Source organism: Trifolium pratense, linkage group LG2 (genome assembly GCF_020283565.1).
Source record: "Trifolium pratense cultivar HEN17-A07 linkage group LG2, ARS_RC_1.1, whole genome shotgun sequence".
Lineage (NCBI taxonomy): Eukaryota > Viridiplantae > Streptophyta > Magnoliopsida > Fabales > Fabaceae > Trifolium > Trifolium pratense.
The window spans coordinates 24767635-24888317 of NC_060060.1; the positions used below are offsets into that span (position 1 = coordinate 24767635).

Genomic DNA, 120683 nt, shown 5'->3' on the forward strand with positions numbered 1-120683 from the left:
AGTCATAAATATAAACCCTGCTAATTATCAAAAAAGTATAAATGGTGATATCCTTTCAGAGACAAGTATTTCCCAGCCCTTGTGAAGAATAGCTCTTATTATTTTAACCCAGCAGAAACATTTCTCAAATTCACTTTTCTAACTCTCTTCACCCATCAATGTGTTATGGTGGTACATATAACACATTCTTTTGTGAGCCATTAGATAAACTAATTTGTCAAAAAAATAATTTATCTATGAAGAATTTTCGTGGTGCTTGACAAGTTTTTAAATTGCAAAATGCGGGAAAATGCAGCTGATACTATTGAAGTTTAGGTTGTGATCCTGTCATTTCTGATCTAGACTGCATCAGACACATTCGATCTCTAGCAACATAAAAAATTGCAACCGGGATTTAAAATTTCTGTATCTAGTCTTCTGGTCTAAAATAACAAAACTGAAGCTAATGTTGCACATGAATGTAAATTTATATCTATACATGCAATAGATCTTGGTGAACGCATAAATGGTTAAAATCTATTGAGGTTTTACTCTGATAAGTAGTAATAACAGTTCACAATGCAAAATTGAATGAACAAACTAAATTCTGAAATTTTCATTACACTAATTTTTTAAATTTTGAGATGACCATTGAACATAGGGATGTTAACCATAAACGTAAAATCTAATTTACATGTTTAGTTAGCTAAGACTTGAAGTCATAAATATAAGTATAAACTCCGGTGATATCCTTTCAGATTCAGAGACAAATATTTCCCAGCCCCTTGTGAAGAATAGTTCTTATTATTTACCCGGCAAAACCAACATTTCTCAGCTTCACTTTTCTAACTCTCTTTCTTCACCCATCAATGGTGTTATGGTGGTACATAACACATTCTTTTGTGAGCTATGAGATAACTTATTTGTCGAAAAATAATTTATCTACGAAGAATTTTAGTGGTGCATGACATGTTTTTAAATTTTATTGATGCTATTGAAATTGTGGTTGCGATCCCGTCATTTCTGAGACATCACAATCTTAAATATGCCGGCTACAATTCTTATCGACTGAAATTCATTATTTCCGGCATAGTGTTTATAAAAGGTCTTGAACCCTAACCTAGACTGCATCAGCCAATATTCGCTCTCTAGCAACATAAAAAAATGCAACCGGAATGTAAAATTTTGGTATCTAGCCTTCTGGTCTAATAACTAGTCTTCTGGTCTAAAATAACAAAACTGAAGCTATAATGTTACACATGAATGTAAGTTTATATATCTATACATGCAATAGATCTTGGCGAACACATAAATGGTTAAAATCTATTGAGGTTCCACTCTGATAACAAATTGAAAGCAGTAATAACAGTTCACACACACAATTGGAAATTGAATGAACAAACTAAATTCTGAATCAAGATATCATATCATCCTGGTTGCAAGAGTGTGTGAAATGGAAAGAACGAACTAAATTCTGAACTCAAAATCTCAAGAACAAATATAGTAATGAATTAATCACCTAATGAAAAACAGAGAAGTGGTAATGTCCTGAAGGATTGTGCGCACGATTGTGATGATGATGAGGTTGCTCGTGATGATGATGATTATGATGATCAATCTCAAACGTAGAAGATTTACCAGCCTGAACCTTCACTTCTTCTGTTCCCGTGGTATCCAAAAGAATATCTCCGATTCCATGAACAACAAGCCAATCACTGTTGTACAAATCAGGGAAAACCACTGGAACTCCATTATTAAGCAAAATCAAATCACTATTAGCACTTGATTTAGTAACATTCAATGTGAATCCACTCTGATAAGTCGAAATATACGTTCCTTCTTCCAAAGTAATCAAATCGTTCCACATGATCTTACAAGGCACGAGGTGACGGCGAAGAATATCGGAATATCCGGTCACGTTTCCGATGTGACTCACCATAGCTGCATCGATCGGAGCAAAAACCGTTACCTGATCAGGTCGTTCTTTAAGACTTAGAAACTGCATATCAAGAAACGACGCCATAACAGAACAACCGCTCGATCTCAAAGCACTGCTTGCTTCTTGAAAAGAAAACGTCGACGAATCAGAAATTAACCGATTCGATCTGAATCTGCGGCCGTTACCGGCGCCGTAGATGTTTCTTGCAGAAAAACAAGCGCCGTAAGAAGGACGAGGAAGCTGGAAATAAGGATCAAAGAAGCTTTCCGTTTGGAAAATGATGAGATAACCGTCACCGAGTAACGGCGTTGGATTAACGGTAACGTTGTTGATGGAGAGTCTACGGTTTGTGGTTGTGACGGTGAGGTAGTGACCGGGAAGAAGAGTAGCGATGTTAGCACCGAAAGGGAGAGATCGGAGGCTATGGAGAGAGAAAGCTTGAGGGAGGAGATGGTAACGGAGAAGAGAGAGAGGAAGCTGAGGAATCTGGTTGAAGGCGAAGTTAGTTGGAGCGAAAACGGTTAAGGAGCGAGATTGACGGCGAGCAAGGAGAGTTTGGGAAGCGAGTTCGAGATTGAGTGCCATGGCTTCGTAACCAGAGGTGGAGAGGATTTCGGCGGCGTCGAGAATGGTGGAGGAAGGGTGGGAGGTGGAGAGAGAAAGGAGGAGAGAGAATGTTAACAGTGTGGTGACGGTGGTGATAGTGATGGAAGCCATTGTTGATTGATGTGAGAGTGAGAGTGAAGTTTGTTTCTGTTGTTAGTTTAGTTACATAGTAGTAGGCTAGCTATGGTTTCGTTTTTATTTTGGCGGGAATCGATTGACACGTGGACGATTTTTATTGGTGGTGAGTGAGGAGGTTGTTGTGATTTCGTTGGTGGAAGCTGGCTGGTAAGAAGACTGTTACGATCAGGTGGTGACCCGAAGAGAAATGGATTAGACCCATCGTTTTTTTGTGCAGTGGCACAGTCACAAATCACAATATCCGATTTTGATGGTCTAAAAAATGTACTCCTGCAGATTTTATATTTGTTTAATAATATTTTTCTTAAATTAGAATTTTTTATGATCAATGATAACTACTTCTGTGAATTTATAGCTGCATCGAATTCGGGTCCGATTCAAGGAGAGAACTTGAATCTTGATTCTTTAACTGCAGCGAATTTACATCGAAATATATTAAATTTTTTTAATCATAATATCAAAATTATCAAGAGAAATGTTGTTTTATTCGTTTTCCTATTTATATCCATATCGTGTCTGGTGTATGTAGCCGTAGGAGTCATACTACTTCATAGATTATTGACTTATAGTTCTCCTCATCGAGTAGAAAACGACAGAAAACATCCAAAGTAAAAAATTAGGCACAAACTTATAAATTCTTAATAAATTAAATGCAAAATCAAATTGATATTGTTTAAATTAGCTAAACTATAGAAAAATAATGATATATTGTGGAATATCCCAAATGAAACACCATATAAAAGCACTATACTAGTACTTATATCATTCAATCACTCATAACTTGTGACATGCATGTCATAGCATGCGCCAAAACCCAATTTGATGATTTTGGAGAAAACACAAAGTTAAGAGGCTCACAAACAATCTTCAAAGGAAAATCATATTCATAAATATTATTACTGACCTTGATCAAAGTGAAGAACACAATCCCAAAATTAACTGTTCCACGAGATCGACTAACAACAATATCAGTTACCACACCATTATCCAAGGAGACGCTAAATTCGGATTTGAGGCGTTGATGATCTTATGCCCACCCGATCTTTTGGTTACGGAAAAAGGTACCAAGGGAATGGTTATGAGACAAACTTGGTAATGTTCGTTACTGCAATTGAAATTAACTAAAATGGTGTTGGCGTGAGAGGCTTTGTACAAGCATACAATGTCGATTGGTGATAGTAACATGGAGAGCATAATGTCTCATTCAGTAGTGAGTACAGAACCATTTCAGTTGAGGTTGTTGATGGAAGATGAGTCGAGTTCAAGCTTTGGGACGTTGCAGCGGTGTATGACCAATGTGAACAGGAACAGTGAGATGATCATGTTGGCAGTGCCGACGAGAATATAGATCCAGTTAAGTAAAGTACATTTACATATGAGTTCTCTTGGAGTACTAATTGTGTTGTCTGGTACATGAGAAATAAAACACATGTTACCGTAATAAAAAAAAAAAAGATACAAGACAAGTGTAAGCAAAATACTAAAGGAAAATGTTGTGTACATTCCATATGGATGTATACATATTGAGATAAAGATAAAAAGTGTCAAATGTGATGGATGTAGTAATAAGTTGGAGATGCGATAAGAAAAGAGATGTAAAATTCAAATTAGGTATTGAATGAGCGTAAGAAATTAATCAAGAGGTATACATATAGTATCATTGTTGAATATTAAAAAATCAGGATTGATAGCTTAATTTAATTAAAAACTAAAAATAAATATGTATATTTTTTTTGGTGAGCAAATAAATATGGATATGATAATAAAACAAACTATTACAGCTAAAAATAATACTAAGAGAGAGAAATTTGGTATCTAGTTCTAGGGTGAGCATGAACCCGAGACCCGACTCGAAACCGATATAACCGACAACACATTGAAGCATTCGGTCGGGTGCGGGTCGGGTCTCGGGTCAACAAATTGCAAAAAATCGCATGAACAGTTGCATATGGGCGGGTGCGGGTATCTAAAATTCTATCTCTCTATAACCAAAACCGACCGAACAACCATTAGATGCAAATTAATTTTTTTCCTTCTCTCCCTCTCAATCTCATATACTCTTCTCTTTGTTATTTTTATCCATCTTTGATATAAGATAAAAATGTTATATTTTACAAAGCTTATATTTAATAATATCGTGATGAAGAAGGTGCGAAAGATATTCTAATATATATTTTAGATCTATTTTATTTTCTACGTCTCTTCTACTTGATATTTTATTGTCTTTAGATCTACATATTGAAAGAAAGTAACTGCATCTAACCCTCTTTGTTTTTTAATTTACTTCGTCTATCTTTTGTTGCATTGTGTATGAGGTATTAAACTATTCGAAAATTAGGAATTTTTGGATAATGGATGAGTTTTAGATGTAAACAAAGTTTTGATCTAACCCGTAATAACCGACCCGTTCAACCCGCCACCCGTATGACCCGAACCCGAACAAACCGAAGATATAGACGGTCGGAATTGGATCCAAATTAAATGATTGCGATTTTTATCGATTTAGTAATTTTTGGCCCGAACCCGACTGAAATCTACCGATCCTAAGGCTATCTAGTTCTTCCACAATAGATAGACAGATGAGTGTAAATATTTTTACAAGCCTCCCGTAAAAATGAAAATAAAACTTTCTACCAATAACACAAAAAAACAAAAGAAATCTAACTATAGCCTCCGGTTAAAAAAAAAAATCTTCATTTCAGAAATGGGTTCAAAACCGACCCAAATTGTTCTTGGGCTTTTCAGATGAAACACAAAAACCCTAACCATTCAAAAATCATCACAAAACGTCTCTGTTTTCCCCCATTTTGCAGTGTAACAATCAATCAATCAATCAGAAAAATCACTGAATCATATACGTGATGAGTAGTGGAGGTGGAGCTGCTGCTGCAAAACCCAAAGAGGAGGAACAAGATGGCATGTCTGTCCATTCTCCTTGCAAACCTCCTCCTTCCTCCGCTTCCTCTCTTCCTAAGGTATCATCTCTCTTTAACTTTAAATTTCAATTTATCTGAATTTATTTGATTTATGATCTTGTTGATAGGATCAAGCACAAGCTGAATTGGAGCTGAAATTATTGGAAGCTCTTGAAATTTATCCTCCAATAAAACTTCAAGGTGGTTGAATTTATTTATGTTGTTACTTTGATTTAAGTTTTTTTATGTGCATAAATAAATATATGATTCATAATTTAGTCCTAAGTAGTAAGTAGGTAGCTCAATTGGTGAGTTATTTTAAGAGACATCAAGTGAGTTTTAAGCTGAGAAATTAATATAATCAGTAATTTACTAATATTTGGTTAAAAATGATACCGAATTTTTGCATGAATTTGGGGACAATGCGGTTAGTTGTGAAGCACGGGCACAGAAATATGACATGACATTGACATGTTGACACCGATAAAATTTTGAAAGTGGAATGTTTGAATGTAATTATATGTGTCGGTGTCAGACATGTCTTCAGTATAAAGTGTCGGTGCTTCATAGGTAGTTAGGCATGTGTCCTCTCCTCAGGCTGTTTCTATCATCGGGTAATTTAAATGACTTTGAAACCATTTTAGAGAGTACATATTAAGGGTTATATAGGATTATCATATTTATCTGTCTTAAATGTTTGAGAGAACTTATGGAGATGAGGGATTTTTAGCTTATGTCCATAAGCCCCTCGAAATAGCTTAGGAGAAATCTTACAACTTGTATGGGTGGAATTCTCTTTAATAATCAACATGATTTCTTAAACTTGAGCATGTTTTGCAGACACCCTTTACTTTGAGATTTCATGATTAGATATGCTAAAAATAGTTTTCTTCATTTCTGCAATAAGTGATATTTGGCTACAGTTTGGCCAATAGGTAACAAAAAATACGGAAGAATCCATTACTTATTTTTATCCACTTTCACCTATGAACCTTTCAAGTATAGAGTAAGCATTTGTTGAGACTAGAAAACAATAACGAATTGAGCAGTTGATTGAACTTATTTTTGCATACGAACCTGTCGTGTGTGATCGCTGCTTGTTTCGTTGTCATTTGGTACTGTTTATTTCATCTTTTTACCAAGAGTAGTTATGCTAAGATAAGATGGATGGTCACCTTTTTCTTGTAAAGCTTTCTTTTGTCAAATAGTTTCAGACTAGTTATAACTCATAAGAGATCATGATTCATCATCATTTCTCTTCTTCTTGGGTGTAACTTGTAAGATTCATCAATTTTTATGCTTACAATTAATATTCATTTCATGAAGGAGTACACCGTCACTTTGTCCTTTATGGTCTGATGGAATATCTAAAGAAGAGGTTTGTTCTTTTTTCCACTTTTAATTCTGTTTGATTTTAAAGATCATAATGTGCCAGATATCTATATTCTGATCAATGATCTTACAACTATATATGCTTCATTCAGTTTTGACAGAGATTTCTCTTCTGAGGAGGTCCTTCAATTGCTGGATCGGTTCTACAACCTAGAGATGCTGGTATGCTATCAATAAATTTTGATTCTTCCTGTTCAATTAACATGTTAATTTGTGCTTTATGTTTTAACATAGTGCTTTCGATTTGTTTATCACTCTACCTCAGAAAACAGACGACGAAGAGATCGATATCCTTAATCATGAAGAAGATTTCAGCTTGCCTCAGAGTTACTTTGGCAAGGAAGAACCCTGAACTTCAATTTTTGTGGTATTTATATTTTCATTTGGATCAATGTCCACCCTTTCGTTTGTAAAGTTGGCTGTTATTCCCCTCATTTTGGGTTGGATTATGTTTCGACAGTGGTTCTTTTATCGTTTCTGTTAAGTTATGGTGGTTTTTAGCATGTACATCTATCATGGTTGCGTAGTGGTTTCGAGAATTCTGTACTCAGTATAATAATCTCGGTTTGAGCTGCTTAATAATGTAGTATTTAACTGCAGTGATTTGGGTATAGAACATGTCGACTTAAAAAGAGTATATCGAAATGCCTATTTATCGGTAGGATTTTTGAGTGTGAACACCTCTTGCATATTTCATTTTTTTTCTTCCATGCTACTGCTGAGTCATTCCTATTTGGTATGAATTTTGGTCGTTAAGGCTATTTTTGAGGTTTTGGAGGGAAAGGGAGGGGACAGTGATGAGAATAACAAAAAGAGTAAGGAAAGGAGAAGGGTGAGTAATCCATCCACATTGCATGATATTTTATTTTTCTTCATTGAACAAAAACTCTTTAATACGGAGTATCTAAAAAAATGTGTTATGGAGGACTTTGGAGGATTTTGAATAATTTTTAAATTCATTACTTCTCTTGATAATATTCTCAAAACAAAAATACCGGTAAGCATTTTCATTTTCATTTCATTCCCTTCCCTTCAAAAAAAAAAAAAAAGTGAGGGGTTACCAACATAGTGGCACGACTGCACAAGTAGGAGATATTTGGAGTCGCTTAACCATTTGATTTTGGGTTTGATGTTTGGCCAATGTGGCAATGCCTATTGGAAAATATTTGTCGAAAGAGGTCAAACTATGTAGTTGAGTGCATAGAGTATCTTTGATATACAAAAAAAGTGAGGGGTGCCTTATCTTTCGATTCCCCTATTTTTCCAAATCCGTCACTCTTCTTTCTCTCTTAACTCAAACAAAGTTTTAAACGATGTTCGGTTCACATGCATTTGACCGTTAACACTTGACATTGACCTAAAAATTGAATGGTCATCTTGGATATCTAAGCTAATCACTGTATTTTTTTTTTCTCAATGTAATACTTATAGGCTGATTGAAGATAAATCATGATAGTGTCTCTTCAAGTCTCTTTATCTCTCTTTTCCTTCTCAATAAATCCACTACATCAACTATATGACTATAAAATTATCAATCGTATATGCTAAGATGAACTTGGTTGTTGAATTGTAGCTCTTAAACTATATTACAAATCTTGCAATATTATATTTTCATATAGATCATCCACCGTTGGATTGAAAGTTTATATCATATAGATCATCCATAAACTTTTTTAAAGATATTGAAAATACTTTGATATGTTATTGAGTGAAAATATGTTTTGGAGGAAAAAGTGATATCAGGAAGCAACATTGGTGATAAAGTCTTTATCCCTCGATTGTCATTGACGCCGTCCGATGCAAGAACCTCTTTCAAGTTTCAACGTACCCAATTTTCATTAGTGATATCATTTGCGATGACTATCAATAATAGTCAAGGTTAATCACTCAAACATGTTGGAATATATATTCCACATTAAGTGTTCTCACTCGGTCAATTGTATGTTGTTGTATCAATAGTCACATCTAAAAATGGATTGAAAATTTTATTAGGTGCTAAGGGAGGGGAAGTAGATAGTACTTCAAATATAGTTTACAGAGAAGTTTTATGTAATTTGTAACATCGTTGTATTTGCTTATTTTATACTAATTAGTCTATTAAATACTATTTAACACTTCATTAATTATATTCTTATATAATTTGAATTGTTCTTTATAAGTCATCGAAAATGATTGACTAAATATGGAATTTCTTATTGTCTGTTCTCCAACAGTTTGGTTTTAGCACAACTTTTTGCTCATGGGTTAAAGAAATATTACTGTCCGCTAGGCTTTCAATCCTTGTGAATGGTAAACTGGTGGGTTACTTTGGTTGCACTCGTGGAGTTCGCCAAGGGCATCCGTTATCACCTTTGTTATTTTGTATATGGGAAGATTTGTTGAGCCGTCGTATTTCCAAGGCTGCTCTAGATGGCGAACTCACCCCTATGCCCCTTTGCCGCAACGTTACAATTCCTACTCATGTCCTATATGCAGATGACATTATGGTTTTTTACAAGGGTTCGAAGAAAAACATCAGATGCTTGTTACGCATTTTTACTGCTTATGGTGAGGTCTCCGGTCAAGTAATTAACAAGCAAAAAAGTAAGTTTTACTTGGGTGCTATATCTAACTCAAGATTGTTGATGATCACGAATCTACTTGGTTTCGGCAGGAGCATACCCTTCAACTACTTAGGATGCCCAATTTTTGTTGGAAAGCCTAAGGTTATCTACTTCAAAGCAATTGCGGACAAAATCAAGGTGAAGCTTGCTTCTTGGAAGGGTGCTTTATTACCGATCGTGGGGCGTGTCCAACTAGTGAAAGCTATTATTCATGTTATGTTGATATAATTTTTGCACATTTATACCTTGTCTAAGTCTCTTCTTAAAAGGTTAGATAAATGGATTCGCAATTTTATTTGGAGCAGTGATGTTACTACAAAGAAAATATGTACTGTGGCATGGGATAAGCTATGCAGGCCATATGCAGAGGGCGGTTTGGATATTCGACCTCATCTACAAATTAATGATTCTTTCATGCTCCATCTGTGTTGGAAACTCCTCTCTGAAAGTGACCAATGGACGGTTATGTGTCGGGCTCGTTTTCGGAAATGGGGACAGCGGTCGATTTCTTTCTTCAAATCATCCATTTGGCATGGCATTAAGAAGCATGTGCAGACTGTCAAAGTAAATTCGCGCTGGCTTCTAGGCAATGGTCATTCCATGAACCGCTGGCTGAACTATTCAATTTTCCAACGTCTGCCTACCATTTATTCAACGCCACAGTCGCGTCATTTATTGATAATGGAGTCATGGAGAGTGTAAAATTCCAACAAGAATTATGCAGCAAGATGCGTCCATTCGTGCGCGTACTGATCAAGTTATTATTCTGCGTCAACCATTCGAGGATAGAATGGTTTGATGTTCCTCCAAGGATGGAAATTTGAGCGCAAAGCAAGCCTATGAGTGGCAATGGTTGGGTTCCTTGTTGTGCATTTCCTTTGATATAAGCAGTTTCCTTTCTCTGTTTGAGAGCTTTGCTTGCAGCTGGAGTCAGCTGCTTAACCAATTGGCCACTGCAGCAGTTATTCATGTGTTGCACTCCTATGGTTGGCGCAAAATGGCATACGCTTCAACAATGCGAAGATTATGGTACAGGTGGCAAAGACCAAAATTTTAACGTCAATCAAACTTAGTTCCATGCTGGCGTCGGGACTGTCATTCGGGACAGAAACAGAAATTCTGCAACAGCTGTTCGTCGCGCCCAGACCTGCCGCGCCTTCACTTCAGCCACATTTTGGTTGGATGAAAGTTAACCGAGATTGAATTGTTTTCCAATCAACGATACATCTCTTCTCTCATTCTCGTTCTTTCTTTTAATATCATCCTTTCCTTCTTTCTCTCATTCTCATTCTTGGTTTGACCTCGTTATTGTTAGCTTCCAAGTACGAACAAAGAGATGTTGTCGGAGTTTATGACATTGAATTAATACATGGCTGAGTATTTTTATTTTCCAGAGTATTATTGGTTTGTTTGCTGCTCCTCCTCTATATGATGGTTCATCTTCTCATTATTGCGTTCCTCTTTGTTGGGTATGAATTATGCAGAAACACTTGCTTGGGCACAAGCCCAAATATTATTTGTTGGGGACACTCACAAGAAACAAAAGAAAATAAAGAAAAAATTGTCTAAGTGAATGACATACAATTTTATTTATTTTTTAATTTATGTGTGCGTCTAAATCTTGTGTTTAAATGTTTATGCCCATACAAGTGTTTCTCTTAATTATGATATGAGTCGGTTTAGATTGTTATGTGATTGACTTGATTTGTAACTAGTTTAAAACTTAGTAAGATTTAGCTTAGGGCATTATTATATATATAAGATGTTATGAGCTTATATTATGAAGTTTATTTTTTTGTCTTTTTATTTGACAAAATTTCGATGCTTCTTGGTAATGCATTGTGAGTTTGAAGGGTGATGATAAACAATGATGATATCTCTCCCGACCCCCCGCATTTCTTTTCTACCCCCTGAATTTCCGTTTTTGCCCTTGGGGTACTGCGGTTTATACGAACCGAATTTTTAAGTCATGCTAAAAAATATCGGTTTATATAAACCGAAATATTGTGTTCCAAATTTTTTTCCAAATTTCCTGCATAAATTCTACATGAGACCCTCAACTTTCACAATTTATTTGAAATACTAAACGATGTCCGATTTGAGTAAACGACCACTCGTTGGAAAACTTAGGGTGTCAGAATACAAATATAATTTTTGTTTTAAGGGTTAACTATCCAATTGGTTCAATTTGACCAAATAATGGGTACTGATACAGAAACAGAGCAGAAACTTTTCTCAAACTTGTAGGTAGATTTTCGCATACTATACTTAATGAAATTTAACAATTCCGGTGTCAATCTTGTAGTAAATGTTGTCTTCTTTACACTAGATTAAAAATCATTAGCACACGACTTATATTCAGAGAGATATGATAAATTTACCACATGTATCTCTACAACATTTTGCAGAAACGTTTCTCAAACTTGTAGGTAGATTTTCGCATACTATACTTAATGAAATTTAACAATTCCGGTGTCAATGTTGTAGTAAATTTTATCTTTTTTACACTAGATTAAAAATCTTTAGCATACGACTTATATTCATAGAGCTATGATAAATATACCACATGTATCTCTACCACATTTTGCAGAAACTTTTCTCAAACTTGTAGGTAGATATTCTCATACTATACTTAATGAAATTTAACAATTCCGGTGTCAAATTTAATAATAGGTTATTGGTATTATTTGTTGGGCTTCTTAATATACTCTAGTCCATTAGAGTTTTTTTTATATATTCTCATGTAACTATTATTTTAGTAAGAAATGTCATCGATTTATTGAAATTCTAGCCTTCTTATGTCTTCTCTCTTTGTATTCCTATTTTGTTAACACATTGGACACAAGAACTTTGATAACGGAGTTCCCTAAGTGGTGGGTACGTCTGACTGTAGAAATCGCTACAGTTAATTTCTATTAAAGGAATGAATGAATTAGAGTTTTTGTGTTACATGCGGTATTTAATAATAATAATAATAAGTGTTCATCAAATCAGTGATCCAAGCGGAAGAAACTGAAGGGATGGAAAGGAAATTTCCTTTCTTATGTAGCGAGAGAAGTGTTCATCAAATCAGTGATCCAAGCGATTTTCACTTATATCATGAGTTGTTTCAAGTTGCCGGAGATTCTTTGTGAGCATATTGAAGGCATGGCAGGTCCTATACAAAGAGAAAAAGGTTGGAGGTATGAATTTCAAAACTCTAAAAGATTTTGATCTTGCGATGTTAGCAAAACAAGGATGGCGAATTTTGAATTATGAGGAGAGCCTTCTTGCTAAATGCTTAAAAAGTCGCTATTTTCAGAAGATGCAATTTTCTTCAAGCTAAAATTGGTTTCAAACCAAGTTACCCATGGAGAAGTATATTTCAAGCAAGACAAGATGTCATTGATCTAGCTGTGGCGAGTTGGTGATGGGAAAAATGTGAGGATTTGGGAAGATAATTGGTTGCCTCACCAACATGGACACAAAGTTTGGTCTCCAAAACCTTCAACAATTGATGGAGATGTTTGGAAGAAATTATGGAAGGTGAAGTCTATTCCGCGACATATTAATTTAGTCTAGCGAGTGTTTGCATAACAGGTTGTCGGTTAAATCTTCTCTATTTAAAAGAGGAATTAATTGTGAGAGACTCAAATGGGGTGGTGATGGCTGCTGGTTGTTGGTGTCAACCAATTGTTCCGGACCCAGATGTGCCTGAAGGCATGACACTTTTGCTAGGAATGGAATTCGCCAAAGACATGCTATTTAAAGATGTGGAGATTAATTCGGATTCTGCTTGCAACTTTCAACGGTGATAATATGCAGCATAATTACTTGGGAACCATTGCTTTGGAGTGTTCTAATCTAATTTCTAGTTTTAATAACATTTTTTTTTTACTTTACGTTTTAATAACATTGTTATTGCACATGTTAGGAGAGAAGCTAATCAAGCGGCTCATTATTTAAAAAAGTTTTCTATTTCTAGTTTGTCTAATTTTATATGGATCGAGGAAACTTTCCTTTATATTGAAGTTGTTGTGGCGTTTGATTTATTGCAACAATTTAATTAATGAAATCAGTTTGCTTAAAAAAAAAATACCAATGAATTAAAAAAAGTAGTGCTCCATTTTATCCCAAGAGTCATTAAAGATTTTATCCAAAAGAGCATTAAAAAATTTAAATCTTTCAACGCACAATAACATACATTAAGAAATACTATGTTAACAACTAATATGTTGCACTAAGGACGGGTTGGCTTTAGGATCAATTATCCCTCTAATTTTTTTTTTCCTTTTCATTCAAATAAGTGAGTATCCACACAGATTTGCTTCTATGTTTTTGTTTTTTAAGTTTGTTGTCATTTTGTGCGGCATTGTGTTTGGCGTCGTCTTGTTCGGCGTTGTGTTTGACATCGTCTTGTGCAGTGTTTGTTGTTGGTTCATTTTAGTATGGTATTTCGTTGATTCAAATTGACATATCTACCTCAACTTATTACAGATCTGATGAAGATTTGGACGTCAACGTTGTAGATCTGGGAGTATGAAGATTTTCGGTTACTTTTATTTTGTCATTTTTGTAGGCACTTTAATGATACCGTTGTATGCTATTAACCTAGGTGCTGCAAGATTGTTTGTAGATTCACATTTTTCAGATTTTAGTAATCTTAAATTTGTAATGATCGATGTACTTTCGATTTGAATGAATGAATCCATATTTTTAGTAAAAAAAAAATAAAAATAATAATTGATATGCACTGACGGTTTAAAATAGTTTTACACAATTGTCCAATAAACAACAATTATTTAGCCATGTCATATCAAGAAAGTGGAGTGATTGGCGGAAAACATGGTTGATATTGGTTGACATTGTACAATTATTTTACATCGTCGGTCCATATCAATTAAATCCTTAACACAATAAAAAATATTTTTTTTTTGAAGCATCACAGTAAAAAAAATTAACAAGACAAATATTTGTCATAGATAAATCCTTAAAAATGCGGGAAAGATTTGTAATTTTTTACGGTATAATTGTTGTTTACTTTTTCCATTAACGACAATAATATTTTTTATATTTTTTAATGATAATTTTGTTGTGGTACTGTTTTTTTTTTACTTAAATTTAATTTTTTTTGTGTTACTTGTGACTTTAATTAATATAATTTTGTTATCATCATCATGTAAAAACTTTTACCTTATTTTAGAACAATTCTTTATCCTCATGCCCACATTTTTTACACTAGATCAAAATTTTGAGAAGTCCAAACAAGATAATTAAGAAAAAATGACGACGGAATAAAATTTTGGAGAAATATGAAAATATAAATAGATAAGATGCCCTTTATTTAAAAAATAGATAATGCACTGCGACTACAATTTCAAATGCATAAAAAAGACAACAATTTCAATAACCCTAAGACTGGTCTTAACTTAATCAAATTCATGAAGCTAGTTAAGCTTGTGTGCTCAAATTAAAATTAATTAAAAACAACAAGAAAATATAAAGTAAATAATCAAGGGCTTCTATGGTGGATCTAAACCCTCATATCACAAGAATCTTGGGGGTCCATACCCTCCTTCTTCTCCTCCTCCTCCTCCTCCTCCAATATTGTTGAAATTAAACAAATTATGTTGCAACATAGGGTCCTGAAAAGGTTGTTCCAGCAACATTTGACCATGTTGAGGATTTTGATGAAAAGATTGTTCCGGAAACATTTGACCTTGTTGGAGATTTGGCTGAAAAGGTTGTTCCGGAAACATTTGACTGTATTGAGAATTTGGGAGATGATGGACATACATGTTAGAAAATGAACCATTTCCAGCAAAAGATGTCATGGTTTGGGTGGCAGCACCCTGATTGACAAGCTCATTAGCATGTTCAGGAATACGTTTCTTTAGTTCCGCTAAAGCATTTTTCAGTAATCCAAGTTGGCTAAAATTCATCCCATCAAAGGGACAAGCCCACCAATACTGAGTCTCAGTCATCTTGTTCATGTGACTCAATTCATCCCTACGGCTCTTCTCGATGTCTAACGCATCGTTGAGCCGAGTTAGCTGGGAATGGAGCTCAGACACGTTGGCGTTACGTCGGGCCTCAATGAGTCGCACGGTGCCATTATTTTGAGATGGGAGTTGTGATAGATAACGATCAATGACCGTGTCAGCATTGGGGTGACCAAAAGAAAATGCCTTCTCACCAGGAGAAAACACAACAAGAGCAACATCTGCACCACAAAGAGTGCTAAGCTCACTGGCTTTCTTGAAGAGCCCACTACGGCGCTTCGAAAATGTCACTTGCATGTTTCTCTCATTCGTAATCCTTTTCATTTCAATCTTTTTGCGACCTTGGCTTTTCCTTCCGCTTGACATGGCTGAAACAAAAAAGAGAGAAGGAAAAATCAAAGAGTAGATGTATTAAAGACTTTAGAGGAAGAAATGGTACATTGAAATGAGTTGTGAAGGGGGTGGTTTTATAGTTAAATTTGGTGTATATTCTCACTCATATTGTGATGTGGCGTATCACACATTAAAATATTTTCTTAATCGAGAGATTTTTATCAAATCTGATTTTTCATGGTTCATATGGTAGATAATTTAATGTAAAAAAAAAGAAGTTATATGATAAATATTAATTATAGACCTTTACAATATGAAATAAATTAATTTGTTAAAGTAACATTTATCTTTAATTTATTTTATTCTGATAAAAAATCATTTTTAATTTATTATATAACATGTATAGAAATTGTTTTATTTTTTATTTTTTGCTAATAATTAAATATATTCCATTATTGTTTATTGATAATTTAATGCCAAATGACATACAGTTAACCTTCGGACCTTGATTTATTAAGATTCATGTATGTAATTCCCAAACAATTTTTTTTATATAAATAATTATACTATACTCTCTCCGGTCCTATATATAAAGGAACACATTGAAAAAAAAATTGGGTCCTTTTTATAAGAAACATTCTTTAAATTTATGTTTTATTAAATAGATAATCTCTTACATGCACTTATTAAATTGTATAATATGCAACTTATTTCAATGTTATGCATTAATTACACAAACATATCCCCAAGGTTAGTTTTGGAATAACACATAACATTTTAGAACTTTTAATAAAAAAAAATAAGTCTCATTTATATATGTGTGTTTTTCTCAATATGTTTCGTATATATAGGACTGAAAATAGTATTAATTTGTTCTTAAATATCAATTCTTTTATATATATCGTCTCAAATCCGTTTCAAAGTTTTGCCCAGAGTTGAGACCAATGTTTTAAAAACCGAACCGGACCGGCCGGTCCGACCGGTCCGACCACGAACCGGTGCCCTCGGCGGTCCGGACGACTAGCAAGAACCGCTAGTCAGTGGAACCGGTCAAAAACCGGTGTGAACCGGTATGAACCGGTGTGAACCGGTGTGAACCGGTGAACCGGTGAACCGGTGAACCAGAAAAACCGGCCGGTTTTTCTCTCACTTAAAAAAAAAAAAAAAAAAACTGATTTTTTAATTAAAAAAAACGATGGATTGAAATTGAAAGGTTAAAAAATAAAAAATTTTTCCTTTCCAACCATAGACTCAAACACGTGAAAAAATTATATGAACGGTTCAATATAAACGGTTCAATAACGGTTGAACCGATCCGACCGGTTGACCCTTGAACCAGTTGTCACAACGGTTCGACCTCCGGTCCGGTTCTTAAAACATTGGTTGAGACGGATATAACAGAAATATAGAAGTACATAAAACAATTTATTTCGTCCAAAATTCTTCTCAATTTTTCACACAACTTTTGAACGGAATTTACTAAAAATAAATAAATTATTAACATAGAATTGGAACAAATATCACATTATTATAAGCGACACAGAATTCATAAATTAATAAATAATCAATATTATGGATTTTATCTGAAATCTTCCTCGATAGAGACTAAGAGACATATTTGGGACTAAATCTAGTTTCGCCTACAATTCATCGCTAATATGTAATGTGACTTTAGACAAAAATTGCTTCGTATCAAATAAGAAATTAGCGATAACTAATTTCTGTCGGATAACATGTGAGGTATATAAGGTGAGTCCTCCTCTCCCAACTGAATTTTTTTCATATGCATGAGTCGGAAACCGAATCTCTAACCACATGCTTAAGGGGACCAAAACTCTTACCACTTAGGGTCTGTTTGGTGAAAATAAGCTATAAGCTAGCTGATAGCTGAAAAGCTAGCTTATAGCTGATAGCTGAAAAGCTAGCTTATTAAAATCAAAGTGTTTGGTAAAATTAGCTTTTAAAGTGGTTATTAAATATAAAATTACATAATTGATAGTGGGTAGTTTATTTTTTAGAGTGGGTAGTTATTAAATTAAAGGGTAAAAATGGAATAAAGTGTAAAAAGCTATAAGCTATAAGCTCAAATGCTACTTGAAATAGCATCTGAAAAAAAACTATAAGCTAGTACAAAAAGCTTGTTACCAAACACCTCTAATTTTTTGAAACAAGCTTATAAGCTCATATAATAAGCTATAAGCTAGCTTATTTGTGTTACCAAACAGAACCTTAGACCATTATCGGTAAAACCGCTTCATTATTGGTAAAACCGCTGAGTTGTGGGGAAGTGGTTAGTTGTTAACCCAAAAGACCCTAAAACAATTTTCTCAATGGAATGTGTTCTGCTTGATTCCCAAATTGCCTCTATATACCAGTTACTGACGATCATAATCTGATTGAACACTAAATTTTTATCAATGCAGTTCATATTTGATATGTTCTTTTTTTTCTTCTTCTTCCTTGCCTCCTCCTTTCCATTGCACTACCAGATCTGCAATTTCTCACCTCCTGTCTCGTCATTTCCATCTTCTCTTCTATGTTAATTTTTTTTTTTTACAATGTTGACAATGAGATCGAACCTAAGACCTTATGCATACATTACTACCTAAATTCCTCACCACTAGATCAAATCTAGTGACTTTGGTAAATTATTATTATTATTATTATTATTATTATTATTATTATTATTATTATTATTATTATTATTATTATTATTATTATCCATAGATAACAGTTTATATTTTTTGACTTATATGTTATTATCTATAGATAGATCTGTTATTATCTAAAGGGGTGATCGTATCCGAACCAATTCAAAAGTAAAACCGCAAATCGAACCAAACTGAAAACCGTATTTGGTTTGGATGTATTTGGATGACTTTCTTACTGAACCGCAAACCGCAAAAACCGCAAATCGTAAAATTCGCAAAAACCGCGGATACCGCAAAAACCGCATTAAGTTACTATTATATATTTATATTCCAATATACATAGCTCAATTACTAAGTCAATCGTCCAAATTAATGAAACTTCAAGTTGTTTTTATTTTTTGTAATGTAATGTTATTTTAGATAAACAATTTTTATCGGTACTGTGATGTTATTTTGGAAATTTAAGTTCTTTTTGGATATTTAAAATTGTAAGATACTACAATGTTATTTTGGATAAACAATTTTTATTGGTACTACAATGTTATTTTGGAACTTCTAGTTTTTTTTTTTTTTTTCTTTTTCTTTTTCTTTTTTATGTTTAAAATTGTTCAGTACTAAAATGTTATGCTGTAAACCGCACCAACCGAACCAATCCAAACCGCATACATTTTTATTTTGCGATTAGGATGACTTTTATGCTAAAAAAACCGAACCAAACCGCATGCGTTGTTATAAACTTATATAAAATATATATACGAGAAAGTGGCAAAATATTATGAGAAAAATGAATATGCACTGACTGTATAAAATAATTTTACACTGTCAACTAATAACAATCATGTATTCTGTCACATCACCCCACTCCGCTCCACTTTCTTCATATGACATGAAAGATTGATGATTTCTTATTGGATGACCAAGTGAAATTATTTTTCACCGTCTGTGCATCTCCATTAAACTCAAATATTATTATCCATAACAATTTGTATGTTGTTTCAACTTCATTAAGATAGCGGTTTGTTAATAATAATCGCGATTCTGTTCCAATGGATATATACTCCATCAATATGTTCAGATATGTACTCTATTTTGTTTTCAGCCTAGCTATATATAGAGCTGTCAAAACTGACGGACCGGCTCATTTCGGGCCGGTCCGGTCGGATTTCGTCGGGTCGGGCTAAAAAATTCAGATAAAAAATGGGCTATCAAAATTAGTGTCTGAACTCAGCCCGGTATGGGTTGTCAGGCTTTTGGGCTGGCCTGTTTATCCAACGGGTCTTATATTTAGGAACGAATGTATCCATTATCCAATAATTCAAGTCATATTTTCATTCCTGGTTTATTGTAAAATACATTCAAATCATATTAAAATCATATTTAAGATTTCATCACGGGAATTCACTTATTCAAAATTTTACCTAGCACGACGAAAAGTGATCTCCATGATGAAAACTGCCTGTAGATGATAGTGAGAACTAAGCATGATAATTTTATTGATATTCATTAAAAAAAAATAAAGAATTAACAACTATTTTTTGTTCATGGAGCAGGTATAGAGTCCTGTAATGGAGATGTGAGAGAGATAGAAATAGAGAGAGAGTCTCAGTGGTGTAGAATGAAAAACGGGAAGCATTTCACACCCCGCAATTAAAAATATACGTTGAAAAATGAAAATTTGAATTTCGATAGCAGAAGTTATCCATATTTTTACATTTTATCATGGGGATAATTTATTCAAAATTTTATCTAACATGTTAATAAATAATCCCCGCGATGAAAAGTGTATGTAGACGATAGTGAGAACTGATTACAAGAGTTTTATTGATATTCACTAAAAAATAATAAAGAATTAACAACTATTTTTTTTAGGTGAAGTTTGTTTCTCATTAGGTGAAGCAATTGTCAACAAATTTAATCTTTGTAATTTTCTCAATGGGTCTTATATTTAGGAACAAATGTAATACTCCCACCAGTCATTTTTATAAGGAATATTTTGGGAAAAAATTTGGTCTTAGAAACTTTGACAAATTTTCAAATGTTTAAAGAGTAATTAAATAAGGGTAGACATAGAATAAATTTAAATTTATAAGATTATTAAATGAAAATAACTATTTACAATGTGTTTCCTTAATTAGTGTAATTTTTTCAAAGTGTTTCTTATAAAAAGGATCGGAGGGAGTATTATTTTCAGAAATGATGATGCATTTATTGCATACTTCCACGTTATAAATGATGTCACATGTCTCTAAATGGAGAGATAGACACATGAAAAAATTAGTGGGGTCCACAAATTAGTGGGACCCACTTTTAATGGGTCTCACTAATTCTTAATGTGTCTATCTCTCTAAATGGAGAATAAATGGAGGGATAATAAATTGAGAGAACCTGAACCCATATGAATCTCCATTTAATATCTGCAATTCATTTAAAATAGGGTAAATAGTGTTATACCCCCCTGCAAAATAGGCGAGTTTTGCGTTACCCCCCTGCAAAATATTTTTTTGAGATTACCCCCCTGCAATGTCAAGATTTTTTGCGTTACCCCCCTGGCTCAACAAGTGGGCATATGACATGGAAGAATCTTGACGTGGCATGACACATGGAAATTAATTTATTTTTTATTTATTTTTAATTGCCAACTCATTAATTAATGTGGGTTTTTAATTAAAAAAATGAAAAAAAAAACTTAAAAGTTGTTATATTTTTATGAACTTACTTAAAAGAAAGTTTTTTTTTTTTACTAAAAGTTGTTATTATATATATATATATATATATAAAAAATTCTTATATATATATATAATAACTAATAATAGAGTAACCAAAAAAAAAATGAAGATGAAAAAAAACTAATAATAATAATAGTAACAAAAAAACTAATAATAATAATAATAATAACTAATAATAATAGAGTAACCAAAAAAAAAAGTTTCTTTAAATAAAAAAATTTCTTTAAAAAAAAAAGTTTCTTTAAAAAAAAGTTTTTTTTAAAAAAAAAAGTTTCTTTAAAAAAAAAAAGATTTCTTTAAAAAAAAAGTTTCTTTAAAAAAAAAAGTTTTTTTCATTTTTTTTAATTAAAAAATAAATAATTACTGAGTTGGCAATTAAAAATAAATAAAAAATAAATTAATTTCCACGTGTCATGTCACGTCAAGATTAGTCCATGTCATGCCCACTTGTTGAGCCAGGGGGGTAACGCAAGGAATCTTGACATTGCAGGGGGGTAATCTCAAAAAAATATTTTGCAGGGGGTAACGCAAAACTCGCCTATTTTGCAGGGGGGTATGACACTATTTACCCTTTAAAATATGATAGAAAATCTTAACCTTATCATTTATATGTTTCTTTGTTTTTCTTTAAATATCCAAATTGATTTTAAATATGATTGAAAATCTTAACAATATCTTTATAAAAAAGAATCTTAACAATATACCTATCTATAATTGATTTTTTTTTTAAAACCAATCTATAATTGATTTTAAATCTTCACAAAATCTTAAAAGTTTTGAGATATTTATGCACAAATCTCGTGACATCATTATATTAATTAGATAAGGAGTATATATATGCAACCGAGATTGAATTGTTTTTCCAATTCAACAATACATCTCTTCTCTCATTCCCATTCTTTCTTTTATCATTCTTCCTTCTTTTCCAATTTCACAATGAATATGCTTTGTTATTCGAGTGTTCATGATTCTAATCAACTCATTGAAATCGGATTAGAAAAATTGAGTGACTATGATGATCTCTCTACAAATTCTATCATGTCTCAAATTAGCACAAACTCATATGGTTACAAGTTAGATTCTCAAATGAGAAAGAATGTCATGGATTGGTTGATACAAACACACTATGAACAAAAACTAATGCCAGAGACTCTTTATCTCTGTGTCAACATCCTTGATCGTTTCCTTTCCAAATCAAATTTTTAGGTCGCAACAAAAGATAAACTTAAGCTTCTTGGTTTGGCCTCATTGTTGTTAGCTTCCAAATATGAACAAAGAGATGCAGTCGGAGTTTATGGCATTGAATACATAGCTGAGTATTCTTATTTTCCTGAGGAAATATTTGAAATGGAAAGGAACAACTTGATTGGATTTTAACAGTTCCAACACCTTATGTTTTTCTTGTTAGAAACGTAAGAGTGAATTGTTTATCGGATGAAGACAAGATGGTTGAGAATATGGCGTATTTCTTTTCTGAACTCAGCTTGACCCAATATTCTATTATGTGTGACTATAAACCTTCTACGATTGCCGCTTCTGCGGTCTATTGTGCAAGAGTTATTCTTGGAAGATATACCCTTTTTGGAGCAATGAATTGAAGATGTGTACAGGGTATTCTGAGGAGAAGTTATTTTGCTGTGTCAAGGTTTTGATGGAACTTTGCAATGAAACTTGTAGAGAAGGAAGAATGGAAGTTTTTAAAAAATATTCAAGTTTATATCAATCTAGGGTTTCTTGTGTTGCTCAAGAAACCCTCGAAGAAGTTTTTTTTTTTTTTTGAAGGAACCCTCGAAGAAGCTTTCTTACCTTAGAATTTGTGTTAATTTGTGACAACATTATGTACTGAATTTCAATGTTTGTTTCTCAAGAATTAATGTACATATTTTGTGGATTTTTATTTCATCATATAATTAGATAAAAATTGTCTTTTAGTATGTTATTATCAGTTTTTATGTACGTTGGTTTTTTTGACAAAATATATACGTTGGTTGTTCTAACTGAAATCATCTTATAATATTGTCTTCTTTTGTGAATACATTCAGTAATACATAAAGTAAATTCAGATAATCAGAGACATATTTATTGGTTTGTTAACTTCATTGTGCTTCATCTATTTTGTAAACATACTCATGACTTTTGAGGTTCATTTGGTAAACGGGATTGTTATTCCTACATCATTGTATTGTTTACACATTCCAAATTTGCTCACTTGATGTGTATGTTTTTATCTTTTTCGCATTCTAAATGGTCCTGCATTTGATTTCTCAACTTGAATCATGGTGCAGTAAGCAGTAAGGTTTTGGTTTCATTTTCTTGAAAAGATTCATTTCGAATGTCATTAGTTAATAATATAAACAGAATTTCTTTTGTTGATGTGCTTAAATTAGAAATTGAAGAGTTTTGTCAAGGACAAATGGAGTGAACTAAACTTCACATGATAATTTAAATGCCTTTTTGTATGATTATTTGGATTTACTATTGGCCTGTACTGTTATAAAGATAAATAGTTGGCATACTTAATAAAATGAAAACTTACAGTTGTTGGCACTCGGGGCATGGGCCGCGGTGTGATTACTAATAGTTTTCGTTTCACACATAAATATTAGGGTAATTTATTTTGGCGCCCTATTATTTTCTCAACCATCATCTGCTACTTAAGTAGCGGATGAGTAAAAATAAGGCGCACGATACCAAAAGAAACTATCAAATATTAGTTCTCACAAGATATCAAAGACAAATGGCTAACTTTTGAAAATCATTGCACAAGATATGACATACATTTTTGAAAAAGCACTTCCTTTGTCAATTATTCTTTTCAAATACGCACGGACTCCCAGTATCATAATTGCGTGACAATATATTTTTTTTTATAACAGTACGATTTTCCAATTACATTTCTAGTTTTCAATCCTTAAAATAGAAATTCTTGAAAATATGGTTATGCTTTATTCATAAAAACCAAAAATAGAAAAATCCAACTAAAATCATCATAAAAGTCTTACACTGCTAAAACAAATTCAAAATTAGGAAATTCAGTTATGACCAGTGAACACCAGTTAGGCAGTTACCAAAAGATTCATAAAAATGAAAGGTTACTGTCCATCTCCAACTTCCTATTCCTTAAGAATCCATCAGCATTAAGTGCAGAGCATATTGAAATTACAGACAAAAAGGGAAAGCCAAGCCACCCAACATGTATATAAGGCTCAGAATCAGATTACTTAGGAAATCTTGGATGCCAATTTTACATTTGAACAAACGCTATATCCGTTAATAATACCTCAGATCTAATCAAAGTACTTCTTCCTCCAAAAATAGGAGTGACATACAAATTCTCTAAATCATAGTATTCTCCTGTCATCGCCATCATCTCCCTATATCGAAACCTGGTTCCTAAAAGAACAATATTACTCAGTAAGATTAGTCACATCAAAACCTATATCACTAAACATCGGCAGTTAAAGTTTGCGGTACGGAAGGGTAAGTGAAAATTTGCTTAACAAAGGAAATGAGATGCCAGTTACAACCTTTTTGCTTGCTATACTTTCGAAAGTTTCGCAAAGAATTTTTTTTATCAAATGAATGAGCTCCACTTATTACAATTCATCATAATCTTTTTATTAAAACATGAAGAGAAATAATCTTTTTAATTTTGACAAATCTCATAATATTCTATTAAAACAACCTGAAGAGAACAAATAACAATAACAACAAATGGCCAAGAACAATTTTCCAAAGTGAAAAAATGTACTTTCATCTCACAACAAACTATAGCTACTCACCAGTATCAACACTCCCAATTGCTATCACTTGTAGTTTGCTGATCGTTACTAAATGAGTCATTTGGTTTACTTGGAGCATTAGGTACCTAAGTGTAAATCATGATTATCATTATTTCATATCATAGTTAAATTTCTGCAAAAAATTGAATTATAGGAATTCATACCTCTTGCGCTATAGCTTGCAAAACATCATTAATTTGTTGATCTGCTGAAAATCGTGTTTGAAGAACAGAAACAAGATTCCCAAGCAAATTTTCTAATTTGTGTACCCTATTTTCAACATTAGCTCTCTGAACTAAAGCATTACATGGAACCTTGCCAAGACAGCGCACAGATCCTCTCCTTTCAGGGCCTCTTACTTTTGAGTATACGTCATTCTGCCAATTTGTGGAATCTTGAGTTGTTTGAGGAGTTTTTGAACTTGTTGCCTCCACCATATGCTTCTTTAATTCACCCTGCACAAAATACAATGCAAAACTTGTATGTCCAGTTCAACTGCAATCCACAACCATCAACAATTTCAATCAATGGTAATTCAATTTAGGACTGAAAATTGCAATTCTTACAATCACATTAGCTGCCTTGTCAGTCACAATACTCCCATCTTTACGAGTACGAGTTTGAATATAAATTTGAGCTCGTGAAGGTTGTACTCCATTAGCCTCGGTTGTCTAACATTAGTAATTAGTAATTAATAATAAAAATGTCAAATCCTATTTGCTCAAAGAAATAATTATAAAATGAGAAATACTACGACACACTCATTTTAACACACTTTTGATTGCACTCTTTACGGTTGATTTTTAGAAAATGTTAATTTATCACTTCTAGAAACATGTGTCCACTTTTTCAGTAATAAACAAAACAAAAAAGTGTCCAAGAGTGCTTAAAGATGAGTCTTGCTAGCATCACAATGATAAAACACTCATACAAGTAACATAGTTATGAAAATAATGAAATAAATAAACCACCTCATGAATGAACCTTGAAAGATTCTTGGTTCCCATGCAGTGTAAATCCTCATATTTTGAGCGATTCCTTTTGTTGATGTTACTTATTTTCTTTAAACAGAAAATAAAAAAGTCAATGATAAAACATGCTTGTTCTACATAATTGCTATATAAAGTAAAGTTCAATGACATTCATTATACATGTACCTGTCCCTCCTGGGAACACCAATGATGTACTAAAGCACGATACTGCGAAGGGTCAACTCTTCTATCGGGGATGTTGGCAGCCATTTCTTCCTCAGTCTTGTTTTCATCATATCCTTTTGCTTTCAAATCATGTTTGAATTGCCTCCACTTAGCACTAAGGTTATCTTTTAGTATTTGCTTTGTTTGCTCGGTCAATTTTGGAACAAAGTGAAACTTACTCTGGTATTAGCAAAAATAAAATAAAATTGTAAGACACAGTAAAAAATAATGTTACAGAAAGTGAAGTCAAATAGAACTTAAATATTTTTATACAAAACCTCTATCAGCTGAAGCATCTTTGTTATGTTCAACTCTGGCATGTCTTTCCAGCTTAGAATATTGATGGGAGCATATTGGTGCTTCCTTACCAAGCAGCCCAGTGCATTCAAAAGTTTTTTTCCTTCCCACCCAATAGGATTACCTAAAGCATCTACTTCAACACATATGAATTCTCCATCTGGTAAATCCCACACCTCTGACATTCGGGTATAACCTCGTACCCTCTTTTGGCCTATAAATCATGTATCAATGTCATGTTAATGAACTATACATCAAGCAAAGGAATATGATTATATATTTATTTTTAAAAATCCAAACAGTTACCTTTGGTTAAACTTTTTCTCATTCTACCAAAAGAATTAGGAGTTTCAACATGACTTTCTGCTGGTATTTGTTCTGATTGTGACTGGTCACTTTGGTGATTAGGACTTGTTACCATTGGATTCCCTGTTGTATCTACCATGAACGAAGAATTCAAAATAAAAAAGTATGAAACTTCAAGACAAAAGTAGAAAGAAACTATTAGGATATAGGAATTGGATCCTGTACAACAAAACTTCTCTCAATCCCTCTCCAATATTTTATTGTCTCTATATCTCTCTTAACTTTTTTTCTCTTTCTTAATCTTTTTCTCAATTTTTCCTTTTTCCTTTCTCTGTCCTCTCATGCTAATTTTTCTTTGTTGGAGAGAATCCAAATCCATAGCATAGAGTAAATTCTACCCAGGCGCTATGACTAGTGCACGAGCCCTATCCCTCGCGCAGTTGCTTGGTTTCAACATAGGTTCCATCCCTTTTTCTTATTTGGGCTGCCCTATCTTTCGAGGAAAACCACGTCCTTTTCATTTTCAAAGTATTGCTGACAAAATAAAAGTCAAGTTGGCTTCTTGGAAGGGTATGCTTTTATCCATCATGGGTCGTACTCAGTTGGTGAAGTCTGTTATTCATGGCATGTTAGTTTATTCTTTTCATATATATATGTGGCCAATTAAGCTTCTGAGACAGATTGATATTTGGATCCGTAATTTTATATGGAGTGGTGATATATCTACTAGAAAAGTTTGTACGGTAGCTTGGGCTACTTTGTGTGCTCCTTTTGAGGCTGGTGGGCTGGACATTCGCTCTGTTAGAAAAATTAATGAATCTCTCATTCTTAAGTTGAGTTGGTCTCTCCTTGCTGAAAAAGATCAATGGGCAGTCATGTGTCGAAGTAGGTTCTTACGTCGAGGGGTTCCTGTCTGTTATCATATTGTCTCTTCAATTTGGTATGGTATTAAAATGTTCTTTGAAGAAGCGCAAAGTAATTCTCTTTGGGTTATCGGCACAGGTCAACACATCTCCCTTTGGTATGATAATTGGCTTGGTGTCACGCTAGTGGAGGCCCTGGACATTCCCATTCATATGCGGCATTCCTTAAACGCCAAAGTTTCATATGTTATTGGTCATGGTAATTGGGATATTCCTCAATTTATAATGGATTATGCTCCTTGGCTCAAGGAAGAGATTCTCGATATTAATCTACCGTTGGTTCCTACTGAGGATGTGTTTGTTTGGAAACATTCGAAAGATGGAAGGTTGTCGGCTAAAGATGCTTTTTTCCACCTGTTTTCCAAGCCCCCTGCGCTGCCATGGGCTACCCACATCTGGTGTAATTACATTCCTCCTTCTCATTCCTTCATCATTTGGAGAATTATTCATGACAGGATGCCTACGGAGGATCAGCTTCGCGTTCGCGGTTGCTATATTGTTTCGGTATGCTCTCTTTGCCTAGGTGCATATGAGACCACAAAGCATTTGTTTTTCACTTGCCCTTTTGCATCGGCTCTTTGGTCTTGGGTGGGTAATTTGTTGCGTTGCCAAATGGATTTTTCCTCCCCTGTTAATCTGCTGTTACGATGCTTGGAAGGTACAAATAATAATATTAAACAGGTTGCTCTATCTGCTATTATTCATACTGTACACACTATTTGGATGGCCCGGAATGGGATTAAATTTAATAATGCGAAAATAACCCTTCATGCGGCTATTATCAAAGTCAAAACAGCTCTCCACCTCAGTGTCACCACATCAAACATTATTGTTTCGACCGGTAGTGCTACAGCTCATATATTACATGATCTGCATATTACTCCTCAATATAAAACTCCTCCTCGTATTACGGCAGTCTGTTGGAAAACCCCTAGTTTCGATTGGATTAAGGTTAATACTGATGGCTCTTTATCGGGCGCGGCTGCAGCCTGTGGCGCCATCTTTCGTGACTCTCATGGAGCATATTTGGGTAGTTTTTCTTGTAAACTTCACTGCGCTACTGTTCTTCATGCAGAGCTCTTTGCTATTATTATTGCTATTGAACAGGCTCATTCTAGGGGTTGGTGGAAATTATGGGTGGAAACTGATTCACAGGTTGCGGTTCAAGCATCTAAAAACTCCACTATTGTTCCTTGGGATTTGAGGAACCGTTGGCGCAACTGTTTTGCTAGGAATATGAGGTTGTTATTTTCACATATTTTTCGTGAAGGGAATGCTTGTGCCGACATTCTAGCCAATCTGGGACACGCCTCGACAGGTCTCCAGTGGTGGAACTCCTTGCCCCCAGCTTTATCGGATGTATTCTTTCGGGATAGATGTGGTCTTCCAACTTTTCGTTTCTCTTAATGTTTTTCATGTTCTGTTTTCTTTTTTTCCTTGTTTTATTTTTTTGGGTACGGTTTGGCCCCCCACTTTGTAATTACTTTTTTCTTTTTTTTATATATATATAAACGAGCACTTGGCATATGATTAGAGTATACAAGGGGTGCCAACCTAGTTGGGATTTCTTCTATACTTTTTGATGTCATTATGCTCTTAATTCAGTTAAAAAAAAATCCATAGCATAAAGAGGAGTTGGCGAGGGAAATTGGTTACTACCTCCGTCCCTAAATATATGACCCTCATGAGATTTTTCCTCGACTCTTTTTTAAGATCACTTTCAAATTTTCAAATTTTCAACTGCATTAATTATTTATATACTAATATACCCTAATTATGTTACATCTTTTTCTGCAATATGTAATAAATACTATGATGAAGACATAAATGAATTCTTTCATGAATGGTAAACATGAACAATATTAATTGTCGACAAATTTAATATTAGTGCTGACTTTCTTAATTCACGTGATTTAATCAAGAGGGTCCCCTATATTTAGGGACAAAGGTAGTAATTGGTTAGTTAGAAAGTATCATGTAGAACACATGGATCGATCCATGTGTTCTACATGATACTTTCTAACTAATCAATTAACCAACTCCTTATCCTATATCCTAACAGAAACTGAGCCAACAAAAATTCCATACCTCCAACGAATTGGTCACACTCATCATTTATATTGTGGTTGTTTTGGTTGACTTCAATAGAGCTATCAATTAATTGCTTTTCAGCTTGTGATTTCCCACTTTTTCGAATAGCGTTCTCCCTTTTGTTCCTCTCCATGGTATCTATTATATATAATCAAAAGTCAATTTATTTTTTGATATCTACAAGTGGTTGAAAATACAAAAAAAAAAAAAAAAATTACAGTTTATAAACATAGGAAAAGTACTTGCATACTTACTTTAGAAAAACACTACACTTTTAAAAACCTTTTTTATAAATGAGGAAATAAAAAAAAACTTGTTTGGTAACTTCTCTAAAAAAACATGTATTTACAAGTGTGGCATCACAATTCTATTTTTTTTTAATGGAAAGTGGAAGTTCTCTTCTCCACGTGCTTTCATGTTTTAAACTAAGAAATAGAAAACAAGAACATCCATTAGCCATTTTTTCATTTTAGTTTTTAAATGATAAAACAGGAGTCAGTTTAGTAAAAGAATTTTGAAAACATTTCATCAAACAGATTTTCTTCTTTTATAGTATTTAAAAATAGACACCAAAATTTAAAAAAACTATTCAAACAGTCCCTTACCTTTAGGTAATCTTTTACTCATTCTACCAAATGAAATAGGAGATTCCACATGACTTCCCACTTGAACTTGTTCTGATCGTGATTGGTCATTTTGGAGGTTAAGACTTGCCACCATTAGATTCCTTCTTGTGAGTTGCTCTTCAGCTTGTGCTTTGCCAGCTTTTTGAACAGCACTTGATCTTTTGTGCCTCCCTTTGGTATCTATTATAGATAATCCAAAGTCAAATTATTTTTAAATTTAATTTCTACAGGTGCTTTAAATGATAAAAAAAATTAGAGTTGATAAGGAATTCATTACAATAATCATGTAAACAAACCTAAATGATACATACATATAAAAACATGTAGGAAAATACTTTTTTAAAATTTTACAAGTGGTTTAAAAGATCAAAAAAATGAGGGTTGATAAACAATTCTTTAAAATGATCATGTAACAAAACCTAAATGATACATAGGTAAACATATAGGAAAATACTTGCACATTTTTTTTAATAAACACTGCACTTACCCTTCGGTAGATTTTTACCCATTGTACCAAGAGAAATAGGATATTCAGCATGACTTCCCAATTGTATTTGCTGTTCTGATTGTGATTCGTGATTTTGGTGACTCGGAATTGCTACCATTAAATTTTCTCTTGTATCTAAAGAATCCAAAATAAACAAGTGTGAAACATCAAGACAAAAGAAGAAAGAAACTAAGCAACTAAATATTGCATACCTCCTCCAAATTGGCTGTTTTGGTTGACTACATCAGAGCTAACAATTAACTGCTCTTCAGCATGTGCTTTGCCATTTTTTCTAACAGCTTTAAACCTTATGCGGCTCCCTATGGTATCTATTATAGCTAATCCAAAGTCAAATTATTTTAAAATTTCTACAAGTACTTTAAAAGATAAAAAAATTAGGGTTGGTAAAGAATTCATTTACAATTATCATGCAACCAAACCTAAATGATAAATACATACAAAAACATATAGGAAAACACTTTTTTTTTAAAAACACCACACACCTTCAGGTAAACTTCCCAGTTGTATTGGCTGTTTTGACTGTGATTTGTCAGTTTGATTATTCAAACTCACTTCCATTAGATTCCCTCTTGTGCCTATAGAATTAAAAAAAAAAAAAAAAGTATGACACTTCAAGACAGGAGAAGAAAGAATCTAAGAAAAATAAAAATTTCATACCTCCTCCACAGTGTGCACAATTCTCATTTAGAATGTTGTTTCGGTTGACTTCATTAGAGCTATGAATTAATTGCTCTCTAGCTTGTGCTTTGCCACTTTTTCGAACACCCAACCTTGTTTGCCTCCCCATAGTATCTAATATAATAATAAAAAATTAGGGTTGATAAACAGTTGATTACAATGATTATGTAACCAAACTAAATGATACATGTGTATACATATAGGAAAATACTTGCACATTTATTTTTAAGAAAAACACTTCACTTACCTTTAGGTAAATTATTACCCATTCTACCACAAGAAATACGATATTCAACATGACTTCCCACGTGTATTTGCTGTTCTGATTGTGGTACATCATTTTGGTGATTCAGACTAACTAGCATTAGATTCTCTCTTGTATCTATTATAAATAATTCGAAAATCAAAAAGTGTGAAAATTCAAGGCAAAAGAAGAAAGAAACTGAACCAACAAAAATTCCATACCTCCTTCAAATTGTGCAAACTCTTCAGTTTTACTGTGGTTGTTTTGGTTGACTTCATTAGAGCTATCAACTAATTGTTTCTTTTTAGCCAGTGATTTTCTACCTTTTCGAACAGCATTCGACCTTTTGCGACTCAAAATGGTGTCTATTATACATAAAAGAAAGTCAAATTATTTTTAAATTGATACAAATGACTTAAAAAATAAAGAAAATCGGGATGATAAAAAAAAAACACTACAATTACCTTTATGTAAACCAGTTCTCGTTCTCCCAACAGAAATATGAGATTCAACTTGACTTTCCACTGGTATTTGTTGTTCTGTTTGTGATTGGTAATTTTGGTGATTAAGGCTTGCTACCATTAGATTTTCTCTTGTAAATGTATCTAATACAAAGAATTAAAAAATTAAAAAAACTATGAAGCACCAAGACAAAGAAAGGATGGAAGAAGCTGAGCCAATAAAAATTTCATACCTACTCCAAATTGTGCACACTCTTCATTTATGATGTGGTTGACTTCATTAGAGCTATCAATTAATTGTGTTTTAACTTGTGATTTGCCACTTTTTCGAACAACATTCAACCTTCTGCGCTTCACCATGGTATCTATTACAAATAATCCAAAGTTATTATTTTTTTAACTGTTGCAAGCGGTTTAAAAGATTAAAAAAAAAAAAAAACAATGGCTGATAAACAATTGATTACAATGATAGTGTAAAATTCACCAAAATGATACACATGTAAGCAAATAGGAAAATAAAAACAAATGCTCAACTTTTATTTGCATTAGTTAGCAAAAGCATCATGAATTAATTTATCTATGTCATGATCAAACCTCCATTCACTTGATTTGTACTTCCAGAATTTTGACAATCCCATTATCAGGAAATGAGGTAAGGTGGTTATAAAGGAAGTGAGGGGGGAACATGAGGGGCATGTGTGAATTCTATTGGGTGGTTGTAGCTGCACAGAGAAGCTGGTTCTCTATCAGCAAGGGTGTTATTTTACAGTTCGATTTTCTGTTTTCATCTCACAAGGAGTCTGCAGCCATCTGCATAGTTCTTTCCTTAATTTTCTGAGAGTGTAACACTGTAACAGACATATCTCTGGATAGCCACAATTCAATATCAATATTATTCAGGTTCACCCTTCCAATTTCTGGTACCTATCAAATTTGAATAGACAACATTTTTACCATGTAAGGTCCGATTTGTATATCTTTTTAGAAACCTGTGGTTGATTATGTGATCAAAAATATCCACCGGAAAGTGCCATTTGTAGTTGACATATTTGGTGCGTATAAGATTTTTCCATCATTTGATGATTTTGCATTTTGCGAATTCAAGAACATTTTAAATCCATCAAATGAACTTCTGATTAGATGGGACTAGGAGTCTTATCAGATATCTAAATCTAAACAGTTTTAATTCACTTCAGTTTATGTTCTATAAAAGAGACTATTCAGTTATTCAATCAAGATTTCACAATTCAGTTTTACAGAAAGAAAAAAAAAACTCGTGATTTCTCTCTAAAAATTGATAACATTTTCTATCTCTTTCTTGCATTTCTCTCAGCCTACATTTCTAATAAATGGGGAACATAGTGCCACAAAACTGTGGCAAATATCACAGATGAGTGTGAAGAATGGAGATTCTTCTAGGTAATTACAATTACGTTATTTATATTTACAATTAATGACTGAATCCGAAAATGTTTTTTACTGTCACAGTTCAGTCACCTCATATTCTTCTTCTTTATTCAATAAATCTGCAAGGCATGTGAGTATCCAATTTATACACATCTTGCAACTATAACTCATCAATTTGATTGAAAAAAATATAACTCTTTTCTGTCACCACAATGATTTAAGCTCTCAAAATTGTAAGGTATTAAAGTGGGCTTCAAAACTCTCTGTTAAATGTGGCTGTAATTTTCACACGTTGAATTCCAAGATTATTATTTAAAAATTCACTGAAAAAATACCCAAAATTTTAACTCCCACATTAGAAACAAAATAAATAACAGACATGATTTTACAAAATAATTTACTTTTATTTGATCACGCGAAGATGATGTTTAGAATCACTGTAAGAGGCAATTCTTGTCTATAACGAGTGGTGTTGTTAAATAGAAGCTATAATAGTGCTATAGAGTAGCAGAATTTGAACAAATTGCTATCGTTCTACAAATGTTGTCAAATAGCGGCTATAGCCCTGTTGTGTAGCGGAGTTTGAACAAACAACTATTTTCCGCGATCCATTCTTGTCTATAAAGAGCGGTGTTGTTAAATAGAAGCTATAGTGGTGCTATAGAGTAGCAGAATTTGAACAAATTGCTACCGTTCTACAAATGTTGTCAAATAGCGGCTATAGCGTCACTATAGCCCTGTTGTGTAGCGGAGTTTGAACAAACCAATTTTTCCGCGATCTGTTCTTGTCTATAAAGAGTGGTGTTGTTAAATAGAAGCTATAATAGTGCTATAGAGTAGCAGAATTTGAACAAATTGCTATTGTTCTACAAATGTTGTCAAATAGCGGCTATAGCGTCACTATAGCCCTGTTGTGTAGCGGAATTTGAACAAACAACTATTTTCCACGATCCATGATTGACAACACTGATAAAGAGAGAATAGAATATTCTTCTTACTCTCATCAGAGCAAGGAGACAATAAATTTTTATTTATGATCTAATAAAAAATGAAACTCACTTTCTCTCAGCCTCACCACTCTTCATTTTGCATTTTCTAATTTAAGATATAAGTTCTAAACCTAAAACACACTAACATTTTCAAAAGCACATAAAAAATTGATAATACCTAACCCTAACCTAAGTAATTTCCAATAATTTGAATCTATATTGTAAATCACGCAGCTTGTTTTTGCTCATAATCGCGGAATCGGAGTTCGGATTTGAGCTAGGCTCTGTTCCGGTGGCTTATGTAGCCTCAAATCGCGCTGGAATCGCATCCTCGCGCGCGTACCAAGGGAGGGAAATGAAAATCCGAAATAAAAAAAAAAATGATGAAGAAGAAGAAGGAAAACCTGGATTTCTTTGTGTCTTACTTTCTACTACGACGGTCAAGACTGCCTGCGTTTTCCGGCCAGCTTTGATCTCAGTGCGACTCTAAGTTGATGGAACTGCTCAGTTTTGTTTTTAACAAATCATGAGGACGATGAATCCATTCTTTGATATCCAAATTATAAATAATAATAATTTTTTTATTAAATATTAATATTATTATAAAAAATAGTTTGCTTTTTTTATTGAAATAAACATTAAGTTTCGACTTCGAATTAAGTGGAAACAACTAGATTATGGCGAAAACAAAAAAAAACAAATTGAATTAAAAATCATCATCATACAATGCAATATAAGAAATGTCATATTAAACGGGTCATCATGTCATTTGTTAAGCATACCAAAAAAGAAAATAAAAGATAAAGTTATCCCACCTATGGTAGTCCCATAAGTGTAGCTCAAATGGTAGCTACCAGGGACATTATTGGAGTGGCTGGGGTTCGAACCCCGGATTCCACACTTCTCCACATTTAAATGTGTGAGAGTCTAGTCATTAGGCTACTTGACAAAAAAAAAAAGTTGATCTTAAAAAATAATTTTTTAAGATATTGAATGCACAAATTTCAAAACATAATTTCCTTATTAATAAGCTTAATTAATTGCGTTCAGAGACACTATTTAGCATTTTCCTTGAGTTATTACATCATATCCCATAAAAATTTAAGTTTAAATCATGTTGTCCATCATATAAGAATCTCATTTGAAGATAATATATAAATATCTAAGTTATGTATTTAAGTTAAGGATACATGAGTTGGAACATGTTAGTTTTTTCCTTAAGTTTAATATGGATATATGTGATTCTATAAAGAGCGGTGTTTTTAAATAGAAGCTATAGTGTTGCTATATAGTAGCAGAATTTGAACAAATTGCTATCGTTCTACAAATGTTGTCAAATAGCGGCTATAGCGTCACTATAGCCCTGTTGTGTAGCGGAATTTGAACAAACAACTATTTTCCACGATCCATGATTGACAATACTGATAAGGAGAGAATAGAATATTCTTCTTACTCTCATCAGAGCAAGGAGACAATAAATTTTTATTTATGATCTAATAAAAAATGAATCTCACTTTCTCTCAGCCTCACCACTCTTCATTTTACATTTTTATCATATAGATATCAACTACAAGTCCATAATCTAATTTAAGATATAAGTTCTAAACCTAAAACACACTAACATTTTCAAAAGCACATAACCCTAACCTAACCTGTAATTTCCAGTAATTTCAATCTATATCGTAAATCACACAGCTTGTTTTAGCTCATAATCACGGAATCGGAGTTCGGATTTGAGCTACGCTCTGTTGCGGTGGCTTATGTAGCCTCAAATCGCGCGTTGAATGAAAATTGATGAAGAAGGAAGAAGAAGGAAAACCTGGATTTCTTTGCGTCTTACTTTCTACTAAGACGATCAAGTCTGCCTGCGTTTTCCGGCCAGCTTTGATCTCAGTGCTACTCTAAGTTGATGGAGCTGCTCAGTTTTGTTTTTAAGGAATCGTGATGACGATGAATCCATTTTTGAATATCCAAGTTATATATAATAATTTTTAATAGATCAAGTTATCCATTTTTGAAAGTTTATATCATATAAATCAGTTGCATAAAATTTCAGACAAATCCAAAATCATTCGATAGGTTATTGAGATACATAAAAATTAACGGTTTGCGTCTTTTTTATATGTCGTTAATATGTATGTGTCGCAATAGCATATCAGATGATTTTGGATTTGTCTGAAATTTTACACAACTGATCTATATGATATAAACTTTCAATCGAACGGTGGATTTTATAAAATTTATATCGGTTAAAACGTTATTGAGAGGTGTAACATTTGATGTCAAACTAGTTTGTGTCATTTGATCTGACCCTTGCTTATTATAAAAAAAAATTACTATAAAATAGTAATAGTTTGCATTTTTATTGAATAAATATTAAGTTTCAAATGCAATTTGAGGGTACTGGAACCACTTAAATGTTAGAATTAACCACCAAACGATTAGATTATACAGTCCAATGAGCCGGATATTGTGCTGAAAACAAAGAAAAAATTGAATTGAAAATCATCATCATACAATGCAATATAGGAAAGGTCATGTTAAGCGGACCCTCGGATCACTTGTTAAGCATAAAAAAAAAATAAGAGATAAAGTTGATTTTAAAAAATAATTTTTTAAGATATTGAATGTAAGAGTTTCAAGACTGGATTTTCTTATTAATAAGTTTAAATAATGTCTTCGGAGACACTATTTAGCATTTTCCTTTAGTTATTATATCATATCCCATAAAAATTTTAAGTTTAAATTATGTTGTCCATCATATAAAAATCTCATTTGAAGATAATATATAAGTATCTAAGTTATATATTTAAGTTGTATAATTATTTTGTCCCCGCAAATATGTAGTATCTCGTGGTGAAGTGAAAAGGGAACTAGAATAGGGGTTTATTGTAGATGGTACAACGTTGCACCTCACAGAACAACACAATTTAATAATTCTAATTCACGGAGTTCAATCAGAAGATTTCTTGGATTAGTTGGAAAAATGTTTGCTTAGGATGTGAGTTCGGAGGTCTGGGAGTTAGGTGACTCAGAGAGTTTAATACTGCTTTTTTAGAAAAGTGGTCTTGGCGATTGTTGGAGGACAGAGAGTATAAGGTGTTCGCCGCTCGGTACGAGAGGTGGCAGTGAAGCTGGAGGTGGGGGATCGGCGCGGTTCTCGGTGGTGGATGGAGGTCTCGAGAATTCGCAATGGCGAAAGTGGTACCGATGGGGGGTGGTTCGCGGAGAACATTGAGCGGAGGGTTGGTAATGGGGTTGTTCCTTTGAGAGTGCTTTTTAGTCATCTTTTCGATTTGTCTAATGATCAGACGAGTACGGTAACAGCGATGTGCAAGTTAGGTTAGGAGGAAGGAGGGGTGGCCTGACAGTGGCGTCAACCGTTGCGGGCTTGGGAGGAGTAGGTGCTAGGGGGTGTAGGGGTTTACTTGCTCATGTTGTTTTGCGGACTAACATTTTAGATCAGTGCCTTTGGAAGTCTGACAATCGAGGAGGCTATTCCGTCAGGAGCGCGTTGACAACTTTGGCTTCCCCCGAAATGTATGTTATGTCCACTTTCCTTTGGCATAAGCAGGTACCAGCGAAAGTTTCTATCTTGGCATGGAGACTTGTTCGTAATAGGCTACTGACTAAAGAAAATTTTGTGGCGCGTCACATATTCATCCTGATTCTCAATTCTGTGTGACAGGTTGTGTGCTATGTATTCGCCCCTTTATGGCACTTGGTAAGAGCTTGGATCGGTATCTCTACAGCTGACCCGAATACATTACAGGATCATTTAGTTCAGTTCACTCATTCGACAGGAGGCTCGCGAACCCGTCGCTCATTTATGCAGCTTATATGGTTATGTTGCATATGGGTTGTGTGGAAAATGAGCGAAATAATAGAGTCTTAAAGGCTAAGGAGGCTACTCTCCATCAGCTGTTAGATAAATTTAAATTGCATTCTCTCTGGTGGTTGAAAACTGTCAATGTTAACCTCGTTTTACATTCTCATTTTTGGTTGTCGAGCCCTTTTGTTTGTTTGGGCATCGATCGACCTGATGGTTTTTGATATTTTGGTTTCATGTAGACCGTACTTTTACGGTTCTCTCTGGCATATATTGTGCTAGCAAGAACTGACCGTTGGTGTTAATATATTCCATTTTTACTTATTAAAAAAAATTAATTAAAAATGATTTCTCCTTATCGTATCATTTAAAAAATGCCAACTCATGTATTCCTAGATGTATTCGCATTTTCCGTTTAAATTATTTTTAATTTTAACTATTTATGTATGAACATTAGGGACAAAAAATGATAATTTATGTAGGGATATAACTTATAAGTCTAGAAAATGTATATGAACTAAAAAAATAATAAATAAATTAATCATGTATTTATGGAGACCGAAAATATAGTTAACATTTTTCGTTGTTTTAATAGATAGATTAAATTGATAAACGTTTGGATGGATCGGATAAATAGATAGTAATTGGATTTTAATAAATGAACCCCCAAAACTCACATGTTACCGCCAATAGCGAAAGGGGAAAAGAAGACATGGTTACATGACCTTTTAATTTAAATAAGAATTTTGGACCCTTAATTAGAATTTATTGGGGAAGGAAAATAGAAGAAAAAATAGAAAAATCTTTCATCTCTTTTGGAGTATCTTTTGTAAATAATGATAAATGAATATTATGATTAACATAATTTTAATATTGGGTGTATTTTGTATCATATGAAGAAAGGTCCACAATTTTTAACGCCCAAATACAGGGATTAGGGTTGTCAATTTGCATCCGGTGGAGCGGATCCCCGCGGGAATTGTCCCGTTCAGAGCTCTGAAAACAAAGATTTTATCTCCGTGGGGATGGGGATGGAGGCAAAAATCCCCCCGCAGGCACTTCGGGCCGGGGATCGGGGACGGAGCATCCGTCCCCGTGGATTCCCCGAATCCGTCCATATATGATCATGCATACTTTGCTATGGAATATTTTGGTTGTTAGGTTTTGTATAATTATTAGTAGCCAAATCTTTTTGCAATGTTTTTTGGTTATTAATGCATTATGTGTTGTTTTTATTTTTTTAAAAGAAAGATGGAAAATATTTATTTTTTTGCATAAGACAGAAAAAATAACGTCATATTACTGTCATAATTTGACATAAAAATATAGAAATTTTGTTAATATTTGATATCCATGAATCTCCGCGGGAATCGTGGGGATCTGTTGAGATGAGGATGTGGACAAATATTCTCCCTTGAAAACGGGGATGAAGGCAAAATCTCCCCCGCATATTCCCTTCCCCATTGGGGATTGTGATTGTAAATAAATAAGAAAAAGTATATGTAGTGAGAGAAATTATAAAAAGTGGAGAGGGTAACCGTGAGAATGTCCGGGTAGAATTATTAGGTGTGGAGGCACTCTTACAAAATTTTAAGTTTTTTTTTTTTTTTTATATAAAAAAATTAAAGATTACTTTTTTATAAACATGATTTGTCAAACATAACATTTGGTAAGAGAAAAAAAAATCAGATAATTGCTAATTGCTTTTTTTCTCTATATTGCTTTGCATCCAGTTAATTTATTGGAAGATATTTTTCGTTAATGTAAATTTTATTGAAAGATATCTTTGATAATATAAAATTTTAGCCGAAAGGTATTTCAGTAATGTAGTTTTACCAATGTGATCAAGCAATGCAAGGGGGAGAAGAACAACAAATAAATGCAGAGGATCAAGGTTCTAAAAGAGTCGGGCCTCAAATCTGAATGGAACAGTATTCTTCTGCCACCCAAACTATTTCTCGCGCGTCTTACGTGTTTTCATTTATACTCTTCCGCTACTTAAGTAGCGACGTTATAAAAATGAGAAATGTTTGAAAAATATCGTCCGTTACTTAAGTAGCGAACATTATAAAAAAAAAAACTGGTAGGGTGTTCCACTACCTAAGTAGCATACAGATGTATTTTTATAAATTTGTAGGGTGCACGAAAAAATGAGTAGGGTGGAAAAATAAAATCTCTATTAGAATCACATATATCCAATGATCACTTGATATAAAATAATAATTCTAAGTTGGAATATTTTTTAAGATGATAACTAGTGTCAATAGACGGAGGACACTAGGTAGCCAATTTAGAAAGTATAGGAAGTAGCTAGCTAGATATGAAATGATAAAATTACATTAAGAATTACAGCTCCAATGATTTTATAATAATGGGGAGACCATGTTGTGGCTGCAAAGTGAGGTTGTTAACAGGTGCATGTTGATAGTCTGGGGAAAGAGACAAAGAAAACCTTTGAAGAATTAAAGTCATCACTGTTTTAGCTTCCAACATAGCAAAATTCTGACCAATGCAATTTCTTGGACCTACAGAAAATGCAAGTAGAGCATTTGGATGATTTGCAGCCTTAGATACTCCATTTATGAATCTCATTGGATTGAACTCATTTGCATCTTCACCCCAGTATTTTTTACTTCTGTGAATCATTGTAATTGGAATTTTTATACATGTTCCTTTTGGTATCATCAAATCTCCTAATTTCATGTCTTTTGAAGCCATTCTTTCTAATTCTATTGCAGGACAATACAACCTTAATGCTTCCAGCAACACCATGTTCACCTTAGGAAAAATGTCATCTATTAAATCAGTAACTTGATAAAAAAACAATTAATATAGTTGAAAATTTGAAACAAAAATGTCTTATAAAGAACTCAATTGGGTCGTACATATTTAGAGACAAAGGTAGTAATTTTTTTTTTCTTTAACTAAGTGGTTGTTGACTCAATTGCTCAAGAAGTTAGTGAGTTTCAGTCAAGGTTGAATCATTCAAAAAACCTGAGTTCAGAACAATTATTAATAAGATTTTCCTTACCCAGTCAAACTTTAACCTACTAATCTTTCATATCTCAAAATTTGCGATGTCAATGTAAAGTTATCAAGGCTTTAATAATTTTTTTTCTTCTGAAAACTCAATATCCGGCCTAAAGACCGACTAATCCCACCGCTCACTTGTTGGGGTCCCGTTTAAAGTCGGAGTTTTTTTTAACTTTGTATAGACTAGCCCACCAAAATTGGCATTAGGGAGAATCGAACCTGAGACCTTGAGAGGAGGAAACTCCAAGGTCCGAAGCCAATATCACTAGGCCAACCAAGTGGCTTAGGCTTCTGAGGCTTATCTCAATTCTCTATAGCCCTAATCCAAAAAACTAAGAATTAAAGTTTAAGTGTTATCACCACCATAAAGTTTAAGTGTTACCATTTTTAACTTTGATAGCATATCTGCATCAGGAATTTCCATGCCACAAATCTCCATGATCTCTTGTCTAAGTTTTTCTTGCCAATCCTTATGCAAACTCAATAAAAAGACAGTCCAAACAAGCCAGTTTGAAGTGGTTTCATGACCGGCAAAGAAAAAGGTCTTGCATTCTTCCATGATTTCATTCATTTTCAACTTATTAGCACCATCATTCTTTGTATCCATCATTACTCCTAGTAAATCATCTCCATAAGAACAATCTGATTGAGACTTCAACCTACTTTCAATAATGCATTGTAGTGATTTCTTCATTTTTCTATCAAGCTTCCATATCTCAATGTTTGACTTAGTAGGTAAATATCTGCATTAATAATATTCCAAAACCAAAAAAAAATGTTAAGTATTTTATCAATGTTGAGTTAATTAAACACGGTTCCATCCCCCGCAACTGTGATCAGGAGGGGCCGGAACCACTTGATGTCAGAACTGACCCGAACCGATTAAGCGGTCTAGAGCCGAATATTGGTGGTGAAAAAAAATGAAATGAAATTGAAGGATGATAATATATACTGTGTGCCAGGTATGAAAATGTCAGAACTTGAAGCTGCACAAAGCAGTAGAAGCTCTGTTTGTGCTTTAAAGGCTTCTCTTCCATGAGCAAAGCTAGTACCAAAGGAAGTGTGGGCGATTATATTTGCTGTTAGCTCTTTAAATTCTTCACTCATCTCTATTATCTTTGATTTGTCTTTTGCTTCAATGGCTTTCCTTTTCCACTCATCTACCATGGAAATGGTACATGCTGCCATTCTACTTATCATAACCTGTCATATATATAGTATTTAGAATGCAAGCACACATCACTAATGATGAAATTATACCTTATAAGCTCGTATGATTAAAAAAGACATGTTTAATAATAACATTTTTTTTTACAAGCTTAATAGTTATTTTGACTAATTTATAGTTTTTTTTAGCTAACTCACTCAATTAGCTCATAGGTTATCACATTTTCTCCCAATTTTAACTTTCATCTTAGATGAAGATACAAAATTAAATTTGTTTATGTCATTTTATATTTATAATTTAATTCAACAACTAATTTTATCGAACACTACAAATTCAATAAACTAATTTATCCACCATAAATAAACTATAAATTATTTGCTATAAATTCACCTGTTATCTAATTTATTTATTTTTTGTCATTTTGGGCCAATATGAAAAGTGTAGCCCAAATTTAAAGGATGTGAAAATTTTCCCTTCTCATTTGGAAGTTTAATTACACGTCTTCACCGTATACATACACCCACGTGACTGCGTGATCGTTAGACCCAAGATCAAACAGTTCAAATCTCAAACTTAGTAATTTTATGTTAAATAAAATTAAAATCTATTTGAGATTTAGATGTCAAATAAACGGTCTTAATTACGGTCATGGGTCTTTTTAGAATCGAGAGTTTGACCTAACTCCAGCAGCGGAACTAGGGGGTGGCTGAGGTGGGCCACGGCCCACCCCCACCCCAAAAAATAATATTTTTATAAGTATAGAGTATTAGTTTAAGTGTATTATTAATGATTTTAATTTATTCGGTATATATATTAGTACAAATATTAATGAAAATATTAGTTTAGAGTTTATTATTGATGATTGTAAGTCACTCGGTACGCATACTAGTTCAAGTGCAAGTGAAAATATTAGTTCGTAAACTATATATAAACTAGTAAGCTATAAGCTCATGAAAAAATGTTACCAATTTTTTTTTTCTCAATACAAACTTATAAATTATAAGCCATAAATTTTTTAGCGGCCCACCCAGTAAATTTTTCCTGGTTTCGCCATTGCCTAACTCATCATTACAAAATCAAGTTGTAAGGTGAGGATTGTGTTCAATTAAACACATATTCATGTCATCTCGCAACCGATGTGAAACTTCTTAATTATAATTAGTGATCGCATAAAATCTTTGTCCTTTCATTTGACATATGCATGGTGATATATAATTAGGTATAAAAGTAGTAAATGAGACCTTGAGTTTATCCATGGAGAAAGCAGGATTGAGTATTCTTCTGCGACTAACCCACTTCACTCCATCCAAAAGAGCTATCCCTTCTCCTACCAGTGTTACCGTAGAAGGCCTTACTTTGCGTTTTGGATAGAAACCAAATTTATTTGATAAAATCTCCTTCACCAGTTCTACATCAGAGATGCAAATCATTGGTTCTGTACCGTACCAAAATAGAAATCTCTCCCCTGCATCGTCAAAATTAATTATGATGATATATATATGAATCATATAATATACTAATACATGCATGTTGTACCACGATTTCTCCAAATACAAACCTTTTTATACTCCAATTCATCATCATCATCATCATCATATATATATATATATATATATATATATATATATATATATATATATATATATATATATATATATATATATATATATATATAGTACTACTAAATACATTTTTGAATTTAACATGTTCTAAGGATTTTTTTTTGGTACATATGTTGTAATGGTTTTTTTTACCATAATATTGGTAGGAACATCGCGTTATATACGTAGGAACCGGAATTCGAACATTGGACACTCCAGTGGAAATTTTATCCTACTTAAACAAAAACAGAAATCAAAATAAATTTAATTTCTTTATGAACACTATTATTATTTTTTTTATGGACTATTATTTTACTTAAGTAGCAGAGGGAGTTTATTATATGCCACATACCCATGACCCATGTGACAAAAATTGAAGGCCGACTACACCAATCCTTCACCCTAAATTTTTTTCCATAAAAAATGAAGGTTGATAATATTAGATTAATATTAGGTTCGGATCATGGGATTAATATTAATAAATCTTGGTATTATGCTAGGCCTAACACCTTTACTCGGGTTCAAACTCAAACCCTAACAGTTGTGTATATGTATTTCAGGGCATACAAATTAAAAAATCTTAATAATATATAGCTAAACAACATAGTCAAAAAAAAAGAGTTAAATATAGAAGAGAAAATAATGACCATATAAGGAGGACCATATTTGGTAGTGAGGAAGAACCCTTTGAGTAATATCATGTGAATGTTTATCCAGGACACTTTTCCTTGCATCAATCATCATTGGTTTGATATCATGAAGAGAACCAGAAAGAAGTGAGTAACGTGGCCCCATCACTCCTTGCTTTCGAAAATGCCTAGTTAGTGCATATGGCCTCCAAAAGACAGTTACAAATATTTTCATAATCTTTGACATCATAATAGTGAAAGTCACCGTGGCAACAAAATCAATCAGATATCCCATTTTTTTTGTGTAATATTTTTGTATCTTGGTATCTTTGGTATTTGTATATAAGAGACAGAGAGGGAGAAAAGATATTGCTAGCTCTTAGATTAATTTTTGGTGTGAGCTCGGTTGGTTAAATATATATACTAGTAAGGTGTTGAATGTGGTCGTGTCGTACGTAGACTTTTCTTTTGTGTGCGTGTCAAGATTATTTTTATTTAGGATTGTGAACTCGTTGATTTTTATAAATGTTGTTTTTTCATCAAATGTGGAAGAATTTAAGAAATTGTTGGGAAACTACTTCCACAAGATGATGTCATGACATAATGTCCTATTTACGTAATCAAGAATTTTTTTTGGTTTGGTTTAGAGGTCACAACATCAAGTGTTCCAACCCCCTCTCGATTGTAATTGCGGGAATTGAACCGCTATTTTCCCTATTAAGTTCGACGCCAATTATCACTGAACTAATTAACTAACGATAATAATTAAGAATTTTGTTAACGAGTGATGGAAAATGAGGCTTACAATTTCATATACAGCCTTAGTCATATGCATTTACATGGTCACGGAACAGAAACCAAATCTGATTTGATTTTTTGGTGATGCTGCCTTTAGCAAATACTACGAAAAAAGCATGGAAGAAGATCTTGGCAGTTGATGTGATATTATTTGTGCAATATTTTCTTTAGGAGATATTTTTGTATGGTTACAAGAGCTTAGACTCATTTTTGGGTCACACTCAAAAAAATATTATACTATTATTTAGTAATTTGAAAAGTAAATATTATTTATTATTTTCTCATGTACTTGTTTTGTTTTTTGTTTTTTTTTAAATGATATTTTAACAATTAAAAGTTGATAATTTTTGGACAACTCACTCTTTCATATTCTCATTATATTCTTAGGAGAAAACTTATATGCATTTCTTTAGATGCAGTTTTCCTGTTTCTCTCACAAAAAAGTAGTTATTTATATTTTTTAATTAAAAAAAGAAAATGCGTCAAAAAAATTAAAAAAAGAAAAAGAAAAAGAAAATTGTTTTTAAATAAAAATAACTTCTCTCATGTATCTAACACAGTAAGAACTGTGTGGAACTGTACATAAGTTTAATCCATATTCTTATTCTCTCTTCCTTTCACTATTGTTTTTGTAAGTGCGACCAAAGAATTGGTCTATAGCCTATACTCTTGTGACCACACATGAATTATTTATTTTTCAGTTACACTACACACAAAATAGTCCCTAACACTTAGTCAGGCCATCTCTCTACCGATGTGAGACTCTTAACACTCTCCCTAAACCACCCACCCCCTAACCCGGCTACACCATCCCGAATTTTCACAATCTCCCTCCACCAAGAAGATCCCCGCCCCCCTCACTCTCTCTCCATCCCATAACGAGCTGTCAACACCCTAAATCACAAACCCCCTTTGTCAACTAGAATCCTCCAATACCATTTACCTAAAAGAGCTAAATTAAACTCCTTCAGCCGTCTAACCCCAACCCTCCATACTCCATACACAAGCATAAAATTAAAACCAAACAACGAATATCCGAAAATTTGGATTAGCAACGTCTCAAAAGAAGAAATAACATATTCAAAAAATACAATGAAAGTAAACAACTGAAATAAAATAAAGTTCCCCCATTAATATATATGGTATATTATTTTTTTTTTGTTGCAATCGAATATATATGGTATATGGATCACCCAAAAAACAACTATTCATAAAAAAATATGGTAGATGAATATCTCATAGTATATGGTAGTGCCGGTGACCACTATGCTATTAGATAAAAAGAAAATAAAAATTATTTGATTCATCAATATTCAAAATACATATTTTGCACATAAATTGTTCGATGAAGGTTATGATAAATAATTTAAAAGTTAATTTAAAGTAGCTTTTTTAATTTTTTAAGTATCTTTTTAAGTATCTTGAATGTAGATTACAAATGTATTTCTTTATAAGGTTTTGTTTTTTTCTCAATCATTTATATATTTTTTTAGAGGGAAACTTGCCAACCATATTGAAATGCATTATTATACTCTCTTTGTTTACCAACCTTGGTTTCAACGTTCAACTTCGTTTCCATAAACAATCAGAAATTCATTGGAAATTCATTATTGTAGCTTCTGAAATGTCTTCTGTAACCAACCCAGTTCTCATATCAGTTCAAAGACCTCAAATTTCTGCACTTTTTTTGTTACCTAAAAGAGTTTCAACTTCAACAAGTTATGGATTGTTGAAATCTAGAACAGTACTTCAACATGAGGCTACAAATTCAAGCTTATCTTTCTCTCCATTGGTGAAAGGTTTGAGATTAAGAGAAAGAAGGTTTCCGGTTGTTGCAGCCTTAGCAGCAGATGCTGATGATAGTGAAATTGGAATCACTAAAGGGTTAGTTACACACTTCATATTATATTTTGTTGTAATGAAAGAAGAAAAAAAAATAGCTTATAGAGTCGGTTCGGGTTGACTTATTGTTGTCTCAGTTATCTATTAACATAAACACTTGAGAGACTGTTTGAGAAAGTTTATTGAAATTGTGATATGTTCATAAGCAGTTGTCAGCTTATTTCCACAAGCTCTTTGGAATTGCTTATGAAAACAGCTTATAGTCTATATGAAAATTATGTTTTATACATAAACATAGCTTATGTGATAAACATGTATAATTAAGTATATAATTAATTACAAACACATTTGCAAACTTGCAACCTTATTTAACTGTAATTTTCTGCAATATCAAAAATCATGACGCGGCTACTACAATTAGATTATGATTTAATACATTGTGTTTAACTTTTTCTGATGTTTGCTTTTTTTTTTTTTCTTTTTTTTTAATTCTTTTGATTATTGATGTCAAATTACAGGTCTGTCCAATCCTCAAAGAGTTTTGGAGAGAAATTTCCTGCATTGGTTACTGGTTTCTTTTTCTTTATGTGGTAAGAATTCGTCCGATTTTCAACGATTACTTCTTAGGTTATGTTATCATGAGAAAAATCTGAGACAGCAAAAAGAGAATCTAAAATGCTAAAGGAGGAACATTAAAATAATGAAATCATATATTTATGTGTTCTGAAATTGTCCTATACTTTCTATGCAGGTACTTCTTAAATGTGATTTTCAACATACTCAACAAGAAAGTCTACAATTATTTTCCATATCCATAGTATGTTTTCCTCAAGGATTAACTTTATAATTAGGCCAAGATAACTGTTCTTTCTAGTTTAACACAACATAATTGTTTAGCATTTTATCGATTTTTTCCCTTAACATACGCTAATCTTTTCAAATTCTTTTTCAGTTTTGTTTCTGTTGTACATCTCCTTGTAGGGGTGGTATATTGCCTTATTAGCTGGGGTGTAGGCCTACCAAAACGTGCAGTAAGTTACTTTCTGTTTATTATTATCTTTTAATCGATATTTTCAAAACCGGACAAAAGGTTGAACTGGTGAGACCTCCGGATAAGGTTCAATCTGTTGAACCACGGTTGAACTGAATGACTAATAAATAAATACCGCTTGAACCGTAGTTTGATCAGGTTTTAAGAGACTAAGAGCTGATTGCTATTTAACTAGCAAGCAGACCGGCCAGTTCTTGGTTCAACCAGCGGACTGGTCAGTTATTGGTCCGGTTTGGTTCTGAAAACTTTGATTTTAGTTCTCAACTATGAAGGCATAGTATAGTATACATTTCAATAACATGTTTTTTTTTCTCCTATCAGCCAATGAATAAGGAGCTCTTGCTTCTATTGACTCCAGTTGCATTTTGTCATGCCCTTGGTCATGTCATGTCTAATGTATCATTTGCTGCTGTTGCTGTGTCTTTTACACATACTATAAAAGGTATTAAAAATTTCTTACAAAAATATGATCACTTCTTCTCAATTAAAATTGAAGGACTAATTTGTTATTTCGTAAATTTAGAGGACCAAACTACTCAATCTTAACAATTTCTCCAAACAAGTCCGAAACATGAATGTTTGAGGAAACATACTAATCATGAATTTTTCATTGACTTGTCCAAGTATTCATATTCATTGATCAATACAGGCTAAGAATTAATAATCTGTTGTATTTTCTCTTTTGTAGCTTTGGAGCCATTTTTCAATGCTTCAGCTTCTCAGTTTGTGTTAGGCCAACATATTCCTCTGTCTCTGTGGCTATCTTTGACTCCTGTTGTTCTAGGTAAGCTTTTGTCTGTTCTTATTTCTTGCTGGTTGATTCAAAGAAGAGCTTTCTTATTTCTTGTCACATGATAGTAACTCACGTGCCACGTTAGCATATGTGGCAAGACATGCTGATGTGACATGTGCGTCACTGTCCACGTGCGCGTTGATTTGGTCAAAATCAGTGGGAGCCAACCTTTTGCAAAAGGGGCTAAACCTAGGGGCTCCTAAAAGTGCTATTATGAAAGTTAGGGGGATAAAATCTCAAGTTTTTGAAAGTTAGGGACCAAAAGTGCAATTTAGCCTATCTTATTTTTTCTGTTTATAAGTCACCTATGCTCAATTATATACTTATAATTCATGTATCAAATTCTTATAACTTGGTAGTTTACTTTCATAATGATAATTTATTATTTATTTACTGATATATGAATTTCAATCTTAGGTGTATCAATGGCATCACTAACTGAACTATCTTTCAACTGGACTGGTTTCATTAGTGCTATGATTTCAAATATAGCATTTACATACAGAAGTTTATATTCTAAGAAAGCAATGGTAACATCTTTTTCCACATTATTACTTTTGCTCACAAGCTTTTCTGAATAGAAATGTTTTACCATCTTTTACATAATCCAAATTATTTTAAACTTTAACAGACTGGAATGGACAGTACAAATGTATATGCGTATATTTCAGTGATCGCACTCGCCTTTTGTATCCCGCCAGCAATACTTGTAAGTTCATTTGCTACAAAAACTAGCAAAAGGTTTAACTTTAGGGTTAAATGTTTTTAGTCCTTAAAAAAAATGAGTGCTTTAAGTCCCTACGTATAGTCAAATTTTTTTGTAGGGACTAAACATTGAAATCGTGAATTTTGCGGGGACTATAAACATATTTAACATTTAATGTTACTATTGATTTCTTTGTCAATTTGTGACTTTTGGGTGCTTTCAGATTGAGGGACCCCAACTAATGGAATTTGGATTTAAAAATGCTATTGCCAAAGTAGGACTGATCAAGTTTTTGTCTGATCTTTTCTGGATTGGAATGTTTTACCATCTTTATAATCAGGTATCCTTGTGTTTTAGTTAATAGTTTATTATTTCTATGTTTGGTACTTTTCATCTTTGCAAACTTAAGTTGAGGTAAAATATAATGAATTTTTCACAATCTTTTTGTTTTATAATTGCAGCTTGCTACTAATACTTTGGAACGTGTTGCACCACTAACACATGCAGTTGGAAATGTGTTGAAGAGAGTTTTTGTCATTGGATTCTCCATAGTAGTTTTTGGTAATTAATTTGATTTTCTTATAATTTTTTTAACTTCAACTTTGTTATACTATACTCATATTTTATTTGAGTTTGACATTATAATGTAAGAAGTTCAAAACTTCAAATATCCTCAGAGACGATTGTAAAATGGTTATTAGTGACGATTATTTAACAATAACTCTGATGTTCTATTCTAACATTTTGCGAATTTCTGCAGGCAACACAATATCCACACAAACTGGCATTGGCACTGCTATTGCAATTGCAGGTGTTGCTGTCTATTCTCTAATAAAAGCAAACATGGAAGAGCAAAAACGGGTAAACTTTGATTAAAAATTCTATTTTCTTTATCTTTTTCTCTAAATTATCATCCCCTAAAGAGAAGTAGTAGCATTTCCACTATAAACTTTAATATTTTCATTCCATTTCAGAAAGCTGCTGCAGCCCTTGCATCTTAATGGATGTTCTTTCTTTGATCAGCAATACTGGATCAAGTTGGCATAAATTAAGTGATATGATATGAGAAGTATTCAGAGGATCCAATATTTGATAACATGTTTCATTGTTTGTGTGCCTTGAAAAGTAAAAGTATTTAGAGGTAGAAAAAGTGATTTTGCTTCATTTTGTTCCTGTTTTAGTATTTATATGCTTCTGTATAATTGCACTACTTGAAGATCTTAGTTAATGAGTATTTATCTGCACAATTTGAGTGCAGGGTTTAACCCAGCATATGTTGCTTGCACCAAAATGTACGAGAAAACAATTTGGAGATAATATATTATTATTTACTAGTTTCTCTCATGCATACACAAAAGAAATTCCCCAAGCTCTTTCATACCTCACCCTTCTCTTTCTTGCATCTAATAGTTGAAATGCTCATGTGTGGCAACCATTGGTTTAAAACTTATGCAGTCGCGGTCGCGGTGGTACAAAAGGGTAATTTTGTGACATGTAAAGAACGATAATAAGGCATTGCATTTGAGTAAGAAAATAGACTAAATAAAAGCAAAAGCCTAATAAATTGAATCTGGACAGTTGAATATTGTACAAAATCGTCTTCATTTCTCAAAAGAAAGTGTATTCTATTACTCAAATTTAATTTTCATTTGCTCTGTCCTCTGGTGAAGAACATTGAACCCACGTCAAGAATGGATTGATATTGTCATAGCTGCACTCAAAGGCACATTCATGCAGCAGGTTATAACCACAACACGAACAATTTCTTCTACACTGTCATTATTTAACTTCAATTTGATTGCATAAGGCAAGTGAAGATCAATCCGAGAAAGTAACTCACCATATAATAACTCACATATATCTTCAGATGAATATGGTGTTAATTTTGTGTTCTTTTAAATTATTAGATTATTTCTTTACCACAAAACACTTATTTTGCATGTGACAAGTTAACATCGTTCTTGATCTGAACAGAGCAGATTTTCTCTTAGGTTCACCTCCCATTCACAATCGTTAAATACTACTTATTAGTGTTATTTTACACATTTCATAAGCAAGCACCGAATGAAAAATGTTGTCATTATTTGCAGCAGAAAGAAATACAACCACAGGTCCATACAATTAGGATTGTAATTCTTTTACAAGGTTTCCAAATCCTTGCAGCTTCTAGTCGTTAGAAGTGGTTGTCAAAGTAGGAAGTGCCAAAAAGAAAATTAAGAACCACAAAAGAAATGTCTACTTTAATATCATCTATCCTATTGATTTTGGATCTGTCCTACAATTATTTCAAAGAACACTTATACTAGGAAGTTCACTGCTCAGATACCCCTAAAGCAAATTCCATCTTCAAACACCCTTCCCGCTTCATAAACACATAAATACAGATACGAAAATTCCTTGCATCAATCTGCCATGGCAAACCTCAGAGTATCATCCATAAATCCATAAATATACATACAGGGATTCTCTTGGAAATGGATGCAACAAAAGAATTACCGATTGGCTTATAAAAAAATTCATTTTGACATCAATGGCAGGTCACGTGCACCTGCCAAGAAGAAATACTATTGTATATCAATATGAAGAGTGGCTTTCGTACCAAGACCATTCAATTCAACTTCAAGGATATGAATGTGGCAAGACAAATACAACCCTCTAATGCCAAAGAATAAGGGGAGGGAGGGATTACAAATAAAATAATGCAAGGTAGCCCTTCGAAACAGTCACTCCCGTATGTACCTGTGAGTGTGAGTGAAAGAAACAAGACTCTTACCAAAATGTACAACACTACAATGCAAATGTAAATATCACAAAAATATCCTTGTTGAGATAAATTATCGCACGAGAAAAGGAGACAAAACTTACCAATCAAGCCATTTCCATACTGTAATCAAGATTAAACAGCATGTTTCGTCGGGCTTCTGAACCCAGACGGTAATTGGAAGATCGAGAGAGTGACTCCAGTCGTTGATCGCTTTCATAATCCGACTCTCGTATGCATCGCCTTCTGACCTTTTTTAGTGTCCCTCTCATCGGTTCAAATCCAGCAGATATCTGCAAATAAATTTGACATGTAAACAACCTTTGCAGGAAAAATATACGCAGTACATTGGTTTTTAAAACAGAATCATGTAATTACCATATCATCAATCACTGCCAGAGCAGATTTGACATCACGGTTAATCAGGTGGGCATCAACAAGCACGGAATATGACTTTGCATTAGGTTTGACACCCAAACTTACTAGGTGCTCAAACACCTTTGAAGCTTCATGTGTCTGCCAAAAGATAATTGAGTAGTAAGTAATTAATGAGTTTGACACATCAGACCCTGCTGTAAACACATAATAAATAAACAAGTAGTAAAAGAACATTTAAAAGAAAATCTGCTAGGATACCGGGTTTGGCCCTAAGCCCAATAAGGGGGCCGAGTCATTTTCAATTAGAGCCATATTGATTAGGTTTGGCAAATAGCTTATCATGTCTTCTATGAGGAGTAATGGCCCTGGGATTACAAGGGGCTTTCCTTTTGTCAGTGTTTCAAAAACCGGACCGAACCGGCCGGTTGGACCGGGAACCGGGGGTGCAGCGGTCTGGTCTGGCTTCTGGACCGGGTATGCAGTTAAACCGCTCAGAACCGGGAAAAACCTGTGAACAGACAGTTTTGAAAACCGGCGGTTTGACTGCTTTTTTTTTCCTTTTTTCATCGGCGCTGAAACATCGTTTTTTGATTTTTTTTTTTTAATAAAAATTTAAATATAGCAGAATCAGAATGAAAAAACGAAATTAGAAATATGAATGAGAAAGAGAAAAAGAGACTGAGATTCAGTGAGGAAGATAACTGAATAGTGAATAGAACAAATTATCCTGCAATAGCCTGTGGTGATTCTTGTTGAGAAGGGCAATTGCAAACATAGAATGAAAACATGAAAAAGAAGAAAGAAATAAAGAGTATTGTCCTACAAATGAAATGGCCAAGCAGCTAGCAGTCAAGCTTTCATGTGTAGAAAAATACTGTAATTTCGTAAGTAGAAAAAGAGAGAGATGAGAGAAAGAATTGAAGAATAAAAAATGGAATTGAGAGTAAACCATGAGACTTGATATCACTACCACGTTTCTTTACTGCACATTGGTCTAGGAAATTGGAGTAAAGTCTTAGTCTAGAGTAGACACTCAAAAACTACTAGATAATAATACTTTAATGCCTTGAGTACTATTTGTGAGTTTCAAGAAAAAAGATGGGACAATTCTATGAACTTTGAAGAGACCAAGACAACTTTTCAGAATAATAACAAATAAATATAAATAATAATAATATTATATAAATACCTGTGGTTGATAATTTTAGTTTCTTAATATCTCATGATATTTTTTAAATTTATTTAGAGACTAAGTCATCCAGTTCAACATAGTTTAATACCTATACAGTTTTTTATAGACACCGGTTCATTCAACCGGTTTAATCAGGTTTATCATGCGGTTTGACCAGTGACCCGGTGGTTCGACCAATGAACCAGTGACCTAGTACCCTCACCGGTCCGATGTCCGGTCCGGTTTTTAAATCACCGCCTTTTGTAATACATTATTTTCAATCAATAATACAGGTTCTTCCCTTTAAAATCTGAGTCCTATCAAGATCTGTATGTCTCTATCATCTTATGCACTAAATATAACTACCAATTATGTTTGTTTTTTAAATGTAGTCCCCAATGACCCCCCAAAAAAAGCAGTTCAAATGACAAAGAGGAGTGGATGTGAGGGGCACTAACAGCAATATATGTCAAATATCATGACTGCAAAACACAAGCAAAACTAGTTTTAAGATCAATGGTGGTAAAGAGAATAGGCAGAAATATTGTTTAAGAAAAGGTGAGCAGGGGAGCATGATCAATCACCTTCTTGAGCTTCCCAAAGGCATACATCAGGCCATTGTAGGAATGAATATCAGGGGTCAACCCAAAAGTAGATCCAATTGATTCAAAAGTTTGATAAGCTCGATCAAGGTCCCATATGTTTGCACATCCTACAATGACGCAGTTCAGTGCGGCAACAGACTTGTATGGACGTTCAGCACGGCTTAAATTCTCCAGTTGAAAATAAACCTAAATAGAACATGACATGATTAGATCATGCTGCAAATGAATATATCATGGTGGCATTGGCAATTTAATATATCATGCCACCAGATGCAAAAAGGTAGTATAAATGCTATGCATTTCAAAGTAAAAAATAATTTTGCTAAAAAATAATTTTGCTAAAAAATATATATTTAGTAAATACACACATAAATATTAGTAAACATAATGTCAATGTAAAAATAGTAGCAAAATTGGATTAATAACAAATCCTACAGGTAAGCTAATAGTGATAGTTTTCTTCAACAAAAAGAAAGACATACAGTATCCAAAGTTTCAAAACCCTTCTTGGAGCATGCCACAACCAATGGATGTAAAGAAGTAAATGGGCAGAACAAGTCGTCAGCTTCTTGATTGGAATCTCCATAAGCACACTCATAGTCATGGAGAGTACCAAATGCATTTTGTAGTTTCCCCAGTGATGCAAGAGCATATATCTTTCCAAGATAAGATTCTGGATTTGGAACCTTCTTTTTACGCAATGAGCGGTCCAAAACAGCCCATGCTGCTCCCAGCAGCTCAGAATTATAGGTTCTACCTGCAGTCAACAAAGCTGACACGACTAAACCTTCATTTACAGAAAGCAACACCTGAGGTCTTGCAAGTTCACCCTTTACAATCCATCGAGCCATAAACTCCAGTGCATAATAGGCTAACTTGCTATTATCCTCTCGAATTGCAACTTCAGCTATAAAAATGCACAAGTTCCAGGAGGGGCAAAGGGCTTTGTTTTGATCTGTTGTCTGCATACAAAAATGAGAAATCATATAGAAACCATGACAAGTTGATAGTGAATCTGCTACAGAAAAATACATTAGGCATCAATAAGATTAACTACTCACCCTGCACTTTTCAATTATTGCCACCAATGTATCAAGCCTTCCCTGTTTGACACAACTCCTCACACAGTTCATAAATAAATTCATTGACAACACGTTGCCATTTTTCAGTGTTAAATCTATATATTTGAATGCAGCATCAATCTGAGCTGTTGAAAAGAGCATTCCAATGACCAAGTCATATGATTCATCATCAGGGAGAGCTTCATTTCCTGACTGCAACATCCTGATAACAAAGCACAGCTCAATACATAAGAAAATTTTCAGTTTACCGATACGAATTATACAAATAAGCAATTCGTATCTATTTAACATTATGAATAATTTTGACATTGGTTTCGCTGGTATGCTTATTGGCATTTCAACTTTTTGTTAACTAAAGAGCAAGTCCCACACTCCTATTCAGCTAGATTTAAGAAGCAAAACTCCATTTAAAGTGGAGGCTATCACTTCGTACAAACCAAGCTTTTAGGAATTGGCTCACCTCCAAACAAATGACAAAGAACCTTTTCTGTCCACCAACCATTGTATGGATTGTTCTTCGAAACTATCAGCTGCGAATTAGACATGAAATTCCCATTTTAAAGTTATCACTCTTAACTCCTAACAGCCTGACTTCTACAAGTGGGCTTTCCTCTAAACCAGCCTCTAGAAAAAGGCAAGACACAGAAAATAATCAAAGGAACCAGTAAGATTAATCAAATCCTCACCAAGTATTTTCATTTTAACAACAATTGACTCGAAACAAAGTTTTTTCATTTTTAGTTAGTGTTATGGCCACTCCATTGACTATTCTTCTGGCATTGTTATTTGTTACTACCATTTGTCCAATAAAACTGTAAATACTTTCCTAAAAACAGAGTAATTTACCTATATTAATAAAATCAACAATTGCATCAAAACTAGAGAGTGTAAATCATATTCATATATTCATTTACTACCATACAACTAGCTACAGGGAAAAGAAATCAAACTAAGTTAGCTTATCATTTGAAAACCGGTTAACTTGAGCTTCTGCCAATTACAGACCAAAAACTAATTAGGACCTTGCGTTAAACAATAGAACATATAGAAGAGCTCATTTATAAACTATTAGGACCTTGGGTTAAGCAATATAAACACTCATAACCTTTACAAATATATAAATAACAACATATCATACATTGTTTATAAGCACTTAGACAACTACACGTGATTCGATTTTAGGTCCTCGTTGGATAAACAACTAAATTAAGTGGTCACAGCCTAAATGCTTATCATATAAGTACTTATGTATAAGCTATTTCTATAACAACACATAAAATAAAGTTAAACTATTGTAATATAAGCCATAATAAACTGCTTTTTTATATGTTATCATGGATGGCTTGTGAAAATAAGATGAGAAAAGCTTATGAACATATCTAAGTTGTTTTCATAAGCTCTTCAAGACCATCTCAGAGTATATAAACTTTAATAAGTCAATCCAAACAAGCCCGTAATCAATAAACCAATAACTTTTCACCATTTAGGATCCTAAATTGAACAATGCCACAACATAAACAACAATCTTAAATCACCCAATTCGATATTCTCGATCACAACATAAACAACAATCTTAAAATAACGAGATGAACTAACCGTTCAAGAAGTTTTTCAGCAGCAAGAGTCTCCCCAGCTTGATGCATAGCTTTAAGAACCAAATTAAACGACGCGGTATTGGGCGAAACATTAAAATGTTCCATCTGAGCTAACGAATCAAGCAACTCAGCAGCAGAAGCACCAATCATAAGATTAGCCCTAAGATAATGATTAAACAGATTAACATCAGGTTTATTAGGTTTCCCATTTTTATCCAATGATCTAACCCAAACTTCAAACAAATCCTTCACATCATGCCAACGTTGTGAAGCCATCCAATCACCGAACATGTTAAGAAGCGCGTGGGAATCGTAAGTATCAGTGAGTGAAGCGCGCGTGAAAAGACCGAAAGGATTTACCGCGTTTGAAGATGAAGGTTTGGGAATAGGGTTTCGCCAATTCTCGTTGTAGAGAGGACTTCCTGAAGCTGGATTTGGAGGAAGAGATGAAGGATTTGGAGGAATTGGATTAACAGGTTCTGCAAGTTCGGGTTCTTGATTGAGAAATGGGAATGTTGAGATTGATTTGAATGTGGTGATGTTGGTTGATTTTGTTAGAAGAGAACGTGTGCGATAGAGAATCGCCATTTGTGACGCCATTGAAGAAGAACTCGAGAGAGAGAGTGAAGAGAGTGTGAGTGTGAGATTGTTTTGTTGTTGTTTGGGTTTAACGCATTTAGGGTTTGTTTTTGGTTCGGAGTGAGGTTCGGTTATTCTCAGAACTCAGAAAGGTGATGATGGTGGCTGATGAAATGGTGGATTTGGGCCTAAGAGGCTTATTTATAGTAATGTTGGATGTTGTAGTATGTGATTTTTAACTAAGTTACTATTAGCATCCCATTTTTTCTTAGACTTTGTCATGAGTTTTATTTTTATTTTTTAAATTGAGTATCATCCACGTGCAAATATGAAGATTAATTTTTTGAGTTTTGTCAAATTTAAATGAGCGGTAATTTTTTTTTAAGAGTTTTGATGTTGTATGTTCAAGTTTGGGACCGAACTTGTAACTTTGATTAAATTAAAAGATATTTGTGTTATTTTATTTAAATGCTCGAATTTCATATGAGCTAATAGAGAAATGTTATCTGGACATCAAAAATTGTGTCCAACATTATATTTTATACATTTTAGATATGGGTTTTTCTCTCTTTTAATCACGTAGTGGTGAAATTTTAAAAGAAGTTGGAATATGTTGTCAACCTTTTATTTATATGATTTTTGGAAGCTAATTTCAAACTTTTAATGGTTATTGCAAGTGGAAGGTGAGAAAAACAAAAAGGGGAGTTTGAATTGTGTTTTCTTTTTCTAAAAAATCTTTCTAGGTTAAAAACGGTTTGTAAGAAAGAAAAAAAAAACTAATTATAAAAAGAGTAGAAAAAGATGGACACAAATATTTTATATTGGTTCACCCTTTAATCTTCGAGTTACGTTCGGTCCCCTTGCACAAAAAAGTTTATCCACCATAATCACACATGATTACAATTTCTTAGACACACAAGTCTAAGACTTCTTACTCAGACATACAAGTCGATTTTCTCAATCAGAGTTATAAAAAGATTGTTTTACATTTACACTTGGGACTAAAAAAGTGGTAAACTTCAATAAATCAAAGTGTTCTTAACTCTTAAGATATAAAGTTTGTAATGATATTCGAAGTGTTTTTATGATATTGTTTCACAGAGTATATCAGTAGTTGTGAGCTTGTATTATAGTATTTTGTAAGATTAGGTTCGTTGAAGTACTTCTTCAAATGCCCAGTCGTTATTTTAATCTTATGGTTGTTTTTCCCCGCTTGTACAATTTATATATATAACAGCAAATAATCAAAACAAAAATGAACAAATGTACTGTGAGTCAAAAACTATGCATAAGCATACAAAAATAATATCAACATATGAAAAAGACATTTGCATCGTGTTAATATATACCAAGAGAAACCATGATATAATATAAAATGATTATTAATTCAACAAAAGAGCAGAATATAATCAATTTGGTTGACCGAAAAAACTACAATCTACAAATATATATGAGCTTCATACAAAATTAATTTTACACATCTTAGACGCTATTTTTTTAATGGCCTATATACACATTAATCGAGGGATTTTGATTTGTTGCAATAGCAGTTTGCCATAGTTATTGATCTCAACCATTGATTCCAGATTATTCATACAGTCAAATGATTTCATCTGTCAATTTTGATCAGACAATCTACACAGTCAAATGATCTTATCTATCGATTTTGATCAGATGATCTACGGCTATCGAGAAATCCATTTGGATAATTGAGCGAACGTGGAAGTTTTAGAAGTAGAGAATTGAATCCCTAGTTAGCTAGCTACTTACTAGTTACTAGCCTTGATCAATTGGAGAGAACTATTTGCTTGTTAATTTGATCACAAATTTACGGCCTTCCTATGTTTGAACGCATGACCAAGTACAATTAATCCCAAGCACATGGCCTTCAAGGTCTTTGTAAAAGAATGAGTTGCTTTCTCTGCGTTTCTAAATATAACCAAAAAGAAAATGCAAGGTAACTACATCGTCACTCTAGCTAGCTGTACAATATTTAATTGGTCCCTCCCTTACATTTATTTTAGGTTTTAATTTGGTCTCTTACGTTTAAAAAATGTCATTTTGGTCTCTTACGTTTATTTTAGGTTTCAAATTAGTTATTTCCATTAGTTTTGTCCATCACTACAAAAAAACAATGGATCATTGAGGGCCAAAAGCCTTCAATAACGTGCAAGACAGCTTTTCTGATTTCGCGTCTCCTGGTGTGTATTATTGGTGGCCTCCAGCCTTCAATAATGCTTATTTAATTTTATTTTTTTTTTATTTTTTTATAAAACCAGTTTTGTGCATTATTGAGGGCTAAAAGCCCTTAATAAAACGTCAATACATTATTGAGGGTTTTTAGCCCTCAATAAAATTGGTCAAGAATTTTAAGTTTTCTTGTAGTGACTAACACCGTTTGAACAGTACACGTGTCAGTGTGTACAAATTCCACGTGTTTGTCCACATATGTAAATTGGCTGTCACATGTGACAAAATTGATAGAAAGGACTAACACCTAATGGTGATTTTTCTTCTCTAATGGCTAATCCAAACAAGTGATGCATTGAATGCTGCTTCAAACTTCTAGCCTTAATCTTCATCCCCTCTATTTTCATCGTTCTCTTGCTTCTCTTGATCTCATTCATCAACTGTCACACTGCTCCCTACCCAAAAAATTATAATTGTTCATAGGACAAAACTTACATGCATTTCCATACATGCATTTCTTACTTTTCCTCTCACAAAGAGGTAGTTTTTTTTATTAAAAAATAATTTTCTTTTATTTTTTCAAAATGAAAAAACACAAATAACCACCTCTTTGTGAGTGGAAAAGTAAGAAATGCATGTATGGAAATGCATGTAAATTTTGTCCTTGTTCATATGTTTTGTTTTTAAATCACCTGATTATATATGTGGTCTTTATTTATTTATTTACTAATATAATACATAGTCTTTAATACTCTTGCAATGTTATACTGGTATATTTTTATATCTACGGAAAATAAATTATACAATTTTGACTTTTGTTTTTTTTAATTATAATTATACCTTCTAACTAAAATTAATTAGAATAATTTTTTATAATTTCATGGCTAAAGAGCAATCGTAGTCAAATACTCTGTTTTTTTGGAAAATTTTAGGTCCTACCATCAACTTGTACTTTATACACCCCCCAAAAAAATTGGAAACTCTTCCAAACACCAAAAAAATTTCGGCAAACTAAAATTTTGTTGCAAAAAAAAATACTCATTTAGAGGCTTTGGCTAACATGGAAGACTTGATGAAGTCTTCCATGATGCACAAGTAGTCAAAAACATTGTAACGAATACGAATTTTACAAAATTCACCGTTGGATTGAAAGTTTATATCATATAGATCATCCATAAATTTTTTTAAAGAAATTAAAAATTATTTGATATGTTATTTAGACCGATCAAAATTAACGGTTTATGAATTTTTTATTAAATACCGTCAAGTCTTCCATGTTAGAACTCACCTTTCATTTAGAAACATATACTGTAGATGTTAATGTGGTTTTTATTTTTTAACACCGAAAAATTGTTGGCTCAAAAAAAATTATTTTAACACAAAAAATTTACATTTCTTTAACTCAATCGATAATACCGATTAGAAAAATTAAAAATTATATAATATAGTTTTTTCTAACTCTATTTGTTATATTGAAAGTGTCACTATAGATCTTAAGAAACACTATCACCATCTTCATTGCAACCATCACCACCATAATCTCATTCTATTGTGCCACGGTCTTCATCGATGCCACACCATCAAAATTTCGTCATTGAAAGTGTCACTATGGATCTTAAGAAACCACTATCATCGTCTTCATCGCATCCATCACCATCACCACCATCATCTCATTCTATTGTGTCACGATCTTTAACGATGCCACAACCATCGAAACCTTTATTGCACCGAACACAATCTACACCGCGGCTGCCATCTGAATTTTCTACTGAACCGTCTTCATGGCAGCCACCACCACAACCACGACCATGGCCACCGTATCATCCTTTTAATAATGAAAGATCCTCTTTATTGCAGCGGCCACCATCATTTTCATCCAAATCTAAAATGATTGAAATGTTACCTAGTTCCAACCGATCTTCATTTGAGGTAATGCAACCACCACTAAAATCATGGAAATGCACAAAAGCAGACTTGCCCTTAGCCGCAGGCGTAACCGCTTGTCTTATTTACTCTGGTTTAATGGTACTACTTCATTCATGTTCTCAATTTTTGTTTTTCCTCAGTTTCTTCTTTATAATATGAAGAATTAATAGGTGAAGCTTAATTTATTATCTACTAATCATAGACTCAGACACCGACACCATACACGACATAGACACCGACAGTTCGACACTCATAATAACTTGAGAAAATAATACAATTTAATATAACTATAAGTGTTGGTGTCGTGTAGATGTTGGACACCGACACGTATCTAATACCGAAACACGTCTAATTCGAAAAGTGTGATTGGTTCATAGTTTATCATTGTTGTTTCAGGTGTATGTAATTGTTTGGAAGGCAACAGGGCACGATTTTGATTGATCGATCGCGGAGTCATTCAAGTGATCCCCTATTTTCTTTCTTTGCCTTAATTTGCTCAATTTTAGTTACATTTTTTTTAGTGGTTTATGTTATGATAATGGAAATGTCCTTTTATTTTTGTTTTAAGCTACTTAATTACTTAGCATGGAAGATCAGTGTCACATTCACAATCTTCTTTGTTTTTGGGATTATGTGATAGTGATAACATTGAACTCTCTCTATTTCATTATTATAAGAGTTACTTTTTATAAATTTTTATTATCTAACTCTCTTAAAATATCGATATGGTTACTGCCAATCCTAACATGAAATAGTCATTTACGTGGTGCATGACAATTCATAAATTTCTACTAACATAAGTTGTTTCATATAAACTCAAAAATTTATAATAATATATAAAAATTTGTTAATTTACAAAAGTTGTTTCATATAAACTCAAAAATAGGTCGAGGTGAAATTTTTACTATTAAATTACTTGATAAAACGAATTATTAATATGAGATAGATCATATATAATTAAATTATGAAAAATTAATATATCTACGTTTTGTTCTAGTATGCATTCCTCAAGTTATAAGTAAAAACTGGTTTGCTAAAAAAAAAAACTAAAAATTGGTAAAAGAGATTTATGTATTTGGTCAAAATTATTAACGAAATGTTAAAATGCATCACACATTTTTTAACTCACTTTTGCTTATGATTTATTAGAACTTAGGGAGAATATTTATTAGGGCTGAGTATTGGCCGGGTTCGATCAGTATTAGGGTTGAGTATTGGTTGGTGTCGGGTCATACGAACGACGAGTAGAACGAGTCGGTTTTAACGTGTTAGATTGAAACTTTATTGTCCCCATGAGCTTAGCTCAGTTGATAGGGACATCACACTATATGTGCAGGAGTTGGGGTTCGAACCCCGAATATTCCACTTATTCACCTTTAAGGTGGATTTTCTATCTACTAGGCTACTTGACAAAATTCCGTAAAAAAAAAAGGCTACTTGACAAAAGAAAAAATTGAAATTTTATTATTACATCTAAAATTTCATTGATCCATATACATCTTTATTCTTCAAATAATTCAACACCTCATATACAAGACAACAAAAGATAGAAGAATTAAATGGACAACAAATAAGGTGACATACAATTACTTTGTTTGAAATTTGTAGATCCAAAGATAATAATTGACACTAGATGAAAAGTACAAATTAAAATAGATTTTTACAACTCTTTGTCCAACGTATTAAAAGGTTGTACAATATATGAGGTTTCTATCATCTATACAAACAAAGTAGGGAGGGAGAGAGATATCCTAACTGTTGTTCGGACGATTTCAGTTGTCAAGATATAAATGTTTAGAGACTCACACATCGATCTTCTACAGTTTTTGATCTAATACCTAACCTACATGCTTGACCAAATGCTTTCATGTGATGGTGATTATGTTGGAAATGGATTCCCTGCAGTCACTATTTGACTGCAGGTTAATCTGAGCCATTGAATTTTATTAATGTATTTTATATATTTGATCAAAGTTTAATGCAATGACTCCGATATAATGACTGTATGACTGCACTGGTCTTTGACTGCATGAGATCCAGGTCCAATTATGTTAGTTTTAAGTCGGGTAATAAATCTGCACTCAGTTACTTTTGTACACAATCTACGGTTAGGTTCACTATGGAGCCTGTTAGCTAGTGGACATTTCTAGTGCCAACGCACTGCTTCAGAAGAAAATATCAGCACAAACAACCATATGCAACAAAGGCAAGGCCCATAGGACAGCAGTGGTCCATTTCCCTTTTCCACAGAACCATCCTAAACTAGGTTGAGCTACTCACATGAGTTTAGGACCGTTTGATAATATAGACAAACTTGTCTTATATTATACGTATCTTTTTATGTATGTATACTTTTTTGGTACACGACATACAGTATAATATTATATTGTATAGTAGTATTACATAAGCTTCAACTTTATTACATACATGAAGCAACCCTTTCAATTAAATTATTCATTATTCTTCAACAAAAGTTTAATTTAATTGATAAACTAATTAATGTACTATAATACATAGTACATAATAACGTTACACACATTAGAATATTATACAAGACACACACTCTGTTCCAGAAATTTCATTCTCCTAACTATGCTTCTTATTTTCTCTCTCTTTCTCTCTGCCACATATTAAAGTACCCTTCTGAACTTTGATCCAATTTTCATCTTATAGATTTCACACATAACATCACCATCATCATTAAATCATGGCTCTTCTTGGATATTTTCTTCTTTTCCTTTCCCTCACTGGATATTCAAGTAAGCAACAAGTGCTTAAACAACCTTTTTAGTTACAAAAATACATCTCATCACTTTTTTTTTTATTTCTAGCTTTTGTGTTTGATTATGTCATATATCTCTTAAAATGGTAAAACCCATTTTCTTCAAAAAGTTCCCTTTTTTCTTTTTCCACTCTTTGTCTCAATTTGATTAAACCCTTTTTTCTTTAGACACAAAAGATATGATTTTTATATAGTTTAGTTATTAATTATTAATTTTTTTTTTTTTGTAATTTGAATAGGTGGTGCTCTTTATTGTGTGTGTAAAGATGGTGTGGGAGATCAAAATCTTCAAAGAGCAATAGATTATGCTTGTGGTGCTGGAGCTGATTGTACACCAATTACACAAAATGGACCATGTTTTCAACCCAATACTATTAAGGATCATTGCAATTATGCTGTTAATAGCTATTTTCAGAAAAAGGGTCAAGCTCAAGGAAGTTGTGACTTTTCTGGTTCTGCTGTTACAAGTCCAACTCCACCTCCTAGTAAGTGTTCTCTAATTTCTACCATCTTTCAATTTTTTTGTCTAAAAATCATTTTCACTAACTTTTTTTTTTTTGTTGTTGTCTCTGATCTACAGCTGCATCATCTACATGTACTTTTCCCTCAAGTGGGTATGTTTCTTGTTTATGATCCATGGATCTTGCTATTTTGTTTTTAATTTTATCTATCTAGTGATTTGAGTTAATGATTTTGCAAAATCTAATATGATACCAAACATGCATTAAGTCTATGAAATAACCGGGTGGGGTGGGTAGTTCATCTGGTTTGAGCTAACGGCTAAAAGAGTTAAAAGTCGTCCGGGTTCAGGTCTGGCAAAGGTGAAAAATACTAACATTAACGATTAATTACTGTAATTTCTTGATTTATTTTTTGCTAATGATAAGTTGTAGTGTTTGTTTTTCACAATGTATTAGACCCATTTTCCAATTAGAGAATATTAAGTTAATATTAACAAGTTTTTAATTTTAGAAATCAGTTTTTTTTTTTGTTTGCTTTTCTGGATTTAGTTAGAATTTAGCATTTGTTAAAGTAGCTCTAGGTTTCATTTATACTGATGAACATGTATTTTTTATTTTTTTTAATGCTTTGTATGTTACCTTTTTTGTAATACTTTTTCAAGTTTACATTACATTAGCCAAAAAGGCATTTTCTTAGGGGTTGATGTATCCACCGCCACTAGACAAGATTTACATTCATGCCATGATATGATTGCTCTTTTGTTGAACATTAGCTGTCATGAATAGGATGTTGCACTATTAATTATTTGTTTTGTACTCTTCACCTATGTTTTTTATTCCTAGATCTATGATCATGTAGTATATAATAGAGTAAATAGCTAATTTTTTTACTGAAAATCAAATAAAATAAAAATAAATGAATATATTTTTATAATTGCTGGATAAAATGGTCTTTTAGTGTATGTTTAATATCATGGTAGGTATTCCAAAATCATACCATAATTTTCCAAAAGCTACACTCTGTAGCTTCTGCAAAATCACGGTGAATCACAGTGATATTCATCCTGATACTAAACATAGGCTTAGTGAGTACTAAAAAATCTTATAGATGATTAATTTGCCCGAAATTTGAGATCATGGAGAGCTATAATTTTTCAAGACCAAACATTTTTTTCCTCCAAGACTACTTTAGTACTCAAGTGGGTTAATAGGAATTGGATTCCCGAGTCAAATAGTTACATCCGTCTGATCTAGATCGACGACTGACTGAGTGTTCTGCACTGTCCGATCTCAAATCAATGATTGAAATGAACCACCGCTTGAACTCGAATTATAGACAATTGCGATCTGTGGTTAATGAGTTGTTAATATCCAATCAACCTAGTGCACATGAATTCGATCCGTAACTGAATAATTCTTGATCCGATTTTATTTATCTTCCTATCAAATTCCAGATTTTAATGATGCAGTTTCTCTAATAGTAGTCCATTAATCTAAATGAAAATCATATCATATGTTGATTTTGTTTGGCTTTGAAATGCAGCGGAGGAGGTACAACCACAACACCAGCAACCAGTACACCTACAGGCATATCACCACCCTCCACCGTAACTCCAACCACTCCTACGGGCACAACACCAGGTACAGGGACTGGTACCGGCACACCAACCACAGGCACACCAACCACAGGCACACCAACCGGCACAGGAACAGGAACAGGTGTAGGAACTGGAACTGGAACAGGTACCGGAACCGGAACTGGTACAACAACAGGTAGTCCTAATGTGTTTGGAATGAGTCCAACATCATCAACTGGTAATGGTAGTGGTTTCAGTGACCCTAATGAAGCTGTTCAATTAAACAAAAGCACTTATGTGTTATTACTATCTCTTGTTTTTACTTTATGGCTAGCAACTTTAAGTGACTACTAGATAGTGTAAATTTTAGGCATGGTACTTTAATATGTGGGTGAGATTTTGCCAACTACATGATGGTTGTTTATGTAATTTCATCACTAGGAATCATCCAGAAGCAAACCCCACTTTGGTCTTCTGTTCTTTTTGCTTTTGTTTTGTTCCTTCTATGTGCAAATGGAAAAAAAAAAAAAAAAAAGTAGAGAGAATTTGGTTCCTTTTTAGTGGTGAATATATTTCATGACTACTAATAAGTAGTAATATTATATATATATCACTATAGTCTGGAGTATGTATGAGCTGATGCACTATTTTTTAATTAGTTTAACCTTTCTCCATTTCATACATAAACTGTGTTTATCCAAATGATTTTGCTTTTCAACTTTTTTTGTTAATCAATGTTGATCAATGTTGATCTTTTTTTCTCGCATGATTTGCATTGATAATATTAGACATACATCATTTTCACTTTTTCAGCAACCGAACATCGTTGTGTTGGTATTTGATTTGTCATTTTCAGTTTGGACACTGATGTTTTGCCACGTTTATCAGCTACTTTTTTTTGCAATATAATTGATCAATAAATGAAGATAAAACATGTACTATTTTCTTGTGGCATCAACAAGTGTATACTTGCAATAAATAAATTCTTTATTTTATATGAAAACATCATTCAAAAAGAAAGACTATTACAATAAGAAGAAAAGTTTTGGTCTGAGACACACCCCAACCAGCTATAAGAACCAGCAAACTTTGATAATCAAGCTAGACTATGAACCACATAAGTCTTATCTTTACTTATGCTTATCAGGGAGAGGCTCTCTAGACACTCTACAGCAATGTTTTCAATCTTTACCATCTTTAAGGTTCCCTGCATACACTTCATCACAGATTCTGCATCTATTTCAAATACTACACTGCTGAATTTTTGCTATACTGCCTATTCAATACACCCAGTTCAGCCATCCGCAATTATTATCGCTTAAGCAGTGGAAATTTGAGACAATAACAGGATTGTTTTTTGTTTTACAATGAGCTGGGGATCGAATCAGGACCTATAACATACTACTCAAACCCCTCACCACTAATAACAGGATTGTGATATTCTTAGATGTTCTGAGTTGCATGTGTATTACACCGATGTTATTCAAAATCTCGTATCCTCTGTGCGCTATCTTACACCGTCTTAGATGTATTCATACATTACATCTGTTTTATTCTATTCTAAATGGGACTTGTGTTTTTCTCAAATTAATGAAAATGAATTGAGCTTTAAGAAAAGCCAATATTGACTTCTCACAAACTCGTTTTATTACTTATTACTCTTTCTAGGACTTACTTCCAAAGTTGGTGAATGAGGTTGAAGGTTGTAAAGTTGGTAGTGCACGCTGAAGTTGTTGATCTTTGCAGAGTAATGGAAGACGGTCCCTAAATTAAAAAGGGCATTCCCATTTGAGGATTTGGATAGTTTTTAAATTTCTATGTTTTTTTTTTTTTTTTTTTTTTTTTTTACAAAGGAGCATAGGATCGAACTCAGGACCTCATACATACTAACTAAATCCCTCACCACTGGACCAGTGGCTTAAATTTTTATGTTTCTATGTTATGTCCAAAATAAATTCCTGACTTTCTATTTTAAGAGTGTTTGGTTGATTTTTCATAACAATTTTAATTTTATGAAAACGTTAAAAAGTATATTATGCAAAAGAATTTGTGAAGGTCTTTCAACAAAAAAAAAAAAAAGAATTCGTGAATGTCTTTTCCCTCCGTGTTTCTCAGAAATCTCCTTCATTCATTAAAAGATATCTTCTAGTTGTCTATAATGTTTAACGAAAAATATCTTTTGATAATTTTTTTTTTGTGTGAGCAATGCAGGGAGAATAATAATCACCATATGAGAAAGGAATTTTTCTCTTCCCTCTCAGTCCCCGTGTTTCTTTTCTACCCCCGATTTTTCATTTTTTTCCTTGAATAAATATTTTGGAACGCCTTTTCCGAAATTTTTTTCCTTGGAAAAAACTTTGGAATTTGTTTTCTGAATTTGTACTACAATTTTTTTGGAAAATGCATTCCGAAAAACGGAGGGGGGCCTAGAGATAAGAACACATGGGAGTGGGAAGAGAAAACTTCTAAGAAAAGCCTCGCAATACCAGTACCAGCCCAAATTAACTATCTGTCATGCAGAAGAAGCCCAATGACTCAAAGGGGTCCAAAGCCAGCTTGCTTGTTAGGATTCCAAATTGTCTTATGTAATTTTTATTTTTGTGTTATTATTGCAATTTTTTTTGCATAAATCGGATGTTTGTAACTGCAGAGATTAATCATTCGAATCTTGTGGGACCTAAATGGGTGGTGAATTCTTCCTCTTTTTTTTTTTTGACGAAAAACGATATTCATTGATTCAAATTGTCAGAGTACATCAATCGAAATAATTACATATTCAAATTCGCTAAAAACTAAAAAGGATGAATCTGCAAACAAGCTCACAACATCCGAGTTAATAGCATAAAACGACTCAATGTCTACAAATATGACAAAGGCTACAATTGATATAATAAACTTCAAGTGTCCGAAATAGTCATGTCTCCGGATCTGCAACGTTGACGACTCTAAAATCATTGAATCTACTCTGAATTTGGATTGAAACAAATCTGCAAGTTTAAGCAAAACAAACACCATACAAAGGCGAGATAACAAACAACTCCGCACTAAGGTGAGACAAACGAATAAATTACAAAGAAAAAACTCAAATGAAACCTAAAATTATGTGTAATTCACTTATTGAATTGAAAAAGAAATAAAAAACGATCAAGAGGGGATGATTCCCGATCAAAATTAATCCTAAATCACCCCTCTCTAATGGGATGAACCAAAATAAAAAGAAGAATTAGGGTTGTAATGCCTCTGCGGCTGAAAGATTACCATGCCATTTTGTGTAAAAAACAATTAACCCAACCATTTATTTGAACTCATAAATCAAACTCGAGACCTTAGATAAGTTAAAAGAGATTTGCGCCATCTCATCAAAATGTTTTTGAATTATTATTGCAAATTGCAATCCTTATAAGTAGTCTTTTTTGTCATTAATATATTAATTTTTTTGACACATTAATATATGATTATTAATTATATATATGTTTTTCTAATTTAGTTATCATTATCAGGCCTCCAAAGCAATTTAGAGGAGAACGGATTCTCTACTGTGACATTAACCTCATGAGTCATGACGTCCTTGCAGAGGGCAGGGCCGTCCCTTTTAGCTAGTCATGACACATGTCTCACATTCTTTGTAAACTAGTGCCTTCCCTGTTAGCTAGTCAAATAACAGGGCCGTCCTTGTTATTTGTGAAGTCTAGTACCGATGGTTTCATTTTGACATTTAAGTGTACTGTTTACATGGGGGGAAGGATGGAGATGGACTATGGAGTAGTACAATGATAATATATGATATGGGCGACAGGTCACATGGGGGGGACACATGCATAGATTGGGGGGAGTACCAGATATTAGTTGGATATTTCTCGTATTAACCAAGCATTAACCCGTAACTACCAAGCACCTTCATATGTTTCCATACTGAGTTTACTCTAAAAGGACATAAACCTAACTCATATTTTGACCTAAGAAGCAGGACACACTGGCCACGACACAGACACTAACACATGACACCGATAATAATGTGAGAAAGTGACATAATTTAGTGTAATCATAAGTGTCGGTGATTGTGTCCAACACTGACGCGTGTCAGACACCGGGACACGACTAATCTGAACAGTGTCCTTAGTTCATAGATTGTGACACTATTAATCGGTTGTAATGTTGGAACCACACCATCTATGAGGTTGTTTTAGAGGAGATATTTGTTCATACTCCTGGATTAATTCATTTAATTGACAAAAGCGTCGCGTTTTGAAGTTCACCATACATCAAATCACATAGAAAAATGTCTGATATCAATCAAGTCTTATCTAACTATAGTGATGCTGTGATGGTGTGCGAGGATGCTTAGCAAGATGACCCTAAAGAATATTGTCCGAGTAGTATGTCTCGAATTTGTGATGTTTAAATAACACTCTTCTATATTTATTCACCGAAAATAGAGATCAACATTGAAAAGAGCTAGTAATATTTGTTATTTTTCAGCCAACTAAAACATCAACAATCAATTATTATGTAAACGAATATATAACATGAGAAAGGCTTAACAATATTAAGCTACTACAGCACACATTGTTTCTATCTTTCTTTATAACTCATTATGCTACTGCAGCTACATTGTTTACATCTTCCTCTAAAGAAACTGGATTTAGCTCTATCACCTGCAGGTTGACTAAAACTTAACTGATAACTTGGCTTACTTGTGAAACACATCGACTTAATTTCTTTTTCTCTGTCTTAATAAATTCAACAATGAATTTAACAGTTGAATCAGGTCTTTCCAAATGAGGAATATGCCCACAGTCGGGTATTTGGCGTAGAATTGCATTAGGTAATTCACAGTGTAGTTGCTGCAAAGAATAACAGTTTAAAAGTCAATTTCTGTTGCAGGATTAGTGTCAATAAAGGGAAAACTTATATAATTAATCATTGAGAGTCAAGACCATTACTTTCCAAGAAAAAAATAAGTACGGTGTTATCGAATTATTGTTAATCACATGCTATAAAAGTAGTGCTACGTGATAACTAACCACTGCAAGCTTATTGCTGACAATGCGGTCATTTGCACCCCATATTATCAGTGTTTTCTGCTTTACCTGTTAACAAATTCAAAACAGCTTATAGAAATGGAAATTAACTAACTTGTAGCATTTGTTTATTTTTCTATGCAAACTGATATCGTTGTCGATCCCAAATTTCATCCTCAATTGATTAAGACATACTTTTAATTGTTTTCCTAACAAAATTGGGGCTGTAATGTATAACTTGAATCAAGAAACAATATACAGGTAGAAAAGCTACCGCAACTTCAGCATGTGTCATTGAGGACGATCAAAGTAACGATGACAACATTCAATGTATACAACCCATGGCCTGTTTGTATTAGACTCAGAAGCCTCTAGAATCGATCTCGCTGAAAGGATCCCCTCGGTTGCTTTGGGTAAAATTGGATTGAATTTCAATTATGCGTTGGATTGAATCTCAGATTTTCAAACAAACATGCAACTAGTGTATATAGCACTCACATCCAAGTTTCAAATGCAAATACTAATGACCAAGGATATGATTGTAAAATTCATAACAACAACGACTAAGCTTTGTCGTACTAAGTAGGATCAGTTGCATTGATAACACAATCACAGTACTAACTAAAGACAGTACATTTAACACATATGATGCTTTGGGATACATATTTCAAGCAAGTGACTACTGTTTCAAAAGCAGTCGACAATTTTTCATACCCCAAACTATTCATCTGTTTCAAAGGGGAAGAACCCCAAACTCCATAAAAAATAACATCAAATATTGCACATACCTTTCTTATGAGGGGAGCGATTTTGTAACCGCCACTAGTCATAAAATCGACAGTAGCATCATCCCACCAAGGCAATAAGCAATGCAAGCGGCCCACCTATAAAGATGACATATGAAAAATGTTAGATCACATACTACGTTGTTAAAACTCTCGGCTATCCTATTACCAACCAAGCACAAAGTTCTTGACCATATGGTGCCATAGTTATCAAAGGGATATAGCAACTCACATTAGTCCCATCAAGGATGGTGCCTAAGGACATGTTAGTGAAGGTCAAATAGTTGGCATATAAGCGTAACGGAAGGCTCTTCAATAAATATACCTGATTCAAAACAGTGTCCAATAAATATAATGATGATCACCGATACGGGGTTAAGGTTTTAGTAAGTGGAGATATATTTACCCCGGCATAGGCTACCGATCTAGGTAAGGTTGCTAAGTTTCCAGTTCCCTCTGCATATACACTAGCATCAATCAAAATAAGTTTTTCCACCTGAAAAGATGAACTACAAATAAATCACCATAGGAATTTGATGAACTTATTTTTTAATGAAGAATCTTTTCACAAACTGTATCATGGTGGATATTAAGAATAAAAATCATTGGAAGATACATACAGCTTCTGGATAATTGACGGCAAAGTCAATGGCAACAGCAGAGCCGAGGCTTGGTCCAATCAATATCATTGGCCTTCTGATGTAGGACTTCCAAAACTGTTATATATAAATACAAGTCACCCTCAACACAGTGTTTGCAACAATGTGAGGAATTCAAGAGATGTTGAAAGAAATTGATGATCCGTGAAGACGGTTAATTCTTCATATGATAGTTTATCAACAAGTCAAAGCCTATAATTTAACTGATTTATTACCACAATCCCAATATTTTTATACAAAGCAGTGTTGATAAATAGCAGCATTACAGTGAAGAGGGTTTTAAACAAATCATTATTGTTTTGCGATACACTATTTAGTATAAAATGTAGTCAAACAGCAGTTGTAGTGGTGCTATAGCAATGTTTTGTAGCAGAATTCAAACAAACCACTATTTTCTGCGATTCGCGATTGACAACACTGATACAAGGCTTGATATATAAACACTCAGGTATACAAGAGATATACAATTGAATTAAAGAATACATAAAAACCTGATAGAAGTGATTGCGCTTTGATACCACGTCACAAGGAGGAAGGTTTTCTGATTGATAAAAAAAAATTAAGAATTGAAAGCATAAAAAACCTCACAAAGAAAGGGGTAAATAAATAAGATGCAATAGACAAAGTAATAAAACCAACCTAAATCAGAGAAACCCCAACCAAGAATGTCAACCGCCCAGGTCTCAAAACCAGCTTCTTCAAGCAATGGATATCCATATCTCCATTCTAAACATGAACTGAATAATAAGACGGAATGAAATTCAGAATCAACTTGAGCATAAAATGTGTAAACTAATTTTGTCTAGCAAAATTTAACCACCTATCGAAACCATGTAGAAGAACAATCGGAGGTTCGTTACTCTTTACTAATGGCTTCACACAACTGCTCATGATAGCATTTTCAGCAAAGCTAACCTAATTGTGTCAAATGAAACAAATCAGACATTTATTAACTGCAAAAATTAGTTGTGAAGAAGGCTATTCTTACCACAAGCATAAATCAAACAATTTTTCCCAGCGAACAAGAAAGCAAAGTTTCGTTCAATATAAATTGAAAATGAGTTCATAAATGTTAGGCAGAAAGAGTAAATTACACATCCACATGGTTATTATGAAGTAATGACTATTTGCACAAATTAACAGAAATTATCAAATGGTGATACACAAAGACTCAGTTTAGAGATCTTGGCAAGTGAATTGAAATGAAGACCAATCCTCCAAAGAAAAAGTAATTTTGTTAATTGTGTATAATAATAATAATACCACCAACCATGGTATCACAGTTAAACTAAGGATATCTTACGATCCATGTAGCACTGACACTTCAGATAGAAGACGTGTCTAACATCCAACATAAATTTGACACACATATGACACATTCTTCATGTTTTATTCTAAGATCCGGTAGTATTTCAAAAAATTTAACCAACAAACAAACAAACAAACATCTTTTTAACACCAGAATGTCTCTCCGATTTGACATTACAACAACTTGGATTAGACACATTCTATGACCACAAAAACATTTTTACATTATATTTTAACACAATACTAGTACAACCAAACAAATTAACACAATACCCAATTATTTAAAAAAAATAAAAAATACTCAATTACAGATTCAACAAATTTCTAGGTCTTCAAATCAAACAATGATTAGAACATAAATGTACGAAAATCTCAGTAACCAGACACTGAACTTAACAAACAAAGTACAAGTACTGACTCTTAATTTCAATTATTATTATACCGTACACATTTCACTTTACACAGTTAATTTGTAATAGTAGAATCTTCTGAGTAAAACTCAATTATTTTATTTTTTAATAATAAAAAAATAAAGAGAGAGAGAGAGAGAGAGAGAAAAGGGTATAACAGTATATTACAGGTACGGGTAGTCTCTGAATCCGCATTGCGAATTTTCTAGCAAAAGGGTCTTTGACAGTGTGAATTTGTTTGGGAAGAAAGGAAGGGAAGGATTGAGAAGCAAAAACAGTGAAAGGTTTGAGTTTGAAGGTGCATCTTCTTCTACTAAAGGGAGAAGAAGAACCTAAGGGTTGAGAAAAAAGTGAAACCATTTTTTGTTGTTAAGAATGAAGGAGGAGAGGAGGTTAGAGCCTTAGAGGAAAGAATTTATGGACGGTTAGCATAGCAGAGCCAGAACGTCATGTGTGTGTCAGTCATGCAAGACTCAGCCAAACACATTGTCACCTGTCCGTCCTCTTCTTCCTCAGTAGTCACTATACTAGTCACTCTTATAAATGCTTATTTGGTACTCTCTCCCACCTTAAAAAAAAACTAATTGACGCGATATGATCACGATTTGATTACTATAATGGTAATCAGAAGGATGCTGGAATCACTTGATATCAGAATAGATTTTTGAACTAGATTAAGTGGTCTAGTGAGCTGGATACAGGTGTTGAAAAAAAAAATTATAAACAAAAATCAATTCTTCAATTCATTGAATTACAAATATATTTAGGGCCACCCAAGAGCATTTAGATGAAATGGGGTGAGTGTCTTCTAGCTCTTGGGTTCGATCCCTAACTTTAGCGAGAGTTTGTCATCCATTTAGGTCTCACAAGGATCGAAAGATTAGTTTTTGCCGTTGCTAAAATACTCGATTTATGCCAACAAAAAATATACATTTAGGGTCCGTTTAAATTAGCTTATTTTTCATCTTATGAAAATAATTTATGCAAATAAAAAAGTTCTTATGTAAATTTATAATATTTTTTTTAAGGATATGTAAATTTATAAGTTTTCGCTAGTAAAAATTGTATCTTCATAAGCTATTAATTATTTTATAGAATACCTTGACAAACATTTAAATAATACATAAAAACTTATTTCTTTGTATAAGTTATTTTGTATAAGCTTAAAAATATATCAATTTAAATGGACCATTAGCCTATATTATAAACAACATATATCACTTATTCAACATATCTTAAAAGTTTTTTTTTTCTTTTGAGAAAGACTTACATGGTTGTGTGACCATATAAACACACTCACATAATTTTTTATTATTTATGAAATAATTAAAAGAATAAAATAAAAAATTCAAACTTTATGAATGTAACTAAGATAATTATATTTTGTCACGTGACGTGACCATATAAAAATAATTTTTTACGTATAATTAAATATGAGTAGTAAAGGATAACAAGTGTCTTTACTAGTTCTGTAAAAAAAAAGTGTCTTTACTAGTTAAACAAATAAATATAATAAAAGGGTCTTAAATTTGTGTTATTTATTTTTTAAAATATAAAAGAAAAAAATAATAATATAAAATTTACTTTTTAAGTAGCAGGACACCCTTGCGTCCTCACGGGAGTCGCGGCGTTGCCGTCCTCATTTGATAACATGAAATAATAATTTATTAGAAAGTAAATTAAAAGATAAAAAAAAAAAGAAAGAATATAATATTTGGTAAAAAAAAATAGAAAAAGAACAATGGTAAAACCATCACAAAAAAACTTTAGGTCTCCGTATTAATTAATATATATGAATATAAATATAGATAATGTAAAAATTATGAAACAATAGGCTAGCTTATTAATATATTAGTAAAAACATAGGTCTTGTAAAAATCACCAAAAATTTAATTGAATATTGGGTTGAAGTCCGTAAATCAAGTATAATGGAAGTAACCACCTCAGAAAAAATAATAAAATATTAAAATTATTTACTAACTTTTAAATATGTCACAAAATATCCTTAAAATGATGATGTGTCAAATTATTAAGTAGGGGAAACATGAGATTTTCATATGTATCTTCTTTTCTTATATAGTGAATTTGTTTAACTAATGCCTTTAAATTGGTTAGCAAGGCCCTACATGTTTAACACTATTGTTCAAGAAGGATACTCGCTTGTCCGTATTTCTCCATTTATTTATAAGTTAAATATGCTTTTAGTCCATATATTTTGTCTTATAGTTAATAATAGTCCCTGCATCACGTTCCGTTTCAAATTTTAACGGCCGGGACCAATTTTGATAACGAAAAAAATTGTAGGACTTTTTTTAATCATAAAAAAATGTAAGGACTATTCTTGACTATAGTATAAAATGTAGGGACTAAAAACATATTTAACCCTTTATTTATTGCTCAAAAATCATTTCATCGGAAAGTAATGACAAAATAAACATTTAAAATATTAAACATATTTTGTCTTACATGTTGTTCGGTGAAACAAATATTATTTTGGTATTTTAGAGAACTTATGCAAATGAAAAAAAATTGTCTTATGGTTTAGTAGAAGACATGAATTTTAATTTCAAATTCCTTCAGTATGTCTACCTAATCTCAAAACAATTTTAAAATCAAACACAATACAACTGAAATTGTTATGCATAATCCATTATTTTATACCACTAGATCAAATTTTTATACCACTGGATCAAATTTTTAGAGTTTACAAAATTAAACTTTAACAAATAAAAAATTACTTATAAAAAAATTAACGATGACAATTTTTTTTACACATCGATGACAAAATTAAAACACTATTTTTATACCCTCTAAGTTTGAGACCAATTGTGATTCCTATCATTTGGATATTTTAAAGGGAATAAAGTGTAATGTGAGAAAATCAATCATTATTTTATCAGCTCCATAATTTTTTTTTATTAAATAAAAGATATTCATTCATTCAAATTGAGAAGAATACATCGCTAAACAAAAAGAATGAATCTGCGAACTAACTCACAACATCCATGTTGAACAGCATAAAACGACATATTGCATAAGCCTACATATTTGACTATATTAAAGTGTCCAGAAATTACTCACTCTAAAAAAGAATGCCTATTTTAGAATGTAACAAAAAAATTGCTTATTTTTGATGATTCTGATCCCCATCACCACACAACAAACGAAAGTACAGTTGTTATGTGCACCCTCGCTAAGACGTTCTCACGTCAATGATACATTGAACAGTTTATGAATTCCCTGCAATGGTAGGGAATAAATTATTGCTATGGCTGCCACCTAGTATCAATGATTGATCAGAGTTCAAACTGCAAATTGCTACCAATAATAATACTCAATAATAAAAGACTAACGTTAAATTAGATTAAGGACAAAACTTTGATATCTTGTGTACTGTTCTTACGGTTGTCATTTAATAACAAGACCACGTGAGACTAAATCTTGTTATTTTTTTAACACATGTTTCAAGCAAGCTCCATTAAACATGAATCACACAATCACAGAATCACATAAAGTCATTAAGTTTGGTCCAGTAACGAATAAATTTTTCCGTTCACAAATCACGTGCTCGCTTTGTCGAATTTCATATTTTTTGCTCATCGATTTCAGTCCTTTTCCCATTTTCAGATCTCTCAGGATACACAGTTCGCTGCCGGAGGAGCTTCCCATTTTCATTTTTTTTTTGTATAAAAAAAAGATTTCCTTTTCTAGATTCCTTATACCATAAGCATGACCCATTCTTTTTTTTTTTTTTTGGTGATAGCATGACCCATTCTTAAATAACTTAATTAATTTACAAAATGTTGGATTGAATTGTCTATTGAATTGTGGAATTTTTTGACCGACACACTAAACTTTTGTTGGTTATAAGCCGTTGAATTTATTCTAGTAGTGAGAGATATTCTAGTAGTAAGAGATTTAAGTAGTATACCAATGATCCTAAGTTTAAGTTTGATCCTTAGTTCCATTGAAAAAAAAATATTTTTGGTCATAAGTGGAGCTAGTCATTAGATTTATGTGTTTTTAACTCTTAGGTCATTATGTAATAAAATCATTAGACAAAAATCAACACACAAGTAAGTTAATCAATAACACACTTTTAAAAAGTGTTTTTAACCGGTGTTCCGGAGACACCGGTTAGCATGATCCTTCATTTATTTTGGGACAAAGGGAGTAAGAGCATCCACAATGGAGATATTCATTTTTTTAGTATTTAACTGAGCCTCACGTGTACACATAACTCACTTATAAATTTTTAACAATAGTACTTAATAAGTATTTGATCCCTCCAACCGAGCATCTCTTAAAAAGTTCTAAATAGGTCATACCAATAACACATCTCACCAATAACTATATATCATTATAAATGACACCCACAAAAACAAAATAGATACTAATGCTTTTTGTTGAACTAGTACCTATTAGGTACTCAAATGAGTATTACTTCAATGATAGTACTTAATAAGTACTATGAGTACCTAATAGGTACTTCCAACCTCACACTTCTAGCCTATAGGAAAAAAAATAATTACATTCAACCATTTATGACAACGATTTATCATGGACGTCGTGCCATTTTTCTTGACTTATTTTTTCCACCTATTTTTTTCCCTTATAATTTCTATAGTGTAGGCTCCACAAATTTGCAAGACTAACTTTGCGAAGAATTGATTATGGTGTTACTCTTTGTACACAAATTGGTGACCCTCAACACCAAGATGAAAAAGCTAACAAATCGATAGTTGATTCAGTGGTGAGTGATGATTGACGCTGAATTTGGTAGGGAGGACCACAGTTCGATCATCCGCAACTGTGATCGGGGGAGGCTGAAACCACTTGATGCCAGAACTGACATCCGAACCAGATTAAACTGGTGGTGAAAGCAAAAAAAAAAAACTAGGAAGTACTCCCTCTGTCCCAAAATATAAGTAAAAGTTGGTCAATGTATTTGGTCCAAATCTTTAACCAAATACATCAAATTTTTTTGACTCAATTTTGCTTATATTTTGGGATTGAGAAAACATTACAACTAAGTATTCAACTTTTACCCAGACCACATATCAATGGTGTTGATGGGGGACTTCGATAAATGTGAACCCAGTTTTTAGGACAATTTTTTTTTTCTATTTTCTTTTTGAGACAAAAATAATAAAAAAGAGATGATAAGAGTACAAATTTAATGAGTATAAGAGAAAAAATTTTCTCAAAAGTTATTTTAATTTGATCGTATAAATATTATTTCTCATTTAAAAATGAGTTTCATGAAATATGAAGCATGTGTGAATTTCACTTGATAAGAAAAGCGTTAAAGAAAAGTTGGATTAGTTTTTTAAAAATCGGACCGATCAGTCGAACCGGTTGGACTGAAAACCGGGGGTGCAATGGTTTGGTCCGACTGTTGGACTGAGTAAAAAATCAAATGAGAGGTAAACAAACATATGAGAGCTTTTACTAATGAGAGTACAACTGTACAATGCTAATGCAAAAAATATTTCAGCTTATAGTTTGCACACAATCAAACAAAACTTAAATGACAGAACTCATGTTGAGGATAGATGGGTGATGCTAAACTTGTCAATAGAGGTGGGAATAGGCTAGGCCGAGCTAGGCTTTGCCAAGCCTGAGCCTGGCCTGTCAAAAAATCGAAGGTCTGAGCCTGGCCTGTGGCCTATCATAGGCTTAAATTCTAGGCCTGAGCCTGGCCATTTGAAAGTCTGATGTGGCCTGTTAGCCTGTTTAAAAGCCTATTTTGATAAAAAAAAAATTGAAGATTTTAACGGATTTTAACGGACTACTTTATTAAATTTTATTCAAATTAGTCTCTCTATGTTAAAAAAAATGAAGTAAAGAAAAAAAAAATAAAGGAAAAGATATACACTTAGAATACATGTTAATGTTACCCTAAAAATTTACGAAAAGAGTTTTTTATTTTTTTTTGGAAAAGATGAAATAGAAGTGAAAATTTATAAATTAAAAAAAAAATGGAATTGGGCGGTTGGACTTGAAAGTTTGAAGCATGATGGGAGCTTAGGCGGGATTTGAAGCTACTACTTAGGAGCTTAATTGTAACAATATTTTTTTGACGCATTAATCCTAACAATTTAGGAGTAAAAGATTTGTGTTCTGAAGGGCATGAAAAATAATTTTTAAATCAATATTTATTAATTTTATTTAAATAAATAACCCTCATTTATAAATTTGGCTAAGGCCTCTGAATGTATTGGGTCAGTTTTTTTTAGCTTTCACCACCAATTTAATCTGGTTCGGGCGTCAGTTCTAATTAACATCAAATGATTTCAGTCCTCTTCCGATCGCATTTGCGGGAGATCGAACCGTGGTCCTTCCTACAAAATTCAACGTCAATCACCACTGAACCAACTAACGATTGGTTCTATTATAGGAAGTTTATATGAATTCTTCAAATTTAATATATTATAGTATTTTAAATTTAATCTTTGTTGTAATGATACTTTCAAAATTAAAAACATATTAATAAAAAATATCCAATTATCATTTTCCATAAAAATACTCTCTCAAAAATATTGACATTATACAAAAGCAGAAAATACACAATAACAATAAAAATTAATGTTGTGTCAAAAATAAAAATAAATGTTGTGCGTCAAGTAAAAATAATGTCGCATGAAGTTAAACCAAATAACCAAAGTTAAGAAAATTTAAAATACTACAATGAAAATTTGTAGTAGTATGTTAAGAAAATCTAAAATACTACAATGAAAACTTTGTACTCTAGTAGTACAACATCACAAAGTAGATGAACAGTTTTTTTGACGAATGAGTAGAAGAACAGTTAATGACCAATTATATGCATTTTCCACGTTGAACAGATAAGCACCCATTTGAGACCAAAAAAAATTCAAAGATATGTGAAGATGTTTTGAAAAATCACGGTATGGAAATACGGAATACGTACATGCCAATTTATATATGAAAAATATTTAATCAATCGTAGAAAAGCAATATTCAAAATTTTGAGACAATGAGAATTGGAAAAGTCTTTTAGGCTTAAGTGAAAGAGATCATTAATGAGAGTGGTTTAGGCGGCATAATTATAAGTTGGGAGGGAAACTTTGTTTTCTGCCTTAATATATAAAAGATTTTATTTTTTTGGTTTCCTTGACCAGTTTCCCGGAAACACCAGTTAGCATAACCCTTTTCTTTATATTTTATTTTTAATTTGATAATTTATTTTGTTAATAAGTACAATTTTTTTTCTCGTTGTATGTGATAATGAGGCATTAACACCTCTCATTAAGCTGCCTTCCTTTCTCATTTTTTTTTTTTATTTTGTTTCTTTCTAATCGACATTGAAAATTTCATACTAATAACATATTAACAAAAATATATAAAATAATTACTTTTTGTTGCCCGTTTACTAGTATGAAATTTTCAATGTGTATTTTTAAAATAATGCGATTAATGTGGCATTTTTATAAAATAATTATGTTTTAATACGATAAAATTTTGAAACTCATGAGTTGATTTTTTTATTATTTTATATGCAAAAATCTGTTAAAGTACATCATTTAGAATATATTGTGGAAGCACTTTTTACATCCTTGTATGATAATTTTTTTTTTTAAAACTTGAGACTATTTTCAAAACATCAATATTAATGTGGTATTTATCAACAAAAAAAAATTAATGTGGTATCTTTATAATAATAATTGATTATTTTATACGCAAAAATTTGTTAACTATTTGCACCGCACACGTTATATATTTTCTATATTTTTTTTTGTCAAGTAGCTAAAAAATTCACCTTAAAAGTGAATAAGTGGAGTGTCCCAGGTTCGAACTCAGACTCCTGCACATATTGTATGATGTCCCTACCAACTGAGTTATGCTCACTAGGCTGAGACACATATTTTCTATACTTTTACTTGCATAAATAATTTTTTTGCGTTCCGATATGATAAAAATTTGAAAACTCGTGAGTATTTTCAAAATACCAACATTAATTTAATATTTTTATAAAATATATTTTAATTTTATTTACGAAACTCGTTAAATATTTGCACCACACTCATTACGGATTGATGTACTTAATTTATGGAAATAAATTTCTATGTCTTAATATGATAAAATTTTGGAAACTTGCGAGTATTTTAAAATATCAAAATTAATGATGTATTTCTATATATAAAATATTTATTTTATATTCAAAAACCGTTAATATTTACACCACTCTTGTTATATATTTTGTATACTTATATTTGCCTCAGAATTTTATAACCAATATTATAAAATCCATCCTATGGAACTTTTTAAACTCATGAGTATATTTACAAACTTCCCATTAATTTAGTATTTTTATAAAATATTTTATTTATTTATTTTTGTTTGATTTACTTTAATTTTCAAAAACATCTATTTTTTTCAAACTCAGAAGTGGGTTCATACACATCTTGATAGAAGATTAGAGAGTCGCTAGTTAAATACTTATAGGTAGTAGTTAATTAAATAATTTAGATATTAGTGAGATATAATATTTATATTAGAGGAGGGATTCGTTGACTCCATGAGTAAGTCTCAATTGACTTACTCCGCTTAATAACTCTTGGAGTCAACGAATCCCTCCTCGAGTTATTAAGCATAATAATATATTTTTTTTAAAACGAACGTTCGCACTTTACCCATCAAACATGCATGGGGGAGTTCACTTCCTAGATAGCGAACGATTTTCATATATATATATATATATGGGGAGAGATCAAATTACACCGGTGTAACATTTGAGTAATGTTACACCGTTCAATAACGCTTTAACGAATACAAATTTTACAAAATTCACCGTTTGATTTAAAGTTTATATCGTATACATCATATGTGTTAAATTTTACAAAAATCTAAAATCGTTTGATGTGTTATTGAGACTAATCAAGATTAACGGTTTCTGCGTTTTTGTTGAATACCGTTAATTTTGATACGTCTCAATGACTATTCTGGTAAAGAACAAAGGGAGTTTGTATTATTGATTAAATAGAAGTATGATTTACATAAGTTTGGACCAAGAAAAAAGTCCATTAGGTTTATACAGAATATGAACTACTATTTATAGACTTTGGGATCCTTCTTCTCCAAGCTAAATCGCCTTATTTTTCGGCCACTACTATCTCCGCCGTTCATACGTGGATGTTGGGCGGTTTCTTTTCCTTCCTCTCCAAGCTATGGCGGATCGTGGATGTGGTGGTGATTTTTCGCCACGTGTAGTAACATGACATGGAATCATGGGGGCGAAGATATTTTGGTGTGACACCGTCTTTTGGCTCCATGGCGCTACTAAGTGTTTTCCCCGAGTCGAATGCAAAGCTGTTGGAACAAAGTTCACATTGGTGTGTGAATTGAAAATAAAATTGAGTCTCATATCGGGTACTAGAGCATACTAGTATATAATTTGAGGAAATAAATAAATTAAGTTTCACATCGGTTACAAACATTATTTATTTATTTATTATTCATTATTCAAGGATATAATTATGTTAGAACTGTAACCGAAAATATTAAAAACCATGCTCCTTATGAGTGTGAAAATAAAATAAAAGGAGCTTGCATCGACAGAAAAATAAGGCCATATTTTCATCTTAACAAAAGAGCACAAGAATGGAAATTGCACTATACTATGCACCTAGCTATGCTCCATTGGTGCCTGCCAATTATACACATAGATAATTTAATCTATTTGTTCAATTGCATTGCTAACAACAACAACAAAAACATGCGGACAACCTTTATGCTTTTGATTTTCCTCTGGTATGTTGCTCCTTAATTATTTTCATTGCTTCAACTTGGTTACTTTGTTGTTTTAGCTAAACTGATAAATTCATTTACTCTTGCTAAGACAATTTAGTAGACTCTTTTCTATATATGTTAGGGTGTGTTGATTAATACATATATATTGATCTATGAGTAGCATTTCAACACATATAGCTTGTTTAACTATATGTCAAATTGTTAGTATAACTTTTTATGTGGATATATATATATTTGGTTCGGTACAATGTTGTTGCATCACCGAACGTAAATTATTTTCTTCTTGGGATTAAACCTGATTTTTATGTAATTATTGAAATAAAGAATTAGGCATGTGTTTCTTTATTTTCTTTATTTGATTATACAAAATTAGAAAAATTTGCATCATGTTTCCTAATTGTTTATAGAAAAACATTGTTTATTCTATGTATTATATGTGATACTAATAATATTATTATTAGTGTTAATTGGTTTGAGAGTGATCTAAGTAATCACTAGTTCCTTCAAATAAAGAATGGTCTTAGTACCATTATCCCTTTGATTTGAGAATGGTCTTAGTACCATATTGGAATGGCCTTAGTGTCATTATATTGATTGATATTGTAGTATCATCAATACATGTGGTATTGTAGTACCACATGTGGTATCGTAGTACCGTTGATTCATAGATTGATGTTGTAGCATCAATTTGAGTGGTATTGTAGTACCACTGAATCACCGATGAATCATAGATTGATGTTGTAACATCAATTCGAGTGGTATTGTAGTACCATTCAAGAAGGTGTATTCTTTGACCGATTTCTACCGTGCAGTACCATATCGGCATACAATTGTAACTGGGCTGTTTTATCCTGGAGACGGCGTGGTTGATAGTCTGCTTGCACGATTTTGGGCAGTGCCACGAAACGTCTTAAAGAGAGCGACCTAGTCCGCGACTCAACCCAGTAATCTCTTCGGTGGCTGTAAAAATTATTTTTAACTGTTTTTAAATCCCGAAAACAACAAAAGCTAATGTCACTCTAAATCCCAGACATGTTCGCTACCAAGTGAACGAACGCTCACATGCATGCTCGCTACATAGGGAGTGAACTCAACCAGCAAAACGTGTTTGACGTGATGCAAACGAAATGCTTTTGATAGAATATGTGTATATTTAACAAATACTGATGTACAATTATTAGCATTAGTCACAAAATTTCATTGCATTACTGATGTGTATAATATACATGTCTTACAATTATATATTAGGAAGCTAATCAAGGCTTATGAATACAATGATATTTTGTGACTAATGCTAATAATTGTACATCAGTATTTGCTAAATATACACATATTCTATCAAAAGCATTTCGTTTGCATCACGTCAAACACGTTTTGCTGGTTGAGTTCACTCCCTATGTAGCGAGCATGCATGTGAGCGTTCGTTCACTTGGTAGCGAACATGTCTGGGATTTAGGAAAGAAACCTAAGGTTGAAGAACAGCGTATGTTTGCTGCAAAGCCGCCTGACGAACCACAATTTAAAAAGATATTTTAAGAAAATAAAAATTATATGTTTCAGTAACTTTTTAATAAAAAACAATAATATGGTGTTGAAACTTTATTATGATCTATTGTAAACCTTTATAATCTACAAGCGAAAATTAGTCTCCCATCATGGGAGACCCATTGGAGACCTATTGCACTTACCATCCTTGTTAAATGAAGTTTCTTTTTTCTTTCTTTTGAGTAAAAGTGGTTGAAGAAAGCCATGGTTTTTTTTTTGTTTTAATATTTAAATTGAAAAAAACTATACCAAAAAAAAATATTTAAATTGAAAAAAGTAAAAATAAATAGTGTTCGTGATTTTTCGTGAGATGCATTTTGTTGGGACACATAGCACTGCTCGTGATAAAAGGTTGCAATTTAATAAAGTGATAACCGTCAATTTATAACCGCTGAAATTTTTTAAACTGACGTGGATGAATTTACATTTTACTATCCAATCCAATATATATATACAACAAGCATTCAAATAAACATTATCTCTCTCTTAATCCATTTCATTCATTCACAAGTATCCAATCACATGTTCTCTTCATCTTAAACAATCAAATATGGAACAAACTCAACATGAAATTGGAATCAAAGTCTACAATGCAACACCACCACCACCACCACAAGAAGTCACCACTGTCCCGCGACAACCCTCCAGTCACCCGGACCCTGGGAAGAATCGTCGCGCCATAATGGCAAAAGGTGTTCAAAAAACCCTCTCAAAAACTTCCCTACTCGGAAACTTCCTTCCAACCGGAACACTCATCACATTCGAAATGGTCCTTCCTTCAATCTACCGAAATGGTCAATGCACTCATGTTCACATCATCATGATGCATTTCCTCTTAATCATGTGTGCACTTTCTTGTTTTTTCTTCCACTTTACCGATAGTTTTCACGGCGCTGATGGTAATGTTTACTACGGTTTTGTTACTCGAAAAGGGTTGTCTGTTTTTAAACCGGGACTCGCTGTTTTGGTTCCTAAAGACGACAAGTACAAAGTTGGGTTTCAAGATTTTGTGCACGCGATTATGTCGGTTATGGTGTTTGTGGCTATTGCTTTTTCGGATTATAGGGTTACTAATTGTTTATTTCCTGGACATGAAAGAGAGATGGATCAAGTTATGGAGAGTTTTCCATTGATGGTTGGAATTATTTGTAGCGGTTTGTTCCTTATTTTTCCTACTTCAAGGCATGGAATTGGATGCATGTCTGCCTAATTTACTAGTATATATATTATATATATGTTTTCATTTGTGTGCTTGTTTATTTAATAACCTTATGTATTAATTAATTTATGTATAATTTGTGTGAAAACAATGTGAAGGTTGTGTAATTTTATATATATTAACATTGATTGAAACAAATTTAGTTCAGTTATCGACATACTTTCAGAGTCTAATAATTGAATATGGCATAGCAATTAAACACATACACTTATTGTTGTTTGTGAAATTTCCAATTCTGAACATTCTTCTACTATGTATATATGTGACTTCAGACTTTAATTATGATTATAGTCAAATATTTCTTACTTTAGGCAACAATGCAACACTAAGAAATTAATCAATGTTAGTAAATTTGTTCAATCAATCAAGAACAGAAGTGGAATTGAATTCAAGATCATACGGTGGTGACTACTTCTCTACCCTCACATAAATTGAGGGTATATGTCATGTGCTGACATGACAACAATCAAATTCAGCCATATATGTGTTCAAGTCAAATATAAATAATTATATTTTAGGTTACTACTTTTCATTAATTATATTTTAGGTTACACATATTCTTATCATTTACTAAAAAACACTTTTCACAAATCTTATTCATCTTTTCTTACGGATTCATATTTTCTTTTTTCGTAAGATCAAATTTTTTCTTGCGGATCCAATGAAATTCCTAATTAATTAAACTTGATGCAACAATAAGTAACTTTATTATACAATTGGTGAATATGATTAATGAATGAAACACTGCTCGAGTTAAAGTTATTTGTAATTAACAGTAGATACATCAACAAATACATCATTTGATATATGAAATTCTCTTCATTGTGATGCTGAAATTAATTTAAGAACTGACCAATATAAATCAAGCAGACAGAATTATATTTCTCTAATTGATAATTATCTTTCCAATGATGATGATGATTATAAGGACTAACTAACCGGACTCGGCGGGTGGTATTTGCATTGGTCATGGATGGCGATGGAGGAACATTTCTTCGTTGTGATTTCAGTGGAGCGTCTGATGAGTTCAGTGGAGCCTCGGATGATTTGGGTGGAGTGTGAGCGTCTGATGTGTCAAGTGAAGCATCTGATGAAGAAACAATTCCTTGCTGAGCAAGTTCTGGTGATAGTGGATACTGCGGCGGAGATTGTGGCATGGCAGTGGAGTGGAGTGGTGATGGCTGTTGTTGTGACGGTGGAGAGTCAATCGGAAATGGTGGTAGTGGCGGAGGGGGGTGGGTCGGTGATGGCGGAGGAGAGTAGTTTGTTGAAGGGTAATCAGGTAACGTAGTTAGTTATCTTCTGTTATGAGAACTCAAGTTTTCTGTCTTCTGCCATAACTCTCATAAACTCCTCCAATTCATTACACATCCAATCATAGAGGCTGAGTCTAAGAAGAGAAAATAGCACTCCAACTCGGTTAAAGATGCTTCATTTGATGTCAAAAAGTACACATTGCAATATATTTACCTAGATTTAGTAGTTGTTTACATTGATAAATTTTTAAGAAGTAATTATCCTAACTCTTAAGTATTGTATTTTATTCATAACAGTTGCACATTAACAATTTGATGATTTATAAAATTCTTTGATCTTACCTGATCAGAAGAGTGACCTGCAGGTACTCCGACGCTCAAGTCAGTGAGGGTGAAGCAAAGGTTTTCTTTAGTGAATGAATTAGTACCTGACTCCACTAATAGTGTGGAGTATAATAGCCCCTGCGCTGGGCCAAGACCCTTGATGGCTTTAATGACCATCAAATGGCTGCCGGAAAACGGTTGAAGAACCATGATGAGCAGTTAATGTTAATGCTCATCATGTCAAACCAATCTTCTTTCTTAACTCTTCAAAGGTGTTAACCTTCAATGGGATTGTTAACAGGTCTTAATGAATTTGCTTATTGATCCCACTTCATAAGCAATGACAGGTCTTGCATGTGTGACTTAGATATCTCATAAGCAATGTTACATCAACTAGCTTTTCATCACCATAAGCAATGATAATTTTTGGTGTACCAAGTGAGGAAGAAATTGGCTTGAAGGAGGATTTTGATATAAAAAGTTTTGAATGTCAAGCCATAAAATAAATATCATGGTTCAAGCACATGGTATTTGGTCAACAAGCACATAAATTATTTTGAATGGGGGTAATTAACAAGCAACTGCATAAGCATATAGTTCGGAACATTAATGCCTTCACCTCTCAGTCCATCAATTTGGTGATATAAAATTTATGTATCATGGCTCCATAGTTACTTATGTTAATTTGTCAAATCCTAAGATGAAGAGAATTACTCACATATGAACATGTGAATATCTGCAAAATAAAGTAAAAATAGAAAACTAAAGACAAGAAAAGTAAAGAAATAGATTATTTTCCTTTGGCATATAATCTTATTTATAGCCTAAAAGACCTGTAATCTTGTGTCATTCAGTAGTCAGAAAGGCATTATTACAGATTTAGTACATTATTAAAACATGAAATGAAGAGATGAAATTGACGAAGGATAAAATAAATATATGAAGGATGACCAGACTTGAGAAGAGGGAAGAGCAAAAAAAATTGGTAAAACAAAAAGAGAAAAATGTAAGAAGAGTAGGATGATTGATTTTGTTGTACTAATCCTATAATTTCTTTATTTTGTGCCGGAACCGTTAGAGCCATGTGTGGTGGTCTTTCTGGGAACCAGTGATCTTGGTAGGATATGGGCTTGTTTTTTGCCTTCTTTTCTCGATTTCTCTTCTTTCTCTCTTTTCTGGGCGTTTTGGTGATTTGGGGTTGGATGCTTAGGAGCTTTTCTATCTTTGATTTCATTGTATTTTTTTCTTTTCATTGGGGATTTAGTACTTCTTGTACTCCCTTTTGTAGACTCTCTTTAGTGTATTATTTCTCTCCTTTTATATATATATATATATGAGATTTGCTAATGCACACCCACTGTTTTTTATGAAGGTGTGTATTAGCAACATACACCTTAAAATATATTTAACTACTTTTTAGTTATCATTTGCTAACACACACCTTCTATATGATATAAAAAAGATGTGTTCAATTATTTGAAGGTATTCATTATCTTTCATTTGGAAATGTCCAAGAGAGACACATGCTACAATGTGTTGAATTTAGGATGGTGCAAATTTTGAATATGATGACTTGTTTACCCCGGAAAAGCAGTGTTTCTAAAAAATCAGTGAAAGGCTAAAATAGGTATTTTGCAAGCAATTATTTTTTATATATTTATTTATTATAGATGAAAGAAAAGAGATCCGAAGTTGAAGTATCTTGATCTTCTATTTTGTTCTCACTCCATAATGGTTCTGTTTCTTCAAAGAAATGAATGATCTCTCTAAAAAATGAATCTCAGTGAACAACAACAACAGCAGCAGCAACAACAACAACAACAAGTGCATGATGAAGAAGAGGAAGAATTTGAAGCACCAAAAAGTTATTGTTGTTACATCACATGTATTCTCATATCGATATCGGCATTTGGTTTTTTTCTTGCTTTCATTGTGCGTCCTTCTTCTCTGCTCCTTAATTATTTCATTATTATAAATCACATCTAATAATAATCAATTCTTCTGCGTAAATTTTTTTTTATCAATTCTTCATTTTGTTAATTTTTGTTTCAGGTGTACCTTTTTGTTAGATATGCTCAAATAAAGAAAAAACAACATCACTGGGACGAAGACACAATGCCTTAAATTTATTTGGAGACAAGCTAGATGTGTGTTTCATCTTCTTTCACAGTTATAAATTTCAATGTTTCTCTGTAATTCTGTACTACAAAGAAACATTGGAAAGGTACACTCATGAATGTCATGACATATTGGAACATAATTCAATTTAGAACATTACTTGAATGACAAAACCAAAAAAAAAAAAAACATTACTTGAATGAGTTGATTTGGTTGGTGTGTATTTGTTTTAGAATAGAGAGAAAACATACAAGTGTTTATGTCAATAAGTATTTGGATGAGTTAAGTGAATGAAAAAGTCTAGTTCTAATTCTTTAAGTTTTACATGCTTCACTTTTTTTTTTCCTTTCTAAACTGATTCTCATAACTTTGGTGATGCTTAATTTATTTATTTATATTATAACAATAACTAAAGTTTCCATGCATTTTGAGCATATGCTCCCTATGAGAAAATTGCTAAATGTGTGATCTATCTAGCTCATGTAACAAGGATTGTGCGCTTTATTATATATAAATATTAACAGCCTATATATATATATATATATATATATATATATATATATATATATATATATATATATATATATATATATATATATATATATATATATATATATATATATATTTTACCTTTGTTTAATTATGTGCTATGCTTCTAGTTAGCTTAATTTTCACTGCCAATATCCGATCTATTAAACCGTCTAATCTGATTTGAGGGTCAATTCTGGCATCAAGTGATTTCAGCCTATTTCCGACCACAGTTGCGAGAGAATATAAATGGAGGGGGCAAGAGTGAAAACTCCATTAAGAATTTAAGAGGAGGTGCAAAAAAGAAAACTAGATAAACCTAGTTGATTCTTAATAAAATTATCCATAATAAACAAAGGAGCCTCATTCCAATAAGTAATCTCGATTAAGGTTGAACCATTATGTGAACGTGTACACTCTAGAGTCTGGAAATTGACTCCTTACTTTGAGAACAAGATGATTAATACCAAAGAAATAAAATTGAAAACTTGTTAAGTTTTGATTTTGAACCAACATCTAAACCTTGCTGGTAAAGTAATAAATTTAACTAATTTCACTAATCGTGAAATTTTAATAATTAGTTTGACTAATAATTTATGAAATTTCACTAACCAACATCTAAATAAATAGTTTATGAAATTAATTAGTAAAATTTCACTAATGTTCATGAAATTTCACTAACTAGGAGAAATGCGAGCTCGCCGCTCATTCTTGCAGCTCATTTGGTTATGTTGTTATTGGTTGATAGTATAAAATTACAGTGAATATATATTCTTTATTTATTTTTTTCCATTTTCGAAAAAGTTTAATTAATTTTACCCTTACAACCACTAAAAATGATGCAAGTGGGGTGTGAGGTGATATGGGGGAATATTTGATTGGAAAATTATTGTTAAACTTTCATATATACACGATTTTTTTTTAAAATATAAATGATTGTTATTGGTTGACAATGTAAAATTATTTCACATCGTCGGTGCATATTCTGTTTTTCTCTTTTCAAAAATTGTAATGTTTAGGAAACATCATGATGACACACGCTTTCACAAAGCTACGAAATTTGATCAATCATGTCCAAAAATATAATTATCTCAGTTGGTTAAAAATTGTGGTTAATTCAAAATATAGTGGAAATAACTGCAATTTTAGTTGGAATGTTATAAGGATGGGATCATGACCATGAGTTAAGAAGCGGAGTGATATGAAGCTCATAAGTTCAATGAATTCTCAATCTTTCGCAAAACTAACAATACTAATTATTAACATCAGTTGTTAAAAAAAACTACAATTTTCACTATAAAATAAAATAACTGTCTACTACTGTACCCAATTAATTTAATCGTATTTTTAAACATGATTAATCACATTGCTCACATAGGATTTAGTTCAATTAACAATGTCAATATTGTTGGACGCCCTCATAGTTGTGCCATGGTGGTTACCCAAAAAAACACTTTGACTAAGTGACTCTCTTCCTAAAGAAACTAGAATGAAGGGACTAACTAACTATAATACTTTGTCTCCAACTTATAAATAATCGGTCTTTAAGCTCAAGCTCAAATATCATATCACATTTTATAAATCAAATCACTCACATTATCTTCTATAACATAACATATATATCTCTATCAAGATTAATTAAATCATAATATTCTCCCCTTACATTTTCTCTCCAAGAAATCCATAATATTGTATTCATGGATCCGCAACACAAATCTGTTCCACCAAAGCAGAACCCATCAACCAACTCTCCTCCACCATTGCCACAAGAATCAGCACCCAAATCTTCTTTGGAAATTGAAGATTCTCAATTTCTTACATGGTTTCAAGAAATGTTTCCTGGTCGACAACTTCCACCGGAGCACAAAATTGTTCATCGTAAAGACTCTTTACCACCGCGACCACCACGTCCACGGCCTTGCCCTCAACCGATAATATTTCCTTCTTTGGATTCACCACCACGGACACCACCGCCGCCGAAGGAAAATGTTCTTGCACAGGCTGCAAGAAGAGAATCTCAGGAAGAAAAAGTTCTTGCACCGCCACCTCGACCACCACGGCCACCACCACCACAGCAGGAAAATGTTCTTGTACAGGCTGCAAGAAGAGAATCTGAAGAAGAAAAAGTTCTTCCACCGCCACCTCGACAAGCACGGCCACAACTACAGCAGGAAAATGTTCTTGCACGGCTGCTGGAAAGAGAATCTCAGCAGGAAAAAGTTCTTGCACCGCCACTTCGACCACCACGGCCACCACCTCCATCCAAATGCAGTAATCAGTGTTGGTTCATATTCGCCGTAATATTCTTCGTTTGTTTTATAATTTGTGCGCTAGTGCTGGTACGTTTTACTTCTTTTTGCTCTTACAATTATTTCAAACTTGTTTTTAATTTTTGGTATTAACATTTTTTTAAAAAAAAAAACTTCTCATTTTATTTTTGGTATAATTGTGAAAATTGTGATTAAATTAAAAAACAAAAAATTGATTACTCATGGTGATGATTGTTGTTTCAGGTGTACTTGGTCATTAATTACATATTGTATTGATCAATGCTATTGAAGTCAATGGTCAACGTTAAATTTAGTGAGGCCAATAGTGCTGCTGATGATGATACAATAATTTCAACATTTCTAGATAATTCTAATATACAGGTTGTGTGACCTTATAATTGTAGGTTCCTGAAACAGTTCTTGTGACAATGTAGAAATTTTTAATACTATTAAGGTCGAGGTGTTTATATTTTGTTCTCTAAATTTTATGCTTGTACCAAATTAAAGTCACTATATGTTAATGGATTTTTAATATATATTGTGATAGTTATCATGATGAGAGGCACATTCTTTCCAAACTAAATTTTGATATATGTGATTAGTGTCTCCTTTGGGCTGGAGAACATCCTTACAGGAACCTTCTTATCGAAACTGATGCGAAAGTGATGGTTAATGGTTTGGATAGCACTGATCAACCTGCTGTTATTAGAAATCTTAGCTAGATTAGATATTTTTAGGGTCATTTTTGTTAAGAGAGTTTGTAACACTGTTGCACATAAGTCATAGCCTAGTTTGTTTAGCAAATGATACATAGCAAACTATGCTGGAATTGATGTGCTTCCCTTCCCGGTTTCTTGTGGTGGAAGCAATCTGGAATTCTGGATGCTAGCTCCAGATAAATTAGCAAATATTTACCTCAGTAAAATGCAAATAATTGTATGTTTAAATTAGATGCGATTTCTTCCAAAGTTCTAATCCTTATTTGTGCAGCTGTATTGTTGACCGAGTGTTTACTACAACTGTTTTTTTTTTTTATCATTTCTTAGTATGTTATTTGGAAAAAAAATTGATTTCAATATCCATTATGGTATGATTTGCCGGGTATGACACTAAAACCGTAGGTTTGTAGTAGCGGAAAGTCTTTCTGTTAGAGAAGTGGAATCTTCTGTTGGCAAACAACTCACAGTGAAGTAAGTTCAAAGTGTTAGTAGATATATGTTCCTCCAAGTCCTTCTGCAGAAGAAATAACAGAATTTCTTATGGTTTTGGGTTATTCTTCTGTTTCACCATATTGAAGAAGCAGATGTATGCATATTTGGAGTGTATGTCAAGGAGTTTTGCAGGGAATATGGAAAACCAAATCAACATTGTTTTTGTCCTTATAACAATATCTCCATCTCCCAACCCAAGCAATCACCAAAAAACACGCCGCAACTGAGAAGAAAATCCCACATCTAACAAATATGAATATCAAACTCCTAACCTAAAACACAATAAACACAGGTTGTATTGTGTGATCACCTTCAAACAAATTTACCTAAGTAGAGACCTTGTGCTCAAACATATTAAGGAAGTAATTGACACGACTCATAGGCCGGTCTAATTGATCGAGAAAACACTACCATCATCATGACCTAACAACGACGTCTATGTCCTCTCGATATAATGAAATTCCCCTCAACCAGCTACCCTAGCTTCACTCAACTTTCAAGGTTCACCTTCGGCAGTCAAAAGCACACTTATAGCTTAAAATTATTATGAGAAAATTTTAAAAAAAGGCAAACATGTACCTTATATAATTATATTTGATAAAAGTTTTTAACTTCAATAAAACTTAAATTAAATGTGTGAAAATTGACCTAATAACAAATTCGAGGGACAAAGTATATGTAATTGAATTGCATCAGGTTCATTCATTGTTTAGGTGTATTTTTTGAAATGAATTAAAAATAGAATAGGTATAAACACAATTGTTTTGATTAATTAAATGCAGGGGACTCAGATTAGAAACATTGAAGCTCTTAAAAAGACTCAACTCAATTGCATATACTATATACATTAGTTAATTATTTAGTTAGATAGATATATAGATGAAGACCGTTTAGTCAGTTACATATAACTGCAACTAACTAACTGAAAACTGAAAAACGGTTAGTCAGTTAAATGAACCTCTCTCTCACTCTTTCTCTCTCTCTCTCTCTCTCCCTCCCTCACTCTCAGTAAGTACTACTATATATAATCTAAGTATCATTAGAATATTCTCACAATCACAGATTAGATATCATCATCAAGAAATCACAGATAGCTATAGCTAGAATGGATCTTAATAAGTCACCACCACAATCATCAAACGACGACTCTGTCTCTTCACCATCAACACCACAGTCACCCCATGAGGATTCTGCTGATCTCTCACTCATCAATGACAATGAAGACTCTCTTACTCACTCTCCTTGGCATTCACCTCGAGCTCCTTGGAATTCACCACCACCATCACCTGCAAACATCCAAGACCCTCCACACCACCTAGTCCAAGACAACAACCCTCCTCCACACCACCTAGTCCAAGACAACAACCCTCCTCCGCACCAGCTGGTCCAAGACAACAACCCTCCAATGCCGCCGCCACCACCGCAGCAACAACTCCAAGATCCTTATCCGCAGCAACTACCTCCTCTGCCGCCGCTGCCAGCAGCAGCGCAGCAACAAGTCCAACAAGAAAACTTGCAAGACATAATAGAAGAAGTAGCGGCTGAGGTGGATACAGATTCTTCTTCTGGACCTGACTCGTCAGTGGCTTCAAGGGACTCATCATCATCAGGAAGAAATGTTTCTCCTCCACCTCACTCACCATCAGACGCCGAGTCCGGTAATTAGTCCTATCTATCTTATCTATCTATCTATCTATCTATCATCATCATCATCAGTTCTATTACCAATAACCAATTTATTTACTATACATTATTATGCATGCATGCATGATTTATATATTGATTAGTTAGGGAAAGAAAATGATGGCTGCTTGATTTATATATTGATCAATTCTTTAATTACCTTCTGTTTTTTGTTACAATCTTTTAATTAATTTCTTTTTTTTTCTTGATTTATCAATTCTTTAATTAATCTCGGCTTCACAATGTAGAGAATGTCATTTGATGTATGTATGTATGTATGTACGAGTTATGTAAATTTGCTTTATTGGAATTTCATTTAACTCATGCATGCACTGTTTCATTCATTGAATATTATATATATTCACCAATTGTTTTATTTTTGGTAAAAAAAAAAAAAGGGAATTATATTGACCAATTGCTTAATCAATTTAATTATGATCAAGTTGACTTAATTAGGAATTTCATTGGATCTTTCCTATGAGTACAGTACTCAATGTATTTACTATATAGTACCTCATTGGGAAATTAATTAATTAGGGAAATCAAGTTTAATTAATTTCAGCCTCATAGTGGATAAATTTTACTAACAGTGACAAGAATTATTTATGTATCATCACATTATAATGCAGATAATTTCATGTATGTATCTGTTGATGTATGTACATGTTATGTAAATTTACTGGCTATATTGGGATTCAATGGGTTAATTACAAAGAACTTTAACTAATGCAGTGTTTTCATTCATTAATTAAAGTATTCATGTAATAGTAGGATTGTTTGTTTCAGGTACCCCGCTTTAGAGACCGCGAAATTAGGTGTATGAAACTGGAACTCTGTTTTGCAATTTGGAGAAGCTGCTTCTTATGCAAACTATTTCATTTGATTTCATTTAGGCCATTGCTTGAGTCACTTTGTATATTTTCTTTAGTAAAAAAATGTGTGCTAGTAGTAGTTCATGAATTGACTTGAAACTTTTTTTTTTCTTTTGTCGTTTTTTGGTTGAAATTGTTGGAACATGAAAGATACTAGTTTGTTATTAGTATATTTTCTTCGGTACAATGTTATTAGTCATGAATATTATTGGTATTTTTTTTTTTTTTGGTCAAGTATTATTGGTATTTTTTAATGGTGTGAAATGTGATAATGTGAGGTGTGAACCATAATATTGTTTCTAAGCTCCAAATACCCCACTCACTATTTTTCAAGGTAAATTTTATTACATAAATTATATGGTCCTCTGCAAAAAGAGATATTGGACCAGTTCTGTTTTCTTATAAATTCTGAGGTATTTTTGTCCAAAAAACCAAATAATAAGATAACATATCTCATTTTTTTTCTACTCAAATTAAACTTTTTTTAATTATTTTTTTATAAAAGTTGAATTTGTAAACGCAATTTTGTGTTCTTTTTTTTTTTTTTTGAATCAAGGAAACTTTTTATTAATTCAAAAAACAAATTTTTACAAGGTGATCACCTGATCCAACCATCTAAACAGGACAACCAAAACCAGGAGAGAAAAATTAAACTAGATAAGCAACTGAGCAATGTGCTCCCTAAGCTTAGGACTTCTCCAGCCTCTATACACTATAGTATTGATAATCTCTTCATCTATTTTTGTATTATGTACTCTATTGCCAAAGCAAACATCATTCCTATAATTCCATAAGTAGTAAACTGTTTCGGCAGCTGCACTTTTAAGAAGTTGAGCCCTCCACCCTTTCCCTTTACTAAGTCTTGTGATCCACCTCAATTCATCATTCCATTTCATAGGGATATGATCTATCTGCAGCCATCTAAGGACCCTTTGCCAAATAACCTTCAACTCGTCGCAACCAAAGAACAAGTGATTAATAGTTTCCTCCCGGTGACAGAAGCAACAATGCACATCAACTGTCAAACCGAATTTATGGAGCCTATCTTTTGTTGCCAATCTGCAATGACATGCCAGCCAGAAAGTAAACAAAGCTCTAGGATGAGCCATGTTCTGAAACAGAGTTTGTCTCGAATATACAACAGGATATTCCTCCTTCAATAAGAGATAAACTTTCTTTTGGATAGTCTTACCCGTCATGTTGATCCAACCTGGTATCTGTAGGAGAGACTCCCTTTGTTTAAGGATTGCCTTAAGAATCCAAGAACATGTCTGCTTCACAGGCATATTCATCAATTCGTCCTGTTTAATATAATAGCTATGGATCCAACGAATCCACAAGCTGTCAGCCTTATTATTTATGTTCCACAGTAACTTGGTCAAATTAGCCCGGTTCCATTCATTAAGAGAGATCAGATTTAGGCCACCTTGGGTTTTTGGAGCACAAACATGCTCCCAGACCACAGGAGATTTCCTAGTGATAGCAGCCCCACCGGACCACAGGAAAGAGCGACAAATAGCATTAATTTTCTGAATTATCTGTTTAGGCAGCGGCAAGCATTGCATCCAATAGTTGGCCACGACAAAAGTCACACTAGCAATCAGCTGCAATCTACCAGCATGGCTCAAAAGCCTGGCACTCCACATTCGAATGCGCTCCACAATACGATCCACTAAGGGCATGTAGTGATGAATAGAGAGTTTCTTGCTAGTGAGAGGAATACCAAGGTACCTAAAAGGTAGAGCCCCTTCTGCAAACGATGTAACCTGTCTAATACTTTCCTTGATGTTGTCCTCCACCCCGCCATAGAAGATTTTACATTTAGAAGGGTTCACATGAAGACCAATTGATTGAGAAAAGTCCTTTATTTTAGCCATAACAAGTGATGAATCTTCATCAGTCGCTATTTTTAGAGTCTTTTTAATTAAGTTTTTAATATAATTTTATTAGTTTAGTGTTTACTTTAAAGTCATTTTAAATAAATTGCGGTTTTTGATTTATTGAGTCAATTAGACGTTTTTCTCTATTAAAATAATATTTTGTGTAGTTTTTATTTTCTTGTTTCAACTAAACAGATTTTATGCTTGAGAACAAATATTATTAATAGGTGTTTTAGTGTAATGTGCTGGTGTAAATAGAAAACAAACCAAAGCTGCCTATAATGAAAGAAGAAAACGTGGGCCTAATGTCTTGGCCCAAATCCAAGAAGAAAGAGATGGAGCTTGGCACATGTACCAGGAGCTGCTGCGGACACAGATTACACACGCACTACAGGACAAGAAAGACAGGAACTGTTCATCGACGGAAGGAGGAGAAAAGAAACAAAAGCTGCGCTACAGTGCAAGGAATGGAGAATTGAAGATAGTGGCTGCAACATGTGACACGTGTTGGCTATTGGAAATTCATGGTTCTAGTTTCTTCTTTTCCTTTGTTGATTTTGATTAGTATGAGTAACTAAATTTTTATGATTGGTCCTTCGGGATTCTGATTATTATTTCTCTTGAACTATGTGATTATCATATGTTATGATCAATAAATTACGAAGTTAGTTTCTTCAATTATTCCTTGCGCTTAATGCTTTACATGACTTGATCAATTGTGTGATGATTCCAATTATTTGTTTTACTATGACGATAGGAATGAATGATCGATCTAGGAATGATTGATCAATTAACTTTCACTTAAGACATTTTGGATTGTTAATTGAGATTAAAAGATTAAAGGTTGTAAACCTCAATTGATCATAGATTACCTAAGACATTAGGAATCGATGATCAAGGGAGAGGATTGTGTTACCAAGACATTGGACATAATCATTTGAGATTTAATCTAATCATGAAACTAAATTGAGTAAATTTGTAATCATACATGAAATTACCAAGAGAAGTAGTAATTAGATGAACCAAAAGGATCAATCGTTTTTCTTTCATTCAATTTGAATCACAAGTTATTTATAAGTTTATGATAAAAATTCAAACCAAGTTAAACTCCCCCCTTTGCATTTTAATTATTAATCCTAAATTATTTTAATTGTTTTGTCGAGATTGAAACAATCCCTGCGGATACGAACTTTATAAATTTTATTACTTGACGACTATTTAGTACACTTGCTAAATCTCTATCAACAAGTTCAACAGATTTCGTATCACCTCGCGTGAAAATCAGTAAGTCACCAGCGAAGCTGAGATTGATGATGTTAAGGTTCTCACATTTAGAGTGGAAATTGAAGTCAGGCACTTGTATAAGTTTCTGCAGCGTTCTATGCAAGTATTCCATAACCACCACAAAGAGAAGAGGTGAGATGGGATCACCTTGCCGAAGGCCTCGCTTAGCCTTCATAAAGCCCGTATATCTTCCATGAATGTTGAATTTATAGGATACTGAAGTTACACCTAACATAATCCATTTGATAAATTGATTAGGCAAACCAATCTCCCTCAATATGTGTTTGAGAGCATGCCAATCCACGGTGTCATAAGCCTTCTGAAGATCCAACTGTAACATACATTTGGGAGTTCCACTTTTTCTGCTGTATCCTCGGATGAGTTCATAGGCAAGTAAGATATGATCATGAATATGTTGTCCAGGCACAAACGCAGCCTGACTATGGTTGACTACATTTCCTATAACTCTGCTCAGTCTCACAGTCAAGATTTTTGAGATAATCTTAAAAATAGAAGTGCAGCAGGAAATAGGCCTATACTCCTTAATAGTTTTAGCTGCAGAGTGCTTAGGGATAAGAGTTACCAGAGTGCTATTTATAGCGCTGTAGATCTTTTCATCATAAAAAAACTCCATAATAGCTGCTATAACATCTGTTTTAACAATGTTCCAAGCTGCCTTAAAGAACTTTGCACCAAACTCATCTAGGCCAGGCGCTTTCAGGTCCCCAATACTCTTAAGGGCCCTTAGGATTTCGTCCTCCTTCACAGGTGCAACAAGAAACTCTCTCTGATCATTAGTGATTTGAGGACCATCTCTAATAGCAACAATATTGTTACTTGCATCTTGGCTACAATTGATAAACCATAAAACATAGTATAAACTTCATATAGCTACAACCATATTAAACCTAACCAACCAACACATCATCATCTCATAGCTACACCGTGCATATTCTATGCCTCATCATCAACAAATTTCATATCTATGCCCGTACGAACAATCCCTATATTCTAAGCAGCTAAACCATCACTGAAAATATTCACACAATCCATTATTATAAACTGACAAGGAATTTAAAGCATCATATTCATAAATGAAGTAAGAAAAATCCAAAATGTAAAAGGCATGACAACAGAAAAATAAATAGGGGAAATGGATATAAGAAAAGGGAAAATACCTACCTCCTTCAAGCCTTCGACAATGATAACAATCCTTTAATTTTTGGGTTCAATTTGGGATTTAGGGTTTAACAAGTTTTGGGAATGATGGAGAGAAGAAGGGTTTAGGGTTCAATTGATGGTGAACAATGCATAGAAGGGTTGATTTCGTCGGAGAAGATGGGAGTTCGTCAAAAAAAGACGGCGAGTTCGTCAGAATGATGGAGAAGACGGTGAGTTAACCGATGGAGAGTGAGGAGTGATTGAGAGTGAGGAACGACTGAGAAAAACGGTGAGAAAAAATGGAGTGAAGTGTCTGGGCGTGTGTTTACCTTTTTAATTTCAGCGTTTTTAGTTTTTTATTTTTTGTGAAAGAACTTATAATAGCACTTATGAAGAAGCGCTATCCTATCTATGACCTATAATTGCGTTTTACCAAAAGTGCTATCAAAGGGATATACATTTTATAGCGCCGCAAGGAAAGCGCTATTGAAGGTCTCTCTCAAAATTTATTTTTACTCTATTATAGCACTTATGATAGGAAAGCGCTATTATAAACATCAGAGTCATATTTTTAATAACACTTGCGTAAAAGTGCTATTAAATTAGTGCTATTGTAAACCAAAATTGTAGTAGTGAATATCAATGCTAGCGAGGTTGGTTTCGGCATTGCCCATAAGGGTACCATACAGGTTCATAACCTCATGTTCAACATCCTCATTGGTTGTTACCATAGTGCCATCATCTCTGTAAAGAGTTTTCAACTCACACTGCTTCTGTTTAGCTTTGAGGGAGGCATGAAAGTATTTATTATTTCCATCTCCAAGTCTGAGCCATTCAATTTTTTATTGTTGTCTCAACATTTGCTCCTCCATATCATTCCACTTAACGACATCCTCAGTACACTTTTGAACCTCCATGATGTGATGAGGGTTCATTCTATCTTGCAGCAGCCTACTATGAGCCTGTCTCAGGTTTTCTCTAGCTTTTTCAAGAGTGATTTTTATACCTGTAATGGGTCTGCCTAGCTTTCTCATCACTGGTTGCAGCCTAAGAAGCTTCCTCCACAAAACAAACATGGGCTTGCCAGCTAAAGGTGCGTTCCAGGATTCGGAAACACAATCAGAAAACTCAGCTATATTAGTCACACCATTAAGAAATTTGAAGTTGGATTTATGAGTTGGTGTGTTAGCTTTATCACGTTCTGTAAGACATAATAAAGCATGATCTGAGATACCAGGGTCCAGGTTAGTCAAGGTGGCATCAAGGTTCAGTTGGAACCAATCAACATTCCCAAGGACTCTGTCAATTCTAGAGTAAATAGTCCCATTCACATGCTTGTTTGACCAGGTGTAATAGTCACCAAGGCTGTCCATTTCAGAGAGGCCAGCCTTGTCCATCATTGAGATCATATCACTATATTCTGATTCATGCACCATTTTACCACCAATTCTATCAGCAGCTCTCAAGACATTGTTGAAATCACCCATAATGCACCAGGGTCCTTGTTGATGTTGGTGAAGGTCTTCCAGCTCTTTCCACAATCTCCTTCGGTGTTCAAGTTGATTTAAAGCGTATATGGCAGTAAACCAATGCAGGAAATTACCATTGATGTCATATAAGCCATAGTGGATCATCTGGGTAGTGCTACTCACAAGCCTAATATCAACTGCTCTGTCATCCTAGTATAGCCAAATTCTTCCATTCTCATGGTTGCGGTAATTGTCCAGGTATTTACCTTTAAGCCTCGATTTATTCCTTATGCTATCGGCCTTAGCACTTTTAACTCGAGTTTCAATAAGAACCACAATATCAGGCCTAAGGCTTAGGAGACGGGAGCCTATCTCCCTAGCCTTACCTGCTTTATTAAGCCCCCTGGTGTTCCATGCGAGAATCATTGACCGGTGTCCTGAAACACTAGCGGACCATTCAAAGTCCCTAGTGTTTCAAACCCATTGCTGCAAATGACATGTGTGTGGGAGTTGTCTCCTTGAGTCCCTTTCCCCTTCACCTTCCCATTGCGATGTATCTCAGTCCACGTATCTGCCTCCTTTACTGTCATTTGTTTATCTGTCAACAACGGTGTCTGCTCAACTGGTTGCGCTTCTGGGGGCTTAGGCTTCCATTGCTTTTCCATTCTTGGAGGAGGATCTTTGGCACAACGGTGTCCCATTTTTTGGCATTTATCACAGAAAAGAGGCTTCCACTCATATTCCACCATTTGTTTCATTTTATTCCCTGCACTATCCTTTATTGTTATATCTGTTGGCAGCTCTTGTGTAACATCCATTTCAACCAAAATTCGAGCATATGACACCCGAAATTTGTTCGCAGTGCATTCATCAGTGGCAATTTTTTGTTCTTAAACACACATCTTGTATCAATGAAGTCAAATAAGAATCAAACCTCTAAGCTTTTTAATTATGATATTGAGAGAATTTGTTTAGCTTCAGCCCATTATATCATTATTTTTTTATGGGCCTAGGTCAAAGTCTTCATGTTTCCTTTTTTTGTCATTCAATAATGTTAAAAAAATATATTTTCGGAATTTTTTTTATATTTTTTGTTGTAAGGACTAAAAAGTAATATTTTGAGTTGAATTATTAGGTTTTGTGCATCAGTTTTAAGTCTGAAGACTTATTTAAGTGGGGAGTAGTTTTAGGATTAGGGTCATTAATTTTAGGTCACGCAAACGGTTTTGGATTGCCTAAAGTCACATTTTTTCTAGTTTTTTGGTATTTAGACAAATGATATCTCTGTTTCTTGATTAGAGGAGGTCTTCGGTTATGGCCATCAGCTTTCATTGTTCCTATATAATCACAAGCCTAAATACAAATGTGATTGTAAGACACTGCAAAACATCAAATTGCCTATAAGAACAAATCTATTACAATATAAGAAAATTGATGACAATGGTAAAGTCAGTTTTGCCCTTGCTTAATAAAATGCCGCATGTCCTTTTGAAGGGTATTTTGAGTCCAAAAATTAAGTAATGGAACCAGATATGTGCCTAACCGAGCCATATTGCTGGCTAACTAAGCCAAATAGCTGTTTTGTGAGACAAAAGGTAACCAATTGTTCAAGCCAACCAAGCCATTGTTCAATTTTAACTGATCCAATTGATACTCAATGCCAAACTTTATGTCACATCACACCTTTCCAACTACTTGCTTTTAGAAAGAAAAAAACATGTGACAACAAAAAGTTGTCAAAACAATTGGGGGCAAATTCTCAAATTCAAATTTCAAATTTCAAATTAAACAAATATATATATATATCACTCAATACTCTCTCATCATTCTCTCCTTTACCTTTTAACTCTTCAATCTCATATTTTTTTCATTTATCATATTTTGTGATCTTCTCAATTTACTAATATTGGTTTCCTATTCTTCTTCTTTTTTTCTTTTTGCAGAATAGTTGTTCTAATGTTACAAGAATAAAAAAAAATAAAGTAAGCAATGAAATTCATTTCTTCTTTACAAAGGTATGGAGATGATGAAACTCATTTTATTAATTTTTATTTTCTTCCATTTTATTTCTATGATTTATATCATATTTATTTCTTACTTTTGTTTTTATTTTTCAGATCTATAAAAAGCATATGAAAACTCAACATTAATCTAAAACGTTGTGAAAGAGAAGATAATGAAAATAAAAAAGATGAAGGTTCCACTAAATGAAAGTGAAGAAAGTGAAGGGTTCCAAGAAAGAAGAGAAACGCCAGAAATTAGATTAGTGAGCAAAATAAAAACAATATCATTTTTCATCTATTCTTTCTCCATATTTTTATTCTACAATGATCTTTGCTCTATTTTTTTTTTTTTTTGTTTTCAACTCAAACTTTATTGGTATAACAATAGTCTCTTTCTTTCTACAACTTATTTTAACATAACTTGTCTTTTCTTCTTTATTAAAAATAATCGGTATAACAATTGTTAAAAATGGATAAAAGCTAATTAAAGAAGATGAAGTTCTACTTTGAATAAAATTTGATTTTTTTGGTTACGGTTGTTGATCCATATGAATAAATGTTTTGTTTTCACTATATTTTGAAGGTTTAAGATTAAAGAAAACTTTTTTAATAGTTTAATTATTTTTGTATTGTTGTATAAATTCTTCAAAACTTTTTTTAATAATGAATTAAAAATTTTGAGACACTGATTTGTTTTGTAGGTCTCAAGGAGCATAAATATTGAAAGTGCAAAATGAGAAAGAGATGGTGAGGGATATGCACGTGAATGTAGTGAATGAAGACAGTGGCTTGAGATCTAGAAAATTTGTTTTAACTTCAGATGTAGAAGAAAAAAAAAATCTGTAACAAAAAAATCAACTCTTTCTCATTCATGAACTTTTTTTATTTTATAAGTTTTGATTATTTAACTTTTATTTATATAGAAAAAGAAAGAAGATGCAACTTAAGAAAGATATTAAAAAAAATTATATCAACTTATTTAGATAAGCAAAGAAATAAAATAAAAACTAAATTACTACACAGGTAAGAAAATAACAGAAACATCTGAAAGTAACTAAAAAATAAATACATTATTTTTCCTATAAATTTCACAGATCCAAACAAATAAATAACAAAAAAAATTATATAATTACAGTAGTGAAATCATGGGAAATATATTCAAAAGATTTGCATGACTTCTACAAACAGAGGACAGAAAAACAATTTACAAAGATAAAACAAAAAAATCAAACCAATATGATTTTTTCCCCTTTTGTTGTCTTTGATCTTGCTGTTTTTGGATGTAAAAGTACACTGGAGAAGATGAAGTCCCACAATGTTTTCGGTAGGATGGAGGAGAAGACAACAACACCAAACACATATTTTGGTCACGGTGACAGTGTTTACCGGCACGGTGGCCGCCGACGAAGGTGTTCTGATCTTAAATTTTCTTTGTGGGTTTTGTAAAGGAGATGAAGGAGATTCTTTATATGGTGGTGATATTTCAAAAGATTTTCTATGGATGTCAAGATCTAGGTGAGAAAGTGATAAATAAGATTAAAAAAAAAATTGTGCAAAGGTGAAGAAATGAAACATGTTGGTTGTGAGAATAAGAAGAGGAGATGTTGATGAAGGAGAGTTTATGATATTGAAGGAAGATGTTGGAAAAAAAAAACGAAAAAAAAAGAAAAAAAAAAAGGAAGGAATGGAGCGGCGGTTGAATGAATGGAAGAGGAAGTAAAAATTTAGGGTTTGGGATAATATAAATAATAATAATAATAATTTTAGTTTGGGTCATGAATTATGGGCTTGGGCTGCAATATGATCTATTCTCACCAAATAATGAACTTTATTCTAATTATTTATTTTTTTTGTCAATTTTACTCTAATTATTATTTTTTACAAAATCATTTTTATTAATTAATAAGTAAAAATATATTTTTATTGATTCCTTCAAAAAATAATATATTACATATTTAAAAAGTAAAATAAGGGAAAAAAATATGTTTCCAATTGAAATACGGGAAACTTTTAACTATAATGTATTAAATAAGTGATTCATGGACAAAATATACTATCACATACTCCCATTGCGACAAAATATACTTTTATTACTTTTTGAATGTTAACTTAGCAAAGTATAACTTAAAAAATATACGCGTAACGTTACGACCCGTGCGATAGTACGGGTATATACGCGTAACTATCATATATGTTACTGATTTATAGAACTCAAGACAATCTCAAAATAACTATCATATATACTAATGGAACTCATGACAATCTCAAAATAACTATTATATGTACTAAATAAATCATACATGAGACAAATTATGCTACTGATTTATAGAACTCATGACAATCTCAAAATAACTATCATATATACTAAATAAATCATACATGAGACAAATTATGCTACTTTTATAGAACTCATAACAATCTCAAAATAACTATCATATATACTAAATAAATCATACATGGGACAAATTATGCTACTTTTATAGAACTCATAACAATCTCAAAATAACAATCGTAGATTCATATATATATATATATATATATATATATATATATATATATATATATATATATATATATATATATATATATATATATATATATATATATACACACTAAATAAATCATTTATGGGACAAATTATGCTACTGATTCATAGAATTCATGACAATCTCAAAATAATAATCATATATATTAAATAAATCATACATGGGACAAATTATGCTACTGATTCATGGAACTCATGACAATCTCAAAATAACTATGATATATACTAAATAAATCATACCTGAGACAAATTATGCTACTAATTCATAGAACTCTTATCAATCTCAAAATAATAATCATATATACTAAATAAATCATACATGAGACAAATTATGCTACTGATTCATGAAACTCATGACAATCTCAAAGTAACTATCACATATACTAAATAAATCATACATGGACAAATTATGCTACTGATTCATATAACTCATAACAATCTCAAAATATCAATCATATATATACTAAATAAATCATACATGGGACAAATTATGTTACTGATTCATAGAACTCATGACAATATCAAAATAATAATCATATATACTAAATAAATCATACATGGGCCAAATTATGCTACTGATTCATGGAACTCATGACAATCTCAAAATAACTATCATATATACTAAATAAATCATACATGGGACAAATTATGCTACTTTTATAGAACTCATAACAATCTCAAAATAACAATCATAGATTCATATATATATATATATATATACTAAATAAATCATTTATGGGACGAATTATGCTACTGATTCATAGAATTCATGACAATCTCAAAATAATAATCATATATATTAAATAAATCATACATGAGACAAATTATGCTACTGATTCATGAAACTCATGACAATCTCAAAATAACTATCATATATACTAAATAAATCATACATGAGACAAATTATGCTACTGATTCATAGAACTTATAACAATCTCAAAATAATAATGATATATACTAAATAAATCATGCATGAGACAAATTATGCTACTGATTCATGGAACTCAGGACAATCTCAAAGTAACTATCATATATACTAAATAAATCATACCTGAGACAAATTATGCTATTGATTCATAGAGCTCTTATCAATCTCAAAATAATAATCATATATACTAAATATATCATACATGGGACTAATTATGCTACTGATTCATGGAACTCATGACAATCTCAAAATAACTATCATATATACTAAATAAATCATACATGGGACAAATTATGCTACTTTTATAGAACTCATAACAATCTCAAAATAACAATCATAGATTCATATATATATACTAAATAAATCATTTATGGGACAAATTATGCTACTAATTCATAGAATTCATGACAATCTCAAAATAATAATCATATATATTAAATAAATCATACATGGGACAAATTTTGCTACTGATTCATGGAACTCATGACAATCTCAAAATAACTATCATATATACTAAATAAATCATACCCGAGACAAATTATGCTACTGATTCATAGAGCTCTTATCAATCTCAAAATAATAATCATATATACTAAATAAATCATACATGAGACAAATAATGCTACTGATTCATGAAACTCATGACAATCTCAAAGTAACTATCACATATACTAAATAAATCATACATGGACAAATTATGCTACTGATTCATATAACTCATAACAATATCAAAATAACAATCATATATATACTAAATAAATATACATGGGACAAATTATGTTACTGATTCATAGAACTCATGACAATATCAAAATAATAATCATATATACTAAATAAATCATACATGAGCCAAATTATGCTACTGATTCAGGGAACTCATGATAATCTCAAAATAACTATCATATATTCTAAATAAACCACACATGAGACAAGTTGTATGATTTTACATTGCTTTTACATTGTTCAGTACTTTGACAACAACAAGTTGTAATTCAGTTCGAGTTTTGTCTGTTAATTTAGTGTTGTATAAGTTCTAATCGAGTGGTAGACAATGACATTTTTATCCACAATGTGCGCGTGTTACTTTGTTTTGATGCCTACTTTAGGTTATGTAACAAAATGTATGTTTGAAATTTGAACTTGATATGTATCCATACATTAACTTATTTGTATTAAAATCTTTGTATTAACCATGATTTGTGCCTATGTTTAAATTGGTGTTCACTGTTAAATTACTATTAATGTTAATCATTTTTGAAATAATCATACTACTTAATATATTAATGAATATAGAATTTGATTACTTTTGGAATGTGAACTTAGCAAACTGTAATTTAAAAATGTGGACTTAGCAAATTGTAACTTAAAAAAAAATATGTGTAACGTTACGACCCGTGCGATAGCACGGGTCTATTACTAGTATGTAAAATATTTTTGTTGTTTAAGGCAATCCCAAAGCAGAACCTAGAAAAACCAATGAAGGATTAAGCATCATTAGACTGATTATTAATTAAGCTGGTTGACCAGTTTCTAGACAAACATTAGGCAGCTCTTGAATTAATTAAGGTACCTAAGAGCATCCACAATGAAGAAATCCAATTTTGGGTACTTAAGTGGGTCCCGCATGTACACATCACTCATTTATAATTTTTTAATAATAGTACCTAATAAGTACTCAATCTCTCCAACCCAGCACCTCTTAAAAAATTCTAAACCGGTCCCACAAATAACTACCCATTTCATCAATAACTCTACATATTTATAAATGAGTCCCACAAATTCTATTAAGTACTATGAGAGAGAGGGTGCTTATTTGAGAAGTGATACTTATTTGGTACTAAAATGTGTTGTGCTCCAATGGTAGTACCTAATAAGTACCATGAGTACCTAATAGGTACTACACCATTGAAGATGGTCTAAGACTGATGGAATCAACCCAAAGATAATCTTAGAAATGTCATTTATTTCATTTTTATTTTAATAAATACTCCCTCCGGCTTTATTTATATGCAAAAGTTGCTTTTTAGATTCATTGAAAAACCAACGTATCTAGCTTAATATAAGCAAAAATTATTTTTCAATGAATCTAAAAAACAATTTTTTCTTATAAATAAGGTCGTGGGAGTAAACTTGACAAAACGGTCCAAATCATATTCTTTTTTTAAATAAAGTAAAATAAAAGGGATGAGTGATTGGAGAAAGGCAAAAAATATTATATATATAAAAATAAAAATAAAAATAAATTAAAAAGCAAAAGGTTATTTGAATGGACAATTTCAAGGTAAAGTAGCCGCGTAATTTTTGTCATTATTATTTAAGCTTTCAAAGGCCACAAAATACGCATCATTAACATTTTCTCTAATCCAAGAATCCTCCTTATATATAAGCCGTCAAATCTTCCCAAACAACACGCTCCTCAATTTCCTCTTTCTCTCTCCCTACAATTTTCTGACAAATTGTGGTTAGATTTTCTAGACAGCCAAACGCTCCAATATGACGAAATCTAGCCTCCTCTTAGCCTCCATCGCCACCGCATTCACGGTCTCTGTTTCATCTCAATCTCGTGTTTCTCTCCAGGTATGTTATTCCAATCATGTTTTCTTTTATACTCTGTTTTGGATTCGTAGGAGTTTAAGATCGCAAGGTTTTAAACTGCGGACTGCATCACCTGATGTGGCCGCAATATTGCGGATGCAGACAGCACCGCAATTGCGGTGTGAACTTAAATCACAATGCCGCAACGAAACCAAAACGCAATGGCATTTTTCTGTAAAGCAATGACGTTTTGACCACAACGGGCCGCAAAAGGTAGAAAATTAGAATTTAGATAAACATTAGAAGAAAATAAGAAGATGAAATAAACTGAACCACTGAATTTTCACTCATGTTGGTTCTGGGCTGTGTTTGGAAGTTTGGTTTTGGTTAATTTGTCATTGTGGTAGAGAGAACTATGTATAAAAGATATATAAGAAATTACAATAATTATAGTTTTTAGGCTTAAATGCATTTTTGGTCCCCCTATTTTCAAAAAAAATGAAGTTTTGGTCCCCTTATTTTAAAAACCAGTTTTTTAGTCCCCCTATTTTCATTTTTTTTTTAGTTTTGATCCACCGTCCCATTTTGGGGTTAATTTTATTGATCTGGCCTTGTAACTAATGATGTGGCAACATTCATGTGGACAAATTTAATATCCATGTCATTATTATATATTTTTAAATTCAATAAAACTTTATTTATAAAATATTTTAATTATTAGAATTATATATTCAACTGAAATAATAATTGTTAAATCTTATAAAATATGAAATTTGAAACCCTAATTATCAAACTTTCAACTACTAGAATTTTATTCATCATCAGAGAGAATGCTTCTTTATGGATTTCACCAATCCTACGGTTTCTATTCAAACTCAACAATTTCTGGATTTTTAAAAACGAAAAGAAATTAGAGATGATTTTGTGATTCAATAGAAATTACTCATACTCTTTAAACTATCTATGACTTTGGATGTGTTTGAATGAAAACCCAGAATTTGTTTTAAGTTTGAAGTTGAATTCTAGATTGGTTTTGTATAAAGTTGGATGATGATGAAAGTTGGAGGTTCTTGAAACACAAAACTTGCTTTCAATATGCAATAGTTTGATTTGAATCAAAGAGAACCATATCCATGTTGTGATTGTTTGTTTTTTCTTAGGTTTAATAAATTAGAGGTTGTGAATTTTGGGATTTTTTTATTGTAATGAGTTTACGATGATGATGATGATGAAACATGATTATTTTATTTTCTGGGTTGGTAAGAAGAGCAAGATAACTGGATAAGTGGATGATGATAATGGGGGCTATGGATTGTTTGGTGTGTTTTTTGATGTTTTTGAATTATTTTTTGATTGATTTCTTTTTAAGAAATACTATAATTTTAATAATTAAAATATTTTATAAAATAAGTTTTATTGAATTAAAAATAAATAATGACATGGATATTAAATTTGTCCACGTAGACGCTGATATGCATTAATGGAAATGTCACATCAACAAAATTAGCCCTAAAATGGGATTGGGGATCAAAACTAAAAAAATATTAAAATTGGGGGACTAAAAAGTTGGTTTTTAAAATAGGGGGACCAAAACTTCATTTTTTTGAAAATAGGGGATCAAAAGTGCATTTAAACCTAGTTTTTATTATGAATTTGTACGAAGAGAAAATTATTTCACACTGCAACGACCGCAATCTGCGTCGCAACAGCAACCGCAACCGCGACCAAAATTTAAAACCTTGGATCTATGGTCTCAAAATTCAAATAACTTTTATTATACAGGAAGGTGTGACTCAAAGAGGAAACAATGGATCATCTGTGGCTTCAAAGAAATTTGTGCCAAGATATGATGGGATGAGATTCATTGAAACATTGATTACTGCTCATAGATGAAGGCTTAAATGATCTTTTTTTTCTAATCATCTTTTTTTATCTCATGTATTGTCTGGAGGTTAAAAGGATGAAGAGGCTGATCTATAATGTATTCCCCTAAAAGTTTTAGGGGGAGAGAAAGAGAGAAAATTTTTAATTTTTCAAGAATCGTTGTTTTGTACTTTTTCAATGTTTTATATGTATATGACAATATGTGTATATTTTATACTTTATAGAGGAAATCTAAAGAAAAGTATTTTAATGTAATTTATTTTTATATTATTTAATAAAAATATTTGTGTTTCATATTTTTTTTCTCAAACAAGTAATTGATACTCCTTAATTTGGGGATAGTATGTGTTGGATGGTAAAATAACGAGGGACATGAATAGTTTAATATCTACTTTTTCAATTATCTTGCTATGATCTAAACCACTGCAAAGGAAAACAATTTAAAATCAAAATTACACAAAATTTTAATGCATCACACAAAATTTCCCAAACAAGTAAAAGTTGATTATTTAATTCTTTAAACAACTTAGTAAGAGATAAATCAAATGGATAGTATCCTTTAAACAACTTAGTAAGAGATAAATCAAATGTGTAGATTTCAAATGTGATTATTTAGTTATTTATTTTTTATATTAACCTCATGGTTCCAAGGTATCTGGTAATCTCACTAGAAAATCAGGGTTCTTTCGAACAATTCGTTATATGGGTGGCTCATAAATCACTTGTACATAATATCTTGAGCCTAATACCTTAGTTGTAAGTAAAGGTTGGAGTGTATAATTTCAACTTAATGTGAAGAGTGTTTTTTTTCATGGAGATTTGAATGAAGATATATATGTTGAGTAACCCTTGAAAATTGTCCAAGTTAGCAACACTGTGATTTACTGTGATAATAGTTCCTCGATCAAATTGTCTAAGAATCTCATTCTTTATGGAAGCATATAGATATTAGATTTCACTTCCTTAAATATCTCACTAAGGATGAAATTATTGAGCTTGTTCATTGCAGTTCTCAGACCAGCTTGCAGATATATATATCATGACAAAGCCTCTAAAGTTGGAAGCTTTTTGCAAACTTACAAGTGATTTGGGAATGCTAGATTTAGTTTGTTTAAACTGAACTTTCATTGTGTTGTAGTATTCAGTCTAAGGGAGGGTTATGTTAGTAGTTTAGTAGCTTTGGGCTTTATCTGTGTATTGGGCCTTGTGTTTGTTAGCCCATAAGACTGAATGTGTGTATTGCCTATAAGTAGGCATTGTGGTGTGTATATTTACAAAATGAGGAACCTTAACTTTACTCAAGTATTTACAAAAGGGAATGATCCTAATGGAAGAAGAATTGTGGGATTCTTGTACAAATATGGCAAAGTGGAAGAAGTGAGGATAATGTGTGTGTGTGTGTGTGTGTCATGGAAACTTTCTGTCTCCAGGTGAGTTTGTTAAGCATGTTGGTGGTGGAGATGTTGCACACCCTCTTAGACATATTGTTGTTAACCCTTCTGCTCAGGGACGGATCCAGACATAAAAAAATGGTGTGGCTAAAATTAAACACTTGTAATATAATTTTAAAGTTGATGTCGCACCACCATTTTTGGCTCATCTACAAAATTACTTGGATAAAGCTCAACTATTCTCAATAATTGTGCACATCTAAAGCTCCAAATGACAATGAGAGACTCAAACTTGGTGAGTGGTGGCTATGGGGAGGGTGGGTGATGAAGTTGATTGATGAAAAGGGAGAGAAACATATGTGTTTTGTGTTCACTACTTCAATTGAAAACAATTCTTTTTTTTTTTTTTTGGATAAATTGGACATTTGGTCTTTTAACTTATTTATTGGTTTCATATTGGTCTCTTAATGTTACAAATTGGCCCCTTAACTTTAATTTTGTTTGTCATGTTGATAATTTTCGTTAGTTTTTCTCAAAAAAAGTTAACTTTGTTTTATGTTATTCGTTATATGTACGCATAAATGATTTATTTATGAGTAATATTTGTAGGCGTGTTAAGAAATATGATTACAAGTTTAGACATCTTTCTTAGACCAAAGATAAAGTTAACGTTTTTTTTTTCAGTAAAATTAAAGGAAATGATCAATATGCCAAACATAAATAAAGTTAAGCGACCAATTTGTAACTTTAATTAGTTAAGGGACGATTTGTAACGTTAATTAGTTAATGACCCAATATGAAACTCATTTATGAGTCGTGCTAAACAGTACTCTGGAGCACTTGTTAAACATATTAAAAGAGGAAATCAAAGATAACTTTGTAGTAGTTTATTTTTAAAGTATTAAACACACAAAATACAAGATAAAATTTCCTTATTAATGTATTTAACTAGTATCCGAAGACAATATTTAACACAATATATATCTATATACATATTTATAAAAAAAAATATCAAAAAATCTGGTGTGGCTTTAGCCACACCAAGCCCCTTAGTCCATCCGTCCCTGCTTCTGCTACTCCTTTTTTGTGATGATGAGAGTCCCTTCAACATTAGGGCTGTGTAATATATTCATTGTTGAAGAGATGGAATATGTTTATTAGTTTCATTCATAATTTCTTCTTTAGTATGTACCTCCATTTTGTTTTTTGGCTAAGATCTGGAGACATTATATATCAATCATGGTAAAAGAACTTGAGCTCCTCCAATATACCATCAGAAGCATAGTGGTTGTGTTATAGCCCAATGGGTCTCCTCACCCTAGGCTCATAGAAGCATAGTGATCATCTTCACTTCTAATAACGTAATGGCAATAAAACTCATTCTTGCGGTAACTGTTCAAACTCTATCCGCTTTGATAGGGAAAACTTGAGTTGACTGAATTTGGATTTTATCCGATTTCAAAAGACGGGGTTGGAGCGGGTAATGAGGACTTTGGGTTATATTAAAATTACATTTTATCTCTTTTCGATTAGAAACCCTTAAACAATCTCTTAAATGACATTCATATGTTTATTTTCTATTTTTAATTTGAGTAATAAATAAACCGTTTTCTCTATTTCTTTTCTTTATTTTAAAAAAATATTATGGAAACAAAATTAAAAAAATATTATGGAAACAAAATAATTTTGGGCTTCTAAATTTTTTTTTAATAAAACAAATACTAAAATTTGGACTAACCACAATTTTTTGTGCAATAACAATAGGCTTGCTTTGTAGCTTCCAACAAAGCAGTCAAAAAAGCCAAAATTTCACATTAGACCAAAAATGATGCTATTTGCATGTGACACGAGTTCTTCCAACTAGAGGTTGGAATAAGCTAGGTCGAGCTAGGCTTTGCCAAGTCTGAGCCTGGCCTGTCAAGGAATCAAATGCCTGAGTCTGGCCTGTGGCCTATCATAGGCTTATCTTTTAGGCTCAAGCCTGATCTTTTGAAAGCCTATGTGGCATGTTAGCCTGTTTAAAAGCTTATTTCACATGAACATATTTAAATAATTAATTATATTTATTTTTAAATATACTTATGAATTAATAAACCAACGTCCTTTTGATATTTAACATGATATTTTAGAGACTTTGATTATATATGTTATCATATTTCAATTATAGTTTATAATAATACATTTATACATGTGAAAAACTAATGTAGTAATAAAAATATTTAACTTAAATAGGACGGCCTAGTAGGCTAAAAGGTTTTTTAAATGGCCTACAACCTGATCTATTTAACTAAATAGACTTATAAAAAGTCTTAGCTTATTCTATTTAACTAAATAGACTGATCTGACATGAGTCTATGTAGGCTAGACCTTAAGGCCATATAGGTCGACCTTACTTCCAACCAAAAATACATGTCAAACTGTGTCGTAAAAGTTTAGTCTACAAAAACTTAGAATTAAGGTTACATTTTCAGATTATAAGTTTGGAATGTAATTATGCATAAACCCCATTAATTAGACCTTTATTTTATAAACTAACTAATTAAGAATTCATCAAAAGAACTGATCAACCAAGCTAGAATATTTGAGAACGAAAAATGTCACTTACATAAGAACAAATGTTATGATATCATCATACAGTCACAAATCAACTTCTTTAAACAGCAAAAAACAAAGAAACCATATTCAACATTGTGTAAAAACCAAAAGAGCTATGTCTATCAAATTCAATATACTACTGTGAACACCAAAGAAACTATATCTATGTCATCAATCTGCACTGCTGACATTGCTAACAAAAAAAAACCATATTCAACATTGGCTTTAATGAAATTAAGGTAAAAGAATTTGCCACAACTTTGAATTTGGTTCAGCTTTGGAATGTGCTTGAAATTGCTAAACCGATACCAATAGTGATCATGTTCTTCACTTATTTGTTGAATAAACCACACCTGAAACAATAATCATCACACTAAATTAGGGACATGCATCAAAGAAATTAAATCAAATTAAACTCCTATAAAATTCGTTGATTATTTAAATTGAAATTAATTCTCATCATATACAAAAATCTCAACACATAAATCAATAATTTCTTCATGAGAAAATTGAAGTTTAATTATTTCTAACATAGAAATACAATGAATTAGGAATATATCAACAAATGAAATAACATTTCCTACATATTAGTGTCTTAAGTAATCCAAAAGGAAATACACAAACAAGAAGTTTCTGACTCATAAATATATTACAAAAAATTAATTTTTTTAAAAATTAAATGCAAAACTTCAAATTGAATATTTTTTATCAAATTAATGCCGAAGTGGTTAATGAACTTCACCAAAAAACTAATCGTTTGAAAGAATTCGAATTTGATTCATTAAATAATTTTTTGACTAGACTTTACTTATCTTACCATCGAACTTCGAATTACTAAGATTTTTTTTTTTGGTACAAGAATTACTAAGATTTTATTCCTCTAAGAACCGGAAAATTAACACCCAATTTTTTTTTTTACATTTATCTTTAAGATGTGCCCATATTTTCCTATTTATATTTATACATAAATAGATTAATCAATTAATTAATTAAAAAATAAATAAACAGGTTGATTAATTAAAGATTATTCAAAGAAAGATTATTCCTATAAAAAAAAAAAAAGAAAGATTGTAGCAAAAAAAGAATTATTATTGTACCAAAAAAAGAATTATGTAAAGAAAGAAAGATTAAGACTTGAGAGCTTACCAAACACGTCGAAAATGACGATGCAGAGTATCAGGGTTGCGGAGGAGGGGGCGGTGGTTGTTGTTGCGGAGGAGGGGGCGGTGGTTGTTGTTGAGGAGGATTGGTTGGTGAGGATCGAGGCACGTCCCCGTAGATATTGACATACCGTCGAGGTATGTAACTGTGATACGAGACATCTGTTGATTTTGATTTACGACGGGATTTTCGAGATGACGACGATCCAGATGATGATTTTGATCTCCGACGTTTCCGAGTTGATGAATCTGACTCTGATTTTCCAGATGATGATGAATCTGATTTCCGAGATGATGATTTTGATTTCCTATGTTTCCGAGAAGATGAATCTGAGTTTCCAGGTGATGAATCGGATTTTGGAGATGAATCAGGTGATGATGGTTCAGGTGATGATGGAGGAAATGATTGATCTGATTTTGGAGGTGATTCAGCCATGGTGTGTGGTTGTTTCTTTCTCAAAGAAAACAGAGTATGGAAAATGCTTCTTCTTCCAAGATTCTAATTTTACTATGATTCATGAAAATGAATACTCTGATAATTGATACTATTTAAAGAGTGTGTTTCATTTGGAACATTGCTTCACAGATAACTGTATTTCTAACTGTTTTCTAACTGTTTTCAGTGTGTGCATCTTTCATTTCATTTGGATCCTTGCTTCACAAGTAACTGCAAACTGTAACTGATTTCTAACTGCTTTCTAGTTAGTTAGTTAGTTTGTTAAACTATAGTAGCTATTTTGATAACTAACTGTAACTGACACTTGATCAAGCTTATTAATTTAATTTTGGTAGTTAGACTTAGAGTAATTAATTAGACAGTTAACTGAATGATGGATTGGTTTTGGGGGTTATATTACTCTCATTATGGGTTTTAGGCATTTATCTAAATTGGCCTTTAGCCTCTCATTAGGTGGTAGATTTGGTGTTGACTAGCATGCCAAAAACAGTAAGCTTATCTGTTCTTTCTCCGTAGTTCAAACAATGCCTTTGCTCCAGGAACTGCAACAGCTGGAGTGGCTTATCCAACTCCCTCATACCCGAAGCTTGTGAGGGTGTCGTCGTTTATTTGAATTATATGAATTTCTTTATATACTTTTGTTTGTTTTCTTTTAAGTGTGGTTTCTTTTAAGTGTGTTTTTTATGTTTGTGGTTTTGTGTAGTGGATTGTATTTGCTTTTTACTGTGTGATGAACTGATGATCATTGATGAGAATAGGTTCTGATGTCTATTTTATATGATGTGTTCCTATTATCTGTATGACCTACTTGGAAGCAATGAGGATACAGCATGGAAAGATTTATATAAAGCAGATGTGCTATGTCCTCTTATGTTTCCATCTTACTTTTGTTCTGATAAACATATAATTGGGTGGGTGGAGAAGACTAATTCAGTACCTTACTTTTAGAAAAATGAAGGAACTTTGCTCTACTTTAGTATATGAGATTAGGATTATGCAGACTGACTTTGGTTTCTAGATTAGGATTATTTGCAAATGCCCTTGTAATGTTCACTGGTTGAAAGTTTCTATACATTGGAT

The 120683-nt window shown here is 32.6% G+C and overlaps 12 protein-coding genes and 2 long non-coding RNA genes across 25 annotated transcripts; 8 read left to right on the forward strand and 6 right to left on the reverse strand.

Moving 5' to 3' along the window:
• Positions 1-1241: 1241 nt before the first annotated feature.
• Positions 1242-2682, reverse strand: LOC123909408 (putative fasciclin-like arabinogalactan protein 20). The gene has a single exon (XM_045960240.1). The coding sequence runs from the start codon at positions 2633-2635 to the stop codon at positions 1499-1501; it is 1137 nt and encodes a 378-aa protein (XP_045816196.1). The 5' UTR covers positions 2636-2682; the 3' UTR covers positions 1242-1498.
• A 2678-nt stretch (positions 2683-5360) lies between these two features.
• Positions 5361-7643, forward strand: LOC123908404. The gene is made up of 5 exons (XM_045959024.1): positions 5361-5637; positions 5706-5778; positions 6904-6955; positions 7062-7131; positions 7235-7643. The coding sequence occupies exons 1-5, from the start codon at positions 5524-5526 to the stop codon at positions 7319-7321; spliced, it is 396 nt and encodes a 131-aa protein (XP_045814980.1). The 5' UTR covers positions 5361-5523; the 3' UTR covers positions 7322-7643.
• Positions 7644-15097: 7454 nt separating this feature from the next.
• Positions 15098-15919, reverse strand: LOC123904441 (agamous-like MADS-box protein AGL62). The gene is made up of 2 exons (XM_045954110.1): positions 15303-15919; positions 15098-15212 (listed from the first exon to the last, which is right to left on the reverse strand). Exons 1-2 carry the CDS (start codon positions 15917-15919, stop codon positions 15098-15100), a joined length of 732 nt encoding a protein of 243 aa, XP_045810066.1.
• Positions 15920-24319: 8400 nt separating this feature from the next.
• On the reverse strand, positions 24320-36671 carry LOC123906268. The gene is made up of 19 exons (XM_045956137.1): positions 36591-36671; positions 32609-32740; positions 32379-32519; positions 32136-32279; positions 31918-32052; positions 31650-31784; positions 31475-31567; positions 31184-31309; positions 30972-31106; positions 30464-30664; positions 29856-29996; positions 26845-26979; positions 26520-26752; positions 26203-26421; positions 26017-26106; positions 25612-25716; positions 25210-25500; positions 25046-25131; positions 24320-24656 (listed from the first exon to the last, which is right to left on the reverse strand). Exons 2-18 carry the CDS (start codon positions 32733-32735, stop codon positions 25051-25053), a joined length of 2532 nt encoding a protein of 843 aa, XP_045812093.1. The 5' UTR covers positions 32736-32740; positions 36591-36671; the 3' UTR covers positions 24320-24656; positions 25046-25050.
• A 4055-nt stretch (positions 36672-40726) lies between these two features.
• LOC123911141 (cytochrome P450 709B2-like) lies at positions 40727-45441 on the reverse strand. The gene is made up of 5 exons (XM_045962500.1): positions 45050-45441; positions 44043-44266; positions 42586-42836; positions 42016-42376; positions 40727-41378 (listed from the first exon to the last, which is right to left on the reverse strand). The coding sequence occupies exons 1-5, from the start codon at positions 45324-45326 to the stop codon at positions 40947-40949; spliced, it is 1545 nt and encodes a 514-aa protein (XP_045818456.1). The 5' UTR covers positions 45327-45441; the 3' UTR covers positions 40727-40946.
• A 1875-nt stretch (positions 45442-47316) lies between these two features.
• LOC123907310 (triose phosphate/phosphate translocator, chloroplastic-like) lies at positions 47317-51490 on the forward strand. The gene is made up of 12 exons (XM_045957514.1): positions 47317-47713; positions 48190-48261; positions 48423-48488; positions 48624-48702; positions 49044-49164; positions 49411-49506; positions 49933-50045; positions 50147-50224; positions 50445-50561; positions 50683-50782; positions 50982-51082; positions 51196-51490. Exons 1-12 carry the CDS (start codon positions 47454-47456, stop codon positions 51220-51222), a joined length of 1230 nt encoding a protein of 409 aa, XP_045813470.1. The 5' UTR covers positions 47317-47453; the 3' UTR covers positions 51223-51490.
• A 781-nt stretch (positions 51491-52271) lies between these two features.
• LOC123907309 (pentatricopeptide repeat-containing protein At1g26460, mitochondrial) lies at positions 52272-58606 on the reverse strand. 10 transcript variants are annotated; one of them, XR_006809200.1, is made up of 9 exons: positions 57815-58571; positions 56198-56420; positions 55619-56098; positions 55116-55322; positions 53361-53498; positions 53087-53275; positions 52911-52960; positions 52718-52769; positions 52272-52628 (listed from the first exon to the last, which is right to left on the reverse strand). XR_006809200.1 is itself a non-coding variant. In XM_045957513.1 (7 exons), the coding sequence occupies exons 1-6, from the start codon at positions 58411-58413 to the stop codon at positions 53090-53092; spliced, it is 1833 nt and encodes a 610-aa protein (XP_045813469.1). In that variant the 5' UTR covers positions 58414-58606; the 3' UTR covers positions 52272-52960; positions 53087-53089. The 10 variants fall into 10 exon arrangements, 3 of the variants coding, with proteins under 3 accessions (XP_045813469.1, XP_045813467.1, XP_045813468.1); XR_006809203.1 differs by having other exon boundaries at positions 52718-52785; XR_006809199.1 differs by lacking the exon at positions 52911-52960.
• A 3668-nt stretch (positions 58607-62274) lies between these two features.
• Positions 62275-62961, forward strand: LOC123905961. Its single transcript, XM_045955766.1, has 2 exons — positions 62275-62607; positions 62905-62961. The coding sequence occupies exons 1-2, from the start codon at positions 62281-62283 to the stop codon at positions 62947-62949; spliced, it is 372 nt and encodes a 123-aa protein (XP_045811722.1). The 5' UTR covers positions 62275-62280; the 3' UTR covers positions 62950-62961.
• Positions 62962-64913: 1952 nt separating this feature from the next.
• Positions 64914-68009, forward strand: LOC123908995 (PLASMODESMATA CALLOSE-BINDING PROTEIN 3-like). Its single transcript, XM_045959762.1, has 4 exons — positions 64914-65267; positions 65530-65775; positions 65871-65904; positions 67295-68009. The coding sequence occupies exons 1-4, from the start codon at positions 65216-65218 to the stop codon at positions 67680-67682; spliced, it is 720 nt and encodes a 239-aa protein (XP_045815718.1). The 5' UTR covers positions 64914-65215; the 3' UTR covers positions 67683-68009.
• A 3764-nt stretch (positions 68010-71773) lies between these two features.
• Positions 71774-76035, reverse strand: LOC123909905 (uncharacterized hydrolase YugF-like). Of its 3 annotated transcripts, none has more exons than XM_045960833.1 (10): positions 75680-76035; positions 74614-74708; positions 74433-74530; positions 74285-74334; positions 73755-73850; positions 73541-73630; positions 73367-73459; positions 73138-73233; positions 72353-72418; positions 71774-72172 (listed from the first exon to the last, which is right to left on the reverse strand). In XM_045960833.1, the coding sequence occupies exons 1-10, from the start codon at positions 75869-75871 to the stop codon at positions 72002-72004; spliced, it is 1047 nt and encodes a 348-aa protein (XP_045816789.1). In that variant the 5' UTR covers positions 75872-76035; the 3' UTR covers positions 71774-72001. The 3 variants fall into 3 exon arrangements, with proteins under 3 accessions (XP_045816789.1, XP_045816791.1, XP_045816790.1); XM_045960835.1 differs by lacking the exon at positions 75680-76035 and adding an exon at positions 75064-75255; XM_045960834.1 differs by lacking the exon at positions 75680-76035 and adding an exon at positions 74782-75048.
• An 11303-nt stretch (positions 76036-87338) lies between these two features.
• Positions 87339-88187, forward strand: LOC123909870 (protein DMP9-like). The gene has a single exon (XM_045960797.1). It carries the CDS (start codon positions 87381-87383, stop codon positions 88038-88040), a length of 660 nt encoding a protein of 219 aa, XP_045816753.1. The 5' UTR covers positions 87339-87380; the 3' UTR covers positions 88041-88187.
• A 3135-nt stretch (positions 88188-91322) lies between these two features.
• LOC123910259 lies at positions 91323-92071 on the forward strand. The gene is made up of 2 exons (XR_006810173.1): positions 91323-91561; positions 91682-92071. It is a non-coding gene; the product is annotated as an uncharacterized LOC123910259 (long non-coding RNA).
• Positions 92072-96861: 4790 nt separating this feature from the next.
• Positions 96862-97422, forward strand: LOC123904442 (protein TRACHEARY ELEMENT DIFFERENTIATION-RELATED 7A-like). Its single transcript, XM_045954111.1, has one exon. The coding sequence runs from the start codon at positions 96862-96864 to the stop codon at positions 97420-97422; it is 561 nt and encodes a 186-aa protein (XP_045810067.1).
• Positions 97423-105959: 8537 nt separating this feature from the next.
• On the forward strand, positions 105960-106445 carry LOC123908690. Its single transcript, XR_006809663.1, has 2 exons — positions 105960-106120; positions 106223-106445. It is a non-coding gene; the product is annotated as an uncharacterized LOC123908690 (long non-coding RNA).
• Positions 106446-120683: the final 14238 nt, after the last annotated feature.

Coding starts and splice junctions, on each gene's coding strand:
- LOC123909408 (XM_045960240.1), bottom strand. CDS start 2,635: ATGGCTTCCATCACTATCACCACCGTCACCACACTGTTAACATTCTCT.
- LOC123908404 (XM_045959024.1), top strand. CDS start 5,524: ATGAGTAGTGGAGGTGGAGCTGCTGCTGCAAAACCCAAAGAGGAGGAA. Junction 5,779..6,903: donor TCCTCCAATAAAACTTCAAG/GTGGTTGAATTT, acceptor CATTTCATGAAG/GAGTACACCGTCACTTTGTC. Junction 6,956..7,061: donor ATGGAATATCTAAAGAAGAG/GTTTGTTCTTTT, acceptor TGCTTCATTCAG/TTTTGACAGAGATTTCTCTT.
- LOC123904441 (XM_045954110.1), bottom strand. CDS start 15,919: ATGTCAAGCGGAAGGAAAAGCCAAGGTCGCAAAAAGATTGAAATGAAA. Junction 15,213..15,302: donor CAATACAGTCAAATGTTTCC/GGAACAACCTTT, acceptor TCAAATGTTGCT/GGAACAACCTTTTCAGGACC.
- LOC123906268 (XM_045956137.1), bottom strand. CDS start 32,735: ATGGTGAAGCGCAGAAGGTTGAATGTTGTTCGAAAAAGTGGCAAATCA. Junction 30,665..30,971: donor GGGTAAAAATCTACCGAAGG/GTAAGTGCAGTG, acceptor TATCTATAATAG/ATACCAAAGGGAGGCACAAA. Junction 25,501..25,611: donor ACAAGGCAGCTAATGTGATT/GTAAGAATTGCA, acceptor TATTTTGTGCAG/GGTGAATTAAAGAAGCATAT.
- LOC123911141 (XM_045962500.1), bottom strand. CDS start 45,326: ATGGGATATCTGATTGATTTTGTTGCCACGGTGACTTTCACTATTATG. Junction 44,267..45,049: donor AATATGGTCCTCCTTATATG/GTCATTATTTTC, acceptor TTGACGATGCAG/GGGAGAGATTTCTATTTTGG. Junction 42,377..42,585: donor ATTTTCATACCTGGCACACA/GTATATATTATC, acceptor TTATTAATGCAG/ATATTTACCTACTAAGTCAA.
- LOC123907310 (XM_045957514.1), top strand. CDS start 47,454: ATGTCTTCTGTAACCAACCCAGTTCTCATATCAGTTCAAAGACCTCAA. Junction 48,703..49,043: donor TAGGCCTACCAAAACGTGCA/GTAAGTTACTTT, acceptor TTCTCCTATCAG/CCAATGAATAAGGAGCTCTT. Junction 49,165..49,410: donor TTTTACACATACTATAAAAG/GTATTAAAAATT, acceptor TCTCTTTTGTAG/CTTTGGAGCCATTTTTCAAT.
- LOC123907309 (XM_045957513.1), bottom strand. CDS start 58,413: ATGGCGTCACAAATGGCGATTCTCTATCGCACACGTTCTCTTCTAACA. Junction 56,421..57,814: donor GCTGAAAAACTTCTTGAACG/GTTAGTTCATCT, acceptor CTTTGTTATCAG/GATGTTGCAGTCAGGAAATG. Junction 53,499..55,115: donor CCTTTGGGAAGCTCAAGAAG/GTGATTGATCAT, acceptor ATCTTTTGGCAG/ACACATGAAGCTTCAAAGGT.
- LOC123905961 (XM_045955766.1), top strand. CDS start 62,281: ATGCCACAACCATCGAAACCTTTATTGCACCGAACACAATCTACACCG. Junction 62,608..62,904: donor TTATTTACTCTGGTTTAATG/GTACTACTTCAT, acceptor TTGTTGTTTCAG/GTGTATGTAATTGTTTGGAA.
- LOC123908995 (XM_045959762.1), top strand. CDS start 65,216: ATGGCTCTTCTTGGATATTTTCTTCTTTTCCTTTCCCTCACTGGATAT. Junction 65,268..65,529: donor TTCCCTCACTGGATATTCAA/GTAAGCAACAAG, acceptor TAATTTGAATAG/GTGGTGCTCTTTATTGTGTG. Junction 65,776..65,870: donor AAGTCCAACTCCACCTCCTA/GTAAGTGTTCTC, acceptor TCTGATCTACAG/CTGCATCATCTACATGTACT.
- LOC123909905 (XM_045960833.1), bottom strand. CDS start 75,871: ATGGTTTCACTTTTTTCTCAACCCTTAGGTTCTTCTTCTCCCTTTAGT. Junction 74,709..75,679: donor TTCAGAGACTACCCGTACCT/GTAATATACTGT, acceptor TGACACAATTAG/GTTAGCTTTGCTGAAAATGC. Junction 73,460..73,540: donor GATCGGTAGCCTATGCCGGG/GTAAATATATCT, acceptor GTTTTGAATCAG/GTATATTTATTGAAGAGCCT.
- LOC123909870 (XM_045960797.1), top strand. CDS start 87,381: ATGGAACAAACTCAACATGAAATTGGAATCAAAGTCTACAATGCAACA.
- LOC123904442 (XM_045954111.1), top strand. CDS start 96,862: ATGGATCTTAATAAGTCACCACCACAATCATCAAACGACGACTCTGTC.